Source organism: Eptatretus burgeri, chromosome 8, assembly GCF_056783735.1.
Source record: "Eptatretus burgeri isolate ZD-2024b chromosome 8, Ebu_testis_v1, whole genome shotgun sequence".
NCBI lineage: Eukaryota > Metazoa > Chordata > Myxini > Myxiniformes > Myxinidae > Eptatretus > Eptatretus burgeri.
Genome location: NC_140968.1, coordinates 22358812 through 22502990, shown reverse-complemented (window position 1 = coordinate 22502990; position 144179 = coordinate 22358812). Strand labels below are relative to the sequence as shown.

At 43.6% G+C, this 144179-nt stretch overlaps 1 long non-coding RNA gene across 1 annotated transcript; it reads left to right on the top strand.

Moving 5' to 3' along the window:
• The first annotated feature begins 71401 nt into the window (after positions 1-71401).
• LOC147021292 (uncharacterized) lies at positions 71402-129978 on the top strand. Its single transcript, XR_015060744.1, has 3 exons — positions 71402-71884; positions 105321-105389; positions 126458-129978. It is a non-coding gene; the product is annotated as an uncharacterized LOC147021292 (long non-coding RNA).
• Positions 129979-144179: the final 14201 nt, after the last annotated feature.

The window sequence follows — 144179 nt, the reverse complement described above, 5'->3', positions numbered from 1 at the left end:
CTGGGTCAGATTGCGGGAGAGTGTGTCGGAGTGGTGCTGAGGTGTCGTCCACCAGACGGCGGTCTCCTTGGGTTAACCTGAGGCGGTCCCTTCGGGTGGGTGCCTGGAATGTCCTATCCCTAAGAGAGGATGATCACCTGTCTCTGTTATCATCTGAGCTCAAGCGTTTGGACATCGGGATTGCAGCTCTCTCTGAGGTTCGGAGACCGGATTGCGGCGAGATAATGGTGGGTGGTTACACCTACTATTGGTCTGGTCGCTCTGATGGTTACCATATCCAAGGAGTTGCTGTAGCTGTGTCCAATAAGCTGACCCCAATGATAATTGAGGTAACACCGGTAAACGAGCGTATTATGAGATTAAGGATTCGTCACTCCTTAGGTGTCATTTCCCTGGTCTCTATTTATGCTCCGACTGAGGCGAGTGATCTTACCGTGAAGGACACATTCTACGCCACACTCGAGTCTGTGGTTGATCAGTGCCCCAGACGAGATACACTTCTAGTCTTGGGGGATTTCAATGCATCGACTGGAACTGATAGGGATGGTTATGAGGTGTGTGTTGGTCCCCATGGGTCAGGAACTATGAACCAGAATAGCACTAAGTTCCTTGACTTTGCAAGAAGTCATGGACTTAGGGTGGCTGGTTCATGGTTTCAGGGCCCGCAAGCTCATCGCTGGACTTGGTATTCCAACGCTGGCGGTGTGGCAAAGGAGATTGACCATGTCCTCATTGACGGTCGTTGGAGGATGATCCAGAACTGCAGGGTCTACCAGAGTGCTCAGTTCCTCAATACTGACCACAGGCTTGTTGTAGCAACTCTAAAGCTGCACCTTAAATCCTGGAGAATGGTACCATCCCAGCCTAGGCTGGATGTTGCCAAGCTCAGGGATGAGAGAGTAGCTGAGGAGTTTGCGAACAGGCTGAGTGGACACTTGGGGGTCTGGGTGCTTTGGGGGTCCTGAAGAGTTGTGGAGCACCTTCAAGACCACCGTCCTTGATGTTGCCGGTGGATGCCTTGGAGTTCACCGCAGGGCAAAGAAGAATTTTGTCTCTCAAGGGACACTGGATACCATTGACCAGAGTCGCAGGGCCAGGCTGAATGGCAGAGCTGAGCTGTTCAGGGAGCTGAGGCGTAAAACTGTACGTGCACTGAGGGTGGACAAGGAGGCCTATGTGCGAGGAATCTGTGAGGGGTAGAGCATCACCTGTGGACAGGTGATTCTCGTCCCGCTTACAGGGAATTCGCGCATTACGTTCATCCAAGCCCATCCCTCGGAGCACTGCAGTTCGAGCAGAGAGTGGTAGGCTCTTGACAGAGGAGTCTGAAGTGAAGGCCCGCTGGGCCGGTTACTTTGAGCGGTTGTACCAGGCTGATCCCCAGCTGTCGAGTTGGACGTCAAGGGTGTTACAATCCCTGTTGCTGACCCTCGAATCAACTGTGGTCCACCATCGCTTGTGGAAACACGGGCTGCGGTGAACCAGTTGAAACGGGGCAAAGCTCCAGGGATCTGTGGCATCCATGCCGAACTTCTCAAGGCTGGTGGAAATGCTGCACTCGCGTCGTTGCATGCAGTTTTGTGCTCTGCCTGGAACACAGGCATCATCCCAACTGACTGGAAGAGGGGCCTTGTTGTCCCTCTCTGGAAAGGGAAGGGTGATCGCCAAGACTGCAACAACTACCGAGGGGTGACACTGCTCTCAGTGCCGGGCAAGGTCTTTGCTCGGATAATTCTTGATAGGGTTCGCCACCATCTGCTTGAGCACCAGCGTCCAGAGCAGTCAGGCTTTACACCAAAGAGGTCAACGATTGACCGTATCCTTGCACTTCGTGTCCTCACCGAACGCAGACGAGAGTTTCGGCAGGGGCTGCTTGCAGCCTATGTTGATCTCTGTAAAGCGTTCGATTCAGTGAATCGGGATGTCCTCTGGAGGATTCTTGGTCTTCGTGGGGTGCCACCAAAACTGATCGATCTGATGTCTGAACTCTACTCTGGTACTGAGAGTGCTGTGAAGTGTGGTGGTACCATCTCTGACTTATTTCCAGTTGTTACTGGAGTTCGTCAGGGGTGTGTACTTGCCCCCACACTTTTCAGCACTTGTATGGACTGGATTTTTGGGAGGATGTCGGAGAGATCAAGTTGCGGTGCATCGTTTGGCAATGTCAAGATCTCGGACCTTGATTTTGCAGATGATGCAGTCATCTTTGCGGAGACTTTAGACATCCTCTTGGGGGGCCCTCGAGGTGCTGAATGAGGAGTCGGAGCCGTTGGGATTACGGATTTCTTGGGTCAAAACAAAGATCCAGGCTTTCGGTGACATCTTGGATGCTGCTGTCCTGTCTGTGTCTGTTTGTGGTGAGGATGTTGAGGTCGTGGATAGATTCACTTACCTTGGCAGTGATATTCATGTCTCCGCAGGTTGTGAGCCGGAGGTCAATAGAGGTCTGGGTCGGGCCTGGGGAGTCATGGATTCACTGGATCATGGGGTGTGGCGCTGCCGGTACCTGTGCGGGAGGACGAAAGTCCGAGTCTTCAGGTCCTTGGTACTTCCAGTCTTGCTCTATGGGTGCGAGACTTGGACTTTGACCAAGGATCTGAGACGGAGACTTAATTCCTTTGGTACCAGGTCTCTTCGGAGAATCCTTGGCTATCGCTGGTCGGATTTTGTGTCCAACGAGCGGTTGCTGAGAGAGACTCGGATGAGATTTGTTACCTGCATAGTCCGTGAGCGTCAGCTGCGGCTGTATGGACATGTGGCTCGTTTTCCTGACGCTGATCCTGCTCACCAGATTCTCTCAGCGAGGGAGTCTCATGAGTGGAGGAGGCCAGTGGGCCGACCACGTGCCTCATGGTTGCAGCAGGTTGACCATCATCTCAAGGAGATGGGGATGGGCCTGGCATCTGCCTGGGGGATGGCCAGACGGAGGCCCCTGGAGTACCGGCGGAAAGTGGACGCAGCGACGCGCTGTTCTGGCACATGCTCCCATACCTGACCTGACCTGATAAACATGTCATTCATTTACTTCTACTTTCTTGTACACTGTATTACAAATGGTAAACAAACAATCAACTGACAGAAATCGGGCGCTACTTCTGACTCAGCCTGTGTATGTGTGTATATTATGTATATATATATATATATATATATATATATATATATATATATATATATATATATATATATATATATATATATATATATATATATATATATATATATATATATATATATATATATATATATATATATATATATATATATATACATATATACAGACATACATTTGTGCATTTAATTTGTGTTCCTTGTTGATTTGTTTATTATTTTTCTCTAATATGTGGTTAAGTGCAGTTTCAGTTATGTGAGGTGTCAGAGTGACCGAAAATGTGCCATGGGAACGCATCCTTCCATTTTCACACTTCGACAGGAATATTTTCTCTGCTTTATGTTATGTTGCTGAATGTCGCAATTTATGGGAATGCATCCATGATGTCAAAGGGAAACTTTCTGCAGTGTTTATTAAATTAACAATTATGCAATTCATTTCAGAAAATATCAGACTTTGAAAAAAAAAATCATTTTTGCAATTCAATGCCTTAAAACGTCGATACGTCCATTCTGATGACAAGTCGAGTGCCTACCTTGCAGGAGAAAAATTGTCGACTTTTCACCGAAAAAGAGAGTAAATAATCTTATATTTTTGTAATTGTTCTCTCTCCTTTAATCCTGCATCGACATTGTAAACAGCTGAGTTTACAAAAAGTAAATTTTCAGTGACATTTACAAGGGTTCATTCTCAGCTATAACTCATGATTGAATCACAGCGAGCTGGTCATTTGGACGATCGGAAATGCCGATAGTCATACTGTCCTCACTCTATCAGTTTGGGGCCATGGAAATAAACACCTGTCTTCTACCGTCCTCCTTTCTGATCTCCGCCCCCCTCCCCAGGTATCACCAGGGTGCATGCGGTCCACCACAACTCGCTTCTGTTCAAAGTCTCAAAATGAAGAATCAATGCTCACCTCTACTTTTTTTCCTCCTCTTTTTGCAGCTTGTGTCACGAACTTCTGCATTTTTTTCGATCTCATGATTCACTCCAAGTCTTCAAGACTGCTGTTCTCCACCATCTCAGACCATCCCCCATCCTTTTCCTGTTTGAGTGGGGCAGACATTCACAGGGACATAAATTTGACAAATCGCCACAAGAAGGAAAGGTTAAACACAGAAATATTGGACAAAAACACAAATAACACAGGGACGAAAAGATAATGGAGAGACAAAACGGATATGGTCCGAAAACTTAGCTTTGATAAACTGCAAAGAGGCACTCCATGATCCAAGTGTAACGTACTCAGACCCAGAACCAGAAATTCATGTTTATTTTCTCCAATATTTACTTAGCTGTCCGATTATCAGTTGATGTTCTCTATCACCTTGTACTCCCATGAGGCTCCCTGTTATGGAGAAACTATATAAGAACAGTCGATATTAAAAATAATAACTGCCAAAGGAGGGCTGCTTACCTTCAACATAACATCTGGCGATTTTCTTCAAACCATGGGTGGTTCACAATCTCCTGCAAAACAATGGAAGTGTTGGAATCAAATATAAACAAGATCAGGAAACTCCTCCACTTGTGAGCAATAGCATTTTCATCCACAATAACAGGAGGTCAGCAACCACAGCATGTGTGAACATTTTTGTTCATGGAAATAAAACAGTTGAAAACATAATCAAACCCTCACCTGCATCGTGAGTCGTTTCAGAGGATCCTTCTGAAGCATCCCAGTCAGAAGGGAAACCAATGCCTCACTCGCAAAGGGTGGTGGGCTGTACACTACGTTGAAGTCACTCTTGTCAGGTGACATCTGCAGAGAATCAAAACAAATGCATTTGTGACAGAATCCTCAACCATCTTCACAATTGAACACTTACATTTATATGAATACAAGGGTCCTTGGAAGAGCGCGTACCTCCGCCACACAATGCCTGATCCAGTGGAACATTTCAGGCCCAATTTTTTTTTTGAAATATCATGCTATATATCGTTTTTAACCCCATCTCTCAAAAACGATGAATCGCTTTCAAAATGAAAAAAAATATTCATATCCGGATCCGGAGTAGTATCTTTACCAAAATCGAATCTTCGTCCTTGTCACACACCCAATCTGTCCACCAAGTTTCGTCGGAATCCGTATCTAACTTTTTGAGATGTCATGCAATATATCCGTTTTTGCCCCATCTCTCAATGGTGAAGAATCACTTTTAAATTTCCAGTAGCCATGTCCGGATCTTCACCAAAATCGAATCAATTCGTCCTCGCCACAAACCTAACCTGTCCAACAAATTTAATCCGAATCCTTCCACAAGTTTTTTTAGATAACCTGCAAACAAACAAACAAACAAACAAACAAACAAACAGACAAACAGACAAACGGGTGAAAACATAACATCCTTCCACCTTCGGTGGCGGAGGTCATTAACAAATTCTAAACAAGCACTCACTGATGCAATAACCATGACTTGACTGTAAACAAATAAAATACATGTGAATCATTGAATAAGTTCTGGTGTAAAACACATGATATTAAATCTTCATATGGTGTAAAACATGTCATGATATGAAAGTAAAAATTTCTAAGCTGATAAACAAACGCTCTCAACTCAAAAGCCAAAGTTTGGTTTGAAGCCAAATTTCGAGGCCAGAACAAAGAAAAACGGGAAAGGCCAGAATTCCGAAATAATTTCCCAACATTTTCCAAGAATTCCCAGGAAACGATTTATCAGGAAGAAACACCAGCTTGTGCTGTATTTGTTTGAAAGCTTTTCTCAGCTCAAGCTCGAGAAAAAGAGGCTTACACCATCTCTTATATCATCACATGCAGTGTATCAGCAGTGTCGTATGATTGCTGCTGGTGTGGAATAAGGGTCGAAATCGAAGATCATGAGAATGAAAATATTATCCTGAACTTTGTATTGACTGGAACTTTCAGTGAATTCTGTTTTCATGTCATTCACACAAGGGCCTCGGTTGATGTTCCACAGCATGGTGAAGGGTCGTGGTGGACGCCCACAACTAGTAAAATAGATTGGTAAAAGCTCAAATCTTTAGCAAACAAAATGAAACGTCACCGAAATATTTTCCAAATTTTCAGTGCATTGTGTTGAAACTGAACATAAAAAGAAAAGAAAATCAGCAATAAACATTAATTATAAAGAAGAATACAAGTGAAGGATGAACTAATCATTTGTTTCATTCCACCGTGTGGAAGAAAAGAGATCATGCCTCAAAACAGGAATATCGAGTGGAACGTCCACTCGTCAATGACAGATGTGAACAGCAAAAGCATCGCCATGACCTGTACATCCATCCATGGCATGTGCTGAACAAGCCAACCAACAACATCCCAGCATCAAACCATCAGATATATTTCAACAAAACACCCTTCAACTCAATGCACCCTCAACACAACCATCCCGAACCAAAGCCTCAACACTCCCTTCATTCAACACTCAACACTCCCTTCAGCTTCAGCATCCCCTTCACACCACATTCATGATCATGACACCATTACAAACAATACTCATACTCACTTCAATGATATTACATCCATCAAATTCAAGTCCAACGAACAATGTCGTGTACAGGATACCAAGCGCCCATACATCGGTAGGGGGACCTTCACAGCCATTCTTTGATATTTCTGGCGCCATATAGCCAGGTGTGCCGAAGCGGCCCCGAACCTTTTCACCGTGAATGAAAGATTGAGAAAAGCCAAAGTCGATGACCTTCACAATCCCCTTGCTGTAAAGCACATTTCCAGGCTGGACAACAAACAGAAATCAATATGTTAATAAAACATCCAAGCATTTATGATAAAGATCCAAATTTGTGTGATTTCACAAAAAATTTAAATGTGTGAAAAGAAAGATACAAATTTGAATGTGAAAGGCAGGCAGGAAAAAAAAATTCCACAAAGAGAAAAGTTTTTTAAAATAAATAAATATGAATAAAAGTCCAGCAACAATGTCAGGAGTTTAGGAGTTGATATAATATGGAGGAGGGAATGAACGTAGAGGGTTCTGTGTGGATTGAGACTCAGGATGGAAGAGTAGTTACCCCACGCACACAAAGTGAAAAGCGGGGTTAAGCAATTTCTTCATGTCTGTCTGTCTGTCCGTCCATCTTATCCGTTTATCATCATTAGTTTATGATCGAGGAACAGTTGATGTAAATCAAGTGCTCTATTTTGAACATCAATCGGAACATGAATATGAATACAAGTCAGTCTGCAGTTTTACAGGATTTTGGCTCTCAATTCGTCCCAAGTCACACATGCACAGAGAGGAGTGAGATAATATTTTTACTCTATCTGCCTGCCTGGCAATCAAACAAAATGGAAATCATTCCAAGGAGAAAACTTACTATTTTTAAGGACGTCATTATGGACGCATACAACAGGCACAAAGAAATGAAGTAACATGTTAGATATGGTGATGTAATAGCTCCTGGAGAAAATGGTGGTAAATCCCAAAATTGAAAAAAAAACCGGAGTTGAACACTGTGCATGGTATCGTGTTCCTTGAACTGTCCAGATAAAAATGCATGTCAGGCTCCTGGTGTGATGGAAGAGTAATATAGAAAGGTTTGTTAAGAAATGAGAAAGGCTTGTGATAAGGGAAGAGTACTTATTGTGGATGATATTAATTTGCCAGGGATAGATTGGGTCCAAGAACAGGGAAAGAGAAGAAAGGAGAGGAATTTCTACATCTCGTCCAGGATTGCTTTTTAATCCAGTTTGTCGATAATCCCATTCTTCTGAGTGGAGCGCTGGACCTCTCATTGGGTAATATCCCAGACATGGTGGAGAGGGTTGAGGAAGAAGAGCATTTATGGACAGGTGACCATAACAGGGTGCATGCAAGTATATTCTGTAAGACGAGTTTGAGATTGTAGAACGAGGTTATTTGACGTCAGGAGGCAAATTTTGAGTGCACGAGGAGAGAAGTGCCATAGATTAGGATGAAGTAACATGGCAATCAGTATCAGAGAAACGGGCAGCCTTCAAGGAGAAAATGCACAACAACATCTTCACAATGTCGACGTGAATCTTCTTCTTCTTCCTCTTTCGGCTTGCTCCCGTTAGGGTTCGCCACAGCGGACCAACTGTCTCCATTTTGCTCTATCCTCCACATCTTCCATTGACACTCCAACCACCCGCATGTCCGCCCTCACTGCATCCATGAACCTCTTCTTTGGCCTTCCTCTTCTCCTCCTGCCTGGCGGCTCCATCTTCAACATCCTTCTCCCGATATACTCCGTTTCCCTCCTGTGCACATGTCCAAACCATCGCAATCTCGCCTCTCTCACTTTGTCTCCAAACCGTCCTACCTGCGCTGTCCCTCTAATACACTCATTTCTTATCCTATCCATCCTCGTCACTCCCAACGAGAATCGCAGCATCTTTAACTCTGCCACCTCCAGCTCTGCTTCCTGTCTTTTTGTTAGCGCCACCGCCTCCAAACCATACAACATAGCTGGTCTCACTACCGTCTTGTATACTTTCCCCTTCACTCTTGCAGCTACCCTTCTGTCACAAATCACTCCTGCAACTCTTCTCCACCCACTCCATCCTGCCTGCACTCTCTTTTTCACTTCTCTCCCACACTCTCCGTTACTTTGGACAGTTGATCCCAAGTATTTAAACCAATCCACCTTCCCCACCTCAACTCCTTGCAACCGCACCATACCACCACCCTCCCTCTCATTTACGCACATGTACTCCGTCTTTCTCCTACTGACTAACATTCCCCTTCTCTCCAGTGCGTACCTCCACCTCTCAAGGCTCGATTCAGCCTGCTCCCTACTCTCCCTACAGATCATGATGTCATCCGCGAACATCATGGTCCATGGAGACTCCAGTCTGATCTCGTCCGTCAACCTGTCCATCACCATTGCAAACAGGAAAGGGCTCAGAGTCGATCCTTGGTGCAATCCCACTTTAACCTTAAACCGGTCCGTCATTCCTACCGCACACCTCACCGCTGTCACACTGTCCTCATACATATCCTGCACGATCCTCACATACTTCTCCACCACTCCCGACTTCCTCATACAATGCCACAACTCCTCTCTTGGCACCCTATCATAAGCTTTCTCTAAATCCACAAACACACAATGTAACTCTTTCTGGCCTTCCCTATACTTCTCCATCAACATTCTCAAAGCAAACATCGCATCAGTGGTGCTCTTTCCTGGCATAAACCCATATTGCTGCTCACAGATCGTCACCTCTCCTCTCAACCGAGCTTCCACTACTCTTTCCCACAACTTCATGGTGTGGCTTAACAACTTTATCCCTCTGTAATTTCCACAGCTCTGCACATCACCCTTATTCTTGAAAATCGGAATCAGTACACTTAATCTCCACTCCTCCGGCATCCTCTCACTTTCCAAGACTTTATTAAACAATCTGGTTAACAACCCCACTGCCATCTCTCCTAAGCACTTCCATGCCTCCACTGGTATTCCATCTGGGCCAACCGCCTTTCCACTTTTCATCTTCTTCATGGCAGTCCTCACTTCATCCTTACTGATCCACCCCACTTCCTGATTCACTATCTCCACCTCTTCCAACCTTCTCTCTCTCTCATTTTCTTCATTCATCAGCTAATGTCGACGTCGACGTGAATATAGATATCATCAACATCAACAATGTCGACGTGAATATAGATATCAAAATTAAACACATTCCACCAATGGGTGGTTCTGTTTTTCACAGACTACAACTGAGTTCGAATGGATATTAAATTTTGTTGTCTTCCTTTCGAGTTATGTTGTAGGTTTCATTAATTGTGCAACGAGTGCAAAATGGATTGGTGTGTGTAACAGGGACCACACCCACATCCACCACCACCTTTGTTGATCATTACCAACAATGTGAATTTTGTTATTTTCTGTCACCTCCACTAACCCCCTTCCCTTACCCCCACCCCCCATCCCTTCCTTGCTGTGCTGCATAAAAAATGGTTTTCGTTGCAGTGTCACACAGAAAGCATCACTGACGATGCTGGTGTAGTTGGTTACCTTTATATCCCGATGCACGATGTTCAAACTGTGCAGATATGCAAAAGCAGAAGCCAGCTGGAAGGAGGAGAAAACATATTAAAACATGAAGCAGGTTGTAATTGTTAAGATTTTACTATTTTGAGTTCAATTATATTTGTTCAAGTCATATTTCAAAACACATCACAAACATCAGACTGATGTTAAAAGCTCTTTCAGCTCACCTGCTCCATGATATGCCACGCCTGGCTTTCTTCAAGTTTTCCCCACACAGCAAGTTGGTTATGGAGTGAAGCTGCACACATCAAACAGAAACATACAAGGGCAAGACGATGAGATTTTTCATTTCTCAGAAAACACGACAAGAGGAAAAGTTGTTTTCTTTTGGGAAATTTGGATGTGTTATTGTTAAATAAACACAAAACGATTAGGATAAAATTTGTTTACAAAATCGAAGGTCATGGAAAATCGAAGGTCACGGAAAATCGAAGGTCATGGAAGAACAAGAGGATAGAAAAATTATTGAGGAAAGTTGTCGAGGATGACATGAAATGGTGGTGCACCGCATGCTTGAAGTCTTGGAGGGGAGAATGTGATTGAATCGTTTCTGGAGGGCAGTTGCACAAATGGGAGAAAAGAGGAACAAAAGACTGGAAATGTGTGGAAAGTGTTGACATTGAGTTTGACCAGGAGGGGGCAACTGGAAGAACTTGTCTGCAATGGAGGAACAGGAAATGGTCAGAGGGGTGAGGGGTAAGGGGGAGCTCGACTGAAAAGCAGCCAATATGGAGCGTTAGACATGTTGCTCCACGTGTGAAGAACAACATCCTGTCCTCTGCTTTTTCCTATTCCAGTTCAGTCATTCCCTTGTTGTGTCCAACTCTGGTCCCACTGTGAATACGGTGTTACCCTCACTCTTCCAAGACCCTGTGTTCCTTTGACAGGCCGCATAAATGAAAGGAGTCAAGCCATCTGCCATATGAGAGGAACTGACGATTTGTTTCACCCTCATCACGTGATATGCTGAGCTGTATATTCCACAGAATCCAGATCAGTTTTTTGTGGTGCCATCTCATCACCTACGTGAGAGGTTGCAGAATCAAAAACAGATCTCCTGGATTCTGTGGAATATAAACCTCTCAATACATCTCCATTGAACGATGCAGAAACACCTTCAAGTCGAGGAGTTTAAGGAATTATTTGGAATGATGGAGTCGGCAGCTTCGTTTGGAAAACAGCTTTGACATATGATGCACATCGTGGCTGATGGTGAGGCCGATTCAATCAAGAGACCGAACAAATTCTTGTGTCTGACCATGGAAATAGTTCAGTGGGTTGTTTTTGACAATCCTGCCGGAGTGACAGGGTGAGACTGAGATGTGTCAGAACTGAAAGAGATGTTCCATTTATCAGAGCAACAAGCCTTGACTTAAAAAACATATCTTATTTACTTTCCTATTTGGATCAACATTCATGGTTGAGCTCAATGAAACGTACTGCTTACAAGGGTGTTAGACTGTGAACATGATAACATGAAACTCAGGATGTAAATGCCATCTTTTCTGCTTTTTTTGTTCCTGCAATAAATGTACACGGTCAAGCATGAGTCTGAGACTGAAGATAAAATGTCTCAACAATTCGGACATCATAATTCATGTTTATTAATTACTAAATTATTGAGCTGCTCAAATAAAAGTGGACTTGATGGACAAAAATAGTAGATTTTCAGCAAGATGAGTCAGAAACCTTACCTCCATTCACATACTCCAGAATGAGGAACATTCTGTTAAACGCCGCACTTTCATGGACGTCAATCAACTTCACTGTGGGGAAACAAGAGAGTCGAGCACAAGTTAAGATGATGGAAGAAACTCACCAAGTCAAACACCTTAAAACAACATGAACATGCAAATTTCATGTCACCCTTCAAATGAGAAGTACTCAACAGGTGAGGATCAATATGGTTCGTTACATGGGCAGTGAATGAATGACTCCCAATTAGTATAGAGTAGAATTCGGTTAAAACAAACTGATGAGAATTATTGTGATAAGACGACTGCAGGTCGCTACTCTGACTCATGATTTGATTTCGAGTGAAAGCGACATTTCTATTGAAGAATATGCAATCCAAAAGGGGGCTGACAGGATGGCCTCGAGCCTCAGATGTACGCAGACTCGCCTCAAAGCTGTCTCGCCTGGGTTGGAAACTCGGTCCAGCTTTAAACTGTCATCCTGGTGTTTCCCAGGCACAGTGATTCAATGTGTGTGTGCCATCCCTTGGACGGATGTAAAACTGGAATTCCATCTACCAGAATTAAATGGTGGGCGTTAAAGACCCTACATTTTCCGAGCTATCGCCAGCACCCTGGCCAAATTACAGACCCTGCTCCAACTACTGCTGGGAAGGCAATGGTAAACCAACCAAGTATAACCCTTGCTCAGGAAGGTGCTGAAGCGGAACCAGCATTTTGTGACAAAGGATGAAGAGAAGGATGAAAAAGGGTGTTTTTGCAAACTTGAACTTTGGTTTTGTTTGAGTTTAAGAAAAGTGAAATCGTTGACTGAAAAGTGAGAAATTCATACAACAGAAGCAATTTGTAACCTGTTTCGTTCCAACTGCGATAAATTTGAGTGAAATCTGTACTTACGAATGTTTTTATGATCAAGTGGCTTCATCATCTCAGCTTCTTTCCGGAGCTTCAAAAAAAATTTTAAAAGAGAAAAGAGAAAGTGAAAATTGAACAAATTCATTCAAGAAGATGTACGGAGGTTAACTTACCCCTCATTGCTCTAACCACAAGATTTTAACTCACACAGAGAGCCTCAAGGGCCAATAAGCATTAAATATCCATCACAGATAAAAGATCTACCAGGACAGTTCAGTAGTAAATTAACCCTGTATTGGTTCAGCAGTTAAAACACCATTATTTCCATGTTCACAGAAACTTACTTCTTTGACACCTTTCACATAAATTGCTTCCTTCACAACAACCTGAAAGAGATGACAAGAGTTCACATGAGAAGATCTTGATTACAATGTGGGAAAGCGAGTAAAATATATGATATCGGTGTATTGTGATATTAAATGCTTATATCCATTCATACAGAAGTCGAAAGACGAGCGAAATGACAGAAAGGAACAACTTTACATCGATGGAGGATCAAAAGGAGAATGAGTGAACTCTTAAATGGACACACCACAGGTGAATCTGGTTGAGTGTCAGGAATTGAAAGATGAAGAAAAACCTATAACGGCACTTTTCAACGTCGCCAGATATACTGTACATCATTACATCATGAAACATACAAGGACCAAGTTTGATTTAAATCCCTGAATGCAGATTCAAAATATTAAATAAGTCTTGCTGCCAGACCAAGCATACAATCAGGTTGAACATGAAAACATATATTCCGCATGACAATTTGATCACAATTGTGAAGTTTCACGTCGATTACTGAAGTGTTTCAAGAGAAATATTTTTTTTATAAAGATCTTCGTTCAATCCACGATGGCTGCCAAAACATGTGACCTATTAATTATTCGTGAACAGCCAGGTATCTCCAAGGCTTGGGGTGCAGGTGGGTGAAGTTTCCCCTCGATCTGACAAACTGTTTGGAGGAGATTTTTGAAGGTTTATTCTTCAAAAAAACGAAAGATCGCTGCCAAACCATGTGAGCAATGACATCACACGTGGAGAACCTTTAGTTCCTCATGGATAGGTGATAACACATGTGAAGTTTTTCCTCGATCTGTTCAGCCATTATGGAGAAGAAGATTTTCAGACAGATCGGGTGAAGCGTTTGAGCATGCAATTATGATGTCATAACAACGCCACCGATGACATCATCAAAATATCACATATTTTCCATGTGGAGTACTTGACATGTGCTACATTCCACTTTTTGTCCACGGAGCAGTTTCGGAGAAACAGAGGTCTAAAGTTTTTCCTTTTTAAACAACATGGCTGCCACCACACATGACCTATGACATCATAATTATCATTAAAACATTCCAGATGATTAGTCGCACCTGTTGTGAAAATTTTGTGTCAATCGGATAAAGCGGTTGCAGAGAAAACGAGCAAAGACGGACGGACAACCCAAAAACAATGCCTCCGGCAATTTCGTCAGTGGAGGCACAACAATGACAAGAAGGAGGAAGCTGCTTCAAGGGGTTTTCCCCATTATTTTTACTGAGATTTCTGACAGACAGACATCATGTCACAAATTACATGTTCCATGTCCGTTGTTATCACATCTATGATGTAATCTCCAGGAATGACGTGGGGCGGACAAGTGCAAAGAAAAAAGCATCTTTCATTGAAACAGAAATAAGGAAGACAAATTCAGATGTCAGAGAATCTTCCCATTCCTTTGCTCTCATTCTTCTTCCATGTGTCCCTCTGTCACACCCCTCAAAACTGCTGTCTGTGTTTTCCCCTGTGTTCTGTTTAGATCTCTCATGAGCTGTTCCAGCTCCTAGAAGGTGAAAGGAAGACACAGGAAGTATACCACAATGTTGTACCTCTTCTTCAGAGTTGACGTTCTTTGCCTTGTAGACGATTCCACAACCTCCTTGTCCAATTTTGGAGATAATCTCCCAGTTACCAATCTGAAAACAGGCACAAACACAGCTTGACAACAGTGCTTATGAAATATAAAAGAAATAATGATGCAGTGTTTAAGTTATTATTTCCCATTCACTCAATCATCATCATCATATTCATGTACCACACTCGAGGCAGAGAGTCAGTGGTGCCGAAGCGGTTACGAGGCCACAATGCTGGTCAAGTCACCACTCCGGCTCAGGAAGTCAGGGAAAGAATTTGAAATTTGTTCATGGTGCCGGCGATCGCTCGCCTACTCTTCACGAAGGACACCGTGGGATCATTAACATCCACCGACTCATGCCAGCAGTGGGACGCCCAGTCCAACGTCCATCCGAGGGATGGCACACACATCGATGATTCACCCTCCCTGTCAAACACCAGGATGACAGTTTATAGCTGGCTTGACAGATGGAGATTCAATCCCAGACTACATAGCTCATCGGGGAGATGCATACCTCCAGCATACCTGTTTATCTCAAATCAACTACTCCAATAAATGTCATTGGAACTATAAAGGAGGAAATCATCGAGATCATAAATAAATAATGTAATAACACGATTTACGTAGTCACCTCATTTGTGCCACTATTTAACTTGGGTCACCTCAACTCACACTCATGTTGCTTCAAAAAGCCACACCTTTTATTCTCAAACATTTTCAGAACTTACAAACTGATAAAGATGCCAGAAAACATCACGAAAGTATCAAATCATGAGATCGCAAAATTACCGAAACAAGTACTGGACTGCACTTCAATATAACTGTTGTTTATCAAAAATGGTAAAATCCTCAGTAAAAAGTGAAATATAATACTTGAAGTGACGACGTTCGGAATGCAGCCCTCGCTTATTCCATTAATTCTGATGAGAAAAATTGCCTGGATTTACGTCGTTTCAATAATCGTCACACTTTTCAGGAACACTTCCTCGACGCAAACCGGGTCATTACTGCACAGTATAAAGGTAATCCAATGTCTTGCTTACCACAACAGGCTTGTCCTCCTCATTCGACTCACACTCCTCATGGTCAGCACTCTCATCTTTACTTTGACAGAGAGAAGATCCTGGAAAGAACAGGCGAAATCACCATGAAACAGATATTGTGACACAAAAATATCAAAGGACAGAATACCACCACGATAGGTCGCCTACTCTTCGTGAAGGACAGCATGGGATATTTAACGTCCACTGACTAATGCCTGAAAACAGGACGACCGTTTAATGTCCATCCAAGGGACAGAAGACACATTGATGAAACACAGGGATGAGAGTGTATAGGTGGGTCAGGATTCAAAGTCAGGCCAGACAACTTCGAGGTAAGTGTGTGCACCTCGAGGCCATCATGTCAGTCAGACAAAGCCACTGCGAGCATGAACAATCAAAATGATTCCAGAACAGGCTTGAATAATGAAGAAAGATTAGAAGAAAACAAAAGCTGTTACATTTGAGAAAAGATTAAATATCATGAAAACAAAAGTTTGTCCGGTGGACAGACGTGATCATTGCGCACTCTCTCCCAAGCCTCTTGACCTCAGCTTCACAGTCTGCCTTTGGTACTCACCTTCCTTTGCAACAAGCCAGCTTTTCAATACCTCAATGGGCACTTTCTCCTGCACGTATCCACAGAGCAGACTATGATGACAGTGAAAGTACTCAAACAGCACATGTCTGTGAGAGTCAAGAAACGCTTTCACTTTCGCATCTAAAAGAACAAAAGGGAGAAATTTGGGAACATTAATAAACATTCATATGATAAAAAGGTGAGATATGTATGGGGCAGGACCATGACCCACCAATAATAATAAGAGGGTGCAGGTACACCACTCAACCAATCTGGAATTGATGAGATGCTGGTCTTTTAAATTAAACATTGCCTTCAATTCTGGAAAATGTCTCACACTGTCACTCTGGAATGATCAAGCGAACCCACTTACATCCATTACCATGGTTTGCCATCGGAAAAGGTTCAGTCTCTGGAGCGTCTAACCCTCGCTATCAACCATCACCTTTCCTGGGTCAACCATGTTGCAAAGCTGGCCTCCAAAGCCAATCGCAGACTGGGCATCCTCCATCGATCCAAGTGTTTCCTAGGAAATTCAGACCTACTCAGTTTTCAAGGCCTTTGTCTGTTGCTTAATGGAGATTGCTATTTTTTATTAGCTGGTGCCATGACATCACATGTCTCTCTTTGGTTCTGTGGAATACAAAGCTCAAAATTATTGGTATTTCCTGTGATGAGGCCGAAGCACGGGGTTTGTTGGTTTCACATCGCACGCAGGTCTGTGGTCTGTTTTTTTCGTCTCTTCTACAAAATTGCTCCCTCTGCTCATTCAATCCTTCGACCCTCCCCAGGAACTCCAGGATTCACACGTTTTTCCAGTCTCCTGATTAAACTTCCTAAAATCCAGCTTCATTGCTCACCTCAACTCATTTGTTCCTTGCTTTTCCCATGTATGCAATCACGTTCCGGAGGCAGTTCTTTCCCACTCTTCCCTCCGAGGCTTCAAGCAAGTAGTGCAACATCATCTCATGTCATCCTTCCTCCTGACCATAATCTTTGTTATTCACATTCACCCTTCCTAAGGGCCCTCTCACACCTTGACGTTTTAGCCAGCGTATGGCAAGGTATCAAAATGTCTGTAAAACGCTGGCGTACGCTGAACTATTGATGTTTTTTTTTTCCAGTTTTGGACGTATTCATCACGAGTTGCACGTATGCATAACATATCAGTAACGTACACAGAACGTTTCAATAACATATAGATAACTTATATCAACGAATGCTGAGCGTGTTGTCGGCGTTCACAACCTATGCCCAACGATAGTCTAACTTAAGCATAGCGCGGCAGCGTATCACCGACGATCACGTGGCGTAGGCTATTAATAGGCTGCGGCTCGACGATTCAAATCATAACCGCACTAGACATTGAAGTGTCAAGCCGCTGTCACACCTTGACGTTTTAGCCAGCGTATGCCGAAGTATGAAAAATTTACCGAATACGCTGGCACACGTCAAATACGTTATGGGTAAGTTTTGTATACGTTAATAGCATGCTGAAGCACACTGAAGCACGCTGGCATACGTCGTAGTACACCGAGTACGTCGACAAATTTTCAGCATGTTGAAAATTTTTCGACGTACTTGGCATATGACACACGTTCCGCATATGCTGGCCATAAGTTGTAGGCACGTTAGGTGATTGTTGACACACGTCGACACACGTTACTTGTAAGTTACTCATAAGTCGAAACACGTCGGGCAAATGGATAGCGTCAGTGTTCCAGAGTCCCTGGTATTATTTTTTGGGGGGGGGGGTTTCTTCAGTATGACGGTGATGTTGACACTTCAATTTCTAGTGCGGTTATAATATAATATAATTAATAGGCTGCTGCTCAACGATTTAAATCATAACCACACTAGAAATCGAAGTATCAACATCACCGTCATACCGAAGAAAAAAAAAAAACAGGGAGTCTGGAACACTGATGCTAACCATTACCTCGACGTGTTTCGACTTATGAGTAACTTACAAGTAACGTGTGTCAACGTGTGTCAACAATCGCGTAACGTGCCTACAACTTATGGCCAGTGTTATGCGAACGCGCGAGTCATACGCTGGCATACGTCAAAAAGTTTCAAGCATGGAAAATTTGTCTAACAGCTCGGCGTACTATGAGGTATGCCAGCGTACTACGACGTATGCCAGCGTCCTCTTAACGTATACAAAACTTACCCATACGTATTCGACGTGTGCCAGCGTTTTAGACAAATTTTTCATACGTCGGCATATGCTGGCTAAATCGTCAAGGTGTGACAGGGCCTTAACCCAACCGTATTACTTGGTTCGTTTCAGCATTTCCTCCGCTCCCCTGTCCTTTCCCTCTTCATTCATTCCCTTGAATGATTTGCCCAATTAATGCCCTGTTCAACCACTGTCAGTTAAGCCTTGCACTTCCACGAACCTTGCTTACAAAAAATAATAATAATAATAATAATAATAATAATAATACATGATCTGCATACAATGCTCAATTTTGATTGTTTGAAAATTTGAAAAAAGCACGGTGTTTGTTGCTGTTTGCATCATGCTTCACTTTCTTTTCTTCACAAACGTTGAAGTAATCCCTTTTGCAGGAATCATCTTCATTACAGATTTTTTTCCCCGACAATGTACAGAGGGACTGGCATCTCTCCCTCCCCTTCATCTCTGTGGGATATATTATTTTTGGTGAAGTAGCAATGGCTGTCATTGTCATCTAATTGCAGTTTATGTTTGATAAACAAAACGAAGCACCATGAAACTCGAACTTGTTCTGTAACTTCTCAGAATAATGCCATGCACTAAGTTTCAGTTGAACATGTTAAAGGGTATGGGGGAAAAAAGTCTGAAAAACCAGAGGTGGGATGCACGGACAGACAGTCAGAGAGCAAACGTACAGACCCCTCCGGTGAAACTGGTAGGGGACTAATAAAGAGACAATAACAGGTTTGTGTCAATGGAAAAATAATGACGATGAATATTTGAAACAATGTACAAGTGGGGTATGTTAACTGCCATGGAAAGCAAGGGGAAGCGGCGTATCAGACATTCGCCCTTCTTAAAAAACAAGGACCCACTCCCAAAATAATGCCTCGGCTTATTTCCGGTGGTTGGTTCACATGTTCAAAATCCGAAATGACAAATGACTCGAGGATCTTTAATCAATGACCCAGGCTGGCAAAACGTGCTTGTTATGTGTTCTATCCGTGTGTAGGATATATTTATTGGTTTTGTGTGCTGTGAGTGTTTGTGATGGTGAGATTTGTGGTGTATTATAAGCAGAAGGGGTTATGAAGATCCCTTGACAGATTGTTGCAGAAACAAATTGTCCCACCAACCAAAACCCAAAGAGAAATTGTGTTCAGAAAAGGTTGCTTCACATAATCTGCAGCAACAGCTCAAGATGAAATGATTGGCATTGATTACTGGTGGGGCGTTAAGCACCATGATATCTTTCGAATAACAGAAGGTGGGTTATTGCTGGCACCCGTAACCATTTAAGTTTTTCATTTTCAAAATTTCCACCCAAACATGTAAAATTTCTGCCCAATAACCATCACACCATCACTTTCAGGTTGCTCTACCTACAAGCAAAATACTTCGAACCAAGATAATTTATCTTGTGAAAACATTAATTCTCAAAACTCACCAGTGAGAAACTCTTCCTTGAAAGATTCTTTTGTCCTTTTAGGTTCCATGATCTCTTCCTCAAATGATCCATTGATCACTCGAGGCTCAACATTTTCCTCCTCAAACAATCCTTCTGGTGTTTGAGGCTCAACATTTTCCTCTTCAAAAGCATTGGACATTTGATGGTGAACTTCCCTGCAGAAAAACAGATTTGTTTAAAGCTGTGGCTGAAACAATGTCACAAACAAAACAATATCAAACTAACAATGCATTCGGGTCGGTCAGAATCAGACTGCCTCGACTCTTTATGTGTTTGCTACATTCAGACAGAAAATTACAGAACTTGACTGCTCCCCTACGAAGCATCTTCAAACACAGTTCACAATGAAGCCAATAAACACCACGTGGTGAAGAGGGTGTGACGATCACCAAAAAGTTATTTTTCAAAACCACACTTTTCTATTTCTGCTTGGTGTCCCAAGCTCTCACATGCACCTCGAGGCCACCGAGCCTCGGATTGAAGCCCAGCCCATCTCTAAACTGTCATTCTGGTGATTTACACAAAAAGCAATTCGTCAATGTGTGTCTCCCTTCAGATGGACATGAAACCGGCATCCTATCTGCTGTCCAGGGCCGGATTTAGGCCACGCAGACCGGGCAGTAGCTAAAAAGGCCTCCACAAAACTGTGCCTCATGAACGCACCACCCCACACCCTCAATCTAAATTATGTTCCAACAACTTGCATTTACGATGATTGTGGATATTACTCAAATAAGTTCTGATGCCTTGCATTGTCCCTCTCTTCACGACTCTCACTTCTGTAACCTATATTTCAGTAACCTTTTCTCTATTTTCTTGCAGAAGCGTACAGTATGAGCAGCGGTACAGATTGGCACAAGGCTTCTCTTGTCTTCTGAAACGGCGCTGAAAAATGGAAGATTGCAAAAGAAGCCTGAAAAAGACATTTTCAATGGCTTCGTGGAATTCCGAAACACACACAAGATCAAATTCAAAAATTGCTGTGGCAAGTCAGATGACAATGTTTCAGCTATGAGCAGTTGGTACAAATGGCCTCCAAGCCAAGGTGGCACCAGAGAACAACCTGGTGATATAGATACCCTGTGCAAGGCACTAACTAAACCTGGGTGGAAAGGGAGCTGCTGACTGCTGTCCAGCTGCTGTGGGTTTCTTTGACTTTGAGGAAAAATGAGATTCTTCACTGTATCCGCACGTCGTGATGAAATACCAATGGATTCGCCCAAATAAGCTGACAGTCATGTCTGCGTCGCCAAAAGAGTCACTGCAACGAGCTGTCACCACTAAAAAAAAACTCATGTAGAGCTGTTGCCACTAAAGCACTCATACAGGGCAATCCTCAAATCAGGAACGTGCTGGCCAAAATTGCTAACAACCCGGATGAAATGTCCAACATACGTTGCGAGGCAAGTGGCTAATATGAACGCATGTGTAAGCTGGAAACGTGTTTACATTCAATCTTTTGGAATGAGATTCTAGATAGGATGAATGGTATGAGTCAAAAGTTAAGGGATCCCAAACGAGATCTGAACACTGCAGTGGCAACTGTGTAATCACTGAAAACTTTTGTTTGAGTTAAAATGGGAGTGCTTTAATGAGTATGAACAGCAGCTAGCAGCCAAATCTGGCACAACAGAAGATGTGCAGGCTTGCCAATGTTGACGCAATGTGCGGCTGAATCCAAGAGATGATGGTCTCACGTCAGAATCAGAACTCTCTCCTTCACAGAAGTTTCGTGCTGACAGTTACATACCGGTTATGGATAAAATAATAAATGCATGCTGACTTTGAAAGTTGATGATTGGGGGGGGGGGTGAGGGAAATGCAGTGGATGTGGTGGATCTACACTTTCAGAAGTTTAAACGAACAACTAACTGGGTGAGCGAAAGAAACTCAAGAGTGGATGTGAATGGGAGGATGTCTGCCTGGAAGGATGCAAGTAATGGGGGTACCCTAGGGATCAGTACTGGGACTGTTATCATCCAAGCGATAAAATTGAAATAGAAACGTATACTGTAAATATGCTACGAAAAGAGGGACAAAAAAAAAGTTCTCAAAGAAATTTTGCATGTTGCCAAAGTGGCATATCTGGGGAAGGGGGTTCAGGGTGGTGGGGGAGACCCCAATTCTCTCGATGTAAATGTGCATCGTTTCGCACCACCCGGTGGTATCCGGTGTGACAAATAATGTACTTATAAAATAAAACTAAACAACTTTATAATGTGCAATACGGTGATGTTAAAATCTGAGTGTGAATCATTCAAAATGATTAATTTCATTCATTTTAAGTGCAGATTCAAACCAAGGCTTCAAACACGTGGAAGTGATTTTTATGTATGGAATGTATTCAATGTATGGAACGAGAAAGGTTGGCTGACCAAGGTGATGTGACCTGACTTGATGGACAATGGAAATGGAAGCAGATGGAAAATGACCAGAGATACAATCGGGTTAGCTTCAGTTTCCTAAAAGGAATACCATTTGTATTACTAGTACGTTTCATGTAACATTCTGAAGGATATTTTCTCTTACTTACACGTCATGTTCACCCTCGTCACAAACCTTCCCCTTCTTCTTTCGGCTGCGGCACTTATTCCTTGGTGGAAAAATATGGAAAAGTCAATTTGTTGTACATTTGTTGAAGTAGATATATCCCAAACACGTTTAAACAAAGTGAAGAAGAGGAAAAGATAATTATTTACTTCAGACGTTTCCAAAAGGAAGGATTTTTTGTCATCGTTTGTGGTGATGACTGGTCCACTTGGGGAGACCCGTTCAGAACGACAACTTCCAAACCAGGAGTCTCATTCATCTTTACTTCCCTGAAAAAGATATTCCAATCTTAAATACATTTTCCATGTGATCCCCACTCCCTGGGGCTTGAACTGGGAATAACAATAATAATAATAAGAAATAATTTAATATCACATGTGTCCCCCCCCCCCCCCCAGCCATATTGATTACATATTACATGTGTCCCCCCAATGATGATTGATTGCATATTTCATGTGTCCCCCAATGTTGATTACATATTACATGTGGCCCCCCAATGTTGATTACATATTACATGTGGCCCCCCAATGTTGATTACATATTACATGTGTCCCCCAATGTTGATTACATATTACATGTGTCCCCCCAATGTTGATTACATGTTACATTTGTCCCCCCAATGTTGATTACATATTACATGTATCCCCCCAATGTTGATTACATTCACAAAGATACAATATAAAAAGTTCCCATAATTGCATTTTTTGGCATTTGACCTTTTGACCCCCACCTCAGTGGTCATGTCCAAATATGGAACTGCTCTTGCACTTTCGTACCATGTGATGATCATAACAACCAAGTTTGGTGAATTTCTGCCGAACTGTTTAAGAGGAGATAGTGTGTTGGTCAAACACACGGACGGAGCCAATCACGACATCCCCTCGTTTGTTTTTTCCAAAAGTGTGGGGATAATGAAGTTCATCCTCCACCAGAGACCGACTCTGTAAACAGAATGAACCACTTGCTTAACCCTACTTTGAACTTCACTCGTGGAATAATAAACTGATTAATTTAATTCATGTGGTGTTCATCAAGTACAGACATGATGGGATAAATTGCCCCCTCAAGGTTCCTTGTGTTGGTTGACATTATTGATGGTATTATTCTGATTTAATATTGTACAAAGAAGTTGTTGCCATGCTTTGTTGTGGATGAAATATTTGTGAACGATGAGTAACATTTCGATCCATGTCTGGTTGAAGTGGAACTCCGTGTACAGCTTCCCTTGTCACATCAGCTACCTCCTGACACTTGCCATATGTACTTCTCATCGTTCGACATTCTGAGAACCTTAAACATCCTTTTCTTCTTTGACTACTCGAATAACCTGTACCTCCTTAAAAGGTTGGCCTGTGGGAGTAGTTGTGGTCCAAGTCTTTCACGAACTGGTTGGCCAATCCTTTAGTTGACTGGAAGGAATTTGTAATTTGATCAAGGTCCCGACGATAACTCGCCAACTCTTATCAAGAGACACAATGGGATCTTTCATGTCCACTAACACCCCCAGTGCTGGTACATGGTCCTGTAGCTTCATGTCCTTTGGTGGAACGGTGCACACACCTGTGTCTCGCCCTTCAGGTAAAACACCAGGATGACCATTAATATGTGGATCAGGATTCTAACCCAGGTTAAACAACTCAGTACAAGAACCTCAGAGCAATCCCCCCGCCTTTAAACCGATAACCTCTGATACAGGAAATATTTGAGGAACAAAATGTGATCGAGACACGACAGGGTTATCTTCCATTTCCTTTCACAAGGAATACCGTTTGTATTATTAGTCCGTTTCATGTCACCACATTCCCAATGGATGTTTTCTCTTACTTACACGTCACGTTGAACTTCACCACCACCAGTCCCTCTCTTCCCTCGTCTGCCGCACTTATTCCTTGGTTGAAAAAGATTCAAAAGTCAATTTGTTGTTCATTTGTTGAGGTAAATTACATCCAAGAACAAGTTTAAACAAAGTGAAGAAAAGGAAAAGATAATTATTTACCTCAGACGTTTCCAAAATGGAGGTTTCTTTTTCATCGTTTGTGGTGATTGGTCCACTTGGGGAGACTCGATCACAAGGAAATCTTCCACACCAGGAATCTCATTCATGTTTCGTTCCCTGAAAAAGAATATTCCTCATAAATCAACAACTCACACTTCCTTCAGGAAGGATTCACACCGCTCCACGTTTGTCACTCACGACTCGTTCGACACAAGAATGAAAAACACGAACAGAGAGGAAGAAGAGTAACAGATCTTATTCGGCTCCACTCGACGTGAAGAGATAAAATTACACTCCATGTTGTTTAAACCGAGTGAGGAACCTTCGTTGGGTTTTCTTTCCAAACAGCCGCATCTTGTGAAGATAAAAATAAAATCCACAGAGAAATCTTCAATGGAAACTTGTTATCGGACGAAAACACGTCCAGCACGGCGAGATGTCCCCTTGGAAAACGGGTCGTTCACAGAAACCAATTATCACGTCACTTTTATTGTGACGTACTGCATTGTGACGTCAGCCTCCCTCGTCCTTTAAGAAAAATCAGTTTCAGCGAGATCAGAATCATAAATTTTATTTTTATCATCGTTATTTATTTATCTTATTTTGTCATTAAATCGTCATTTATCGAATGTGGACTGAGGATTTGTTTTTTAACCGTTGTGTTGTTGTTGTTGGTATTCCTCCCCTTCCTCTTCTTTTATTAATTATATTCTTCCTCTTCTTCTTCTGTATGTTGTTGTTGTTGTTGTTTTTTCTGTCTGTAAGAAACCTCAAGAGGAGAACAGGTTCGGTGTTTCAAGGAAGAATTGATTCGATTTTGGTGAAGATCGGAATGTGGATCCGGATATTATTTTATTTATTTAAGTTGTTGTTTTTTAAAGTTGTTTCATATCCAGCTTGTGACTGCTGGTTGCATCATTTTCTGGAAACGCGGCTGTGTTGCTGATGCAGTGCCCCTTGTTACCCGGAAGCTGGTTCTCATTCTGCGGATTTCGGAAGCATGATAGGCTGAGTCAACCCACCTGGTGTTAGTTAACGGCCGCACAGCGACTCAAATTCAGACCCCAAGATATGAAGACAGCCTCCTTAACGGTTAATAAGCGAACACCAAGTTTTAATGATTCTTCACAATTGAGAGATCGATCCAAAAACGATAAATGTAATGATATTTAAATTGTGGACGAGTTATGACAAAACTTGGTGGATGAGTTCAGTTTGTACAGACAGAGATCAAGGTGATTCGATTTTGGTTCCGGTCTGAATCCAGATCCAGCCGATCAGTGGATACAAAGGTTGAACTGTTCAACCTGGCGGGGTTTGTTCTCTCCCGAGGACCGTTCTGGTTCCCAAGTGCGGGACCCTCCAGCCTCCTCGACAACCCAAACTCCTTGGCCAGGTTGAAGTGGCCCGAGATTGCTGCCTCCCGGCACTCAGAGTACTCTTTCTGGGACGCTTGCCAATGTTCAAGTGCCTCGAAGGTTGCGTCACGATTTGGGGCCAAGTTCAGCACCTTGGTAAGTCGGTTGGATTTCATTTTACTCTGCTGTTGGTTGCTCAGCAGGTGAGCAAAGGTGGCTGTTGATGGGTGTAGTCCTCAGAATGAGGAGGGTCATGTGTGAGTCCGCTCCAGCTTTGTACTTGATGTGTGTGTCATACCCCACGAACCGCAGTGGCATCCCTTGCAGTCAGGGTGGGGGAGTGATCAGATTTTCAAGCTGATCATTTCCATTGGCTTGTGATCACTCTCGACAACGAAGGGGTGACCGTACAGGTAAGTGTGGAAGTGTTCGCACCCGAACATGACGGACAGCATCTCACGATCAATGTTGGCATTCCGTTGTTCCATCTCAGAGAGGCTCTTTGACGCAAAGGTGATGGGCTTGTCTTGCATTACTCAAACTCCAACGCCTTTTATGAAGGCATCGACCTGTAGTATTGTGGATTTTTGTGCGTCGAAGTAGGTTTGACAGGTCTCATGGCAGATGGCGTCCTTGACCTTTTGGAAAGCCTGGCTGTGGTTGGGTTGGTTGTCCATTCTCGTTGTTCAGATGTCACCAGTTCATGAAGGGGAGCTGTGAGGTCAGACAGCTTTGGTATAAAGGGGCCCACATACGTGATGATACCAAGTGCCTTGCGAAGCTCACAGAGGTTTTTCGGGTCTGTTAAGCTCTGGATCGCGTCCCTTTTCCCTGGGTCTGGGTGGACACCTTGTTGGCCAAAGATGAGACCAAATCTGTGGCTTTTTGATGCTGCACTTGTCACTGTTGAACTGCAGGCCGGATCTGGCAGCTGTTCTCATGAGGTTGTGAAGGTTTCGGTCATGTTCTTGCCCCGTTTTACAATCGACAGCAACATCATCTGCAATGCTGATGACACCTGGGCATTGCTCGAGAATTTGGTCTATCTTGACCTGCAAGACGTCCTGGGACATCACAAGTCCAAATGGCATTCACTGGAAGCAGTGACCACCAGAAGGCAAGTTGAAGGTCATGAGTAGCTGGGAGGGATGATAAAGCTTGATGAACCAGGATCCAATTTTGGCATCCATCTTGGAGAAAACCATTGAGCCTGCAAACTTATGAGTCAGCTCTTCGAGCGTGGGAATATGGTGGTGGGACGTCTTGGTCGCGTGATTCAAGTCTTTTGGGTCCAAACATAGTCTAAGTTCGCCATTTGTTTTCAACATGCAGATGAGACTGCTGACCCAGTTTGTCGGCTCGTCGACCTTCCATATGTTGCCCTGTCTCAGCATTCTGTCCAGTTCTTATTTTACTTCGTCTATCATCTGGATGGGGCATCGATATGGTGCATGTATTACAGGGGGCAGCCTGGGGTCTACCACGTCATGATACTGGCCTTTAAAATAGCTGATATTATTAAATTGGTCTGGATAAGTGGCCGACAGGTTGTCCAATGTGTTGATTGGCTTGTCAGTTGCACAGTTTTCATTCAGCAAGCAGTGGAGGGTGAGTAGTTGAAGGTCCCTACAGGTGGACAGGCCAAGGATTGTGGGGCCAGTGGCCTTGCCTATTAAAACCTCAGCATCAACCCACTGGGTATTCCATTTCTTGCAGGGGGCCATCAGGGTGTCGAATTTGCAAACTGTTGTAGGCTGTTAATATTGTCTGAGCTTTCTCTTGAACATCGCCAGGTAGCCGCAGCCCAGATGAGTTGATGTTTTGGGGATACATTTGCCTGTATATCCGAGGGGGGCAAGGTATTTCTCTCTACCCCAGTGTTGACCTTGACCCTCAGGGAGTGAATACCGGCTTGGCCAGATTGTGAAATTTCCAAGTTGGTGAAAATCTCTCACTGGGAAATGATGGTCTGGCTGTAGATTTTAATGGTGGTGAAGCTCAACATGTCGCAGTCCTTGTTGAGTTCTTTATCTCTCCCCAGGGAGTGGATGGGCTTTCAGTTGAAGGATTTTGCCCTTTGGTCCCAAGGCAGGTTGTCTGCTGGCCTTTTTTTGCCTCAATCTCGATATTCAAACAGCCTTCCAGTGGTGTTGCTGACCACATGCCTCACATGTCGAGCCCCATGCTCGGCATCAGTACCGGGGTTGGGGTGGATGTTGCCTTCCACAGAAGCGGCACTCTTTTGGGTGGTACCCAATGGTGTGGAAAAAATTGGTTGCCTGTTGGGACTGGGTGAACTTCTGCATGTGAGTGACAGAGGCCTTATTTCCAGGGCTTTGTCCAATGTGAGAGTTTCGTTCTTCACAAGGAGCTCTTTCTGCAGCTCCTGATACTATGTCCCTGCAATAAGCTGTTCTATTATGCACTCATCCGCCTCAAGGGGTCTAGAACTTGCATTTGCTCGCTTGCTGGTGGCATCTGGAGATGAAATTGTCCATTGTTTCATCATCGTCCTGCTTGAATCGATGGAGGCAGAAACGAGTCACACGGTAATTAGCCTGGGGTTTCACTTCAGCTTCAAAGCGCTACCAAATCACCGCTGGCATCAGTGTTCAGCCTTGCGCCATGAGCGTTATCAAGGCCCAATAAACTGAAGCATATCAACCCTTCCTCATCTGATAGTAGGTGAATGTGGTCTATTTTCCACCTGCTACATCCTTCACAGAAAAGTACAGTTGGGTATGCTTCCTGAATTGCTCGAAGGCTTCGCTGAGTTTGGCGCTGGTTTAATCCGTGCATGGTATCATGGGCGTGTCCGCCATTGTGCATTTGGCCAAGAATCCCAAGATGGGGTTCCAATCAGGTTCGTTGGTTCGCCTTTGGCTGCCACCATATCATAAGATGGCTCCACGTCTCATGGTAGGAGATCAACAGCTTTAATGAACAGCATGGGCATGCAACGTCACTCGGCACGGTATCCCGCCGTCGCCCCACACAGATTCACTGCCGTGCTCCGCTTCCGCTTCCACATGCCCCGACCCCTTGCCAGGGGCTGTGGTTTGCAGCTCATATGACAGACACCAGTAGAAAAGCCCATCAAAAATGATGGGTTGGAATCATTTTATTCAAAAATGTTCAACATTGGAAGATATGATGCTTCAATTCGTAACAAGGAAAACCGTTGTTTTAAAACACGACGTGTACAAATGTGATCATATTTTCTTTATCTTCGAGGAGGTTTCATTTCGATGGGACAGCGTCATGAACATGCCAAAGTCTGAAGCTTAGGCCTCACGTCAGGTCTGCTTTTATCTTCTTTATTTATGAGACATCCTACGGACGTAAACGAACACTTGTTTTACTTTGCGTGTGTTGCACATTACGTGCAGTGAATTTAACCTCCCTCCGCCTTGTATTTAGTGTTATCTAAGAAAACACTTCCGTACACCGCCCATGAGGCCCAGTTGAAAGTCACCGTCTACATTTCCCACATATGAGACGTAATTACTCTTTCATGGAAAATGTTTTTCAAGTTTCATTTTTTTGTCCTGAAAGATATGACGTCGTGAACACACAGTCGTGTTAAAAGAATGGCCTTGAAAACCTCACTAAAATCTTCCTCATGCAGGGGGACAGACAATATTACACAACACTTGTTGTGTTTTGCATAGGTATATGAGTAAGCAAGGTATGCATCAATGCAGTCCATAGGATTTCAACCTGGGCTACCAAAAATGATGAGTTATCTGCTTAGATGGAAAAGCCAAACAAGCCAACCTCTTAACATACCTTTAACACTTGGTATTTCATAATGAAAGAATCTAAAGAATAACTCTAGTATTTTAGAAGCATAACTTCCTTGGGATACATCTTCATTGGGGAGTCTTTATCAGTCTGTTTTCCCCTACTCGACTATTAAGATTACACAATGGAGTTAATGTAGGTTGCATGTTGGTAAAGTGTGATAACATTTTTTCTTAAGGCCCGGTCACACCTTGACGTTTTAGCCAACGTATGCCGATTTTTGAATTTTTTTTCTAAAACGCTGGCACACGTTGAATACGTTATGGGTAAGTTTTGATAACATTGAGAGCACGCTGAAAAACACTGTCATACGTCGTTGTACGCTGGCTTTAAACGTTGTACTTTTCGGTTGTCCTCAAATTTTTTCATGCTTGAAATTTCACGACGTATGCCGACGTATGACTCACACGTTCCGCTACGCTGGCCACAAGTTGTATGCACGGTCTGCGATCGTTGACAGACGTCAACACATGCTACTTGTAAGTTAATCATAAGTTGAGACACGCCGAGGTAATGTTTAGCGTACCCGAAACTTATTTCTAACCTATGATTAACGTGTTGTTGGCACGTTACGCGATCGTTGCCACACATCGACAGACGTTACTTTTAAGTTACTCATAGGCTGAAAGACGTCGGTATAATGGATCGTCCTTGCGTCAGCGTCCACGGCCAGGACACTTATTTGCAGCATTCTTCAAACTTTTCTTCGGCATGACGAGGATGTTCACACTTCGATGTCTAGCTTGGCTATGATTCCAATTGTCCATCGGCAGCGTCTATTTAAAATAGTCGAGTTTGAGCGTTTTAACACGTTCAGAAGAAACGCTTCAAATTTCCAAACCCCAGATTCAAAAAACAAAGGCGAGTGACAGCAATTTAAATCGTTCATTGTAAACAATGAAAATGGCTGAGTGGTACCGTTTAAAAGTCGTTGAGTGTAAAAAAAATCCAATTGTTGAGCGCAAGTGTCTACTTTCAATAGTGGAGATGCAGCCATTTAAATCGTTGAGTGGCAGCCTATGAACCTACCCGTGGACACGCGGACGCAAGGAGGATCCATCATAACCCACACCCTCCCCCTCACACTCACCTACTACTGCAAACATGAACAAACTACTACTAATACTAATACTAATACTGATACTGATACTGTTACTGCTGACATGGACATCGACTCAAAAAGGACTCGAAAACATTGTTGGGTTCCCCTTTTATGAGCAGCATTTTTATATACCAATTCCCAAAACCGCTGGGAACACGTCTTTATATGGCAGTTGTAAGCTAGAAACACGTTCATTGATTTTTTTTGTCGACCGGAAGACGTCATTGGAATACGTCTACATACGTCGATGTGTGTTGGGATTACGTAAAGAATTGGTTCAAAGCACGTCAAACACAAGTTAGAAATAAGTTTCGCGTAAAAAAGACATTACCGCGACGTGTTTCGACTTATGAGTAGCTTATAAGTAGCGTTTGTGGACGTGTGTAAAACTTATCCCCATCGCATGCGGAACGTGTGTCATACGCCGAGTACGTCGTAAAATTTTGAACATGTTTAAAATTTCTTGACGTACTCTACTTACTACGACGTATGATAGCGTACTTTAGCGTTCTACTCACGCATACCAAACTTACCCATACCGTATTTGACGTGCCCCAACGTTTTAGACACATTTTTCTTAGGTCGGCATACGCTGGCAAGATCGCCAAGGTGTGACCGCGATGTTGACACTTCCATTTCTACGGCAGTTATGATTCGAATGGTTGTGCGTCAGCCTTTTAATAGGCTACGTCACGACATCGTCGGCGATGCGTGCAACGCGCTATGCCGAAGTTAGACTATCGTTGGGCATCAGTTGTGTAGGCCGACAACAGGTCAGCATTCGTTGGTATAAGTTATCTATAACACAACAAAACGTTCTGTGTCCATTACTAATATGTTATGCATACGACCAACTCGTTATGAATACGTCCGAATCTTAAAAAAAAAAACATCAAAAGTTCAACGTCAGCCAGCGTTTTACATACATTTTAATACGTTGCCATCGCTGGCTAAAACGTCAAGGTGTGACCGGGCCTTTAATCGAAACCTTACATAGAAGGAAGAATATCTTTGTGCTTCAAATACACAAGAGATTTCATCACAAACATCACAGTCGATTGATTGTCAGGTCATGCCAGAACAGATCTGTGACCCGCTATGGGTATCATGTAACACCCATACTCACCTGTTCATGGTGGAGTGTCGGCGACTAAACTGGCTACCCCCAACAGATCACCCTGGTATGGAGGGTGTATGGACATGAACACCCAGCAAGATGAAATACAAAACTTACCAAAGGACGGAGGAGGTCATTGTGAGCCACCATCCATATCTGGTGCCAACTGCATCTGTGGGCATCCTCCTGCAGTCGGTTACGTTCGCTCAGAGGTTGGTGGCAGGATTTGCGCTCCAGCCACCACAAAACACTTCACTCCGCAAAACACACTGCGGTGTGTGTCGGGGTGGTGCTGAGGTGTCATCCACCAGATGGTGGTCTCCTTGGTTTAACCTGAGGCAGTCCCTTCGGGTGGGTGCCTGGAATGTCCTATCCTGAAGAGATGGGGATGGGCCAAGCATCTGCTTTGTTGATGGCCAGACGGAAGCCCCTGGTGTATTGGCAGAAGGTGCACGCAGCAACACGATGTGAAAAACACATGCTCCCATTGTATGTATGTATGTATGTATGTATGTTCATCACTCAAGGAATGAGGCACAGTAGACAAAATCATACAATCATACACATATACAAATAAAATCCACACTACTTCAAATCTTTTTTTTTTAATAGAGAGCAGTAACCATGAAAAAAGAGACACCAGAGGTTAAGAATGTTCTTTACAATCACTAAAGGGCAGAGTGCTGAGGAATTGGAAAGTGTTGTGTTGCTCTTTTTCAAGAAGCAGTTTTGATTCAGGTCCCTTCCCTCGTCGATTTGCAGCAAGCAAAAATTTTTTTTCTCCTTTTTATTGGCTATTTTAGTCTATTTTTGGTATTCCATTGTTAACTAAAAACTATTTTGTCCCCAAAATAGAAAAAAAGATCGGTTTCCTGAACTTATTTTTATTTTTATATATTTTAAAGATTTTGATGGTTGCAGTGTTATTTTTTTTCACCATTGTTTCCTGACTTTTTTTTTCCAAAATTTCGTTGCTGTTTTTTTCAATTTTTTTTCCAAACTTTGTTTTTTACACCAGATTTGCTGCTGTGAGTTGGTTAACCCTCAGGTCTGATTGGCTGCTGTGCATGAGACTCTAAAATAATGCATTGTGATTGGTCATCCAGCACAGCCCACCCCCTCATTTCGCATTTACTATATATGGGTGGGAAATCAAGGAGTTTTTTTTGTTCCTGAGGAAAGTCAACAGACCACGCATTGTTGATTGAAACGTCGAAATAATTTTTTGTTTGATTGCTAAAGGTTGGAGAACCCATTATGAACCTTTCTTTCACCCAACCACAAATCCTGACTCAAGATACACTGATGAGCCAAAACATTATGACCACCTGCCTAATATGCTGTTGGTCCTCCGTGTGTCGCCAAAACAGCGCCGACCCACCGAGGCATTGACTCCACAAGACCCCTGAAGGTGTCCTGTGGTATCTGTCACCAAAACATGAGCAGCACATCCTTTAAGTCCTGTAAGTTGCGAGGTGGGGCTGCCGTGGATTGGACTTGTCGTTCCAGCACATCCCACAGATGCTCAATCGGATTGAGATCTGGAGAATTTGGAGGCCTGGGCAATACTGTGAACACTTCATCATGTTCCACAAACCATTCCTGAACAATGTGTGCAGTGTGGCAGAGTGCATTATCCTGCTGAAAGAGGCCACTGCCATCAGGGAATACCATTGCCATAAAGGGTTGTAACTGGTCTGCAGCGATGTTCAGGTCGGTGACACGTGTCAAATTGACGTCCACATAAATGGCTGGACCCAGGGTTTCCCAGTAGAATATTGCTCAGAGCATCACACTCCCTCCACCGGCTTGTCATCTTCCCACAGTGCATCCTGGTGCCATCACTTCCCAAGGGCCATCTACGTGATCTAAAAGAAAACGCGACTCAATCAGGGGACCTTCTTCCACTGCTCCAAGGTCCAGTTCCAAAGCTCGCGTGCCCATTGTAGGCACTTTCGACGGTGGACAGGAGTCATCATGGGCACTCTGACCGGTCTGCGGCTACGCAGGCCCATACTCAGCAGGGCGCGATGCACTGTGGATTGTGACACATTCCTCCCGTGACTACCAATAAAATTTTCTGTGACTTGTGCCACAGTGGACCTTCTGTCGGTTCGGACCAGAAGGGATAGCCTTCATTGCCCTCGCGCATCGATGAGCCTTGGGTGCCCAACATCCTGTCGCTGGTTTGTGGTTTGTCCCTTCTCGGACCACTGTAGGTAGGTACTCACCACTGCTGATCGGGAGCACCCCACAAGCCTTGCCGTTTCAGAGATGCTCTGACCCATTCGTCCGGCCATAACAATTTGGTCCTTGTTAAAGCCGCTCAGGTCTTTACTCCTGCCCATTTCTCCTACATCCAACACATCAACTTCAAGAACTGACTGTTCACTTGCTGCCTAATATATCCCACCCCTTGACAGGTGCCACTGAAACAAGATAATCAATGTTATTCACTTCACCTGTCAGTGGTCATAATGTTTTGGCTTATCAGTGTATATACACACCCATATACACATCAACAAGACCCGTGTCTAAAAAGTCTAACTGTGACAACGTTTCTTTTGTCCATTCTCTTAATTCACCTTTATTGCATCCCTCACGTAATGTCTTTAATTGCATCTCTGACTTAAAATTTTTTTTTAATCCCTATCTGTTATGTTTGTTCGTGTTCCATCAATCGTCCTTTTTTCCAACTTCAGTGCCAATTCACCCACCTCCTTAAATCTACCTCCTCCTAAACTCCTCACCTGTTATCCCCTCCCATCTTGCCCCTCATCCTACCTCTGCTCTTGGCACCTCTTCATCGTCTTCTGCTTCAGTATCAGCTCCTCCTCTGTTGTCCCAAAGTGTGTGGTGTTCTAACATCTGTGGGTTCCATTCTAACCAAACAAATATCTCACTCTCTCATTGAGTACACTCATCGTCACAAAGATGCTCCTTCCTTCCCCTCTTCCCAACTCCTCAAATCTTGTCCCTCCTGCCCGCTCTCTTTTTCACCACACCTCCACCAAGTCTCATTCTTCCCCTCTTCCCACCTCTCCCATCACCCCCCCGCACCTTGGCCATGCCTGCTCTCATCATTTCCCCTCCCTCTCCAAGCAACCTTCACACTCTTCCCTCTCACCTTTCTCAAAAAGTCCCACCTCACCCTTCTCCCTCAACTCCCCCCCCCTCACCCTTAACTCTCCCCTCTCATCCTTTTCCCTCCAATCTTCCCCTCACTCCCCCTTGCCAAAATTGCCTCCCCCCTCACATCCACTAAAGGTGCCTCCTTACCCCACGCTCTCTTCCACCTCACCACTCCACCTCCTCTAATCTTCAAGTGCCCTCTGCCCCCTCTCTTATTACTCCCCACTGTACCTCAACCCCTCACCACCGAGCCTTTTCTCCTCATTTGGCCCTCTCCCCAAGCTCTTCTGCAATCCCCCACACTCTTTCAATAACTCTTCTCTCCTCCCCCCCTCCTCCGTCATCCTACCCTCCCCCTCCCCTGCACCCAAAACCTCATCCCCTCCCTCTTCCTTAACAGTGTGAATCTCAAACATCCGGGGTCTTCGCTCAAACCTGACAGATCTTTCCATACAGGTTTCCACTGACAAACCAGACATAATCTGCTTAACAGAAACTTTCCTCCTTCAAGACGTCTCTGACTCCCAAGTATCTATACCTGGTTACTCCCTCCACCAGTATGACAGACCTGAGCATCGTCCTGGCGGCAGAGTTGCTTTCTTCATCAAAGACTCTATTCCTCTGCCCTGCCCTCTCTCCCCCACACCCTCAGGAATACCTCTGGCTATAGCATCCCCTCCACTCACACCTCATGTTTATATGTATATCTTTCTGTCTTCTACCGTCTGCTCTCCGGCCTCGCCCCCCCACCCACCCCTGCTCTGTCTGAGATGTATCTCCCCCCCCATATTTCAAGGGGGGGGGGAGAGGCGCTCAATGTCCGCCAACAACCCCCTTCTGGTAAAAGTACCAAAATCAAGAACTACTGCTCACCTTCACGCTTCATTCCTCTTTTTTCCCCACCTTTGGAATAAACACCCACACTCTCTTCAATTCCAACCTTTCCTCCAGGTCTTCAAAACAGCTGTTGACCACCACCTCTTATCTTCCCCCATCCAAAACTATGATCTTTTCTCCCTCCACCAACCCACCTGACCCACCTCCTTCAAATTCCCTTTCCTTCCTGAAAAGTCCCTGTAATGTCCATCTTGTTTACCCTGTGTACCCTGTCCCATCCCTCTCCCTTCTACAAATCTCTTCATGTCTCTGTTCCCCCCTGTCTTTTCCTTCCCTCTCCCACCCTTCTTGTCGCCTGCTACCATTACAGTACGTTCTGTGTGTTAGCTCTCATACGAGCTTCGACAGTGTAAACAAAAAAAATCCATCTGTGCCGTTCCCAAGCGTTCACGCATCAGATGGAGACCGCTGCACGTCGGCTCCATGTTGAATCAGGAGCTGAGATGCACGGTGCAGTCGGAGGACAACTGAAGGCGGTTCCAGCTGAGCAACCTCTCGCGGAGGGTGCCGTCACCCCGGAGTGCATCTGGACATCCGAACTAGAGCTCATTCATACTTGATCCCCCCAAAACTCCACCCCACCCCACCCGGACCTCTTAAGTATCATTGAAGCGAGAGATTGCGAGCTTCTGCTGTGATGACAATTACAAGGAGAGCCTCTGGAGCGAGAGCTGGTCGTGGTTGTTGTGGGATGGAGTAAGCATTGCAAGATTCATGGATGTTTGCTGCCGCAAGGAACGGAACAGAACGCTGAGGAGGCGAACCAAGTGCCAAGCAGTCCCGGCGCAGTTTGGAGCGAAAGACAAAATCAGCAGTTCGTGGTGATAGATCGCTCTGATCCTCACACATTCTTTCTCTCTTTTCCGACTTGTCTACTGTGGATGCACAAGAGTTATGAGCAAGAACAAAGCTTGAATTAGTGCTCTTTTTTGGAAAGATCACTGACTCGATCGCACCGTCTTTCTAGCTCTATGCACTAACACCGCACCGTCTTTCTCACTCGCTCCTGTCCACTGTGCACCCAGACACCCCCTCCCCTTTTTTCTCCATTATCAACACCCTTACATTACCTGTACTTGGACGAGCACGTGCCCGCATGTACATGCCGGATAAGCCAGAGGTCGCCAATGCCTCAGCTTTTCTTACCCCTCTCATTTGTCTACCCTTCCATGGAATGATTCAGATGGTGCCTGTCATGTTAACTTGGGTAAATTTGTATAAGCAAGATAAAATCGGTGTATAGTTCTGCTCTTTTTCTCTTTACTGCATGAATGTTTCATTGTATGTTTGCCACACCACATTAATATTGTATGTCCCTGCTGTATGAATACCGCCCCCCCCCCCCAAATGTATAAACCCCTTGTCTTCGCTGTGCTACATGCTTCTATATAACTATATTTATTATACAGTTAGGGTTAGCTATGCCAGCTTTTCCTCATGCTTATATACAAATAAACCCATGTCAGTTGTTCAGTTCAATCTGCTTGTAGCGTCATTTCCTCCATTGGTCCAGTACAGTCCGTCAGACAGGATGTTTAACCCCATGTCATTTGCTCTTGTTAGCCAGCGTGCACTCACTGTATCGCTCAGCAATAATCCAAGTGTGTACTGAGGGCACAAAACTCAGTTAATCCATTCAGCTCCTCAGGTAAATGCTGTTAGACGGGAACCCGGTTACAGTTGATGAGGTTAATTGGACTTTCGCGGAGGCTGAGCAACCTGCTGGGCCACAGAGTTTTCTGCTAATTAGCTCTTGGTTATTCCTTCCATTCACAGGTGAGAGATATGGGTGGGTTTTCATTTTTTCATATATATATATATATATATATATATATATATATATATATATATATATATATATATATATATATATATATATATATATATTGTTGTGGAGCCGGGTATCGGCTACGGGCGCGACCGCTAGGTGGGGCGGTAGGGTCGACTCCACCGAACACCCGGAATCGAGATCGTACCTTTCAGAAAACTCCGAGGGTACGGGTCCCTTACCGGATCGTGAATCGTCAATAATTCCACCACGTGGTACAGGGTTATTTGCCAATCTTCAAAATACCTAGAGATCCACGCGGCGAGTTACCGAGTATTCACACCCTCGACGGTACTCGAATGAGTCGAGCCGTTAGCGTGCCCGACCCGTGCGCAACCAGAGCGGATGGTTGTCGAAGTCCCGTCGGTCCAATCGTACATTTACAGCGGCAACAGCCTTTATAATTCACCAACACGCGCCATGCTAAGCAAATGGAAGAAACACAGCAACGAACTGATACATTTAACAAATGTATTTATTTATAATGGGGGGGAGCACGCAAGAAGCAGAGTTATCCGACTATGGAGATGCAAGTATGTACAGCAAAGAGCACTTAAACAATTCCTACTTACAGACGGGCCCACAGACAGACAGACAGACAGACAGACACACACACACACACACATACCCAGAAGGACATGGACCTGTCCACCTCATGTGGTTTGGCTGACATGGGCGAACCAGACAAGTGTCGAGATGCGATGATAGAATCCAGAGCTCCCTTCAGCACTCGTCCCGGCAAGCAAAAACTCTCCTCTGTATCCCGAACTGTCGAGAAGGCAGGAGGTTTCTTTGCCACTTCTCCAAGTCTTTGAGTTGAACGTCAAAGCGATGGCCGATAACTCCACACTCATTCAACCTGCCGGTCAATTTGGCCACAACCTTGCCTGCTCGATGGTCATCAACTATCTCAAAAGCTCTCCTGTTCACCGACAGAGAGACGGCACGCAACCGACTTGCAGTTCTTGTGGAGGAAGGATCTCTCGTCGTCCGATCGCGCCGCAACATTATTCACCCTTCTCCAGGGGGGGAGGGGACGCCTCCGCCCTCCCCGCTCTCCCTCACTGGACCGTTTTGGCGTGCAGAATCGCTCGTCGCCCTGTCATTGGCCAGAACGAGCGGCAAGTCCATCGATTGGCCCGGGGCGTGGTGACATCACGCAGATTCCTTTCTCACCGTCGTGGGGTCTGATTGGCTGAACGACGGCCACCTCACTCATAGCACACTGATTGGTCGAGGGCCGCCGCTAGGCTCCTCCTTGAATTCCGTCCACCATGGCATAGGCCAGAGCGAGGTGAAGGTGAGGGTGATGCTGGCGTTGTTGTAGTTGATGTTGGTGGTGTAAAAATAAAAGAAAACCCTGACTATCAAAGTAACTCACAGCACATGTACATTTATTCACCCATTAAACGAGGGATGGGGACCCTAACTAAAAAACACAGACATACCGAAATAACTGAGCTTTTGGACCTGTATGTTAGTGCAGTAAGCTTCCAGATTCGTAACAATATATATATATATATATATATATATATATATATATATATATATATATATATATATATAACACACACACACACACACACACACACACACACACACACACACACACACACACACACACACACACACACACACACACACACACACACACTCGCGGGGGATACTTTTCAGGAAAGCCCCATGAATGTTGAAACTGTGAATATGGGGGCATTGTTTCAATGGGAAATGGGGGGATAGGTTCCAGGGATTTCCAGACTCACGGAAAATCTCACGAAAATGCATGAAAATGCTGTGGAAATTGATGAAAATCCGTGTGTTGGGGTAAAATCTGCAAGTGCCGGGATAAAATCCGCGAGGGTCAGGGTAAAATCCACGAGGGTCAGGGTAAAATCCACGAGGGTCAGGGTAAAATCCACGAGGGTCAGGGTAAAATCCGCAAGTGCCGGGATAAAATCCACGAGGGTCAGGGTAAAATCCACGAGGGTCAGGGTAAAATCCACGAGGGTCAGGGTAAAATCCACGAGGGTCAGGGTAAAATCCACGAGGGTCAGGGTAAAATCCACGAGGGTCAGGGTAAAATCCACGAGTATCGGAGTAAAATACACGAGTATTTTTTCATTGTTACAATGGAGACAAGGGGGATAACGTTATCGGTTCGCAACAATTTCTGGTTCATGAAAAAGGCCACAAATGCCGACACCACCAAAGTCGGGGAATTGGTACAATGGGGACAAGGAGGATAATGTGTACTATTTATCCATTATCGTTATCAGTTCGCGGCGGTTCCTGGTTGAAAGTGGAAAGTTTTTTAAAGTTTAAAATGTTTTCGACTACGAATGCACGATTACAGTTTCATTAAAGGTTTTTACAAAAAAAAAAAAATTGACACCAGGTGCCGTTTCCAATTTATTGAAGAATGCATTTTAAAGTCGCTTAACCATTCTGTACCATACCGCAAAACGAAAAAACATCATGTAGTGTTTCAATTTTTTATCAAACAAACACAGCACATGTAACTTTGCAAAATGATAAAGATGATGATGATGAAGAAGAGGATGAAAAAGAAAATTAAAAGCCATAGAATGGCTCATCTTGAGATGATCCAAATGAAAGTGCCGATGAGTCCAGTACTGTCTGATTAGAATGCACATGGTGAGACGTCCTGCAAAACTATGTTTATCCCGCGAAACTACAATACACATACAAGAAGCAGGTCATGTTCACGGCTCATGGAAGATGCTTTTTGCGTACGTTCAGTATTGTACTGTACATACATCCAGCTGCTTTGTGTATGGCTCATGGAAGATATGTTGTGGAACTGTGTGATGCTCGCGGCTCGTGAAAATGAAATAAAATAAAATAAAATAAATCGCCGTGAAAACCGCGACTATGCGGGGCAACTTCCCACGAATGTCAGAGTATGTCGCAAATGATCAACCGCGAATACGCGGAACCCGCATATGTTAGAACCGCGAATGTCGGGGTCTGGGTGTACTTGTGGGGTGTGCTTACACATTGTGTAAGCCTACAGACCGTGCTTCCCCATTGTATCGGGTCACTCACCTGCATTTGATTTTTCGTTTATTCATTTTCTTCTTTTTTCACTTATTTACATTTCCATTTACTGGTGCTTTCCGATGGTTCTGTGATTTTTTTTCCTGGTGTATTAGCTTCGGTATCCGTCGTCACACAAAGTTACCATTCTTCCCCATTGTCTCGGGTCGCTCACCTGCGTTTTGTATTCTTCATTTATTTATAATTTTCATTTTATAGATGTTGTCCGACGATTCTGTGATTAAAATTTTTTTTTGGTGGTGCAGTGGCTATGATGTCCATCAGCAAGCAAAATTTCAGCTTTCTCCGTCACCCGTGAGGTTGACGTAAGGTACCGATCTTTAATGTCAGTCAGTTAGTCAGTGGTTCGAAAGAGCTTTATATATTAGCTATGCATTTATTGTTGTGGTCTTGCAAATGGACCCCTAAGCATCCAGAAACACAGAGGTTCCCAGTTTGAGTTATATCATTTATTTCGATTCTTATTGCTGGACTTGGTCATTCTTATCGCTCATCGCTGGACTTGGTATTCCAACGCTGGCGGTGTGGCAAAGGAGATTGACCATGTCCTCATTGACGGTCGTTGGAGGATGATCCAGAACTGCAGGGTCTACCGGAGTGCTCAGTTCCTCAATACTGACCACAGGCTTGTTATAGCAACTCTAAAGCTGCACCTTAAATCCTGGAGAATAGTACCATCCCAGCTTAGGCTGGATGTTGCCAAGCTCAGGGATGAGAGAGTAGCTGAGGAGTTTGCGAACAGGCTGAGTGGACACTTGGGGGGTCTGGGTGCTTTGGGGGATCCTGAAGAGTTGTGGAGCACCTTTAAGACCACCGTCCTTGATGTTGCCGGTGGATGTCTTGGAACTCACCGCAGGGCAAAGAAGAATTTTGTCTCTCAAGGGACACTAGATACCATTGACCAGAGTCGCAGGGCCAGGCTGAATGGCAGAGCTGAGCTGTTCAGGGAGCTGAGGCGTAAAACTGTACGCGCACTGAGGGTGGACAAGGAGGCCTATGTGCGAGGAATCTGTGAGGGGGTAGAGCATCACCTGTGGACAGGTGATTCTCGTCCCGCTTACAGGGGAATTCGTGCATTGCGTTCATCCAAGCCCATCCCTCGGAGCACTGCAGTTAGAGCAGAGAGTGGTAGGCTCTTGACAGAGGAGTCTGAATTGAAGGCCCGCTGGGCCGGTTACTTTGAGCGGTTGTACCAGGCTGATCCCCCAGCTGTCGAGTTGGACATCAAGGGTGTTACAATCCCTGTTGCTGACCCTCAAATCAACTGTGGTCCACCTTCGCTTGTGGAAACACGGGCTGCGGTGAACCAGTAGAAACGGGGCAAAGCTCCAGGGATTTGTGGCATCCATGCCGAACTTCTCAAGGCTGGTGGAAATGCTGCACTCGTGTCGTTGCATGCAGTTTTGTGCTCTGTCTGGAACACAGGCATCATCCCAACTGACTGGAAGAGGGGCCTTGTTGTCCCTCTCTGGAAAGGGAAGGGTGATCGCCAAGACTGCAACAACTACCGAGGGGTGACGCTGCTCTCAGTGCCGGGCAAGGTCTTTGCTCGGATAATTCTTGATAGGGTTCGCCACCATCTGCTTGAGCACCAGCGTCCAGAGCAGTCAGGCTTTACACCAAAGAGGTCAACGATTGACCGTATCCTTGCCCTTCGTGTCCTCACCGAACGCAGACGAGAGTTTCGGCAGGGGCTGCTTGCAGCCTATGTTGATCTCTGTAAAGCGTTCGATTCAGTGAATCGGGACGTCCTCTGGAGGATTCTTGGTCTTCGTGGGGTGCCACCAAAACTGATCGATCTGATGTCTGAACTCTACTCTGGTTCTGAGAGTGCTGTGAAGTGTGGTGGTACCACCTCTGACTTATTTCCAGTTGTTACTGGAGTTCGTCAGGGATGTGTACTTGCCCCCACACTTTTCAGCACTTGTATGGACTGGATTTTAGGGAGGATGTCAGAGAGATCAAGTTGCGGTGCATCGTTTGGGAATGTCAAGATCTCGGACCTTGATTTTGCAGACGATGCAGTCATCTTTGCGGAGACTTTAGACATCCTTTTGGGGGCCCTCAAGGTGGTGAATGAAGAGTCGGATCCGCTGGGATTACGGGTTTCTTGGGTCAAAACTAAGATCCAGGCTTTCGGTGACATCTTGGATGCTGCTGTCCTGTCTGTGTCTGTGTGTGGTGAGGATGTTGAGGTCGTGGAGAGATTCACTTACCTTGGCAGTGATATTCATGTCTCTGCTGGCTGCGAGTCAGAGGTCAATAGACGTCTGGGTCGGGCCTGGGGAGTCATGGATTCACTGGATCATGGGGTGTGGCGCTGCCGGTACCTGTGCGGGAGGACGAAAGTCCGAGTCTTCAGGTCCTTGGTACTTCCAGTCTTGCTCTATGGGTGCGAGACTTGGACTCTGACCAAGGATCTGAGACGGAGACTTAATTCCTTTGGTACCAGGTGTCTTCGGAGAATCCTTGGCTATCGCTGGTCGGATTTTGTGTCCAACGAGCGGTTGCTGAGAGAGACTCGGATGAGATTTGTTACCTGCATAGTCCGTGAGCGTCAGTTGCGGCTGTATGGACATGTGGCTCGTTTTCCTGATGCTGATCCTGCTCACCAGATTCTCTCAGCGAGGGAGTCTCATGAGTGGAGGAGGCCAGTGGGCCGACCACGTGCCTCATGGTTGCAGCAGGTTGACCACCATCTCAAGGAGATGGGGATGGGCCTGGCATTTGCCTGGGGGATGGCCAGACGGAGGCCCCTGGAGTACCGACGGAAAGTGGACGCAGCGACGCGCTGTTCTGGCACATGCTCCCATACCTGACCTGACCTGATTCTTAGATTAGATTTTCCTTCCCCATGTTTTTCGGGTTGAGGGACGGATGCATGCGTTGTGTGGGTTTAGCTCAGACTTATCTGCATCTATCTATCTATCCAGTACAATCCACTAATTAACCAATACCTATTCAATAACTATCCACGATCTGTCCAGTAATCATGAAGTATTCGATCCAGTATTCTATACCCTACCGTGCTTCATCTCAACATTTCGTGCTGCCGTTCCAAGTAATGCTTCACTCCTCATAAGAAACTTCCCTCCTTAATTTAAAACCACCTGTTCATCCCTTCGTCTCACCTCCTTCCTCGTTTCATCTCCCACCTTCCCTTGGAGAACTTCACCCATCGTCATCGAGTCATTACGACCTGAATAAATTACCCTGTAAAGTCTGCATGGGTAAACCTTAAAGAAAACAAAATTAATTGAAAAGAAAGGATAGATTATTCTACTTTTCACTGGATAAAACCCTTCATTCCAAAATTACATCACAAAGCTGACACCACAACAGCACAACTATTGATCCTTCTCAAAGGGATATCAGAATCATGTCGTTGGGGGTGGTCCAGTCTGGAGGGCACTCAAACTTTTGACACACCAGGACCAATAAGGACGCACAATGAGCGAGCGGGAATGACTCCAAGCCATGCCCGCAATGGCTCTGATAAAAGGCAGGCGCACCAGTGAAATAGCAGAGCCACCGGGGAGCAGATAGCGAGAGACACTGAAGCAGGACCACCAAGAGATCCGGAGAAGAGCCACTGCACGGAAACAGGGCTTTGCCCGAGTGCGATTCTGGTCGCTTACATGAGACTCTGTCTAAGCGGGAGGTTAATTACCTGCACATGTCTTTGACTGAACGAGGTGTTTATGACTTCCATAAAATACAAATTGCTGACATAACTCTCTGCCTGTAGGAGCCAAATAAACCTGGCATTTCCAACCACTTTTACACACCATTTAGACGTTCCACCGACATCTCTTTTCATCCGTACTTCCATCCCCTTACCCCTCCTTCACATTTGAACCAACACAAGCATGCATTGTCTACATCGAGTAAGAAGGAGTCATACCATCCTACACTCTTTTCTATAGGCTGATGTTCTCGACTATCTTCCCCACTGATTGATGATGTGTCATGTGTTCGGTTTCGTAGACAAGGCTGCTGAAGGGGGCTTCAGAAGTGCGAAGATAATTGCTATTCACATGTATCTTTTAAATGTGTTTTGCTCGATATGATTGTGAATAAAAGTGCTTTGCTTGATTGGATTGTAAAATAAAAGTGCTTGAGTTGATTGTAAATGGATGAATGTGTTACTCCAAACCAATGTGGTGGAAAAATAACTCAATTTCCACAAGTTGGATCAGCATACCAAAGGAGAATCTTTAATTTCGTATATATGGAGGAAGAACATTGAATGATTCACTGAAACATTCGAATGGACTTCATTGAAACATAAGTCCGAAGCAATTCTTCTTATACACAACTTGACATTCCAAAGAATCCACATGATTGAGGTGGGATAAATAGGTGAACTCGTAGTAGTAGTAGTAGTAGTAGTAGTAGTAGTAGTAGTAGTAGTAGTAGTAGTAGTAGTAGTAGTAGTAGTAGTAGTAGTAGTAGTAGTAGTAGTAGTAGTAGTAGTAGTAGTATGGGAGACTTGAACCTTTAGTCATATGTGGGGTATTCAGTCTTGGAAAATCATCCACAAAAGACCAAGGTTAAAATTTTTTTTTTTTAATATACTGTTTAATATATATGTATATATATATATATATATATATATATATATATATATATATATATATATATATATGTATATATATATATATATATATATATATATATATATATATATATATATATATGTAAAAAAAATTCAAAAATGTACTACCCTGATTTAATTATACATTGAAAATTAAAAATATGTTGGCATTCCTTGGATACTTGCATGTCATTCTAAGAACCTTTTGAACACTTCTTTGCAAGTGCTCAGATGGGAAGTGCACTTTGCAAGTGCTCAGATGGGAATGGAAAACAGATTTAATGCATGAGCCTTGTCATGAACGGAAAACAGAATTTTAAACTATCGCTGGTGGTAGAATTGTTCACGTGAAAGAAGTTAAAATTACTGGATCCATCGTGGTGACAGGAGTTCCATAAGGTGAACAGACAATGAATTTATAGAGTACAGATTGATGGTCCCATTCATTTGAGCATGAATAAACACCTCTTCTAAGGAAGGAGCGAGCAGTTTCTTTTCTAATCGTCACTTGCCAGGCACAAATGACAAACTGTAGGTGGGCTTTGTGCATGAACCATTACTAAAGCGTCCCATAAATTTCGCACAGGGTTTGATGAGAAACTCATCAGGTTACCTGACATTTGTGTAAAGGGAAGAAAAAGATAAATTGACTGCAAACCATTGATAAGATTTTCAGGTAGGGAAGATCATCACAAACAAAGAAATCCAGCCATGTTTGCATATGTAATACGTCGATAAACCGACCGAACAACCACCCTCAGAAGTTATTAAAAAAACAGCGTACTTTGGTGTGGAATACAACTTTGATGCAGCTCCAGAACTTCAATTATATTTGCATTTACCTCCATATGGCTTAAAATTCAGGTAGTCACATCTCATTAGCTGATGTCTTGTCAGCTGTTTCATTTGGGCTCTCTCAAGGATTATAATATCAGTAAGGCGAAGGAAAAGAACTTATTAGTTTCTCATCTGGGCTTTTCAAAAAAAAAAGGAGGGCACATTACGATTTGATATTTTCCAGATTTTTGATTTATTTTCCAAGATGACCCACCACATGGCAAAGTCTACTAGACCAAAGACAAGCATTACCACCAACACACATCCCATATAGCATAAAAAATAGAAACACCAGCCCTGAAGTTCACCAAAATCAGGAGCAACAGTCACTCAAACCCCCTGTAGACCTCCTTAGACCCTGAAGTTTTTAATGCCGTGAACCAACTTTGCTACATCAAGGGTGATGAAGGTTGTGATCAAGTTTCATTGAAATCCTGTATGTAGTTCAGAGAGGAGTACAAATACCTATTTTTGGGGGGGGGGGTTCAACCTTTGTGAAAGCCCCCCCCCATAGACCCCTTGATGAGTGCAGATTTTGATGTGATCGATAAACTTTGGTGCATTATGGGTGATGAAGGTTGTGGTCAGGTTTCATCAAAATCGTGTGTGTAGTTTTGGAGAGGAGAGCAAATGGTTGTGGAGGGGTGTCAAAAAACCCCCTGTAGACTCCCTTAATGAGCGCAGATTTTGATGTGGTAAAGAAACCTTCATTAGGCATCAGATATGAAGCCCATGGCCAAGCTTCATCAACATCGTGTGTTTGGTTCAAGTGATAATGACTGAAGTGTTTCTGGACTGACTGACTCACTCACTTCACCTACAGACACTGATCGATTACATAAGCTCAAATGACGAAAGTCCAGGTGAGCTAAAATGACGTTGGGCATACACCCGGTACATCAACATCTACTGCAGCAGTGGCACTGTCTGCTGTACTGTGTGTTTGGATGTACTGAACGGGTATAATATACTGAACATGTGGACTTGCACTCCTGAACTGAGCAGTCTGGTAGTTATCGTCGATGTGAAATCCCTGGTCGAACTCCCCATTTGTAAAAAAACAAAAAAGATCCCCCAGAGTCTGGCTTCTGTCGAACACTGTACGAGCGTACTATGGCCTCAAAAACTTTCTGCCAGCCTTCCGGATGCATACGCAAATGAAGACCATTTTAAGACATACTGTTGTGGAAATAGGTCCTTAGTGGGTTATTAAATATAGGATTAGCCCAGATCCCCCTTTAAAATGCATGTTTAGCCAGGTTATTTGGTAATCGGACGTTACATGTGTGTCGGGAGGTGTAGGAGGCTGTCCAGTATTCATACAGTGGTGGTGCACCGAGAGGAGTCTACTTTTTTCCTTCCCCCCTTCTAACAAGCCTCCACCCAGCACCCTCACAGTCAGTCAGCAAGACGTGCCAGCAACCCATTGGCGGAGAGCTGCTGCGGGCTCGAACGATGGACCAATCACGTGTCCCCGGAGGCGGTCCGTGAGGCCAGCCCCGAAAGGCAAGGAAGGAACTGCTTTGTGAGTATGCGATCTGCGTTATGAGGAGTGGCTTGGCTGGCTGTTCCTCTTCAGCCATGGATCCAGCCTGCAGGTGATCCACAGGTTCATCCTGAGTCCAGCCACGGGGCCTCTGACTGTCCTTACTCCCTGCACAGCTCGACCACGTCTTTTCATCCCATCGACCCACCTGTGGAGCCCAACACCCAGATTTGGCCTGGTCTGGTGTACAGCCCAGGCCTGGATTCGCATACTGGACCTTGTGAGAAACCAGCTGGAACACACCGGATCTTTAGCTCTTGTGCTGTCGACCTTACAGGGGCTGGACGCGCTGAGGCTGGTGCGTAAGCGGTGCCGACAAAAGGACGTCGTCGTTGCCATCTTACCATGCGACATGTGCGAGCAGTGCCGATAGGAGTATGAGCGCCATCTTGCCACGCTGCATGCTTGAGCTGGGTGCTCGAATCTGACAACATCGGCTTGTCATCAGCCGCATTCGTGCCTCACACACTTTTCCTCTCGCCCATGAGGCACCACCAAGTACCCCGTGTCTTGTATGCATGTTGTTCAGGCTGAAGGCTTATTTTGCTAGGGCTCCCTGTGAAACCCGTATCCGTAGCTCCCTAGGTAAGAGCGGGTTATAGATTAATTATAACGTTCGTGAATGCTTTGTTTGTGCCGTGTTCCCCGATGTTCCCCCAATAAATCTGGCTGATTCATACAAAAGTTGCCGCCTTGAATTTATTCGTGCCGCGCTGAGGAACAATCGCTCGATTTGTATTTAAAACCAAACTGGCTACGGACTGTGGCAGACTTCGCTCGGTCTCTGACAAATCCAGTCTGTAGCCGGGGTGTATATCACCAACTGGCAAGGCACAGGGGTACTTTGGTATCGTGATCTTAGGCGCGTGATCCGAGACCTCTGCCGAACTAGCCGGCGTTATAACCCCTGAGACAGCGCCGCCGGAATCGTCAACAATACGTCCACTGTACTTCATCAGTAGCTCAATTAAAGCTACTGAGAAAGTTCGTTCTTGAGATCGATAATGCACATGCAATTGCTAGAGCGAGCTAAGTTAACTGTACATGTTAGGTGCATACATACATATACATGTCTTGAAAACCACATTCAGTGAGCACGTGGTGCGGCGCGAGCAAGCGTACTTACAGACGAGATCGATTTTATTTGCATGAGCGCTAGGGCTGCAGGGACTGAAAAATAATTATTGGTGTGGGTTCCAGACTCCAGCGATTAAAAAAAAATAAAATTAAATAACAATTACTAAATTTAATAAGCAGAGGAAAAAACAACCCACCAACATATGGCCTCCAAAAAGGAAGCGGGAAGGGACGCAAAACGAATAATTTATTTTATTTTGCAGAATGGGAAAATATTCCAGAGTTGTTACATATATATATATATATATATATATATATATATATATATATATATATATATATATATATATATATATATATATATATATATATATATATATATATATATATATATATATATATATATATATATATATATATATATATATATATATATATATATATATATATATATATATATATATATATATATACCTGGTGTTGGCGCAGTGGTTAGGGCAGCGGCTTGGGATCCAAAAGGTCCTGAGTTCAAGCCCCGTTGGGCCACTGAATTAATACACCAGGGGGTTGACTCAGCCTGTCATCCTTCCGAGGTCGGCGAAATGAGTACCAGTATACTGGGCCGGTGTATACCCCAGTTAAAATAGGTGTATCATATCCCTGTGTCGTAAGAGGCGACAAGGGTTGCGTCAGTAAGGGCATCCGGCGTAAAACATGTGCCAAATCACTATGCGGATCATACGGATGATCCGCTGTGGCGACCCCGAACGGGAGCAGCCGAAAGAAGAAGAAGATATATATATATATATATATATATATATATATATATATATATATATATATATATATATATATATATATATAAAATATACACTGCATTAAACTGCTTATATATATATATATATATATATATATATATATATATATATATATATATAATATATACATACATACATACATGAACATAACCATTGCAAAAGCTATTGGAGAGAAGTGATGTGATTGGAGGAAGAGAAAGTAACATAAATAACTTCCTCCTTTCTCTTCTCCAGGCAACGGTTACCCACAGCAGCCGTTGTTATGGTGATGGTTTATTGCAATTTGGGTGTCCCAACCTGGGACCAAGGAAAGGTGTTTTGTTGTATTATTTCATCGCTCATCAATCATCTTCATTCAGCCCTGCCAATCAAATATAATTGCCAAAGTCTTGATTAATATTTCCCCAGCTGCCAATTTAGCCAATGGACACCTGATGCCTCACTCAACATGTCCTGGCAAAGTACATCGGTAATGTCCTTGTACTCAACGCAAACACATAATTGCCTACATGTGATCGAAAACGCTCATCATCCTCAACTTCCATTGTTTATTGTATTGGAAAAACCATTACAAGATGTGTTCGACCGAAATGAAATTTCCTGAGAAAATGTAATTTATTTCCAGGTTTCCTGAACAGTGAACTCCTTTTTTGAGGTCCAGTCTGAAGCCAGAACATTTCCAAACATTTGTTCGCTGTCAGAGTGGAGGTTTGAGATGAGCCAAACTTTCATCACAGAGTGGAGATAAACCATCCTGTTGAATTAGTTGTGAAATCAAAGATTCGCAAGTATATCTGTTGGTCTTGCCTGTGTTTCTGTTTGTCACTGGCAAAATACTTTTTCCAATTATGTTGGTCTGTAGTGTCTGTCTGTGTGTTTATCACATGATTTTTATCCACAGTTTTCAAGCAATCGTTTTTTTTTTGTTTTTGTTTTTTTTGTGTGTGTTCAATGCTCTTATAACCATGGGGAAGTTAAAAGCGTGCTCTTAACTTATACAAAACTTACCCATAACGTATTCGATGTGAGCCAGCTTGGTTCGGCAAATTTTTCATACGTCGGCATACGCTGGCTAAAACGTCAAGGTGTGACAGCGGCTTCACACTTCGATGTTGAGTGCGGTTATGATTTGAATCGTCGAGCCGCAGCCTATGAATAGCCTACGCCACGTGATCGTCGGCGATACGCTGCCGCGTGCTATGCATAAGTTAAACTATCGTTGGGCATAGGTTGTGAACGCCGACAACACGCTCAGCATTCGTTGGTATAAGTTTTCTATATGTGATTGAAACGTTCTGTGTACGTTACTAATACGTTATGCATACGTCCAACTCGTTATGAATACGTCCAAAATTGGGGAAAAACATCAAAAGTTCAGTGTACGCCAGCGTTTTGAATACATTTTGATACCTTGCCATACGCTGGCTAAAACGTCAAGGTGTGACAGGGCCTTTAGATGGCAAAATAAGAAAAAGAGGCTTGTCTCGGCCATGAAGCACCGCCAGTAGACTACTGAAAAGTGAAAGAAGTAAAGGTCTTATGGACCGATTAAGAAAAATTTGAAATCTTTGGTTCATCACGCAGGGTTTTTGTATGCTTTCGAGTCGGCGAAAGGTTGGTTCCAAAGTGTGTGATACCAACTGTTAAATATGGAGGAAGAAGTGTGATGATCCAGAGTCGGCGACTAGCACAGAGTGACTGGCACCCTGAACCAAAAGGGCTACCACAGCATTTTGCAGCACCATGCTGGAAAAACTGGAAAAATTGGGGTGTTCTAAAACTCCTGACCGGTAGAGTACATATATATTTTTTCAAGCAAAGACAACATTTTTGGTCAGGATCTGGGTCGAGACACTAAAATTGTTGAAATGATTCTTCCTCATTGAAAGATTGGGCTAAAAATGATATTGCATGATATTTCAAAAAGTTGTGGACAGATGCGGACAAAACTTAGTGAACAGATAGGGTGTTTGACAATGATGAATCAATTCGATTTTGATGAATATCCAAATTCGGAGCCAGATAAGAGAGATTTTAAATTCACCATTGAGAGATGGGGCCAAAACGATATTGTATATTTGAAAAAGTTGTGGACGAGTTAAGACTAAACAAGTTATGACAAAACAATGTGGATGAGTTGGTTAGGTGATAAGAACAAGCCGATTCAATTTTGGTTCAGGAACGGTTTCACATCCGGCTATCAGTGGGATAGTGGGGCCTATCACAAAACATTTGCAGTTCAGCCGAACGGAGGTATGCGATTCACTCTACCGAGTGCCATTCCAGTTACCTCCGCCACTGAAGGTGAAGGAGGCTATGTTTTCACCCCTCTCTGTCTGTTTGTTCCTTGCAAAATCAAAGATTTTTCAAGTATATTGGTTAGTCGAATTTGTTCTTCTGTCTGTCTGTTTGTTTGTTTGTCACCTACAGGTCACAATTTTCAACCGATCTTCACGAAACTTCACCACGTGGTGGAGTTTGTCATAAGGAGGAAGCCTATTGTTTTTGAGGTCAAAAGGTCAAAATGTCAACATAGGCCAAAGCTCAACAACTTAGGTGAGATTTCTAAAATCCTCAGTTTTCATTCGATAGACTTGAAATTTGAAGAGGATTTATATTTCAGATCACTGAATTCAACCAGCGAATTACTTTGGAGGTAAACATTGGCCAAAAGGTCAACAGAGGCTGAATTCCTAAAATTGTCAATTTTCATCCAATTCACTTGAAATTTGAAGAGGAGTTGCGTATTTGGCCATTGAATTCAACCACCAATTATTTTTAAGGTCAAATTTGTTTGATGGGTTTCACATGACATCTTTCTTGTTTATTTGTTCATTCTTCAAATCTAAATTTTCACCAATAGAGGTTTATTCTGTGATACTGGCAGCAAGTTCATAAAGCATTGGCATCCTGAGTGTGTCTGCGCCCCAGGGCAAAGCACGATTTTGCCAACCTCCCCCCAACCTCACCCCCCCCCCCACTCCCTCAGTGATTAAATAAAGGAAGTGATACTATTGGAAACAAAAAGATAGGAAAGTGGTATATCATGAAAAAAGAAATTCTAAAAAGTTTTGACAACGCAGTTTTCTCACCTGTGGGATATTGTTGTGGGCCAGGGTTTGGTGGTGATCAACGACCACTAGGTGGAGCAGTGGAGTCGTCTCCCACTGAACACCTGGAATTTAGGTCGTAGCCCTTGGATAACTCCAAAGGTCATGGGTCCCTTAGCAGACCGTGGTCGCCAATATTTCGACGGCGTGGGGTAGGGTTAATTACCAAATTTCAATATACCTAAATACCCACGTCGTCCAACTACCGGGGAAACCACACCCTCGGCCGACTTTGTCCGAATCGAGTCGCTATCACCAACTCGAATCCGGCGTAACCGAGCGGAAGTTACCAAAGCGGCGCCGGACCAAATGAACAATTCACAGCACGAATGGCCTTGCTAATTCTCAAACCCGCACCATGCTAGGCCAATGAAGGAAAGCACAAAAAAACAAGCTGGTACATTTAACGGGTTTGTTTTACAAAGAATAATCGGGGAGGGGAGACACAGAGCAGAGTTATCACGAATAAAAGGCAGGCAATGTACAATAAGCAAGGAAAAAGCACTTACACAATTATACTTACAGGACGGCGATACACACACACACACACACACACACACACACACACACACACACACACACACACACACACACACACACACACACACACACACACACACACACACACACACACACATGAAATGGACCTCGTGGGTCTATTTTCGGTAGAGCCGGGTACCTCCCCGCCTCATGCGGTTTCACCGACTCGAACCCAGGACCCGAAGTCCACGGCCCAGGAACGGGACCAAGCCACACTCGCCACCAAGACCGCAGTCACCACGATCCTGCAGAACGCACCCTTCTCTGCCCAACACTGGGCCAGACAACCACTCTACTCTTTCTGAGGTGGGAGGGGTCTCTTCTCCTCCCACTCACCTCCTGATTGGACGAGGGGTTGTTGGATGACTTGTGGTCACCTCCCGATTGGCTGGGGCATGCGTGTTATGCTCGCCCTTCGCTCATTGGCTGGAGGAAATGGTCCATGCCCTTCCTTGGGATGGAGCCTCGTTCTGAGGCGTTGGAGGCTCCACCCACGCCTTCAGCCAAAAACACGTGGGCAATGGCGACCGGTCGAGTGCGGGACCGTGGCGTTGTTGTAGTGGATGTAGTAGTAGTTGTTGTTGTTGTTGATGAGGAAAAACCTAGCTAAAAAAAAAACTCGTAGTGCACACATGTAATTCCCATTAGACAAAGGGGGGATTCTAACTATAAACACATACTTATTAAAATAACTAAGCTTATGGACTCTGGCTGGCTGTGTGCACAAGGTTTCCAAATATGTAACAATATTGCACGTGATTTTGTCCTCGCAAATAGAAGGGTGATCAGGATACGCAATAACAAAGAAAACATCATGACTGCATGGTACGTGCTCGGACTGAGGAACCTTCCACTGCGGTGCAAATTAAAAGACCACGAAGCTCTGTAATGGGGGAAAATCATGATAGCGAACGCAGTGAGCTTCATACGCAATGTGTGCACATGAGAGAATAGGAAACAACAACAACAACAACACAATACCCTGGCAATTTGGAATCCGTGTCGTCGGCTATGACCCTTGTGCTTCCAGTTTTTGTCATGGGGAATGATGCGTCCCGGGAGATAAAGGCATCGTCAGAGACATGAAAGACCCAAATAATATCAGACATGGTGTATATTTCCTCCACTGATTTTAATAAAGACATCTCCCGCATCATCAAAAAATAATTTTTCATCGTGATTTACATTATTTGATCGCTGATCCCGAATCCAGGCCGAAGTAACCGGAAATTGCAGCATCATCTGCTATGCAACTGACTGACCTCAGATCTGTCAAAATCATCAGCTGTGCGGCACTTACATGTACCACGGTATAGTTGGCAAATATACAGTTGTGAACAAGTTGTATGCACAAATGTCTGAAAAATCATCGCAAAAAGACTGTTTAATTTGATATATTTACATTTTGATCGTCTAATAACTGTTTTGCGTGTATAAAACAGATAAAACATATCTCGGTCTCACTTGAAATATTGTTTCACCATTATAAGGCCGATCCGCTATCGGTGATAAAAAAAAAATGTACACCTGAAACCAAATATTCTCTTGTGTTAAAAACAACAGTACACTGATTTTAAATCAGTATTTCCACTTCAAATTTTTTTTTATCGCCAGTCGCTGTCGGATTTCACTGAAATAATTTTCAGGCAATTTGATCATTCAAGGGGTATAACTCTAGTCTGTAGTTTGATGATACATAAATGAAGGATAACCTCCCCTCTATCATATTTTTTCTGAAGAGATATATAAAATTAGGTAGACTTAAAACTGCTAGAGTATTTACTCTCTAGTTTTGTTGTTAATTGTTTAGTCATAAAGGTGTGATTGGGTATACTATAGATCAAATTAATTATTTGTGCATTTCTATAACCGTGATAACACTACTGCATACAAGTCTGACTTATAATTAGCACAGTACCGTACTGATCCAAAGTACAAAAAATCGAATCTGATCAACATTCATGATAATTACCATTCAGAATATACATAGAGCAGGCTGTTATATATATAGTGATACCAGTCAGTCAATATAATCATTTTTTATTTGAAATATCTATATACACGTACTTGGCTGTACCCACAGCTATAGAGTCTATACAATATGGATCATAGTTATGCCAAGAGAATTTGTGTAGAAAACAAAACTCCAGATCAAACTTACGCCCAAAAAGTTAGAAAACCTGATGCAAGCTATTTACAAGTTCCATCTCTCATGTACTCAATAAACTCAGACCATCAGTTTTCACTACCGGTACATCAAATTCCTACATCATATTCCAGGACACCCGTTTCATCAGATCCAGTGAACTTAAATGGTCAAAAGGACACCATAATTATTCAGGGAAAATCTTTTGATGCATTTGATGTACCTGGGGATGGAAATCGCTTCTTTCACTGCATAAGCTTAGCCCTCCATGGGAACATTTTCAAGGCCACGTTTTATAGAAAACTAATTTGTAAAACAATCTTTGACAACTGGGATGATTGGAAAGACTACGCCTTATTATGTCATGACTTGGAATCTTCAAGTTCAAGTGCTTACTTCGAAAACATGGTTACTGGGAATGGGTGGGCAACAGCTTGCAAAGTCCAGGCAGCATCTTTCCTTCTGGAATGCAGCATTGTAACGTGGTTGAGGGGTGGTAGATTCAATAAAGTTTTTAGATCATATGAAATATGTTACAATAAAGACGAATGTATTGTGGAAGATGCTACCTCAGATACCATCACTCTATTGATAGTTAACAACCATTTCAAACTTCTTAGGGAAATAATCAAGGAAGACAATGGGTGAGTAACAGATTCAAGGACAATACATGTCAAACAAAAGCGAATGAATGCCACAGATTCAAGGGCAATACATGTAAAACAAAGGTGAAAGAATGCTACAGAAGTTACTGCTGCAAAAAATAAGAAAAAACAGAAATCACAACATCATCATCATGTAACAACATCCAACAGCACATCCAAAGCATCATGTGCACAAAATCATGCAGATAAGCCCAGTGGTCTTCCAATATCTTCAAATACTAGTGACTGTGAAATAGCAGATCACAATGTGAAAGAAATGTTCAAGGACTCTGCTGAAGAAATTAACAGGCCAACAGAGACTGTCCCATGTATACCAACTGAAGAGTCAGACTTGTACCACAGTTGTAGAACACTAGGTATTGAATATGAGGTTCCTAAACCAAATGAAAACAAAAAAGAACAAAATCTTTGGATTTTACGACTTCGAAGAAAAATAGAGAGAAAAAAACACTCTCTTGAACCGGAAATTGATACAAGAACACTGCCTCCTCCTCATCCATTAAACGCAAACCAAAATCTAAACCGAGCAATGGATACAATAAGGGCTTTCGAATTAGAGCAAGTGTCATATTCATTCTCATCTTGTGAAATTTGTCATGAATGCAGACTGAAAATGAAAATGTCACCAAAAGTAAAAAATGTGTGTGCAAGATGCTCTAATGATAAAGAACCAGTCAAAATGTTCTCTGTAGAAAACAGGATGGACCCAGGAAATGTCCCACAGGAGCTGCAGCATTTGACCCTTGTTGAACAGCAACTCATTTCCAGAATTTCACCAACTATAAATGTACACATGTTGAAACATGGTGGAATTGCTGCAAATGGTCACTGTGTGGCATTTCCTCAAGCCATCAATGAACCTGCCCAAATATTTCTAAAGCTCCATGAAGAGATTAAAATCATTCGAGTTCGTAAACAGGGTAAAGATGACACAAGTAAAGAATTCAGAGTCCGGTGATATGTCCGGAATTCAGAGTCAGTACTTTGACCTCCGTACTCAGGCATATTTCAGACAAGTCATGGAACCAGTTTTTGTGTCGATACATTTTGGTATAGGCAGGAATTTACAAAGTCTAGGGGTATGATACATTGGCATGGCTTGTGTTGGCGATCTCATAGGGAACCACATAATCTACTGTACGAGGTTGTTCAGAAGGATCTCTCGGATGGTGAGTGTGCTGAAGAGTTATCCAGGTGGGCAAAGGCTGTATTTGGATTAACAGCATGTCACCCAGCTGGGACTGATGAGAATGGTCATCCCAGAAAAGATCTCTGGACACCACCTGAAGGATTCGCACCAGCACCACCCGAGGAGAAAAATCCATTAGTCAAGTTGCTAATGGATGTTTCCGAGTCTCAAGAATCTCTTCTGGAAGATCATATCCTTTTGGCAAATCGAATCAACTTGCACCGTTGTTCCGCCTACTGCTCAAAAACCCCAAAACCATCACTCTCTCGAGTCCAAAAGGGAAACAGAGCATGTAGAATGGGATTTGGTACATTAAATACTCCTGGTAGAGAGCTGCGGGAAAAACCAGCTCTTGTTAAGGATTTGAATGGCTCAAATCGTTTATAAATGGAGCGAGACCATCCAATGTTAGTACAACATTCACAATATCACACACAGGGCTAGAGAGCAAATGGAGACATATCAATTATTGTCTCCAAAAGCAATCCAGGGAATGTATCTGTCAATGAGATTATTGCCACTGAAAAGTATGTCTGTGGATATGCTTGCAAGGGGAACGAACCTACTGGGGCAACTGTTGACCTTTTCAATGACATGGTCCATTGTGCAGAGGAATCCACTGGTGCTACAGCAAATTAACTCTGTACCAAATTACTAATGGGTACTGCAAAGCGTGATGTTTCAGCCATTGAAGCGTCCTTTGAACTGGCGTCTTTGCCACCACACCGAAGTAGCCACCAATTTCAAATGGTGAGTATGTCTGGTTCAAGAGTTTTGGAACGTTAAGGTTCAACTGTCACCAAGAACACCCCTCTTGATAAATATTTAAGTCGTCCCGAGGAAGAAGTTACTTCATGGTACAATTTCATTTGTAAACTGGGAAAGGTGCCAGTAATTTCAAGTCAGATCCGTGCTACTTGGCCTTTGGATGAAGAATATTGCCGAACGATGCTCCTTCTTCACTGGCCAAACTGGCGGTCATTGAATGAGATTGGTGTACCAGAAGAAACATGGTGCAGGAAAATGGAACATTTTCTCCAATCCAATGACTGTCCAAGTTTCTCAAAGCTGATATTGAGAGGGTAGAAGGCATGCAGAAGACTGTGCCTATTCTGACCAAGAAGATATCCCTTCAGAGAATGACTGCTCTGATATGGAGCAGCCTGAATGGATGGACCTTGTTCAGCCACATGTAACATTTGAGGACAGTGTTTCTGATTTTGTATATGATGATGGAGGAGTCGATTATGACTGGGATGCTGCTAGTCAGTTGTATCCTATGGATGAAGCCGCAAAATGGTTAGAGGCATTAACTGCAGAACATCGGGAAAACCAAGATGCTGAAAGTCTGCAGTTACCAGACGTCAACTTGACATTGCTGAACAAGGATCAGCATTTCGCCTTTAATCTGGTGATGAAAACTATGCTTGATTATAAAGATAATCCTGAGCACTGCAAACTCTTGTGTCTCATTGTAGGTGACACGGCAGGTTCCGTGTGGAAGTAAGTCATGCTTGATCAAAAGCTTGGTGAAAGCCATTCGTATTTTGTTCAACAAGAACAAAGCTGTTCAAGTTCTCTGTTCCACTGGTAATAGTGCCAATATTATTTCAGGCGTAACATTACACAGCTTCCTCAAGGTACCTAAAGGGGCAAAAACAGTGAAGGAAATGTCTGTTCCGGACGGATTACTCGGAGAAGCACTTCAAAGGAACTGTGAGGGTGTCATTGCTTTGTTAGTAGACGAGCGATCACTTGTCGGCTGCAATACACTCGGATGGATGGAGTTTAACATCAGATCTTCTTCTTCTTCTTTCGGCTGCTCCCGTTAGGGGTCGCCACAGCGGATCATCCGTATGATCCGCATAGTGATTTGGCACATGTTTTACGCCGGATGCCCTTCCTGACGCAACCCTGGTCGCCTCTTACGACACAGGGATATGGTACACCTATTTTAACCGGGGTATACACTGGCCCAGTACACTGGTACTCATTTCGCCGACCTCGGAAGGATGACAGGCTGAGTTAACCCCCTGGTGTATTAATTCAGTGGCCCAACGGGGCTTGAACTCAGGACCTTTTGGATCCCAAGCCGCTACCCTAACCACTGCGCCAACACCAGGCTTCGGAGTTTAACAGCAGATGTGGAACTATGGGGAGGTATTTCACTTGTTTTTTCTTGGTGATGATGTTCAGCTCCCTCCAGTGTGTGACTCTCCTGTCTACAACTGTAAAAGCAAGATTCCCGCTGCCTTACATGGATCCCTTGTCTGGAAAGCTTTTGAGCATGCAGTTATCTTGAAATCCATAATCCGTCAGGGAAATGATGAGAAACAGTTCAAGGAAACTTTACTGTCATTATAGCCACATCGCTATATTGTAATAAGTCCAGGCAACAAGGCTTTCAAATCTCACAATCCTGGAGCCTTGTTTGTCACACTCTCCAGGGCAAAATCTGCTGGAGTGAATGGATCAGATCCAGATTTTGCTTGGCATCCTAATGTTTTGGTAAATGAAGATCGATTGTGTCATGTTGTTCGAATTCCTACAAGAACAGCAAGAACAACAGGGAATCAGAAGGATTGCAGGCATTGCAAGAGAAACGAGAACTGTTTTTCGTGACCTTGACTGTGATGATTGCTTTCACAATTACCTTCAAGTTTTAGACGAGCATGATGATACTTCTGGTGAATATGAGGAGTGATTTGTGAAGCAGCTCACCACCAATCACAGTGGACACAATATTTGTGGATCATGATATTCACGAAGCTTTGTTATGAAACGTTTGTCAAATATGGTAGCTCATATCTGAGGCATGTGACATGACTGTCGCTGGCCTTCCTCCATGATTTGCTATATAGACATCTGCTTTCCTTTACCTATCATCATGGTTTGGCTGTATAGAGTTACTCTATGCCCATCCAGATGTGATGATTTGCTGGTATCTCGCATGTACATAGTGATGTTCAGACACCAGTGTTTAGAGTGGTATATATGTGAAAGCTTACAAATTCCCAAGATGGATTGTGACATTTTTCTGTTCCCCAGCTGCACATGCAGTATGTTTGAGACTGTTTGTATCATATATTGACAATGTGGATAATTCTACACGCATACATGTATGCGAGTTCATTGGTGCTGGATAGCCAAATTGTCCATGCAAGCCTACTTAACAATACTACAAATCAAGGTGTGTGATGTGATTGTCGCTAACCTTGCTGCTAACACTGATCAGATATTATGCATGTTCAGAGGATATCTGGGTGACCGAGTTTGATATTGTTAGTCTTCAGCAGTATGATAACTTAACATACTGCAAATCAAGGTGTGTGATATGTTCGTCGCAAAACATTGCCAATGCAGATATTTTTCAAACTGTGTTACATGTAAAATGTACACCAGTGCCTGTGTGTGATATTGTGAACCTTCCCAGTCCATCATGTTCTGTGAGCATCTTGGTCACATCATAAACCTGTTTGATAGTAGTGGAGAACCCCTTCAGGTGTATGCCTGATGCCTAGTTGTTGCTTGATACATGTACAAGCTGAGAGCAGGTGGGTGATTTGTCCATCGCTAACCTCGCTAATATCAGTATTTCGTACTACAGTTTAATAAGTACAATTCATATACCGGTGTATGGGTGTGATATTGTGTACTTAATGCAGAGGACTTCATTGGTGTACTGTACTATTGCTATATAGCTGATACTGCATTAACCCGTTTCACCTGTGACGTCTGAAATTAATTGATAAAGTGTGTGGTGCCAATTGCTAGCAATGCCTGCCAATTTATCTGCCAATATTACGATACCATATTGTGCATCAAATGGAGTTTTATATATCCTAACCGATACATTGAATGCAAATTGATATATGGTGTGTAACAGGATAGTTGCTAACCTATTCAATTCACATTTTATACCAACATTTATATGGTAACACTATACATCCTGGGTTATCATAAGAGCTGTAATACAACTATTCATGCAACATGGGTGAAACGTATGATTGTCACCCTAGCTTTGCTGATTCATTAATATATTTCATATATACTGAGGTATTTAGTGAATTATGATCATATTGTGAACAATGCTGCTAACACAGGTTTCATGAAATGCATTACAGTCATAAAATAATAATAATAAAAGTAAAGGTGAAACTGAATACAATCTCACAAAACCAAACTATGCCGTTTGGTTCCCAAACCCACAATACACACAAAATATGTAGTGTGTGACATGACGGTCGCTAACCATGTATCAAACAACTAAATATAGATCCTGGTTTAAATTCTACAAATGCATACAAATTATTGAATATTGTGTCAATAACTCTACATTTCTTTGTATTTGCAGTCGAATTACCTTCTGGGACATAAATTCATCGGATCAAATTTCTATGAATCATGGTAGAACAGAGCCATGTAGTACCGAGATGCAACATTTCTTGACAAGTTTAACACCAACTTAGAGTGGATATCATATACATTATCTGCAGCATGCAGTCATTCCTGTCAAACCTTTAGTTCAAAAAGAGCGGTGACCCACCTGGATGGAATGATTGAAAATTTTGGATTTGAACAAAGCATCTGATCAACCCATGATGTACATGTACATTGTGCATCAACTACAGGAAACAATATTGGTTCAACCGGTTTACCTGCATGAAACTTGATGTATAACCAGGGCCTGTAACCTGAGGATTGAATGACTGATGTGTAATATTTCACCTGATTTGAACTAACAATTTATTCAAACGCTCTGTTCGAAACATTATGGTCTAGATGCACTGAGCGTAAGATAGATCAATATACAAAAATGCATCTAATAGATTTATGTATACAGTAATCCAAACTTTGGATGGACACTCAACTGTGGTCTAACTCCACTAAACCTACATATAACATGGACTAGAGGACAGATGTAATCATGGTAATACAATCTACCTTATCACCCGACCATGTATGATGAACTACAGGATACATCACTAGTACAGCTATACAGAACCCAATTAATGTGGACTCAGGAGGCTAAATATATATGTAATACATGATCTACTTGATCATCCAACCATTGATCGTGAACTATTGGATACATCCCTGGTTTAATCTACCGGATCTGCTGACAATGTATCCTGAACTGCAGGATACATCAGTGGTCCAACATGGATTGAACGACAGACATATAAATATAATACAATCAACTTGATCACCTGACCATATATCAGTGTGACCTACTGAATATATAACTGGTCTGACTCCACCGGACCGAACATCGACTGTAGTCACTGTATGATAGATATGTAATACATTAACTTCACCCGACTGTATCCCCAACCACAGGATACATCACTGGTCTAGCTAAACGAAACCTAACATGGAGTGGAAGATAGATTTAGATTTAATACCATTTGAAATATAATCAATTGTTCCAATATATAAACCCGAATGAGAGGATAACACATTTGTTTATCACCATATAACAGGGCCATATGATAACATGTATAGCCTCAGTTTCAAACTGATATGGAATAGGTAAAGTCAGAAGCGAATGTAAAGGGGCTGTCACACCTTGACGTTTTAGCCAGCGTATGCCGACGTATGAAAAATTTGGCGAATACGCTGGCACACGTCGAATACGTTATGGGTAAGTTTTGTATACGTTAAAAGCAAGCTGAAGCACGCTGGCATATGTCGTAGTATGCCGAGCTCGTTGACAAATTTTGTGCATGCTCAAAATTTTCCTACATATGCCAGCGTATGACTCACACGTTCCGCATACGCTGGCCATAAGTTGTAGGCACGTTATGCGATCGTTGACACACGTTACTTGTAAGTTACTCATAGGTCGAAATATGTGGAGGTAATGTCTCGCGTACCGGAAACTTGTTTCTAATCTATGAGTAACGTGCTTTGAACCTATGTGTAACGTATCTCCAACGCATATTGACGTATGTAGACGTATTTGACGTCTTCCGGACGACCACAGAACTTACTGAACGTGTTTCTAACTTACAGCTACCGTATAATGGTGTATTGGCAGCGTTTAAGGCCCGGTCACACCTTGACGTTTTAGCCAAAGTATGCCGATTTTTGATTTTTTTTTCTAAAACGCTGGCACACGTTGAATACGTTATGGGTAAGTTTTGATAACATTGAGAGCACGCTGAAAAACACTGCCATACATCATTGTACGCTGGCTTTAAACGTTGTACTTCTTGGTTGTCCTCAAATTTTTTCATGCTTGAAATTTCATGAAGTATGCCGGCGTATGACTCACACGTTCCGCTACGCTGGCCACAAGTTGTATGCACGGTCTGCGATCGTTGACAGACGTCAACACATGCTACTTGTAAGTTAATCATAAGTTGAGACATGCCGAGGTAATGTTTAGCATACCCGAAACTTATTTCTAACCTATGATTAACGTGTTGTTGGCACGTTACGCGATCGTTGCCACACGTCGACAGACGTTACTTTTAAGTTGCTCATAGGCTGAAAGACGTCGGTATAATGGATCGTCCTTGCGTCAGCGTCCACGGCCAGGACACTTATTTGCAGCATTCTTCAAACTTTTCTTCGGCATGACGAGGATGTTCACACTTCGATGTCTAGCTTGGCTATGATTCCAATTGTCCATCGGCAGCGTCTATTTAGAATAGTCGAGTTTGAGCGTTTTAACACGTTCAGAAGAAACGCTTCAAATTTTAAAACCCCAGCGTTAAAAAACAAAGGCGAGTGACAGCAATTTAAATCGTTCATTGTAAACAATGAAAATAGCTGAGTGGTACCGTTTAAAAGTCGTTGAGTGTAAAAAAAATCCAATTGTTGAGCGCAAGCGTCTACTTTCAATAGTGGAGATGCAGCCATTTAAATCGTTGAGTGGCAGCCGATGAATAGCAAACCCCACGTCACCGGCAAAGATAAACTGCCGCACGATATGGATAAGTTAGGCTATCGTTGGGCATAGTTTGTGAACGCCGGCTTCACGATAACTATTCATTGGTATATCGTATCTATAAGTAATCAAAGCGCTCTATGCACATTATTAGTTCATTGTGCATTTGTCCAACCCGTTATGAATAGACCTAAATCGTAAAAACAAGCTATAGCTCATTGTTGAAAAAGCCCCATAAAAAATTAGCCACGAAGAACTTCGAACAATGGTGAAAAGATGTCTCCGACCCGTGGACACACGGACGCAAGGATGATCCATCATAACCCACACCCTCCCCCTCACACTCACCTACTACTGCCAACATGAACAAACTACGACTAATACTAATACTAATACTAATACTAATACTAATACTGAAACTAATACTGATACTGATACTGATACTGATAGTGATACTGATACTGATACTGTTACTGCTGACATGGACATCGACTCAAAAAGGACTCGAAAACACTGTTGGGTTCCCCTTTTATGAGCAGCATTTTTATATACCAATTCCCAAAACCGCTGGGAACACGTCTTTATATGGCAGTTGTAAGCTAGAAACACGTTCATTTATTTTTTTTTGTCGACCGGAAGACGTCATTGGAATACGTCTACATACGTCGATGTGTGTTGGGACTACGTAAAGAATTGGTTCAAAGCACGTCAAACATAAGTTAGAAATAAGTATCGCGTAAAAAAGACATTACCGCGACGTGTTTCGACTTATGAGTAGCTTATAAGTAGCTTTTGTGGACGTGTGTGAGCGTCCACATATCGTGTGTAAAACTTATCCCCATCGCATGCGGAACGTGTCTAATACGGCGAGTACGTCGTAAAATTTTGAACATGTTTAAAATTTCTTGACGTACTCTACTTACTACGATGTATGATAGCGTACTTTAGCGTTGTACTCACGTATACCAAACTTACTCATACCGTATTTGACGTGCCCCAACGTTTTAGACACATTTTTCTTAGGTCGGCATACGCTGGCAAGATCGCCAAGGTGTGACTGCGATGTTGTCACTTCCATTTCTACGGCAGTTATGATTCGAATCGTTGTGCGTCAGCCTTTTAATAGGCTACGTCACGACATCGTCGGCGATGCGTGCAATGCGCTATGCCTAAGTTAGACTATCGTTGGGCATCGGTTGGTAGGCTGACAACAGGTTCAGCATTCGTTGGTATAAGTTATCTATAACACAACGAAACGTTCTGTGTCCGTTACCAATGCGTTATACATAAGACCAAGTCGCTATGAATACGTCCGAATCTTAAAAAAAAAAACATCAAAAGTTCAACCTAAGCCAGCGTTTTACATACATTTTAATACGTTGCCATCGCTGGCTAAAACGTCAAGGTGTGACCGGGCCTTTAGGAGAATTGTTATATAAAAATGGGGTTCACAGGAGGAACCCGTCAGTGTTCCAGACTCCATGGTTATTTTTTTTTTCTTCGGCATAACGGTGATGTTGACACTTCGATTTCTAGTGCGGGTATGATTTGCATCGTCGAGCGGCAGCCTTTTAATAGGCTACGCCATGTGATCGTCGGCGATACTTTTCCGCGTGCTATGCATAAGTTAGACTATCGTTGGGCATAAGTTGTGAACGCCGACAACACGCAAAGCATTTGTTGGTATAAGTTATCTATAAGTTATCCAACGTTCTGTGTACGTTACTAATACGTTATGCATACGTCCAACTCGTTAATATACGCCCAAAACTGAAAAAAAAACATCAATAGTTCAGCGTACGCCAGCGTTTTAGATCAATTTTGATACATTGCCATACGCTGGCTAAATCGTCAAGGTGTGACAGGGGCTTAAGAAGAATTCTACGTTCGCTTCGAGGCTTTGCCTATTCCATATCATATTATCTGTGGGAAAATCAATCCCGATTGACGAACAACTTTTCAGGACACACATGGTGTTCGTAAAGGCCTGGTCACACCTTGACGTTTTAGCCAACGTATGCCGATTTTTGAATTTTTTTTCTAAAACGCTGGCACACATTGAATACGTTATGGGTAAGTTTTGATAACATTGAGACCACGCTGAAAAACACTGCCATACGTCGTTGTACGTTGGCTTTAAACGTTGTACTTTTTGGTTGTCCTCAAATTTTTTCATGCTTGAAATTTCACGACGTATGCCGGCGTATGACTCACACGTTCCGCTATGCTGGCCACAAGTTGTATGCACGGTCTGCGATCATTGACAGACGTCAACACATGCTACTTGTAAGTTAATCATAAGTTGAGACACGCCGAGGTAATGTTTAGCGTACCCGAAACTTATTTCTAACCTATGATTAACGTGTTGTTGGCACGTTACGCGATCGTTGCCACACTTCGACAGACGTTACTTTTAAGTTACTCATAGGCTGAAAGACGTCGGTATAATGGATCGTCCTTGCGTCAGCGTCCACGGCCACGGCCAGGACACTTATTTGCAGCATTCTTCAAACTTTTCTTCGGCATGACGAGGATGTTCACACTTCGATGTCTAGCTTGGCTATGATTCCAATTGTCCATCGGCAGCGTCTATTTAAAATAGTCGAGTTTGAGCGTTTTAACACGTTCAGAAGAAACGCTTCAAATTTCCAAACCCCAGCGTCAAAAAACAAAGGCGAGTGACAGCAATTTAAATCGTTCATTGTAAACAATGAAAATAGCTGAATGGTACCGTTTAAAAGTCGTTTAGTGTAAAAAAAAAAATCCAATTGTTGAGCGCAAGCGTCTACTTTCAATATTGGAGATGCAGCGATTTAAATCGTTGAGTGGCAGCCTATGAATGGAAAACCCTACGTCACCGGCAAAGATAAACTGCCGCACGATATGGATAAGTTAGGCTATCGTTGGGCATAGTTTGTGAACGCCGGCTTCACGATAATTATTCGTTGGTATATCGTATCTATAAGTAATCAAAGCGCTCTATGCACATTAGTTCATTGTGCATTTGTCCAACCCGTTATGAATCGACCTAAATCGTAAAAACAAGCTATAGCTCATTGTTGAAAAAGCCCCATAAAAAATTAGCTGCGAAGAACTTCGAACAATGGTGAAAAGATGTCTCCGACCCGTGGACACGCAGACGCAAGGATGATCCATCATAACCCACACCCTCCCCCTCACACTCACCAACTACTGCCAACATGAACAAACTACTACTAATACTAATACTGATACTGATACTGATACTGTTACTGCTGACATGGACATCGACTCAAAAAGGACTCGAAAACACTGTTGGGTTCCCCTTTTATGAGCAGCATTTTTATATACTGTAGTGTCGTGATAGAGATGCTTAGCAGGCAGACACGAGCGGGGGAACAGTCGAGCCGGGCTGTGTTGCACAAGCGCGAGCGCGGGCGTACTTTGCCCGCAGCTCTCCTTTATTACGTACTCAGTACACTCACAAGCCGGGCAACTACGGCATCACTACGACGCCTCAGGCGGCGCGCACTCCTTATATTCCTGGCAGACACGATGCTCACGACGACCACTCCCCCCATCATCATGCCCCGCCCCGCAGGCCCGCAGGCTATACCACACTCCTCCCTCCTAAAACTATGATTATTAAATGATCACCATCATAATAAACATAAACAGCACGAAGTACTACGGTATAACAGTAGACAAGGTACAAAAAAGAAAACAGCGAAGTATAAAAGCACATCACATCATATAACGTGTGGAAGCGAGCTAGTGGAGCTGCAACGGCCAGGTTCCGAAGACTGAGGTGCACACAGCACCTACCAAACTCTGACCGCGTCACCGATATGAAGCAGCAAGGCGAGAAGCACAGCAGCACTACACAGCGGAAACGCCCCCAGGCGGCTCATGCTTACATGGCCTTCGGCGAGGCCGCGGTGACCTCCCGAGCAAAACTCCCCCGGCACCATCAAACGCCTCCGGCCCTCAAGGCGGCACATCTCCCCCAGGCAGACCTGAAGCAGATAAATATTCCGAGGCCAGAAGCCCACTGTCTGGAAGCCGTGGCGCCAGCGCCAGACTCGATTGACCTTGGATGGGGGCGCTGAACAGCGCCGCTGGCTGGATGCAACCAATGCTCCACAACAACCCACGCACCACAATCAGTTGAGATGCCAACGCCCGTCTAAACGGCCCTGAGCGAACACAGAGAGCTGCGCCCCCGGTGCCAGGCACGTCTGACCTTGCCGCAACCAGAGGTGGGGGTAACGCTGACCAGCGCACCAGTCCTGGCTCCGAGTGGGCCTCCGAGACCCACACGGCAGTTAGATGGTAGCAACTCCATTCAAACCACACTTCAACCATAGGCTCGTCATAAATCAATAGGAATAACATTGGAACCATTGCAAACTCATTTTCCCGTACAGCGCGTTCTTTCGGCAAAATCCCTGCACATGACAAAGCAACTACCCGCGGCCCGGGGCAATGGAAGGCCAACCAAACCTTTTTATTCGCCACCACCGCTCCCAAAGCCACCACATCACATTGACCATACTGCAAAACCCATCGATTGATCTCCGCCAAACCCACTCTCACACAGGAACTGTTGGCATTTATTTCAACAACGTTAAACCGCATCACTCGAACAATGAAAAACAAATATGCAATGAACAGCAACCCATAACCCACATCACGAGTCCGTCTCTTGGTTGTCGACTCGATGTTGCGACTCGCGACTTCCTTTAACGCCACGGGCTCACCGCAACCCGTTGAAGCTGCCCGAACAACACAGGCGCACCCCGCACCATGAACGCAGCCGACGCGCGAGAGCTCATCGCGAGAGCTGGCACGGCTCCCGCTGCTTCCGCACCGCACACCACCGTTGCAGGCAGCAACGAACCGCCGCTCCCGTTGCATCAATGCGGCTCCCGCCGCCAGAACCTCGCCCTCGGGTCTCGACGAAAGCATCGAAGAGAGCACCGGCACACCTGGAAGTACGAACTGGAGATCCAGCCCGAGGTGCGCCAGCCAGTCCCGACCCAAAAGGGCGGGCCCCTCCCCTCGCACCATGAACCTCGGAAGCGCAACCCGCTGGTCCCACTGGGCAATCACGACGTGCGCCCCGCCAACCGCCGGCAGCGCTTCACCAGCATACGTGTGCGATGCGAGGGCAGCACGAGTGGACTCAACTCGACACCCGATCAGTGCCCCGATCACTTCGACATTCACTGGCATCGGTCCTGTCACCGTAGGACCAACTGAAACCAGGCTCAACATGGGCAGCATCAGTGCCCCGGTCACCTCAACCTCCCCTGCCACTGATCTTGTCACCTCCGGATCAATTGGAGGCAGGTCTAACACCAGCAACATCTCCCGTTCCGGGTCGCTGGAATCTCCGTGCCCAGGCTGCAAAACTCGACCCGGGGCGTTACCGTGCACGCCATGCACCGAACACCATTCCGGCAGTAGGTCTTGACCCGGGACAGAAGGACCGCTTCGCACACCGCCATCTATGACTGTAACGATGGGCGATGACTCTCGGCACACACACCGTAGATGTCCTCGAGTGCTCAGACCGCCGTCCGAGTGATTGCATTGCAACGCTCACCCACGACCCGCGCCGCAGACTGTGCGCGCGGCCGTGCGCGCCTGGCACATCGCACTGACCTCCGGACCATCTGCTGCGCACCGACCATCGAGACCCCGGACATTCTTCAGAGCTTGCGCGACGTCCAACGCCGCGTTCGAGCCGAACCGCGTGTCCTCGTTCTTTAGCCGTGGCTTTGCAGAAATCATTCCCCCGATTTGTCGTGCCTCAATAAAACGAACACTGAGCGCGGCCGTTGCCCACTCTACGTGGCCGAAGTCGACTCCGACGAAGGCGGGCACGCGTCCGTGCGCCATGCCCCGACTCCCTGTCATGCCTGAGCTGGACCGCGCTGGTGAGCCTCCTGGCTCCGGAGCCTGTGCGCGAGCGAACCTGCGAGATGCTCTTCGCGATGCGTACTCCTCCGGAACCTCGAACCGCGCAAGATGCGCCGAGTTACTCGCTGCCACTCCGAACCCAGCCACCACCCTGCACACGCCGATCCGAAGATCCTCGTCAGCCAACTGTAGTGTCGTGATAGAGATGCTTAGCAGGCAGACACGAGCGGGGGAACAGTCGAGCCGGGCTGTGTTGCACAAGCGCGAGCGCGGGCGTACTTTGCCCGCAGCTCTCCTTTATTACGTACTCAGTACACTCACAAGCCGGGCGACTACGGCATCACTACGACGCTTCAGGCGGCGCGCACTCGTTATATTCCTGGCAGACACGATGCTCACGACGACCACTCCCCCCATCATCATGCCCCGCCCCGCAGGCCCGCAGGCTATACCACATATACCAATTCCCAAAACCGCTGGGAACACGTCTTTATATGGCAGTTGTAAGTTAGAAACACGTTCATTTATTTTTTTTGTCGACCGGAAGACGTCATTGGAATACGTCTACATACATCGATGTGTGTTGGGACTACGTAAAGAATTGGTTCAAAGCACGTCAAACATAAGTTAGAAATAAGTTTCGCGTAAAAAAGACATTACCGCGACGTGTTTCGACTTATGAGTAGCTTATAAGTAGCTTTTGTGGACGTGTGTGAGCGTCCACATATCGTGTGTAAAACTTATCCCCATCGCATGCGGAACGTGTGTCATACGCCGAGTACGTCCAAAAATTTTGAACATGTTTAAAATTTCTTGACGTACTCTACTTACTACGACGTATGATATCGTACTTTAGCGTTCTACTCACGTATACCAAACTTACTCATACCGTATTTGACGTGCCCCAACGTTTTAGACACATTTTTCTTAGGTCGGCATACGCTGGCAAGATCGCCACGGTGTGACTGCGATGTTGACACTTCCATTTCTACGACAGTTATGATTCGAATCGTTGTGCGTCAGCCTTTTAATAGGCTACGTCACGACATCGTCGGCGATGCGTGCAACGCGCTATGCCTAAGTTAGACTATCGTTGGGCATCGGTTGTGTAGGCCGACAACAGGTTCAGCATTCGTTGGTATAAGTTATCTATAACACAACGAAATGTTCTGTGTCCGTTACCAATGCGTTATACATAAGACCAAGTCGCTATGAATACGTCCGAATCTTTAAAAAAAAACATCAAAAGTTCAACGTATGCCAGCGTTTTACATACATTTTAATACGTTGCCATCGCTGGCTAAAACGTCAAGGTGTGACCGGGCCTTAAATCGAGAGATTAAGGATACAAATCCAGCATTGAGCTCCGTATCATTGAGAGCAAATAGGAAAAGAAATGCTCGAAATCACATTAATTCCTTGTATTGCTGAAGTAGCCATTAACCATTCAGGTTCACTCGGCAACTCCTCTTCTTCACAACACGACGCTCACCAAACTGTTTCTCACACACGATCTTCCTCTTTCCTCTCTGCACTTCCTTCGCTCTCTCAAGCCGATCTCGTCATGATGTCAGATAACCACGTGATGTGCCGTCGAAGCATATCTGTGCGTGAGAAACGGTGACTCGAGAAGGTTGGTGATCACGTGGTTCGTTTTCCGTGTGGAGCACTCACTGATCTCCATGCCAACTGGATAGGGTGCCGAACGTTAACTGGTCGGGCGGTCATGACTCCTGCTGCCATATTCCTTCTCCCTCAGCACAGAAAATCCTGTTTGCGTCGACACAAATAGTACTTGCTTCAAGGTGCGTGTTGTTTCTTTCACATTTCTTTATAATTTTATTTATTTATTATTATTACGTTTTTTTTCTTCACAATTCTCATTATCTATCTATAAGTCCAGCAGTGTGTGTGTGTGTGTGTGTGTGTGTGTGTGTGTGTGTGTGTGTGTGTGTGTGTGTGTGTGTGTGTGTCTGTGTGTCCGTGACCGCTGTTTCTCGCCAACCACTGGTCCGATCAAATTGAAACTTGCCAGGTATATTGCTGGGGACCTGAGGATGTGCCTTTTGAAGGTTTGATATTAATCGGACAAGTGCTTCCAAAATTATGGCCATTTATTTACCAACCAATGACAGGACACGTCACTGCGGCCATTTATTTACCAACCAATGACAGGACACGTTGCTGCCGCCATTTATTTACCAACCAATGACAGGACACGTTGCTGCGAATGCGTGGCGATGGGGGAAGAGAACCTCAGCCGCGTTCGCCATTACGGGGTTTTTCCTCTTCTCTTTGTGTTTTTCCTTGTGAAAAGGCAAAATACGTTGGTGCTAATTGAATAATTGGCCATTAAAACTGATAATTTATCAAAACGTTGGCAGATCCAGCAGCCTCCGCATTCTTGCCCTGGACGAGGAAACAAAGAAGAAGCGCCGTTTCCTCAGCAATGTTGTTTATGAAGAGGTGCTATCGAGATAACGGTGTGTACATGGAGACAATTTTTATTATTATTTATTTATTGAAGAAAAAGACAATTTTATTATTATTTATTTATTGAAGAAAAATTGTTCCGAAAATAATCTATCAAAAAAAGTGCACAACTTGTTTTTGTTTCCAATTGTCAAAACTGTGTGGCCTTTGGAAGTGTTAAGGAATTCAGCTCTACTCAACAAGCGTGCCAACGAAATACATCTCAATTTGGTGGTATGCTTTGCAAACTTTTTTTTTTTAATTATTTTCAAACTAAAACAATTCGAACATGGAATACCTAATGACACTGTACTTTCAGGTCTCCTACAAATCCTACCCTGTCGCCTCACCATGACATAGGAGTGGCAATGGTCAATGGCAGCGAATGTCATGGCTAGCAAAGACAGGGAGGTAAACTTGATTTTAATTTGGATTTTAATTAACTCTGTGTGTGTGTAAGTATCACAGCAGTTGTTACTTCAATGGCGGCGATAATTCGTGGAATGATGTGAGCATTTCGTACGGGCACGCACTACTTCTGGATAGTGATGACTTACTGTATTCTAATAATTTCTCGATTTCTTATTCGCATTTATAGATAAACACAATGCCCCAATCCAGTCGTCGTTTACGAGAGTGAAGGAACGGCCTGTGTGGTTGTTTAAAAGTTTTTTTTTTTTGCACGTACGGGCATGCCAGAGCGAAGGAACGGCCTGTGTGGTTGTTTCTGGCACGCGGTTTGAAAGTTTTTTTTGTATGTACGGCCACGCACGTACGGGCACGCACGTACAGCCACGCACGTACGGTCACGCACGTACGGCCACGCACGTACGGGCACGCGAGAGCGAAGGAATGGCCTGTGTGTTTGTTTCTGGCAAGCGGTTTTAAAGTATATATATATGTATTTTTTTTTTTTTGCATGTACGGCCACGCACGTACGGCCACGCACGTACGGGCACGTGAGAGCGAAGGAACGGCCTGAGTGGTTGTTTCTGGCACGCGGTTTGAAAGCTTTTTTTTTTTTTTGGTTTGCACGTACGGCCACGCACCTACGGGCATGCACGAGTTCACTCTAATTCTTGCTTTTTTCTTCTTTTTCATCTCTTTTACTCTTCATTCCTCTCTTTCATCATCTCTCCTAGGAGGAGTGAATTCTTACAGAAATGTTTCTGTCAGTCTCACTTGGCTGCGCCCGGGTGGATTTGAGGGTAGTGAAGTAGCGGCTGAAACCCGAATCCCATCCAGGTTCCTCCTCATGACACCATCTTTGCTCTTTACTTCTTCGGGTTCCTTCTTGGTCTTCCGATTCATCACAGTATTTTTGAAACATTGTGATATTATTTATGAAATGCCATCGTGTGCTGCTTACGGTTGTAAAAACCACAATGGTCGTGATCAAAGGAGAAGAAGAATCACATTTCATCAGTAAGTGGCATTCACCTCAGTTATTGAGGGGGAAGCTCATTAACTTGAGTGTGAGGACACTTTCCCATTCATTCATTTTGGGAGAACAAAGATGGCGGACAAATGGCTTCAAAGATGGCGGACAAATGGCTTCAAAGATGAGCTTCCGCCTCCTATCCAGTTGGCATCGAGATCGGTGGTAGTGTTGTGGGCCGGGATTCGGCGGCGATAAATGACCACAGGGGGAGCAGTAGGGTCGTCTCCACCGAACACCCCGGAATTTGGTCATGACTCTCGGATAAGTCCGAAAGGTCACGGGTCCCTTAGCGGATCGTGATCGCCAATATTTTGACGGCGAGGGGTAGGGTTAATTGCCTAACTTCAATATACCTAAGTATCCACGTCGTTAAATTACCGGGGAAGTCACACCCTCGACGGACTCTGTCAAACCGGGTCACTCTAGCGACCTCGGTCCGGTGTAACCGAGCGGAATTACCAGAGTCCGTCGTTACAAATGACGGCACACGGCCTCCCTAATTCTCAATACGCACCATGCTGGGTCAATGGTAGAAACGACAGGCAACGAACTGGAACATTTAACAGATATTTCTTTACAATAGGGAGGGAGACACAGAGCAGAGTTATCCGAATAAAAGCAATGTACAATGAAAAGAAAACACTTAAACAATTTTACCTACAGACTGGCACCACACACACACACACACACACACACACACACACACACACACACACACACACACACACACACACACACACACACACACACACACACTGGACCCTGTGGATCTTTATTCAGCCCTCAGCCCAGAGGGAAGGTGAGCTGGGGGAACAGAGCCTGGCCGGGTACCTTCCCGCCTCGTGCGGTCACACCGAACTCCAACCACCACGGTGGGACTCAAACCCACGTCCCGAAATCCGCGGACCCACGGCCCTGGCTGCTTGGCCACCACCACCACCACCACGAGGAACTACCATGAAGGACTGCAGACCACGACCGAGACCAAGCCACCACAACAGACCAAGAGTAATAGGCCACGATCACTGCAGTACTCTGGTCCTGACAACCACTCTACTCTTTCTCTTCTCCGGCCACTCGCCTCCTGATTGGACGAGGGGAACCCCCTCCTTTCCTGGGCGGAGTCGGAGCTCTGAGGTGACGAGCCTCCTGATTGGTCGGGGCGTCTCGAGGTGTGTGTCGGGACATCTCGGAGGCTCGCCTCCCGTAGAGGCTCCGTAGTAGTTCCCGGCACTCTGGCCTCCCATTGTCCGGAGCCCCTCGGCTCTGCTCTCCGTTCGCCCATTGGCTGGAGGAAACGCTCCATGCCCTTCCTCTACTCGGAGCGGAGCCTCGATCTTATGCGATGGAGGCTCCACCGACGCCTTCAGCCAAAAACACGTGGGCAATGGAGTCGGCGGTTTGAAGAAGTGAAGGGGATTTGTTGTAAAAATACTAACTATAAAGGAACTTCGCAGCACACACATGTAATTCCCGTTAGACATAGGGGATGGGGCCCTAACTATAAACATATACTTATCGAAATAACTGAGCTACGGGGACTGCTGACTGTCTGTGTGCGAAAGGCTTCCAGATTCGTAACAGGATCACCGGTACCTCGCTTGTCGATCATATTTTATTCTCATAAATCGAACACTTAAAAACGGATTTCTCGAGGCATGATATTTCTGCTGGTAAACCAATATTTAATCTCACGCATAACACAAGCATCTTAATGATCCATACTTTTTATGAGAATAGCTAAATTATGGGTCAACTTGTTAAACTGGTTTTGAATTTGGTGACCAGTCCCTACCCCTGCCCCTCTGCACCCCTCTTAAAATGCGACTGTCACAAAGCCTTTGTTTAGGTCAGCTCTGCGAACATCAATCAAGCATCTCTTTAGTATAGTGGTGTACCATAATGGTATATTATAATTTGTTCTGATATTTATACCCCAGATATCATATTGTAGTCTACTTTTCATCGGTGCCAACTTGTTAGTACTTTTACTTGTTCAACCAATAGCAGTAGTGTAGGCATGGTTTTTATCCGTTTTTGAAACAATCAATTCTGCCCAACACTACTACTGGGCTCCAGTACCTCCCCTTCAAGGGACGAGGTGAGAGGACAGCTTTAACTTGAGTGTGATGGCACTTTCTTACCTGGTAGTTCACGATTTCCACCTTCGTGGAAATGACTCACCGATTTGAGTGTTACTGGAGTTAAACTAAAGTTCACTGGAGTTAAACCGCATCGCAGCCCTATCTTCAGTGACGTGTTTCCTCTCTTGACTTGCAGAGTTTCGTACCACATGTCTGTTTGTGACCCTTTCCTCCAGCAGCGCTTTGCTCTCTGCACCACACAGAGTTTGGTACTGGGTGACTTGTTCACGGCCTTATCTTCAGTGGGTCTTTGCTCCTTTCAACTGCAGGATTAGTTTCATCAAACCCTCTTTAGTGAGCAGCATATTCTCATGTGTGCTGGTCATGGACACCAGTCACCAAGTGGATCATATTATTTCATGGACACAATGCTGAATTGGCCCACTGGTGATACGCCATTTCTCGCTTCTTTTTGAACTTGTGACAGGATTCACCCATACTCAAGCTTACCAGCTTATGGGACACCACTCAGACTGGGCAGTCATCATTCTTTAGTGGTGAGTAGAAGTCGACAACTTGATTTTCTATATCTTTGGGCTGGCAGGATGGCCGAGACTAGAAGTACGCACACGTGCCTCTCAGCTGTCTCGGCTGGGTATGAATCTCTGTCCAGCTACAAACGATCAACCCGGTGTTTCACAGGCAGGGTGATTCATCAGCATGTCTGCCTTCTCTCGGATGGCCGTTAAACTGGCCTTCCTTCTGCCGGCATTAGTTGGTGGATGTTAAAAGATCCCAGTGTCCTTGGCGAAGAGTACTCGAGTTATCGCTGGCATCCTGAACAAATTAGAAATTCCTGCCCTGACTTCCTCAGTCGGAATAGCGACCCCACCATAATTGTAGCTTCGTACAGTACCTGCTTTCAGCAGCACCGATGCTTGCATTAGGTATGGTACATGATGATGATTATGATTTAATCTTTTTAATAATCATTTTTTCTTGCCTGGGATATTTATGTTTATGGTGATTAAAAATTCCCACTTGTTTCCTGGGCAAGATATTTTAATTATTGTTGAGCCTCGAGCATTAACTTTTTGGTGGGAGGTTGCCCTGCAGGGCAATCATTTCAAAATTTTGGTTGGCCGAATTAATTTTTTTCCACTCGTTTTCTGAACAAGTTTCACTGCAACAAATGGATAATTATACAAGCCAATAGCTGTAAAATGAGAGGGAGAGCAGTGCTCGTAGAAGCAGATGACTTGACAATCCCCTTCAGCGTCCTGTCTATGAGCAGGAAGACTCTCCTCTCGATGTGCTGCTTCAACACCTCGTCTTTTGTCAGGTGCAAACCCGAATTGAGACGCTTTTTATTGACTCATCGTTGCTTTGGATGTTGAAAATGATCAATCGAGATGAAATGGAATTTTGCATGGCACATGTTCAATCTCATTAATTAATCACCCCTCCTCATTACATCGCATGCTCCTGAAAACGTACTTGCATGAGCAAACTCGAACAGCACTCGGAAGAGCGCATATCTCCATCAAGCTGACCATTTTACGTTTTGTATTACAATGATGGGCCGGATCCCAATCCGGACCTTCACCAAAATAAAATCGGTTTGTTCTTGTCACCTACCCAACTCATCCACCAAGTTTCGTCCGAATCTGTCCACAACGTTTTGAAATGTCATGATGTACTGTTGCTGTTCTAGGGACCGGCCCCGGAGGCAATTGCACACAACATACAGGTGGGTCCCTCAGTTTAGTTATTTCCATGGTATAAGTTCAGAGTAGTCCCTTCCCTTTGTATATTGGGTAGACTGTGATTGAATGCATTGGAAAAGGATAAGAAAGGTTTTTTTTCCCCCCTTTTCTCCCCATTTCTTAGGGGTAATTGTAAATCCTCCACGAGCTTCGTGGCATGTGCTGTGCAACACAGGTGCTGGCTAATTTGCATATCGTGCTAAAAGCTCGTTTGAATTGTCCGCTAAGACCAAACTGCCTCCTTACTTAACTTTCCCTTAATCTTCCTTCAGACGACACAATTACACAACACTTATAATTTATTAGTACACATTTTTAATCACTTGGTTTTTATTTCACACGTTCATTTGCATTGCATTAAGGCATTATACATGTTCCGTTGCTCCATGACCTGAGAACACCACAACCCAATAATCGTGACTTCATCCCAACCACCCAGCTTACCTGCATTCCTCCCCCATCTCAACTCAGTAGAACGCGAGGAAGTGATGAAGATGGGCATGGGGAAACGATGGAACATCTTGTGTTGATAGAAAGAAGAAAAATATCTCGAGCAAAGAGTCGCAGGTCTCCTATAGGGGCAACCCTATGTCTTTGCAGCCACTCCAAGCAGCAGGAAAGTGCGCTGTAAAAAAATATTCAATGCACCTTCTCAAGTGAGGAAAAACACTACATTTCAAAGAGACATGATTATGCTCCAAACAAAGAAGCTGTAAAGGTGCTCACTGTCTCTCCATCAGACACCACTCCAGAGAATATAACTACAAACAGAAACCTGTAGTGTTGAGGAGAACGAGATAATCCTCCAAGGCAAAACATGTTGCCTACATGTTGCATAGGGAAGGAAAGGTTCAGGGACCAGCTGAAAAAAAAAATAAAATTGGCCACTAGATAAATTTGAGGAGGTTTTTTTCAACAATTAAAATATATGGAGTTCAGTTCAAAATACGAGGGGGAGTCAATAAGAGACAGACATAGAAAGAAAGAAAAAGGAAGGAAGGAAGGAAGGAAACACTGAAACCATCAAGTAAGTGGGCTGGATTAGGAATGGTCAATCGGGATAATAATGATCATAGGTCAGGATGTGGGATTAAATTATGTGGTGGTGCACTGCCTGCTTGAATCTCTGGAGGGAAGAGTGAGAAAGAATGACCTCTGGAAAGTGGTTCCATAGATGGGAGAAGTGAGAAACAAAGCATTTGAGGTGTGCAGTTAGCCTCGATTTTGGAAGTTTAATCAGGAGGGTGTTATGGGAAGAGCAGGTGCATACTGGAGTTTCTAGGGAGGGTCAGAAGACTGAGAAAGTAGATGGAGCAATCGTGGAGAAGAGGTAGATACCACAATTAGAGAGACCACTGACCTGCCTACAATGTGAAAGCAACAGACATTGTGTCTCAGCTTCATCAGATAATGTTGAGATCTTTAGATTCCACAGAATCCAGGAGAGACATATGATGTTGGGTGGGCCACCATCCCAAAGAGGAGAGCAGTACTCCATTGAGCTATGGACAAAGGTCTTGTAGACTGTGAGTAACTGATTTCCAAATAAAAAAACTTGGATCCACAGATGATGCCCAGTCTTCAGCTGTCTTTGTTGGTGAACTTTTCTACGTCGTTGGCCAAGGAGAAGTCGTGGCTAATGATGTGGCCAAGAGATTCAATAGGCTAAACCTCTTCCAGTGTTTGGCCATGAAGATTGAAAAGTGATCCTCCTGCAACCCAAGTTACACATCTTAAAAAAAAACGTCCTTCATACTTTCCTGCATCATGGTGTGCTCAATTACTCATGCATCAACAAACATAAAGAAAAATTGCTTGGCAAAAATTGTCTAAGCTATTTGCAATTACCTCATGACCATGACATGATCATGGAAGTCACTCAAAGTCTGGCTGTCATAGGTCTTCCCTGAGATGTGTATGATGGTGGTTAGGCAACTGTCTGTGATAAATTGTATGTCTTTATCATTCTCGTTGCTGAAAAGCTATGACAAGTGAGTGATATAGAGAAGATCACCACTTACGAGGAAATATAACCCGTCACTTAAAAAAAAAGAAGGTAAAACTGTAGATGGCAAGATAGCTCAGCTCAACAGTAATGTGCTTGTCTATTAGGATTCTTCAGTGGGCTTGATTTCTTGAAATAAGTTGATCCAACTGCAGCTACCATCTTATGCATTACGAGGAGGAATATCCTTCCGGTAGAGACATGTATTATGCTGGTTGTTGGAGTTGCAGTGGTGACCTCAATTCTATGCCATCTTTTAGAGGAGTATGCCATTGAGCGATACTCTGACCAAAATATACCCCTGTGCAAGTAAAGTGGTCAGTCATATACTTAACCCTGTTTCGTTTGCATATAAGGTTAAATACCTCACCTAATTAGGACCCTTCCTCATCCTCATCCTTAATTGGCTTGGCAGCTTTATTAGGCTCCTGCTTTTGTCTCCAATAGTAAGTTTTATCCGATTAGTGTCAAGAAAAACACGGCTTGTAAATTAATTAAAAGCTTTTTAAAAACAAGTTTGAGACTCATGGGAGAATTGATGATGGAGGAGAGAGGATAACAGACAAGAGGTGAACAAATATGGGTTGAACAGCATGATGGAGATAATATTGACCAAATTACTTATTTGGGAAGGGAGGGAGGATGAATGTGACCCAGGGGATTTGGGGGAGGGGAGAGGGGTGGCTGGGGATCAAACACATCATTGGAGGGATTTGGGGTTCACATTAAATGGTAAGAGATTGGAACCTTAAAGGATTACAGATGAGAACATGATTGGAGGAAAGAACTTCATAAACATTTTATTCTGGTGAGAGAACGATCGATGGGTTTCTTTTTCTGTTCAACAATTCGTACAAGCTGGTAGTTGTAGAAAAACACACAACTTGTCACGTGACTGAATATGCAATTCCACATCCTCAAGAAATTATTATTACACTGAATGCTTAATGGAATGTCTTTCTTTTTGTACAGTGAATTGGAATGCAATTTGTGATTTAGCCGAAATAAATCTCTCACATGAAATTTGCATCATCTGGAAAATGTTTTTATAGGCTTGCTAATGCATCATGGGGTTTGACCAGTTGGACTGGGTTTGGACAAATTATTTTAAAGTCCAACTTACACCTTAATAGGAAACCATGACACCGTGGTCTCAAGGTAATGGTGGAGAGGGAAAATTTTAATTGCAAAAAGAGCTGACACAAATCGCTGGACTGAATCGCCGGATCATGACTCTGATCTTAACTGCCAGATGTTGTCACTTGTCATGTAAACTGTGTTGAAAGTGGTAGAGCTTCACAATCTTCTTGGGGTTGGTTTCATGTCATGGTCTCAGTACCTTTCTCATGATGCAGATCTCAGGTTTGAATTGACAGTCTTAAGATTTTTTTTTTTAAATCATGAACTATCAATTTTTATGTTTTTGGGTTGTCCATCTGGTTGTCCGTGCGTGCCTCCGTCTGTGAGCAAGTTTTGTGACCGCGGTAACTTGTGAATGACTGACGGGAGTTTTAACACACTTCGTACAAAGGTGTATTATGATTCATTGTTGAACTGAGTCGATTTTGGGTTCAAAGGGTCAAAAGTCATGTGACCTTTAGCTGAAAGTTGCAGATTTTAGTTACCGCAATAACTTGTGAACCGTTGAAGGGATTTTGATAAAACTTGGCATAACTATGGACTGTAATACAAAGATGAATTGATTCAATTATAGTTTGAACAGGTCAAAGGTCATGTGCTCTTTGAAAATCATTTTGTAGACCACAACTCTTGCTTGTTTGAAGTATCTGATGTTTCTCTTCCACTGATTCTCTCTCTCTCTCTCTCTCTCTCTCTCTCTCTCTCTCTCTCTCTCTCTCTCTCTCTCTCTCTCTCTCTCTCTCTCTCTCTCTCTCTCTCTCTCTCTCTCTCTCTCTCTCTCTCTCTCTCTCTCTCTCTCTCTCTCTCTCTTTCTCTCTCTCTCTCTTCTCTCTCTTTCTCTTTCTCTTTCTCTTTCTCTCTCTCTCTCTCTCTCTCTCTCTCTCTCTCTCTCTCTCTCTCTCTCTCTCTCTCTCTCTCTCTCTCTTTCTCTTTCTCTTTCTCTTTCTCTTTCTCTTTCTCTTTCTCTTTCTCTTTCTCTTTCTCTTTCTCTTTCTCTTTCTCTTTCTCTTTCTCTTTCTCTTTCTCTTTCTCTTTCTCTTTCTCTTTCTCTTTCTCTTTCTCTTTCTCTTTCTCTTTCTCTTTCTCTTTCTCTTTCTCTTTCTCTTTCTCTTTCTCTTTCTCTTTCTCTTTCTCTTTCTCTTTCTCTTTCTCTTTCTCTTTCTCTTTCTCTTTCTCTTTCTCTTTCTCTTTCTCTTTCTCTTTCTCTTTCTCTTTCTCTTTCTCTTTCTCTTTCTCTTTCTCTTTCTCTCTCTCCAAACGTAACAGGTTGAGGCATTTCCATTGACGCATTCACATCAAATTATACTTTCTAGTTTTTTTTTGTTGTTCTCCATTTCTTGTTACCTCCACCACCGAAGGTGGACTGAGGTTATGTTTTCACCACTGTCTATCTGTCTGTTTAGTTTGTCTGTCTGTCTATGAGCAGGATATCTCACAATGTTATGGAATACATTCGGACAAAATTTAGTGGACAGTTTGGGTGTGTGATAACGATGAATTGATTAGATTTTGGTGAAGATCCTGATCTGGATGCGATGATTTTTCATCATTGAGAGATCGGGCTAAAACTATATTTCACACGATATCTCAAAATGTTATGGATGAATTCAGACGAAACTTGGTGGACGAGTTTGGTAGGTGACAAGAACAAGCTGATTAGAATTTGGTTCAGGTCCAGATGCAGATCTGGCCTATCAATGGGCTACAACACATAATCTGTTTAGCCTTGTGGAGGTATGTCCTCTACTGAGTGGTGTTCTTGTATTCTTTATGTTATAGAAAAGTATCTGGAAAACTATCATGTTAGATTTGCTGAAATACTTTCCAACCTTGTTTGACTTGAAGCCTGAGTAGCATTTTCATTGTTCTGACTTGCAAAATGAATGTTTTGTATCCATCTTTGTTTCTCACCAACAGTTTAGTGGATGAAATAACCTGTGAAAAAATTGTTACGTTATCAGTTCTCCAATCATATTACATGATTAGAAAAGCCAGCCTTAAAGCAATGAAAAATTGCTTCAGAACTCATTCAGAGCACGTTTCAACACCGTGCTAGTCACCGAAGGCTGAACACAAGATGAAAGTAGACAATCTCTCTGGTGGCTGCTGCCAGAAACATGGATGTTTTTTTCTGAATTTCTAACATATCAATTTTTGCCAGTGACGTCAGACATTGAACCCACCTTGATCCAAATGGCAGCTTACATAGAGAAACAGTGTATTTCGAGCTCAGATTCTGATACTGATTCCACCGTCATTAGCAAGTCTGAAGGTTCGCAGAATGTTGAAACTGATGAGTGGGATTTTGAAGAAACTATTAGAGACAAAATTAGTAATGGAAATGCTTCTGGGGGAATTATGGAGCCGTATCACTTCAAAGCTTGTGTTAGCGATTCAGACGATGATGGCGACGATGGAGGTGTCAGTGAAGATGAAAACGCCGGTCACATGTTCACTACAGATTGGTAGGTTTTATTTTCCTATTCAATTGATAGTTTATTGATAGTTTATAATTGATAGTCCTATTCAATTGTATTCATTGATAAATCAGTTATATTCTGATTTATTATATTTTTGTATTCTTTGATATTACTCCCGCAGAAACACGGCACGGAATGACACGACTTGCCACGGACACGCCCAGGCATGGCACGGCATGACATGGCACAGCACAGTCACCGCACAGGCACTTTCGGACACCATGGACAAAATAGGCGACAAATGCTTTGTCCCACAGTCGCAGGCTGACCAGATGTCTTGTATGTTACGGGATCATCCTGTTTCATACTTTTCCGGTATACCATTTGTGATGTATGTGTGATTGTTGATGGGGGATCGTTAGGGTAATGGTGGAGGGGGAGGGAGGACCATGAAAGTTTTTATCATCCTTGGTCAAATCCTCTCGAAGGAGTAGATGATGATGCATACATACTTTCTCTCCACTATAAATAGATGGTGGTTCATTAGTTTTGTAGAAATTTATGTTGATAATAGATATTTATTTTCAGGTGCTCTTGTGGTAACTGCCTGGCAATGGCACCAGGTGTTTGATTTACAGCTCAAATCGTCCGTGTGCATATGCTGGTAGCTAGGTAGAGATGGTGTTACAGTTTCGATCAACGGCTGTTTCTTCCGCTTAATTGTGGGAGTGGCATCCTCTCTCAATCATGGCTGATAACCACAAGCTCTTGCCATCTCTGTTGTTTCATAACGGTGCTCTGTAACATGTTCCAAACATAAAAGTGAACATTTTCGAGGCCCGATCTACACTTGGGTATTTCTGACGAACCTCGTCCAATTTCTGGCAAACAGGGTGTTTCGGCTTTTGGTGTAGCATGAAACCATCTTGGTTTGTATTACTATACGAGGAATTACAACCCGTTGCTTCACTGGCAGGTCACTAAAGTAGGAGGGGTGAGAGAGAGATAGAGATAGAGAAGGTGTAGGGTGAGAGGGGGAAGGGGAGGCAGAGAGGATGAAGAAGGGGGAGTCATGGGTGAGGTTGTGGAGAGCGATACCTCACCAAACATTGCTATTCAATACAGGAGGAAGGGGTGCTTGAGACACACACACACACACACACACACACACACACACACACACACACACACACACACACACACACACACACACACACACACACGCAAAAACAGCGAGAGAGCGGAAGAGGTGTGGGAGGAGAGTGCTGCATTTTATGAGGAGCGGGGGAGCGAGGAGGGGACAGAGAGAAAAGGGTGGGGGAGAGGAGGAAAAATATAAATAAGAAAGGTGAGGGGTTGAGATCGGGTTAGGAAAGAGAATGATATATGACGCTTAATGACCAAACACGAAAAAAAATAAAAAAAACCTCAGAACACCTGTACACACAACGACACAACAGAGTTTGCAAAGTAATCTGCTGGCACATCTGCAAAAACTTTGATTTTCCAATTCCAGAAAATTTGTGGGAAAATGAACCAAAATCAATCACTGAAAACATTGAAGTACCACTCACGTATGACCTTGTGATCCTATCAGGCGTGAACATCGAAAACAAATCATTGTGACCAGATATCATACTTAGGTGCAAAAAAAAAGGAAGGCATTGCTATTTGAGGTGTTAATATAATACCGGTGATTTTGGACTCACGATGCAGAAATCAAGAAAATGACCAAATACCAAGACCTCATGTAAGAAGTGAAAAGATCCTGGAAGTTTAAGAATGCCAAAGTTGTACCAGTGATGACGAAGAACCTCACGGAGATATTAAAAACCATCCCTGGGAATATCACTACAAACAAACTACAGTTGGAAGCCATCCTGGGCTCAGTAACGATCCTGAAGAGATTCCTCGGCACAAAACTTTGAAAAAAGAAAACTTCACAGCTTGGTTCGTGAATCGTGACCCCTTACCGAAATGAAGGTGGATACTTTGAGCATGTCCTTGGGGGACTCCATTCCAAATTCTAAAAAACACACACACACACACACACACACACACACACACACACACACACACACACACACACACACACACACACACACACACACACACACACACACACACACACACACACACACACACACACACACACACACACACACACAGTCTTTTATTAGTATAGATAAGCAGCAAGGACGCAAAATCGAAATCGGCATATTTGTGGAAAATCGAAAATTATTTGTCGTTTGAGTGAAATTGTGCCGCGATGTCATCATCCGGAGACGGTACAAATCCGGCGGTCGACTCTCGGGTGTGACATCACGGCTAAGTGTGAAGAAGAATAAGAAGATTTTGACTTTTAATCACAAAAATACCTCCTTCATAAATCAGAAAAAGACACATCTATATGTCGGGTATCAATGGATATATTGTTGCGGTGTCGGCCGCGAGCACGACCACTAGATGGAGCCGCAATTCGGCTCGACCGATCGCCCGGAATTCAGATCGTACTTCTCCGGAAAACTCCGGAGAATACGTGTCCTTTGTTTTGGACAGTGAAGCGTCAATATTTCCACCACGTGGTACAGGGTTATTTGTCAAATCTCAAAATACCTAGAGACCACGTGGCGATCTACCGAGTCTTCACACCCTCGACGGCACCCATACGGAACGAGCGCCTTAGCGAGCTCGTCCCGTGTGCGACCTGAGCGGTTTTATCTCCGAGTTCCGTCGGTCCGATTATCCCGTTACAACGGCCACGGTAGTGGCCTGCTAATTCCCCAGCACGCGACATGCTCAGTCAATGCAAGAATGGACACGAACGAGCTGAAAACATTTAACAAGTGGGGGTTTATTTATACAATAGGTGGGGAATGAGGGAAGCATGTCAGGCAGAGCTAAACCGAATAACAGAAATGAAAATACAAATATTTATAGCAAAAGCACTTAACAGTTTTACTCCTTAAAGATGGGGCCCACAGGACACACACATGCACACACAAAGAATCGGACCCCATTGGTCTTCAATTGGACCTCCAGCCTGGAGGACAGTCGGGCTGAAGATCAGGGTAGCTGGCTACCTGGCCGCGAGCGTGCGGCTGGGTGTCCACTCCTTCCCGGAGCTCCGGTCACCGAAGGACGGGCCAGTGCAGCCGAACCCAGCTGAGGTGAGACGAGGTGATCGCCAAGCTAGCGATCATACGGAGGAGGAGTCAGAGGAGGAGGACGAGGACCAAGGCTGACGAGGACGAGGACCAGGGCTGACGAGGACGAGGACCAGGACTGATGACGACGAGGACTGAGGCGAAATCTCTTCTCTAAAAATCTTCTCCGAAAATCTCTCCTCCTTTCTCAGACCAGCCGTCTACGCTCTTATTTCCTCGCCCCCCCGGCGTGGGGGGGGGGGTCTCCGCCCTCCCCGCTGCACACCAATTGGTCGAGGGCCACCGCGCGGCTCCTCCCCGAACTCTGCCTGCTTCCAAAGGACCGCCCCTCCAACAGGAAGTTGAGCAACATGGTTCTGCGTGAGCTCCACCCACCAAACAGCCAGAGGAAGTGCACTCTGCGTGGCCTCCGCCCACGCACGCGCACGCGCTGACACGCTCGTGAGCGATAGCGTCGGTGGCAAGAAGCGAGATGAAGATGAAGTTTTCCTAAAATAAATCACAGTGCATTTACATTGATTTACCCATTAGACAAGGGAAGGGAAGCTATCTATAAAACACATACTTACCGATAAAACTGAGCTATAGGAACCTGAATGTTGTGTGCGATAGCTTTCTAAATCCACAACAATATTAGTGTCGAGGTGGTCTGAGCATTTGGATAAGATGACTGGCATCAAGTTCTTAGCTGATGAATCAGGGATGGCTTGTCTTATGCAATATTTAAAAACTCTACTTGACAACCATTCCCAAATCTCTGGTCAAAGTGCATGTATGAGAAAACGGCTGAGCTAGACTCATCCATGAAGAGTGGCTAAAGGAGATAGGACTTTATATCATTCCAAAGGAGGTGATTACTCAGGAAAATGATCGAAATGTTTTAGATAATGAAGGGTAAAGACAAAATAAGTGCAGAAGAGTGATTGGATCATCAGAATAGACAGTGATAGGAGATAACTTGAGAGTAAAGAAGAGGAGATTAAGGATGGTAGTAAGGCAGGGGTCTTTCACTGAGAGTAGTTAATGCATGGAATCGACTCCCGAGAAAGGTAGTCACAGCAGAAACAGTAGATAGGTTTAAATTGGAATCGGGTATGTACCGAGAAGCATTGGGAATAGAAGGGTACAGGGATACTGGCAGGACTTGTAGGTCCAGTGGCCTGCAAAAGTATTCACCCCCCCCTCCAAAGCTTTCACATTTTGATGCCACCTGAGCTGAATTCATGACGCTTTAAAATCAAAATAACACGTATAGAGTCTTCACAAACTACTCTAAAGTGATAAATCTAAAAAAGTGCAGGTAAAATTTGAATAAGTTCGATTAACAGAAAAAAAATCAGATGGTTCTCAGTTACATAAGTATTCAATCGCTTTGCCTAATTAGCTCTAAATTACTTCAGGAGTGAATTATTTCTTTGAAAGGTTATAAAATAAGTGTAGTAGATAGTAGAAAAATCGTGCAAATTATGATACAAGCATCAAATTTGGCATTTCTGTTCTGCAGGGCTTTCTGATCAAATCTGCCCGATTGGCCATTTGAAAATCCAAATTTTTCAAAATTTGAAACAAAGAAAATACTTCAAAAAAATTTGAAGTCTCAGCTGGCTGAAATTCTTGAAGCGCAAGTGAACATCCCAGACAGAGAACCAAGGGGAGATGCAGTCATCATTGATGTCTCAGCACTTATCAATGCCCTACCTCCACTCACTTCAATGATATTTGATGACTATGCTAAAGAAGACATCATCCCAAAGGTGGAATCCTATGGTGCCAGGTACGAGAGGGTGGACGTAGTATTTGATGTGTACAAGAAGTCAAGTCTGAAGTCCGAGGCAAGGTCGAAAAGGGGGCAAGGAATCAGAAGAAGAGTGACAGGAACCAGTAAGACCCCAAGTAACTGGAGAAGCTTTCTTCGAGATGACAGCAACAAGACTGAGCTATTTCACTTCCTTGCAGAAAAGATGTGTGAAGCACAGACGACAAGCACAGTCATTGTCACAAAAGGAGAAGATCCCATGAGCAACACAAGGAAGTCACTGGATGTTGTGTCTCCATGTTGTCATGAAGAAGCTGACACTCGAATATTTGTACACGTCAGGGATGCAACGACGGATGGTAGCAAGTACATTATCATTAAGGCTAATGACACGGACGTACTCGTCATAGCAATATCTGTACTGCCATCCTTACAGGAACTAGGTCTTGAGTACATGTGAATTGCCTTTGGCCAAGGAGCCAAGGCGCGATGGATTCCAGTCCATGAGGTAGTTTCTGCAATAGGGCCTGAGAAAGCTGGAGGGATCCCATACTTCCATGCGTTCACTGGATGTGTCGTCGTGTTTGCCTTCCACGATAAAGGGAAGAAAACTGCATGGCAAACTTGGAACGTCTTTGATGATGTTTCTGAAACATTCACCAATCTCAGCCAGCATTCAACATTGATTCGTGATCTTGACTTTTTTGAAGTTTTTTTTTATTTTTTATTTTAAAAATTTGGATTTTCAAATGGCCAATCAGGCAGATTTGATTAGAATCCCCTGGAGAACAAATGTGCCAAATTTGATGCTTGTACCATCATTTGCATGATTCCTCTCAAAAATTGCTGTTATCTGCCCCACTATAATAGGTTTCACCTGTTTGTTATCAGTGGTTTAACTTCACAATTAAGTTACCCATTTATCTAAGGAATTTTGGTGCCACTCACTTTGTCAACCAACAAGGTAAACATGAAGACCAAGGAGCTTTCTAAAGAAGTCAGACATAAAGTGGTGGAGAAGCACTGCTCATGAGAGGGTTATAATAATATTTCAGTCACTCAGTATCCCTTTGAGTACGGTGAAATCTATTATTAAGAAGTGGAAGATGTACCATACCATCCAAACTCGACCCAGATCAGGTCGTCCATCCAGACTCAGGAGCCGATCAAGCAGGAAATTGGTTTGGGATGTCACTGTAAATGCAACAATGACTTTAATAGATCTGCCAGGCTCTATGTCCAAAGTGGGGGTCAGTGTTCATCAATCAACAATATCCCATTCCCTTCACAAAGCTGGCCTCTATGGACAGGTGGCAAGAAAGAAGCTATTACTGAAAAAGATATCTCAAAGCTCGTATGGAGTTTGTGAAAAAGCATCTAACTTATACTACAAGCACATGGCGAAAGGTTTTGTGGTCAGACGAGACAAAAATTAAACTTTTTGGTCTAAATTCAAAGCGTGACGTCTGGCACAAGCCTCACACTGCACATCACCCCGTCAACACCATCCCGACTGTCAAGCAAGGTAGTGGCAGCATCATGTTATGGGGCTGCTTTTCATCAGCAGGGACTGGCAAGCTTGTCAGGATAGAATGGACGATGCAAAGTACAGGAGAATCCTTGATGAAAACCTGCTTGAGTCCACCATGAATCTGAAACTGGGTCGGAGATTCACATTTCAGCAGGACAATGGTCTGAAGCACAAAGCTAAAGCCACACGGGAGTGGCTGAATACGAAGAAAATAAATGTTGTTGAATGGCCCAGTCAAAGTCCTCACTTGAACCTAACTGAACATTTATGGCGAGACTTGAAGATTACATTCCATCGACGATCCCTATCAAACTTGCCAGAACTCGAGCAATTTTCACATGAAGAATAAGCAAAGATTTCATCATTTCACAGTGCAAAGCTGGTAGAAACCTCCCCCAAAAAGACTCATAGCAGTCATTGCTGAAAAGGTGCTTCCACTAAGTACGCAGCAACGTGCTGCTGGTGGACGCAGCGACGCGCTGCTACGGCGCATGCTCCCATACCTGACCTGACCTGATCAAGTACTGACCGAAAGTGCTGAATACCTTTGCAACCAGTTTATTTTGATTTGTACATGTTTTTGCAGGTATTCCTGACATGTAACCTTCTTCAACTAAAACAGTGTTCAGATTGATCTCTTCAGTTCTGAACAAAAAATGTTCATTTGGAAAAATTGTTTCCACATAATTAATAATTTATCTGAATGTGGCATTATTGGTGGAGGGTGAATACTTTTGAAGATCATTGTAGCTTGGGTATGGATGGGTGATTGTGTACATCTGTGCTAAGTATTATGTCTGGAGAGGGTCTCCTTAAGGGATAGTGTGTGGTTGGTGTTATATATTCATCACCCGAAAACCGCACTCACCGACTTCTCCCACCAAATTTTTTTAAAATATTTTTTAACACCCTGGTGATGTCCTTGAGCTTTCCACACTATTCTTTCTCATTGCACACCTCTTCCCCATCCCCCCCCAATGAAATTAAGTCACTTGCTTGACGGATTTATTAGTCCCCTAACGGTTTCACCAGAGGGGACTATAGGTTTTCTGTTCGTCTGTTCGTTCCACCTGTGGTTTTTCGTCATCTCTTCGAGCATGACCTAATAATATGGGTGTCGATGTCCTTCGATCCGTCCGTCCGTCCGTTCACAATGAAGTTGAAGCGGGAGATCTGGTCATTAGTGATCCTGATAGAGGTCGATGAGATGTACACGATGGTATGACTTTCAAGGTCACTGAAGGTCAAGGTCACGAGGCCTTTGAAGTTGCGAAAATGACGATTTTCAAATTCTATCTCCTCCTACATTTCTCAAGAAATCTTGAATTTGATTGTGGCATATGAATCTATGGGACAATATCTAAATTTTGTCGGGCCGGATTTTCGATATTAGCTTTCGTTTTCGTGTCACGTGACTTCAAATTTGGCAAAAAAAATGCGAAAATGACGATTTTCAAAATCTATCTCCTACATTTCACAAGCAATCTTGAATTTTATTGTGGCATATGAATCTATGGGACAATATCTAAATTTGGTCAGGCCGAATTTTCGAATTTCGCTTTCGTTTTCGTGCCACGTGACTTCAAAGTTTGCAAAAACTGCCCTACCTTCAGGAGGCTATATATTCTCTACTGGGCATGGTAAAAGTTAGTGAATGGTGTCATTGCATAGCAGCTGACCTTGTATATGTATACATTTTCCGCCAAAAGTGCAAAAGTTTCAAAACCCGAAATGTAAACATTGGCATTTATTTTCAAAATATAATTTCGTGCGCGCGCGCGCCAAAATGCTGTCATCTTTAACCAAACTGCACAGTTCGAGCTGCGCAGTGGAGCTGCGCAGTAGAACTGCACAGTAGTCTTCGGTCATAACTGAACATTGAGAACTTGTGGTATTATTTCTCGCAGAGATGACCGTCACTCCCGCACGGGGGGTAATTTTTCTGACTTTTTTTATCCTATACCCTTTAACATATTCAACAGAATCTTGGTAAATAGCATTATTATAAGTTAAAGAAATTCGAGTTTCAGGGCATTTCATCAATTTTTCAGAGTTATGCCCTTTTTGGACAAGAAAACATCACATCAGTAGGGGACATGTGTTGCAAAGCAATTCTCGCCCTTGTTTTATCAGGTGTTGGTGTTGCGGAGGCATGATAATAATAATAACTCGCATAACCCACGCTCTGCGCGACATGTTGGGGTGGGTATGTTTGAGAATGGAACCGATGCAGAGTATCAGTAGTAATTTTACTTTAATGCAGTAAGTGGAATACGATTTCACTGTTTCAGAACCATTTTATCTTCTTTTTTTTGTACCATGCACCTCATATGGTCTTTGAGATAATGTAAGCCGAATATCACGTTACTCGAGCGCAGAACAAAGTCGAAGATAGCGCGACACGAAACCACAAACTCGGAAATAATATATAAGATAATTGTATTTATTTTGCTCTTTTAGTCGATGGATACAAAGCGCTCGATGATGGGCTTAATGACCTCGTCCTCAGTCAAATTTCCTTGTTATTCTTTGTTAAAGTATGTACATAAAAGAACAGCAATCCAAAACGAGCTCAATAAAGTTTGGAGGGTGAATAATAGACATAACTTGCCAGCAAGTGTCATTTCTGCCTGCAATATTCAGTCTCTCCATCATCGTTTCATTTTCCAAGAGATATACACACTCTCACAAGCCATGAAGGATTTCAGGAGTGTCCTTGATTTTGGAGATTAGTGCTTTGCTGTTATAAAGTGCAGGTCCAAAGTGAATGTTCAGCAAACTGGTATTGCACTACAAGGGTTTTGTCTTTTCGGTCCATCATCTCATCATCTCATCAGCCATATCATCTCCTTTTTCAAATGTGCATAAAGATAATAACAGATAGAGGTTGAGCAACAGGTATATGGCAGCCACAGCAAGTGAAATCAGATTTAAAGTGGGCGTGATGTGGCTATTTCGTGGCCAGAAGCAGATGGAGCCGCATGGTGGTATTCGATACATTGCTCTTTATATTTTAGGAAGCAACCTAAACTTTCCGCAGTCTAGCTGTGAAATATGCTGCTTTTTAGTGGTGACATTATACAATGACAACACATCCCAAATTGGGGTCTTCGAGTCTTTTTTTTTATAATTTCATATATATATATATATATATATATATATATATATATATATATATTATAGGGCGCTTTTAGCTACTATGGTAAAAATTCAAATTTGCAATAGAAGTTTGCAGAACCTTCCAAATGGTGAGGTTTCATGAAAAACTAAAATCTTCCAAGTTTTATTAAGATTAAATAATATTTAGGACTTGCGCAGGCACTTGACATCCTTCTCCATTAGTGCAACATGGCTAAATTAAAATGAAAATCTCTTTTGATGAAAACAATTAAAAAAAATTATCCTGAAAAGTAAATAATATGCCTTTATAAAATCAAAGTTTCCTTTGAGGCCTTTGGGTATTTCCGTCGGTCATCCTCCATCACTTGAACAAGGTACTGCACTTGAGCCTCATCTCTTGTTCGACCAGCTTTCGTGAAATCTTGGATGAGGGCGACGCCTCTTTTGGCCGTATCATTCACGACGTTCAAAGAGTCAACCCTCTGCTTTGCTTTGACGTAGGATTCAAAGCTCTTCCAGTTTGATGGATCCTTTTCCTCGAGAAAGTCTTCTGGCAGCTCGAGGAGCGTAAAGAGATTTTTAGTTTGGGAGGAGCAGATGTCAGACAGCTTCTTTCCCTCTGGATTGGGAAGCCAGACTCATCGAGATGGATCCTCTGAACCCTCCACGTCCTTCATGTTTATTACCATGGCGATCTTTTCTGACGAATCTAAGTTGTCATCAAAGAGTGCAAGGCCGACGTTAACTTCGCTCAGGTACCACAGATGGCGGCTCATTGTTTTGTATGCAGCATGATTCAAGGAATGGAGGGCTTGAAGGAGCTGGAGGTCATTCTTTGGCGCGGAAGCAGCATTTCAAGCGTCGAACCAGGCCCTGATATAGTGCTTAGCAACAAAAAGACAGACCTGCTTGATCCCGCTAAACAGGCGTTCTGTGCGACATGTACTGCGGGATGATAACGCGTGTTTAGTGAGAAAATCCGAGAACTGCCCTTGAAACATCCAGATCTTGAAGCAGTAAATTGCACGAGCCATCCAACGCGCTCGGTGAACGGCGCCAGGTGCCCTGAATGTTGGAACCTGATGTCCAGAAGGTACGCCTCCAAGGAAAATGATCGTCAGTTGGAGAAGTTATTTGTGGTCGTCTCGGGGATGCTTCTGCTTCAGAAGCTCTTGGGCATGCTGAATGACAGAATTGGCCCATGGATGGATATCGGTGGCTGTGCTTGCATCATCAGCAGCAGTCAAGTACTGCGTGAAATTAAAATGGAGCCAGCAGTCCCGGAAGGTTTGGAATAAGGTGATGTCTGGCCCTCGGGATGCTTCATCGACCGAAGAAGAGTAAATTGCTTCCAAAACAAGTTCTAAGACATGGTGCCGACACGCAAAATAAAGAAGTTGATGATCAAGGATGTTTTCAATACGAACACAGACCCCACCCCAGATTCCAGTATTAACAGCTGTCGTGTCAAAACACATCCCTTTGACAAGTCCAATCAGGTTCCACTCCTTAACTGTTGAAAAGATGACCGCGGCTGTTTCTTCCGCCTTGGAGTCTTTCAGCATCGGAATTGCCAGGATTTTTGACACACCATTCCCAGTGACTAGAATTGGCAGCCTGTCAACTTTGTCTCTTCCAGTTAGGTCTGGCATCAGCTTGGAATCCCAGTGGACTACCAGGGGTGTGTCAACCTTAAAGCTCTGCTTTATCTCTTCAGCGCGTTGCTTCCGGTGCTTAACACGAGCGGCACGAATGGCACTTGGACTGAGAGAAAGTTTATTGATGTCTTGTCCCAATTGCTTGGCAAATGGAATTAGAACCCGACTTGCAGAACGATCGCTAAGGAGAGTTCTATCCAGGGCCTCAGTTACTTCAGATGTTAATCCAGTTGTCTCACGTTTTCTCTTCGGAGGCTGGGAATCACAGGTGGTTGGATGGATGGAAGAAGATGGTTGTCGACTTGGACTAGATTCAGTAGAGCTGGAGGAGGAGGAAGACTGGAGGTTGGCTGTTTCAGAGGTTGCAGCCATCTCCAAAAGCGCCTTCTGTTTCCTCTTTTTCTCTTCATCCTTACGTTTCATAATTTTCTCTGAAGTCCTGGAAGTCTTGTAGTCCAGACTCCCGATCTTTCCTGGACGCCCCTTTTCACGCTGAGAAGCAAGAAACTCCTTGTCCTCATCGATTTTTATAAGATTCATAGCATCAGCGTGAGCTATGTCAAACAGCTCATCCAGGTCGGCCTTGAAATTGCCTTGTTTCTCTATGTTGGTAGCAGTCTTCCGATTGATGCTTTTCTTTAAACCCTGCCACGTTGTGTGTAATTTTCTCACATGGACTACCACATCAGGAAGGTGCTTAGTAGGAATCCCCTCTGTGGACCAGATGTTCATTAGCTCTAGTGATGTTTGATTCACACTTGCAGTTAGGGTCTCATTCATTTCCACATGAAGGAACATCAAAAAGCGGAGAAATTCGGCCTTAGAAGGAAGCTTCTGGCCAGGAAGTGTTGGATTAGGGGATCCAATCAGCCAAATGGCCTTTTTCGATCTAGTTCTGGAGGCCATTACCCCCAAAATATGCAGAAATTTCTGGTCTGAAAAAAAGATAAAAACATCATGGTAAAGTGGGAAATGTTACAGAGTGGTAAGTACACATTGAAAAGTAACAAGTTTTTGCCAAGCTTGCGCGTTAATTCATGCACGCATGAAGAAAGGCTCTGCTCACTGCTGTGCAATTGCGCAACTTTCAACAAGAAAACTTTCCGTTTCCGAAATTTGGACTGAGTTGGGACTTCATTATTTTTAGATTTAGCAATTTATGAGCTGATTTTCATTTCTTCACATCAATATTTAATATCATTTTTATGCATTCAATTATACGAATATATTAATTTAACCCTCAAAACAGTAAATTCAGATGATATCAAAATAAACTTTTAATTGATCTGCGAAAAGAGGAAAAAAATCATTTTTGGCAGTTTTTGATGCCCTTTGTGCAACTTTGCATCGCTTGTGCAAGTTCAAGAACATGACTCAAGAAAAAAATATTTTAACACAATGATTTCTAGTAGGAACCTCACTGAATGGCGGGTTCTGCGCATTAAAAAAAAACTTTCATTTTTTAGAAGCACCCTAAATATATATATATATATATATATATATATATATATATATATATATATATATATATATATATATATATATATATATATATAGCACATGGCTGTGGCATTGTGTAGTTGTTGAGAGTGCAGCTGTGCCACTGATGCAGTGCCTCCCTGTGGTTTCATGCAGCAATTTGTAATTTGTTCAGAGTGTCGGTAATAGTTCACCTACTCTTTTTGATGGACACCGTGGGATCTTTAACGTCTAGAAACTAATGCTGTAAGACGAGAACACCCAGTTTAAGGATCAGAGGGGTGGTGCACATATTGATGCATCGACCTGACTGCGAAACACCAAGACGATCATTTATAGCTGGGTAGGGAGTACAGGCAAGACAACTCCAAAGCGAATCATACCTCGATGCTATCCTGCAAGCCCAGGTCTTCAAGTGAATAGAAACAAACCTGACTTCATTTACACCTGTATAAGTTGATACTAGAAAATATTTGACTAACAAACAACCTTCGAGGCATGTTCTGTGATCGAGACATGAGATGAAAAATAACATCACGGCCTGGAATCCTTGAGTGGCGTTGTGTGACAATGCGGCAAAAAAATTGTTCTTAATTTTTGAGCAGTTGTGGCTGCCGCATAACACCCCTTCTCGATGTCTACTGACAAATTGTTTGTTGTTTTGAATCCCAGTGGAATTTAGATTTTGGGACTGCACGTGTGTCACCTGTTTTGTGTGTTCTTTGCTTTGGGCTGAACAATCCGATCCGATGTACTGTACCATACTCTGTGTTTCAGAGCGTTGATTTTGCCAAAGCAATATCGAAGCCTACAGTCATGCTAGGCAGTGTGCCATCTCTCTACGAGCAGTAGTAAGTGCAGGAATTTGGAATATGTTTGGAATATGCCGGTGGTGGATCACCTATTCACGAAGGACAGTGTGGGATCTTTTACGTCCACCAACGAATGTCGGCGGACGAGACGCCCATTTTAACGTCCATCCGAGGGGCATTGATGAATGACCTTGCCAGTGAAGCACAGGGATGACAGTTTATAACTGTGACGGGATTGAACCCCAGACTAGACAGCTTAGACGTGAGTACGCGTACCTTCAAGCCAATTGAATGCTCACCTTCCAATTCAAAAGTCAGGTCAATACCAAGACCATTCACCTCTGTTAGGTGCGGCCATGCTGGGAATACTTTGTTGACTGAATTTTTTTTATGTTATCACAAACAAATACAGTGATTAGCTGATGAATCGTTTTCATGTGATTCAATGTTCGTCCACACTCCATGAAAATGTCTGTTCCATTTCAGATATACATCAATTTCGAGTGATGAATTATGGGCAAAGTTTCAAAGTGAATTTTCACATTAAATGTTTCTAAAAATAAAATGAAGATATGCTTGTTTCAAAAATACTTCATCTCTATCTTGTTGGAATGAAACTGAAGGATAATTACATTCAGCCGACAACATAACAAGGTGTTCATCTATGAATGAAATATTCTCCAACAAAACAATCAGCCCTTCATTTTCTGCTGCATTCTAATACCAACATATTCATGTAATTGCATATCAGCAGAAATATATCGAGACATATTAATGCCAACCTTTTAAAGAAGGTTGGAATTAATTTATGTCTTCCCTCTAAGAAGCCATTACACATGACCCCCCATCCTGCAGGTAATGAACTCACCTTGGGGCACAACGATATCCTGACTAATTTTGCAACCTGGATGCTCAGCAAACCTCTACATTATCTTGTGCTGAAGGATTGTTTATCTAACCTATTTGATGCCATGAATAAGGACTGGGAGATTAGCTCTGAGGTTGTGTGCTCACCTTTGTGCTCTCGAGTCTGGGTTTAGACTGGGTCCCACTTATGAAGGAAGCCTTTGCCGGTGGATGTTTCCTTTTATTTTGCAAGAACTCGCCACTGGAGACATTCCAAGTTCCTGTCCTAACCTAAAGCGTTCTGTGACGGAGTGGCAACCTGTCTGGGGTTGCTTCCTTGCAGGAAACATTCGCATCTTGTCACTTATCATAAGTGTCCCGATGTTCTATGAAACGTATAAGGAGGAGTATTTCTACCAAGGAGTGCTCATTACGCTCCACCAATCGCTGATGTATGTATTGACGGATGTGGGTGCGAAGGAGGATGTGGTACACCTCTCGTGCAGGTCAGTGCAAACACATAAAGTAGAATCAGTTATGTCTTAGTATTCTGTTTAGCAATTAAATTGGATTGTTTATATGGGATAGGCATGTGTTGCGTGTGTGAGTTAGAGTAAGGTTCTGTTCCTTTCCACACTCTCTATCTTTTCTATCCTCTACATCTCACACCACAAGTCCTCTCAATTATTTCGTATTTCATCATCCTTCCACATCAATTACATGCCTTCTGATCCAGCTTGAGAGGAAAGTGACCATAACGAGGCAACGAGCGCGAGTCTCTCAAGGAGGTGATGGCGGGTTAATAACTTTCTCGAAACCCCTCGAAGCTTCCTCCCCCTTGCCCCTCCCAGCTGTGATGCCGATGCTGTGCTGCTGGGACAATCAGATGCATCCAGCATGAGGAATGGACTCAGCACCCACCAGGGCAAGGGGGAGGGGGGGGATGAAATATAAGGAGGACGTGCAAGCCATTCCCTCTCTCTGTCCACAAGTCTGTCTGCCAGCCCTGCCAGCAAGTGAGCCTGCCATTCAAAGTCTGAGCTCTGTCGCTTTTGATATTCCCCCCTTTCACCTGAATCCGTTCAAACGGGACAGAGTTTCGCATTTTCGCTCGTTTCAACCCTCCCTTTACTTTTGCTCTTTTACACAATTCTTACACAATTCTTACACATCCTACACATGTTACACATCTCCACATCTCCAGATATTTGCTTTTTATTACACGGACCACAATGATTCTTTTTCTCCTTCATTTCTCTCTCTCTCTCTCTCTCTCACTCTCTCACTCTCTCACTCTCTCACTCTCTCACTCTCTCACTCTCTCACTCTCTCACTCTCTCACTCTCTCACTCTCTCACTCTCTCACTCTCTCACTCTCTCACTCTCTCACTCTCTCACTCTCCATTCTCTCCACGGCTTATATCACAGAACAATAATGTGCAATATTTACAGACATCTATGCGGACCCCACGCACCATTTTCAGCACCAAGGCCAGGGCCAACCCCCCTCTGAAAACGCAGTCAGCCCTTTCATCGATAGAACGAGTATTCCTGAAGCCACGCAGGTCATGGCGTGGAGCGAACAGGACCCCTGCACTTTCCCCAAACAACCAGGATGGGGGGGGGGGGGTAAGAAATAGTGAGAATGTTGAACCCAAACCACCGAGCAGTGAGCCAGTTGCTTCAACCAAGGTCACTGAAGGTGCATTAGGCACGACAAAGTCCCCATTCGTTCTCTTATCACACTCAACCTTCTCAACCCCTCCCCCCAATATATCTGTTTTTCTTTGGGTGTCTGGATTCATGTATTGTATAAGTGTCAAGTCATTGTTCTAAGTTGCCCGGGCAGAATGTTTGCATCGCGGTAAGCTATTTGCAAAATAGAAATCATTGATGACAGGTTTCATGTGCTCGTTAGTGTGTTGACTGTTGAGTGCATCACGTTGCAATATTAATCGTTCATAATGAGATAAAGAGTAAGGAACAATGCCCTCCATGGAATGGTAAATGTGATATAATGCCTGCTGCAGTAACAAGTCAGGTGTCATTGTAAGGTGGTGGGTGGAAGGGAGTTCGGATGGGAGGGATGCTTTTTGTTTTTTAACAATCAATTTGCTCTCCCCATCTTATTTGAAAATGAAGAAAAGCAAATGAAGGACAAATATCCATTTTGATTATTGTTACGTTTCACGTCATTTTATAAATTCAACGATTGTCTCTCTTTGTGAAAAATAATAAATGGATGCATCAACATGACTGCCTCGCATGTGACGACCTGATGCCAAACACAATATATTACTGTTGTGGTTCTCATGGAAGGGTGATGTTCAGGAAATAATTGCCAAAAGATAAAGCGTTTTTTTTTTATGGGCACGTCGTAACATTTACTCGACACAGGTGTGATGGGTTTGGGCGTCCATCATTGCCTTCACAGCATCATTTCCCTACCCGAATGCGATTCTGGACATCCATAGAGAACGATCATTTGATGAAGGTACAGCTTTGTACTCGATATAAACTGCTTTCCAACAAAGCATAAATGCTGTTTGCGCCGTCTCACGGCAAGCATGTGCTCTTCAATGACAGGTGACTATATGGCTCGAGTTGTTGCTTGAAGAACGTAGAGAAACGGTGTATTTTCCACCATTTACCTGGAGCACGAGAGATGCAATTCGAGTGGGATAACTTTGGGAGCATCTCAATTTGAACACCACCGAATGCAGTGATTCTTCAATCTTTCGATTTTTCTCTTTCCGGAAGGGCTCATTCTGGGGCAATTGACTTTACACTGTCTGGGAAGTGGTGCGTTCTGGCATCATCATGCTATATGTCCTGTTTACTGCCCTGGTCTCTTTGTATCCACAGCTTTTGTTATCGTCGTATTGTACAATTTATGAGATACTTTGGTTGCTTATCTTGTGGGAGGGAATGGGCGAGTACAAGTAGTTCAGGCTAAGATAACTTGGGCTTTATTGGAAAGCAAGTTATTCCACTATTGCTCTGGGCATTGTTGGAGGAAGGCTAGCGGGCGATTGGGGGGGGGAGGGGGGAGGAGTGGGAGTGAATTGTACAAATAATATTAGTTTTTATTTCTTAGTCAAAGCAGCAAAATTTGCGAGGCAATGGTAACCGCAGTGTCACACAGGTGAAATCTGGCCTTGAAGGTCCAGCAGTAGTCAAAATGGGTCGTTTGCCAGTTTAGCACCCTTGCCCAACCGTTGACATCTTCCTTGTTACAGGAGTTATTGCAAAACATTTTTTTGTCTCGAGAGAAACATGTTTTGGTGGTTAAGGGGTATTTAAAGGTCATCGTCGTTTGATTGCAGCACTTTGCTGTGGGTTAGCATCAATTTTCTTGGAGCAGCATAGTACTGCAGCTAATGCAGTGCCCCTTCTAGATTATAGCAGGATTTTGTAATTTGTTCAGCGTGCCGGCGACAGCTCGCTTACTCTTCATGAAGGACATTGTAGGATCTTTAACATCCACCATATAATGCTGGAAAACAGGACGCCCATTTAACGTCCATCGATAGAAGGCACACACATGGTTGCCTCTCCCTGAATGCGAGAAACACTAGGATGACAGTTTATAGCTGATTCAGGATTCAAACCCAGGATAGACAACTCAGAGGTGATTGTGCCGACTTCTAGGCCGTCTGACCAGCCCAGTTTGATGAGTGTGTGTACAGTAAACGCATATGTATATAGTCGCAAATAGAACTTGTCGCTTTGCTGATGGGGACAATAAAGGGAGGGGGGGTAGAAAGAGGGAGGGGGAGAGAGGAAGCAGGTGTATGGTGAGAGGGGGATGGGAGGCAGAGAAGATGAAGAAGTGGGAGCTAGGAAGGGGGAGGTGAGGGTGAGAAAGGGGAGGTGGGGAGAGAGAAACTTCACCAAACCTTGCTATTCACTGTGGGAGGGAGGGGTGTGAGGAGACAGACAGACAGACAGGCAAAGACAGCGAGAGAGCAACAGAGGTGAGGGAGGAGAGTGTTGCATTTTAATAGTAGGGGGGGGGAGGTGAGGAGAGGACAGAGTGAGAGAGAGAAGTTTGAGGGGAGGAGGAAAAATAAAAAAAAGACAGGTGAGGGGTGGAGGTGGGGTTAGCAAAGAGAATGATATGTGACGCATAATGATGAAACACGAAAAAAAACAACAAAAAAAAACTGTCAGAACAGCTGAACACACAACGACAGAACAGAGTTTGTAAAGTAATCCACTGGCACATCTGCAAAAACTTTGATATTCCAGTTCCAAAATTTGTGGGAAAATGAACCAAAAGCAATCACTGAAAACATTGAAGTACTGCTCACGTAAGACTGAATGATCCCATCGGGTGTGAACATGGAAAACAAAGCATTGCAGCCAGATATCATACTTAGGTACAAAAAAAAAAGAGAAGAAGGCATTGCTAATTGAGATGTTAATATCGGTGATTTTGGACTAATGATGCAGAAATCAAGAAAATGACCAAATATGAAGACCTCAAGCATGAAGTGAAAAGATTTTGGAAACTCAAGAATACCAAAGATGTACCAGTGATGACAAAGAACCTCACAGAGATATTAAAAACCATCCCTTGGAATATTACTACAAACGAACTACAGTTGGAAGCTGCCCTGGGCTCAGTAGCGATCGTGAAGAGAGCCCTCGGCACAAAACTTTGAAAACAGAAAACTTCACAGCTTGGTCCGTGAATCGTGGCCCCTCATTCAAATGAAGGTGGATACTTTGAGCTTGCCCTGAGAGGACTCCATTCCACATCCTGAAACCCACATATATAGATACCAATTAACGACACTCACACACACACACACACACACACACACACACACACACACACACACACACACACACACACACACACACACACACACACACACACACACACACACACACACACACACACACACACACACACACACACACACACACACACACACACACACACACACGTCAAGTTCCATTGTGGTAATATAGTTGATATGCATACAAACGTACAAATGGACACACGCATAAAATACATAAAAAAGACACACACAAAGATTTACCTTTAAACAGAGTTTTTTGAAAGAGGAATTCAAGTAGGAAATTAGCAAAATTCAATTGAAAAATATATCAATGCACAGAAAACAAAATCTATGCTCTGTGCTTTCACAGCCAGATCATAGGAAACACCTGGTTTGATGGACCTTATTGTTTTTAGCTCGCCTGTTCGAAGAACAGAGAGCTATAGCAATACCCCCGGCATGAGCGTCAGCATCAGCGTGAGCGTGAAAATGTTAAAGTTTTTGGGGCAAGTTATTTAGAAGGTTGCCATTCATTTAATATGTGTACTAGAATGCTGATATTTGGCATGGAGGTTCCTTTGGGGTATATTATTGATGTAGTGAAGTTGAAATTAAAAAAAATTTCAATTAAAAAAAAAAATTTTGACCTGTTTTGAACTTAACTTTTTTGTAGCACATCAACGTTAAAGTTTTTTCCATTGTAATGTTTTTATCTACCACACTATTTTTTACTGCTTACAATATACAAATACATATATTGCTTTAAAATTATTTGGATCAGACTTCACTGCAATGCTTTATAAAAAATATTATGAGACTAGTCTTTTAAAAACGATAAATGTATAAACAGGCGAGCATTGGGTGGCTTTGACACCAACACTGGTTTTTTCATTTATTTATATTTTCAGTTATTCACTCTTTGCAATGGTTCTGTGATTGTTTCTGGTGTATTGACTTCAATGTCCATAGGCATGCAAAATGACCGTGCTTCTCCATTGTCTCGGGTCGCTTACCTGCATTTCTTTTTTTTCATTTCAAGCCCGAAATCCAGATATTTATTGATATTCATTTATTTATATTTTCATTTACGGACGTTTTCCAATGGTTTTGTGATTCTTCCCGGTGTATCGGCTTTGATATCCATCGATACATGAAATTTCAGCTTTCTACGTCACCGAGAAGTTACCGAACTTTAATATTAGTCAGTCAGTCAGTGGTTCGAATGAGCTTTTTATATCTATACGTGTGTGTGTGTGTGTGTGTGTGTGTGTGTGTGTGTGTGTGTGTGTGTGTGTGTGTGTGTGTGTGTGTGTGTGTGTGTCTCTCCATAATTCCAAAACCATGGAACCGAGCAGCCTGAAGCTTTTCATGCATAATAAGGAATCTCCGAGGAAGTGCGCATGAGTGAAAAGTGGGTGTTTGGGTTAATTAAAACACCCCTTTTTGAAGATAATTAATGGCCTTATTTAATTATATACTTTGTCAGACGCATCCACAGCCACTGCTCTCTATGAGGTCTTAAGACGTATCCTGGGTTACCTCGCTGGGGTCTGAAGCCAACATGTTTTCTGGCCTGCTCAACCATGCCATGACTTGGAATAGGCTGCATTGATTTCTTCATGATAACGTGTTTTTTTTTTTTTTTCACTTTCCTCATTCCTATTATCCAATCCCTGTTCATCATACCTACGAATCGCTGGATAAACTTGCAAACCTATAAACGCCCAGAGACGCCAGCGTTAGTGGTTTTATTTCATTTCCGCACATGCCATAACCCCAAGAAGCTCTTAAACCAAGCCGAATTACAAAATTTCAGCTCCAGAATTGAACTTCGCAGCAGCTCCGACGCAAAAACAAAGTGTTTATTTGTCCAATTCGGACTTTGCTTTGGTGCTTCTGGGTGCATGGGTTTATTGACGGCAATTGGTAATTGCTTGCCAAGCCAGGCATTCCGTTTGAGTGCTTCCTCGAGTGTTAAAGCCACTTTCCGAGCCCTTTACAGTTGATAGCAGTACAGTTCATGTCCTGATCAGGATATAGTCGGCAGTTGCTATACATTAAGGTAGAGGTACGTATACAACACACACGGATGTGGTACATATGGGTAGATTTGGATCTGTAGGGACTCTCCTGTAGATTGGTAGATTACATTGCAGTTGATAATTGCAGTTGACAATCACACGAACTCCAATCTGCTGATTCCCAAAAATTTGCCAATATCGGCCAAGCACTAATGTGTGTGTGTGTGTGTGTGTGTGTGTATGTGTTTTGTTCATAAAGAATAACATTTTATCTGCGAACTCCCCTCCCCCTACCCCCCCTCTCTCTATCTCTCTATCTCTGTCTCTCTTTGTGGTGATTACGTCCAGATGGTGTTTATCTATGGACGTGTTGGGATGGTGCTTATGTCCGGACATTGTTTGTTTATCTCTGGGCGTTGTTGATCTCCAGACAGTGTTTGTCTCTGGACATGTCTCAGCCGTGTCTACTTGTCTCCAGACGTGTCGTGGGTAATGTTTATATCCGGATGGGAGTTTGTCTCCGGACATGTCTAGGCGGTGTTTGTCTCTGGGCGGTATTTATATTATGACCTGAAGAAAATGGATTTGATACATTATTTTGTTTCCATCTTCACTGTTATTCCATGCAGTATCATATGCCACCCTGATGAGGGCAAACAGCCCGAAATCCAGATAGGCGGTTCCGTTTTATGTTTAATTGATGTTGACCATTTAATCTTTGTCTCTTTGACAGAGTCGCCATGCCGAAGCCTCTGGGTTGGAGGTGACGCTTTGGTGTAGGACTATGTCCAATGGAGATTAGGTGAGTGCTCGTCACACTCCACAAGTTTCGATATATACAATATATATATATATATATATATATATATATATATGTATATATATATATATATATATATATATATGTATATATATATATATATATATATATATATATATATATATATATATATATATATATATCTTCTTCTTCTTTCGGCTGCTCCCGTTAGGGGTCGCCACAGCGGATCATCTGTATGATCCGCATAGTGATTTGGCACATGTTTTACGCCGGATGCCCTTCCTGACGCAACCCTGGTCGCCTCTTACAACACAGGGATATGGTACACCTATCTTAACTGGGGTATACACCGGCCCAGTACACTGGTACTCATTTCGCCGACCTCAGAAGGATTACAGGCTGAGTCAACCCCATGGTGTATTAATTCAGTGGCCCATTGGGGCTTGAACTCAGGACCTTTTGGATCCCAAGCCGCTGCCCTAACCACTGCGCCAACACCAGGCTCATATATATATATATATATATATATATATATATATATATATATATATATATATATATATATATATATCTATCTATATATGTATATATATATATATATGTATATATGTATATATGTATATAATATATATATATATATATATATATATATATATATATATATATATATATATATATATATATATATATACACACAGTGGTGCCCCCAGAATCCGTATTTAATTCGTTCCAGGAGGCTGTTCGGATTCGAAAACTATTTTCCCAACTGGAACGGGCACTCATAGAGCGCATACCTTCGCCGTCACTACTTTTTTTGTTCTTGGTATGAGTGTGGGGAACTGGTTTCATATGAATGGTCTTATGACACAAACCACATATCTATAATGTCATGACCCCTCTTACTTTCGGGGGCTACGGACTAAACAACAATCAACTCGCGTCGTTTTGGCAAGTCTTCACTCGCAAGCTTGGTGAATACAACGTTTCAACAAGAGAAGGTAATCTCGTTTGATGCTGGTTTCATGCAAATCGAATAAGAATTGACTGAGTTATGCCGAAAACCGCATATTTTTCAAGGGCGTGACCCCCCCCCCCCGACATTTTACCCCAACCGGTGACATGTGTTATGACGTCATTGTGTCACAAGATTGGGCATTAAATTCTGAACATTTTGGTGCTGGGTTCATGTAAAGCGGACGAGAATTGACCGCGTTATGACAAAAACCGCATATTTTTCAAGGTCGTGACCCCCCTGACCTTTGACCCCGAACCAGTAACAAGAGTATGGGCGTCATTGTGTCATATTGCATATCACAAGATGAGGCGTTGAATTCTGAACATTTTGGCATTAGTTGCATGCAAATTGAATAAAAACTGACCGTGTTATCGTAAAAAGACGATTTTGACCTTTTCGTGACCTTGACCTTGACCTTTGACCCGAACGATCCCAAAATCTAATCGAATGCTTCCTGGCTAATAACCAATCATCCCACCAAATTTCATGCAATTCGGTTTAATACTTTTTGAGTTATACGAATCACAAGATTACAAATAAATAAATAAATAAATAAATACACGCCGACCAAAACATAACCTTTCGCAGAATGCGAAGGTAATAAGAAATAATGGAAAGTGAATTAATCCGTTCATGGACCCCAAGAAAACTCACTTTCAAGACACTTTCAACTGAAATTACCCATGTTTAAGGTAAAATAAGATGAGTAAATGACCTTCGGTGGCGGTGTATTGCATGTAAACTGGTACAATCACCACATCTAAAGGTCCACACAGGCTCATGCTCCGGCCTGGGTTCCGATCGCTCACGCACTCTGCGAGAGCGCTGCCCGCAGGGCAGCTCATCAAACATGATGCCCCCAGAACCACAATCACTTTCATCAAACGCATCGGGCTGAGGTAATCATGGATATTCCAAATTACAACCGGTTTTTCTGTGAAATTAAATCCTTGCCCGACAGTCTGTCACACCACGTGATCGGATTGCTTTTTTGTTATTAATTAAAACACAAGATGAGTAAAAAAAAAAAAACAGCACAAATCAAGGTGAAAACACGAGGTAAAGTAGCGATCGACACACAAGAAATGCTTTCACGAGGACTTCCACCGACGAACTGAATGAACAAATCGCGAAGATGCGGGTCGAGCAGGTGGGGGAGACGCACGTGAACAAACATAAACGCCATGTTGTGTTCGGTTTTTGAAAATGTGTTCGGTTTTTAAGGCAAAATTTTCTCGAAAATATTGTTCGGATTCCAATTTGTTCAAACAATGGGGCGTTCGGATTCTGGGGGCACCACGGTGTATGTATGTATATATATATATATATATATATATATATATATATATATATATATATATATATATATATATATATATATATATATATATATATATATATATATATATATATATATATATATACCTGGTGTTGGCACAGTGGTTAGGGCAGCGGCTTGGGATCCAAAAGGTCCTGAGTTCAAGCCCCGTTGGGCCACTGAATTAATACACCAGGGGGTTGACTCAGCCTGCCATAATTCCGAGGTCGGCGAAATGAGTACCAGTGTACTGGGCCTATGTATACCCCGGTTAAAATAGGTGTACCATATCCCTGTGTCGTTAGAGGCGACCAGGGTTGCGTCAGGAAGGGCATCCGGCATAAAACCTGTGCCAAATCACGATGCGGATCACACGGATGATCCGCTGTGGCGACCCCTAACGGGAGCAGCCGAAAGAAGAAGATATATATATATATATATATATATATATATATATATATATATATATATATATATATATATATATATATATATATATATATATATATATATATATTTGAGACGGGTCATGTCATTATGCCCCACATTTCCTGTCAGATGGGGCACACTTCACCACCTTCTCCACTGTCGAACATATGTTAAGGTTTTTGTACGAAAGGAGATATCTTGAATGCTTTGACGGCTGCAAGCAGGTGCGTGTTGTAACCCCTGCCCTCCCCCGAACCACCCACGCCCCCACCCTTCTGAAATTTCAATCCTGGATCTGGAAGTGATATAAATAACTAAACCCTTTTAAACAATGTATTTTTTGGTGATTATATAATATTACAAGGACCAAAACCTGTTGGTGATGTGAGGTTGGAGGTGGTAGTCAGTGATAGACTGTCTTGTAAAATAAGGATCTTTCCTTGTTTTATTTTTCCTGAAACAGAAGAAAATGAAAATCACAGTAGTGACCCTTGCAATGCAGTATCACGAGGCCCCCAATGGCAGGTGACTCTGCCATTGGATAGGGCGATCTCATTAAGCCAAGGCAGTATTCGCTGATAAGCAATTTGTGGTTTTGCCCTGATGCCTTGCTGCGCTGACAACATTTACGGGCACCATTTCAACGCTGCCATCCAGAGGTTAATTTGGACTGCTGTCTCTCTCTCTCGTGCGCGGCAGAGCTCCTCTTAATGACTTTTCTTTTTCTGGTCTGTGGCAGTGCCAAGCACAGCCAGGCACTGAGCCCTGCTTGGGAGAACAGAGAATTTGGCAGTATGCTGCAGTAAAGCAAGAAAGCCTGGCACCACCTCAAACAACAACATTTTGATTACATTTCATTCTGTACTGAAGGGTTGCACTTCACTAGACTCAGTGAATGGTCAAAGTGTCTGCCTTGAGTCCTGGATGTTGGTGGTTCCAAACCTCACCCCAACCGAGTTATATTGAAGATTTTAAAAATGGCATGGGCTGCTTACTTGTTTGGCACATTATTTGAAACTGGAAGGCCACTCAGTCGAGTGCATACCTCCACCAGGATGATTCGTTTACGTTTTGTATCCCACTGATATGCCGGATCTGAATCCAGACCTGAACCAAAATCGAATTGATTGTTCTTGTCAACTACCCAACTCATTCTCCAAATTTTGTCATCCTTTGACAACGTTTTGAGATATCATGCTATATATCGTTTTTGGCTCTATCTCTCAATGGTGAAGAATCGCTTGTAAAATTCTCGGATCTCAATCTGGATATACACCAAAATCTAATCAGTTCGTCCTTGTCACACACCCAAAATGTCCACAGAATCCATCCACAACTTTTTGAAATATGCTGCACACAAACAAAGAAATAAGAAAGATGTCATGCGTTGCACAATACTTGCAAAATCCATAAAACGTATTTGACCTTACAAATAATTGGTGGTTGAATTCAATGACCAACTAAGCATATTCTCCTCAAATTTTAAGTCAATCGAATGAAAATTGACAATTTTATAAATCTGGCCTATGTTGACTTTTTGGCCTGTGTTGATCTTTTGGGCTACATTGACCTCAAAAATACTTCTTCATTGAATTCAGTGACCTGATGTACAAATCCTCTTTAAATTTCAAGTCAATGGGATGAAAATTGAGGATTTTAGAAATTCCATCCATCCATCCATTGTGACCATACTCTGTGCAGAGCGTTGGTGCTGCCTAAGCAGTTTCCTTGGCTATTGGGCACAATCCTGGACAGGTCACCACTTTGACACAGGATACTGGCATGCTGGCACTCATTTTGCCAACCTCAGGAGGATGACAGGCAGAGTCAACCTCACCTGCTATTAATTCAACAACCGAGTGGGATTTGAACTCAGGATCCTAGGATCCCAAGCCCATCCATCCATCCATGGGGACCATACTCTGTGCAGATCATTGGTGCTGCATAAGCAGACTCCTTGGTTATTGGACACAATCCTGGATGGGTCGCCAGCCCGACACAGTATAACAGCCCGACACAGTATACCAGCATGCTGGCACTCATTTTGCCGACCTCGGAAGGATGACAGGCAGAGTTCACCCGACCCGGCATTAATTGAACAGCCAAGTGGGGTTTGAAATCAGAATCATAGGATCCCAAATCCATCACCCTAACCATTAAGCCAACATCTATCCATCCATCCATTGGGACCATACTCAATGCAGAGCGTTGGTGCTGCCTAAGCAGACTCCTTGGCTATTGGACACAATCCAGGACGGGTCGCCACTCCGACACAGGATACCAGCATGCTGGCACTCATTTTGCCGACTTCGGAAGGATTACAGGCAGAGTCAACCCCATCTGGTATTAGTTCAACAGCTGAGTGGGGTTTGAACTCAGGATCATAGGATCCTAAGCCCACCACCCTAAACATTAAGCCAACACCAGGCATATTTTAGAAATTGCACCCAAGTTTTTGACCTTTGGTCGATGTTGACCTTTTGCCTCACTCTATGTTGACCTCAAAAAAATTTGCTGGTTGAATGTGGTGACCTGATATACAAATCCTGTTCAAAGTTCAAGTTCATCGTATGAAAATTGAGGATTATAGAAATCTGACAGTTGACCTTTGGCCTATGTTGACGTTTTGACCTCAAAAATAAAAGGCTTCTTGCTTGTGATGAACTCTACCAGGCGGTGAAGTTTCGTGAAGATCTACCTGTAGGCGATTGACATGCAAACAAACAAACAGACAGAATAATGCACAAGACCAACCAATATACTTGAAAAATCTTCGATTTTCGCAAGTAACAAACAGCCAAACAGACGGGGATGAAAACATAACCTCCATCCATCGCAGATGGGGGAGGTAAAGATTAGAGCATGGGCAAACAACCACATATTAGCAAAACACTGTGCAGGCTTGCTTGGCCGAATGAGCTCCTCCTGTGTTGAAGTTCCTTGTAGAAAAATCAGATTATTATTATAACATTGAATTCGAATTTTTACCTTGATCTACAATTATTATTATTTGAAAATATGACAAAAATAATGTCCACTTCTATGCATTGCTACAGGTCATTTTAAACATTTTTTTTTAACGGTAGGATTGCTTAATTAGGAATCATTAACCTCATAAAATGCATGTTTTCTTTGGTTTCAGATACTTCCCTTTGATAAGGTTATTAGTCCCCTAATGGCTTCACCGGAGGAGACGATAGATTTGCTGCACCTATGGGTTTTCAAACTTTTTTTTCAATACCCTTTAACATATTCAACTGAAACTTGTTCCGTGGCTTTATTGTGATAAGTTACATTACTAGTTCGAGTTTCAGGGAGTTTCGTCAATTTTTCACAGAGCTATGCCCTTTTTTGACTTAGAAAATATCACATCGGCAGGGGATGACGGTTTATATCTGGGTTGGGATTGGAACCCATTGCAATGCAATTCTCGCTCTTGTTATTATATTTGGGATTGTTTTATATTTTAACCAATATATTATTTTCTATATCTCAGCAAACTCTAAATTAGAAATGAGGGAAATGAAAGTGAAAAAGGTAGCATGTATATGGCCATTACTGAAATTTAAAACACCATGACCGAGGAACCATCCAAAATCGATTGTTCCGTGGCTCGGCTTCTCTCTCTCCTCAGCCTCCATCTCTCTCTGTTCCTCATTTATGCGTTTGGGGCCATTTATTGCACATTGAGTGTGCAATTGAGATGGTGAGGTATTAAATTGAGGAAAATAAGGTAAAATGGAGGAAAGGTGAGAGTGCGACAAGGGAGAAAAGAAATAATATTATCTATTTCAAAACCTGATGTTCAATTACTTTGTTCCTCAAGTTAACTTCCATTAAATAAATCGTCCATTCATGTTTTAAAATTTTTTTTTGTAATGCCTCCTTGGGCTGCTAGGATGGCATTGGAGGTACGCGCACGCGTCTCTAAGCTGTCTAGCCTGGGTTCGAATCCCGACCAAGCTAGAAACTGCCATCACAGTGCTTCACAGGCAGGGTAGCCTGGTGTTGACTTAACGGTTAAGGTGGCTGGCTTAAGATCTTAGGGTGTTGAGTTTGAGCTCCTGTCGGCTGTTGAATTAACACCAGGTGGGGTTTACTCAGACTGTCATCCCTCCGAGGTCAGTGAAATGAGTACCAGTGTATTGGTAATGCAGGGCATGACATCAGAGGCACAGCCACGGCCCCAGAAAATGTTGCAACCAGGAGCCACAGACTGCACATGATAGCTAGTTAACAAGCAGGGTGATTCATCAATGTGTGTGCTGTCCCTCAGATGGACGTTAAACGGAAAACCTATCTGCTAGCAATAGTTAGTCCGCGATAAAGGGGAACCAAATGCAAGAATTTTTTTCCTGAAAACCATTAAGTATCATTAATCATCATCACACCATTTTAAAGCCTTTATCCCTGAGCAGGGGTCAGCTTTTTGTGGGCTCCAATCATGGTACCCTTTCTTGCGGCAATGTTTTTACGGCCGGATGCCCTTCCTGACACCAACCCTGAAGTCGCCTTCAACCCTGCAGGGATAATTACCAGTGTACTGGTGCTCATTTCGCCGACCTTCGAAGGAATGACAGGCTGAGTCAACCCCCCTGATGCTAACTCAGCAGCCAGCGGGGCTCGAACTCAGGACCCCAAGGCTCCCAAGCCACCGCCTTAACCACTGAGCCACACCAGGCTCACATTAAGTATCATTAATCATGGTCTACTAATTTGAAGGGAAAAAAAATTGAATTTTTTTTTGCCCATTACAAAGTGTCGAACAAAGCCCTAGACCTAGAGTGTTGATTTTCTATTTTGTCAGTGACGTCACACTATGAACTCTCCTTGAACCGAATGGCAGCTTAACATTGAGAAACAGTGCATTTCGAGCTCAGATTCCGATACTGATTCCACCGCCATTAGTAACTCTGAAGATTCTTAGTACAGTATGTTGAAACTGATCAGTTGGATTTTGAAGAAACGATGAGACAAAAATTAGTGATGGAAACCCTTTCAGGGCAATTGTGGAACCGTATCGTTTAAAGCCTTGTGTGGGCAACTCAGAGAAAGAAGGCCGAAGTGTTAGCGAGGATGAAAACGCTAGTCACATGGTCATTTTAGCTCGGTGGGGTTTGATTTTCTGTTCAATTATCGGTTTACAAGGGAGGGATTTTGTATTAATTGATAAATTGGTTTATATATCACTGGAGCAGTAATACCCCTTATCGGCTGACAGCTTGGGCACCGCCAAACACATTCGAACATCGCGGAGAAAATGGGCAACGAATGCTTTGTCCCAGCATTATAGGCTGACCAGGTGTCTTGTATGTTTTGGGATCGTCACAACATTTCATACTTTCTCTGGACGCCATTTGTGGCTGTGCCGTGTTCCACCGTCATGTCCGTGAGGTGCCATTGTCCTTCCCTAGTAGATGGGGATTGTGGAGTCAGGGGGGGGGGGATCCTCCTGAAAGAGTAGCTGATGATATAAACATACTTTCCATTATATATAGATAGTGGTTCATTTGACTTGCAGAAATGTGTTGATAATAGATAATTATTTTCAGGTGCTCTTTTGGTAACTGTCGGGCAATATCAACAGGTGTTTGATTCATCGCTCAAATCACCCATGTGCATATGCCAGTAGCTCGGTAGGGATAGTGTTACAGTTTCAAGCAACGTGTGTTTCTTCCACTTAATTGTGGGGGTGGCATATATTCTCCGTCATTCGTGGCAGATAACCATAATGTCTAGCCATCTCTGTTGTTTCATAACAGTGCTCTGTAACATGTTCCCAGCACAAAAGCAAACATTTTGTAGGCCTAATCCGCCTTCGGGTATTTCGGACAGACCTCGTCCAATTTCTGGAAAACTGAGGGAGGGTCTTTCGGCCATTGGTGTAGCATGAAACCATCTTGGTTTGTATTGCTACACAAGCACCAAGAACGCATTGACTCTACATACTTGTGGAAAATCGAAAATTATATGTATTCGCTGTTTGAGTTGAATCATATCGCTATATAACTGGACACAGTACAGATCAGGTGGTCTTCTTCCGTGTGTGACGCCATGGATAATCGGAAGAAGAAGAAGATTTAGACTTCTAATCGCAAATTTCCTTATTTTATGATTATGATTTATAACCCTAACCCTAACCCAGGCTGTTAGGGTTAGGGTTCGGGTTAGCGTCGAGGTGGTCTGAGCGTTTGGGTTCCCCTTTAAAGATCCCACGGTGTCTTTCGTGAAGAGTAAGCAAGCTATCGCCTGCATCAGGAACGATTTCCAAATTAATGCCCTGACATCCTGAGTCAGAGTGGTGATCCGACCAGGATTGTAGCCTAACTGCTTTGGCAGCACCAATGCTCTGTGTAGGTTATGGTACATTATAATGGTGATGATGATGGTGGATGCCTCCTTGGGAGGCCATTGACTGTTGGTCTCCATTATGCCTGCTTTCCATTTGGCCTGGCATGTCTCTTTACAATTTGAAATTATATTTTTAATGCCCATCACGTGTTAGTAAGTGATTATGTGATATATCTTATTATCTTGTACCCAGCAATCGTGTGTGTGTGTGTGTGTGTGTGTGTGTGTGTGTGTGTGTGTGTGTGTGTGTGTGTGTGTGTGTGTGTGTGTGTGTGTGTGTGTGTACGTGTGCTACATGTGTCTGTCCACGCCATCACTTATTGTTTTTACCATTTGAGCTTTTGTTATCAAATTTTCAACAAGCTTTTTATTTTAAGAATATGGAGAAGACTAATTAATAATAGGGTCAAAATGTCAAAGGTTAAAGTTACAATAAGTACAACTAGGCCTCATTAACCCCTCCACCACATCAGCACGAGACGGTCCGCTTTTATAATCGCTTCCGTCTTTATTTATTTACCACTAGCAGAGCCTACCCGTCACTTCGCTGACGGACTAATTGGTCATCGTATTTGCCAAAAATTTGGGGTGAGAAAAAGGAAAGGAAGACAAATTTATCCTTCCATAGAGTGCTTTAACCCCTCACCCACACCCACCTCCCCATCCCTGTCCCCTATCCTCACAGTCTACTCCTCCCCTCTTTGCCCCCCAGTTCATCCCGGTGTGTGTGTGTGTGTGTGTGTGTGTGTGTGTGTGTGTGTGTGTGTGTGTGTGTGTGTGTGTGTGTGTGTGTGTGTGTGTGTGTGTGTGTGAGATAGAGATATATAGATAGGGGGAGAGAGACACACACAGAGACAGAAACAAAAAGTTCCAAGTGGTCTCAAGCTTTAAATGGTCAAGGATCTAATCTGACGGATGTAAGGTGTCTGAATGGTGTTGAGGTCTGAGGGGTCTCAAGGAACTTGAGTGGTGTGAATGTCTAAAGGTTCTTGGGGTCAAAAGGGTATAAAAGGTCTTGAGAGTGAAGGGATCTAAAAGTGTTAAAAGGGTGATAAAGGTAAAAGGGGCCTTAAAGGGTCTAATGGGTTTTTTGGGTCCTCGGGATCTTTTGGGTCCTCAGGGTCTTTTGGGTCTTTGGGGTCCTTGGGATCTTTTGCGTCCTTTGCGTATTTTGAGTCCTCAGGGTCTTTTAAACCCTCAGGGTATTCTGGGTCATTGAGGTCGTTTGGGGCCTTAAGGGTATTTGGGGGGGGGGCAGTCATAAAGGGTATTCAACAGTCATAGGGGGTCTTAGCAGTCCATCGGGTCGAAAAGTACATTCCAATCGTACATAATTAACAGATGAAAGTGTGTGAAGTCACGATGCAAATGACGTTCAAACAAGATGTAATTAATAGACATGTAGTCACGGACTGACCGTGTTTTTCGTTTTTACATCTGTATTTATTTGTAATTGCACGCGAAGAGAAACGTGAGTAACGCTGTAGCCAAAGGAAATTTGGAAATTGTAATATCCTCTGCTACCACCACCAGGTGGCGCTACACGGTACACATTTACGTAAAGAATTCCAAATTGATGCCCTGACTTCCTGAGTCGAAGTAGTGACCCGACCAGGATTGTAGCCAAGTAAATGCTTCGACAGCACCAACACTCTGCATATGGCATGCCGCATCAGGATGATGATGATGATGATAATGATGATGATGATGATGATGTTTTTAGAGCCCTTCTGTGTGAGATTTATTTTCCTGCTGAGACAATTCTGAAGAAGTCCATAACATTATGATATGATGAAGAGACAGAGTTGAAAGTGTAAATGTATTTGAGACGATGTAAGTCAATGTGGGTTTGAATGAGGAAGGACGGAAGAACATTTTTAATAGGAATTGTGGTTAAATATTTGTGTGGCACAGGGTTCAGGAAGGTTCAGCGACAGCACCTGTGAGTGCAGGATGGTTTGAGAAATAATTTAAAAGTCGAATTATTCTCCAGTCTTCCCAATTTTAAAAGCCTCCCAAAGTGGTTATCATTCATCAGTGGACCATGTCATGTAAAACTTTTCCTCAAACTTATACTGCTCCTCCTCAGCTGCTCTATACTCTTCTGACCATGTGTTGGTAAAAGTAGGCATCTCTTTGGCAGTTATTAGAGAACCACCAACACGCAGACTCGTAAGGCAATTTGCTAAAGCTGATTGGTCTATCTCCAGTCAAGACTGGTCCATCATCACATCAGTTCGTAACGTTGACTGCTCTTGGAATTTCTTCTACAATTGACTAATTTACCTTCTTCACAAGTTCATTCCATTGCGCATTCAATTTTTCCTGTCCATCATCTCGACCCTGGCACACTGATGTGGGTGATGAGTGAAGCTATCCCAAGAAATCAACTTGCATTCTCTTGCTGGAAGGTAACCCCCTGATGAATCCCTTTCATTATACCTAGACAAGATAAGCCACTGCAAATTGCTTGCAGCATGTCGCTCAATGCTGGCAGGATGCACGCTCTCACATTGTCGCTCCACAAGGATGTCTTCTCTGGACAGCCTCTGGAAGAGGTGCTGTCATTAGAACTCTTTGGGTTCAATATCAGCCATAATCTCTTGTGGGAGGATAACATCTCTGAACTGGGAAGGCAATTTGGCTAACCACCCAGCATAACTCTTGCCAAGAAACTGCTTCGGCAGCACCGACGCTCTGTAACAAAGTATCGTACATCAGAATCGGAAGAAGAACATCTCTTAAATTGGCATCAAAGGCTATATATTCACCATCTGGGTATTCTTCAAAGAGCAAAGGTATGTTCCTGTGTCATTGCTATTATTGTATTGTTCCAATTATGGTTAATCCCCCTTTCCTCCTTGTGTCTGTCTATCTCATCTCCCTCACTCCTTCGACACCCCTCTCCCTTCCTCACACATACACACACCCTTTTGGCTGTAAACCTGAAGCTTTTTGTCATTTCCCTCCTCCATGAGTCTACCCTCGGCCCTTGTATTAAAAGGTGTTATCCTGCTGCGAGCGGATTTTACAAGGTGCAAAGGGAAGGTTTAAGCCAGTGTTAAAAAAGAAAAGTGCAATCATAACAGGTAAGAAGCAATGATGTTAAAATGCCAGATAGCTTACCTCACTTCACTTTGTTTGTCGCACAAATGTCAGAGATCTCCCCAAAAAAGTTTCAGATTTTTTTTCAGCAAATCAAATGTGTCGGCAGTTGCATATTACAACCTGTTGCCACCACCACCGACGTAACATACAGTATATGGAATTATCTTCCATCAATCATTTCTAGAAGGCAAATGCATCGTTTAATGCATCAAACATAAAATCTGTCTCAATGGTATAAATCAGTTTCATCGTATTCATAATTCAAGCCAAGACAGATATGCTTCTTTCATGTTAGTAACAACTATTTCAGAGATCTTTTATTCCAGGGCAAGCAAGATTAAGCTACCAGGAGAGGCACTAGGAGACAGGACTATACATTAGAAAGGTGGTGATGTGTGGATGGGTGATTTAGGGCCAAGGGTATGGGGATATTGGCAGGACTTGTGGGTAGCTTGTGTGTGGATGGGTAATGGTTTCTGGGGTTGGTGCTGTGACGGCATGATGGGCCAAATGGCCTCCTCCTACACCCAAGTTCCTTGTGTGTACAGTATTTGTGTGTAACTAGCGAATTAATCAGAGGAGAAATATTTTCAAGTGTCTGTCTATATTCAACTTGTAAGTATGTCGCCTAACGTAAAAGTGCAAGAATGTAATCAGGGAGATTATTCCGTCTTTTTTCTCGCATAAGCAACACTTCTGCTCGCGTCACTCCTGAAGTCATGGCAATGCCACTGATGAGACACCACAGATTATGGTAGGAATTTATATAACTTGATGAGAGTATCTGCATACAATGACCCACTCCTTTCAATAGATACCACAAGATCTTTGAAATCCAGAAGTGAATTCAAGAAGATAAGACTGGCAGATTCACTTCTCTGATGGAAGGACAGGAACCTCATTGATGCAACACCTTGCCTGCCAAAGATCAGGATAACAGTTTAGAATTGTGTTGGGAATTGGACACGGACTGTACATACAACTAAGAGGAAAATATACTACTTCTGAGCTATCCCATATGGGCAAATATTTGATGAAAACATTGAAGTGGTTGTGAAGGAGCTGTGGAGAAAATTTCAATCAATATTGTAGAAAATAAGTACAAAAATATTTTATTGGGTAACTTGTTATTTTTGGCAACAGCCTGTGCAAAAGTCTTAGGCCACCTTGAAAATAAATATTTTTTGTTGTCACATTCGCATATTTATGCCTAGTGTTGGCTTAATGGTTAGGGTTGCGGGCTTTGGATCCTAGGGTCCTGAGTTCAAATCCCTCTCAGCTGTTGAATTAATACCAGGTGGGGTTAACTCGGCCTGTCATCCTTCCGAGGTCAGCAAAATGAGTGCCAATACCAGCTTGCTGGTATACTGTGTCGGAGTGGTGACCCATCCAGGATTGTGCCCAATAGCCAAGGAAACTGCTTAGGTCGCCCCAATGTTCTGCACAGAATATGGTCCCAATGGATGGATGGATGGATTAGCATATTTTGATAAATAAAAGGTGTTATTACCTTTGCCACCGAAGGTAGACGGAGGTTATGCTTTCACCCCTGTTTGTTTGGCTGTGAGCAGGATATCTCAAAAAGTTATCGATGGATTCAGATGAAACTTAGTGGACAGGTTGGGTGTGTGACAAGAACAAGCTGATTAGATTTTTGGGAAGATCTGGATCTGAATACGATAATTTTTTTAAGCGATTCCTCGCAATTGAGTGACAAGGCCAAAAACGATATATAGACTAAGTTGCAAGGAGTGGCAGATATTTCAAAATGAGCGACATATCTCAAAATGTTGAGGATGGATTTGAACAAAACTTGGTGGATGAGTTGGTTAGGTGAGAATAACAGGCTCATTAGAGCTTGGTTCAGGTCCGAATGCATATCCAGCCTATCATTGGGCAACAAAACGTAAACTTACTAGCAGAGGTATGCTCTCTACTGAGTGCCATTCTGGTAATGAACATGTTTTATGAAAGAAACAAAAATGAATTTTATTTTATATACCGGGGATGGTAAGTCTGAGGCAGAGGTGTGGAGGAGTATTCAGGTGGGTGCAAATGTGTGCAGGAGGATCGAGGGATTAAAGGCAGACAGAAAGAGGTCAAGGAAATTGAAAGGGAAGGTTATGATATTGTTACGAATCTGGAAGCTTACTGCACTCAACATTCAGGTCCCTATAGAACAGTTATATCGGTAAGTACATGTTTCTAGTGAGGGTCCCATCCCTAGTCTAATGGGAATTAAATGTTCGTGCGCTGCAGAGTTATTTTTATAGTTCGGATTTTTACATCCTCAACGACAACAATGCCATCTTCACTTTCACACGACAACACTCTGCTCGTGGCATTCTTCGCACGCTCGCCAGCAAGCACGCGCGTGGGCAGAGTCTAGTATAGGCATGGCGTCCCTCTTTAGCCAATCGGCAAGGAGTGGGCGTCTCACCCGCCCCATTTCCGACCCAACACGATCGCCATTACGCACGTGGCAGAAGGCGAGGAGGTGGGCGGAGCCACAAACTCCTCCACTCGGGACTCCGCCCAGAAGGGTGGGAGTTGCCCCGCCTACTGTGGGCCTGTCCAATGGAGGACGGCCAGGGAATCGCGCGATGGGTCCGACCAATGAGGAGGCGAGTGGCCAGGAGAAGAAGCCCCTCCCTCCTGAGGAGAAGGGGTGGTTGTCTGGACCAGCGAGTGGAGAGACGGTGTGTTCGTGGCAGGAGCGCTGGCCAGTTCGAGAGATCGTGGCGTTTTGCCAAGCAGCGAGGATCGTGTGTGAGACATTCCTGGTGGGAGAGGACATTCTCAGTCCAGGCATTTTCCAACCTGGCATCCAAAGCCAGTGAGTGGTTGTCGACGAGGGCCCTGCAGACGGTCGTGGTCGTGGACTTCGGGTCGTGGGTTCGAGTCCCACCGTGGTGATTTGAGTTGGTGTGACCGCACGAGGCGGGGCAGGTACCCCTGGCCGGCTCTACTGACTGAAGACCCATCGGGTCCATTTTCTTTTTGGGTGTGCGTGTCTGTGTGCAGGCCTGTCTTGTCTAAGTAGGATTGTTAAGTGCTTTTGCTTGTACATTGACTGCATTTCTTATAGTCTGATAACTCTGCTCATCTGTGTTCCCTTCCCCCCTATTATAAATAAATCCCCTGTTAAATGTTTGAGCTCGTTTCTGTGTTTTCTTTATTGGTTTAGCACAGTGTGTTTTGGGAAATTTGGAAGCTGCAAATTGTGTGTGCATTTGGACTGACGGACCTCGGTAACCATCCGCTCAGGTTACGCATGGTTCGAGCACGCTAACGGCTCGTTCCGCGCGAGCTCCGCCGAGGGTGAATTTCCCCAGTAGTTTGGACGACGTGGGTATTTAGGTATATTGAAATTGGCAATTGACCCTATCCCACGCGGTCGACCTATTGGCGATCTTCGGTCCAATAAGGGACCCTTCGGCTCCGGAGTTATCCGGGATGACGACCTATAAATTCCGGGTGTTTGGTGGAGCCGACTCTATTGATCCATCTAGCGGTCATGCTCGCCACTGAAACTCGGCCTCACAACAATATCATGTGTAATGCCGGCCGACCTTTACGGTCTGGTAATGGTGGCACAGACAGAGAGACCACAGAGGCTGCAGGTTTGCGAGACCAACTGGGTCAGGAGGATTGTGGGAGTGAAGAGGTTGGATGGAAGGAGGATGGATGAACTGAGGGAGGAGATTGGTGTGCAGATGAGCTTGATGGGGAGATTGGGGACGTGCTGGCTGAGATAAGCTGGACCACCTGTGCGGATAGAGGAAAGAGAATGATGGCAAAGAGAGTGGATAAGTTGAGGGAGCAAGGTAGGAGGAAAAGAGGTGGACTATGGTGGAGATGGGAGGATTGTGTGAGGAGGGATATCAGTAAGGTTGGGGTAGTTGGAGAGTGGAGAGAGTTGGCTGAGGACAGAGGGAGATGAAGGAGTATCGTGGTCAAGGAATGGCAGAAGCATGGTGCCATTGGACCTTGCCTCTTACAACGGGAAGAGGAGGAAGTGAATAAGACTATCAATACATGAAATTGACTACCTCTTTCATGCAAAACAGCAGGTATGCATTTTGGAATGCTTTGCTGCAATTTCTTGAGAAATTGCATTGGGAAGGTGTTCCATGCATTCTGCAATGTTTCCCATAATTCGTCTTGTAGTTTTGGTTCTTTTTTATTTTCTTCCTGTGCAAATAATCCCAGACAGCTTAATGGATGTTAAGGTTAGGACTTTGAGGGGGCCACTCTTTCCCACTGATTAGCACCCCAACTCTCATGTTTGTCAGTTAAAAGCTAGATGTTGTGGTATTTGTTCATAAGCATTAGTAAATGCCTATACATGAACGAGTAAAATTGATGGTTACATGTTGTAAGTTTGCTGTAGTACACATCGATAAATTATCAATAAACTAATTGATGTAATGAGCTAATTTTGACTGTGGATAGCAGGATTGTATTGTAAACTGCCTGGTGAGATTTGTGAAGATGCTGGAATGTTCTCAGACGAAACTTGCAGGACGGATAAGAATCGCAGTGACTGTAGGGCACGGGATTGTTCTCAGTTCCTATGGAGGGGGGTGTAGGAAGATGGGTGACGTGACGAGATGTGTGTATCCATCGATGTGTATCCATCGCCCCCGTACTGGATTTAACTCTGATGAGTGAACGAGGTGTTCATGTCCAGAGCGGTTATTAACGTGTGGAACTGATTATGATCAGGTTGATGAAAACTCATTAAGATTGTGTATCGGGAAATAATTCCTTTGAGCTCTTCAATCATCCTGGATGGGCCAGCATATGAGAGAGAACACCGCAACAACAGCCCTGGTGGACGAGGTGAACACATGTGAGTTGAGCTGGCAGAACAGGGACACTGGGCGGAAACATTTCAATGTGGGAATCAGAGTTGGATATTGTATGTAATGGTGAACTTCCTCATTTGACTTTGTTTCTGTTTATTTGAAATACAAGTTTCAAAAATGTTATGCCGTTTACGTGGTCACTGAAACTTCACTTGGAAGTCACAGACCCCAACTGACAGAGATCCAAATGATTGGTGGCCGACCGGTACGATCGTTCATTCTCTTAAAACTCAAACCTTGGATTGCAATCATTAGAGAAGTTCGTTCAGCAACACAAACAACATACGTACACCAAAGGGAACGAAACTCCGAGGTGCGTATACCACTGACAATGTTTTTGGGCATATTTCAGTCTCGTGACAGTGCTACCTTTTATGCAGAAAGGGCTTTATGACAGCAACTCACCCAGGGAGACCACTTTTGATAAATGACATTCTGTCAGTAGATAAGTCACTGGAAGCTGTGATGTCTGTGCCATTTCTTGTGGAAGTTCAGCTCCTTTTTTGTTTTCCGTTTCTTAAGGAACATATGTTTAAGCATTGCTCTGTTTTACTGCTTTAAGATTAATCTGCTTTGCTGAGCTTCCTTGGTCTTCTAATCCATCTTTTCTATCTTTAACTTCTCCAGTTTCCATTATATGTATTGTTGCTAAAATGGCACATCTGTAAATACCTGTTTTGCAGGATATTTCTCCATAGGAATTGCCTTCTTGGTGCAAAACTATTATTTTGAGTGTCGTCAAGTTCGATTATAATGGTGTGGGTTTATATTACCTGCAAGAGAGAAATTTCTCTTTGAAATTGGTGAAATGTGGTGGCCTAAGACCTTTGCGCAGTACCTTTATGTATGTACGTTTGCGTGTGTGTGTGTGTGTGTGTGTGTGTGTTTGTGTGTGTGTGTGTGCTGAAGCATGGATGGGGAATGTTACAGTTTGTGTGTGTGTGCTTGTACGTACGTGTGTACGTACGTGTGTATTGAAGCATGGATGGGAAATGTTACAGTATACATTGATGAGCCAAAACATTATGACCACTGACAGGTGAAGTGAATAACATTGATTATCTTGTTACAATGGCACCTGTCAAGGGGTGGGATGTATTAGGCAGCAAGTGAACAGTCACTTCTTGAAGTTGATGTGTTGGATGCAGGAGAAATGGGCAGGAGTAAAGACCTGAGCGACTTTGACAAGGGCCAAATTGTTATAGCCAGATGACTGGGTCAGAGCATCTCTGAAACGGCAAGGCTTGTGGGGTGCACTTGGTCAGCAGTGATGAGTACCTAACGACAGTGGTCCGAGGAGGGACAAACCACAAACCGGCGACAGGGTGTTGGGCACCCAAGGCTCATCGATGCTCGATGGCAACGAAGGCTATCCCTTCTGGTCCGAACCGACAGAAGGTCCACTGTGGCACATCACAGAAAATATTAATGGTGGTCACAGCAGGAATGTGTCACAATTCACAGTGCATTGCACCCAATTGCATATGGGGTTGCGTAGTCGTAGACCAGTCAGAGTGCCCATGATTACTCCTCTCCACCGTCGAAAGCACCGACAATGGGCACGCGAGCGTTGGAACTGGACCTTGGAGCAATGGAAGAAGGTCGCCTGGTCCGATGAGTCCCGTTTTCTTTTAGTTCACGTGGATGGCCATGTACGTGTGTGCCGTTTACCTGGGGAAGTGATGGCACCAGGATGCACTGTGGGAAGATGACAAGCCGGTGGAGGGAGTGTGATGTTCTGGGCAATGTTCTGCTGGGAAACCCTGGGTCCGGTCATTCATGTGAATGTCAATTTGATACGTGTCACCTACCTAAACATCGTTGCAGACCAGGTACACCCCTTTATGGCAATGGTATTCCCTGATGGCAGTGGCCTCTTTCAGCAGGATAATGCACCCTGCCACACTGCACACATTGTTCGGGAATGGTTTGAGGAACATGATGAAGTGTTCACGGTGTTGCCCTGGCCTCCAAGTTCTCCAGATCCCAATCCGATTGAGCATCTGTGGGATGTGCTGGACCGACAAGTCCGATCCATGGTGGCTCCACCTCGCAACTTACAGGACTTGAAGGATCTGCTGCTAACGTTTTGGTGCCAGATACCACAGGACACCTTCAGGGGTCTTGTAGAGTCCATGCCTCGGCGGGTGGGTGATATTTTGGCGGCACACAGAGGACCAACAGCATATTAGGCAGGTGGTCATAATGTTTGGCACATCAGTGTGGAAATGTTGCAGGTATGTACTGTATGTATGTATGTATTGTTACGGGTTCGGCGGGGATCGTGAAGGGAGTTCTTGGACCCACTTCCCGGCCAATAACGCTGAATCCCACGAGCTGCAGATAACTCCGTGGAATGACAAGTTGCTAAGCAACCACAGACACAGTCTGAGATGCTTAATTTAGGTATGGTCCACCATTCAATTCCCGCTTCACCTTCCCTGAAAATTAACCACCCCAGATAAGGACTGTGTTTACCAACACTCCACTGCTGTCAATCACAACGGCTGGGTGACACCGTAAGTGGAACGTTGGCTCATGTCTAACCATAACGAAACGGCGTGGTGGAAATTCCTGTCACTCTTGCACACTGTGATCGAACCAATGGAAAGAGATGGCCAGGAAGTTTGGAAAGCCGTTTATAAAGATTAGCAAAGGCACTTATTTACAAGGAAAACAGTGACACAGAAGAAAACTCTTACCCCTAACCCTAAGCCCACTTCGTCAGTCATCTTATCACAATTTCCACCACACAGGCACCTCTGTCATTTTGGGGGAAACAAAATAAGAAAGAGTGAAAGATTGAGAGAGATTAGGTCGAGGTGTAGGGTCGGCCTCCCGCTCACTCGGCGCAAGCCTGCAGGCTCACATTGGTGCCAACGTAAGAATGAGGTGCTCAGTGAAGGGAGAGGTGCAGGTGAATGTCTGTTGTGCTTCAGAGGAAAGCGTGAAGTCATAACCTAGCCCGAGAAAGAGTGAAGGCTCATCCTTGAATACTCTTCTGCATTCAAAGTGAATGAATTAGAAGAAGGGAAATCCGGAGATAGAAAGTGTAAATCACTGTGTTTGGCCGACACATCCAGAAAAACTCTTCTGCTTGATCCACGTGTCAGCTCTCCGATGCACCGCATTACCAGTCTGTTCGTCCTCGCAGGTTCAGCCTTAGCTCTTTGATTCCTCAGATGTGCAAATTCTCAGCACTTTGATTATTTATTTGGCTTTATAAGGTCCTTGGGAGGGGTATGGTTTTGGGACCAAGCAGCGTCGAGCGCAGCTTGAGCTTCGTGGGTGCTGCTTCCTTACTGATCCATTCTTGATTTTTTGCAATGCCCATTGGCCAAGCCCAGCTCCTGCAGTGGCGTCGATAACCAACGCGAGGCAGCAGTTGTCGACTTTGTCGCTGGAGGCCTGTCCATTTGCCGGTGCGCTATCATATTCTTGATTTTATTCGATTTGCAGTCGTGGCACCGCGACCTTATGATGTTCTTTGTGGATTTGATTTGTAATGTGGTTTGTAATGTTGATTTTGCATTGTTGGTTGTCATGTTGAATGTGATGTCGGGTGTAGTGTTGAGTATTGCAAAGCGTGCATTGGGGTGTTGCAGAGGTGTATGTGTGTGCGTGTATGTGTATATGTATATATATATATATATATATATATATATATATATATATATATATATATATATATATATGTGTGTACGTATGCATGTATGTTTGTGCGTATATGTATATATTGGATTTAGGTGGGGAAGAATCACAAAGGGGTTCAAATCTTCGACACGAACACAACATATTTCACTTTCCACTGATACGAGGGGAAACGTAATTTAGATAAAAGTACTACAGATATAACTACATTAGAGATCCCTTATGTGTTGACATGTGTCACCCCATGATCTCTGAAAACCGCAACAGTATGTATATACATGTGTACTGAGGCATTGATGGAAAATGTCACAGTATGTATGTTTGTATGTATGTATGTGTATTCCAGGGATGTGATGGATGGACATCACTCTTACCATGATGGCTTGCCGTGACGGCGGGGAAGTTTGAAGGCAATGCAATCTCTTCACCGTCAGTCTCCTCTATGCTGCAAAGGTTCGGAGACGTGACTGCAAAATCCCGAAGGCCTGTGACACAAGAACTTTCAGAAGTGCTGACTGTTGGTCAGATCAATACATGCCTTGCAACAAGCTGAGGGTATCACTTCCCCTGGGTCACTTCCTCAAAGACTGCTTCCAGGGCAAATGCCTAGATTCTAAATCAATAAGTTAAACAGGTAAATTGAAGCACCTACAAATCATATAATATCTGGAATGAAAAGTGACTAAACTTTTCGAGGCTGATAATGTCACAGATGCTCAGGGTGAATTCTGTAATGTTTACTGTATATGAATGTACCTTAAGAATGTGGCCTTTGCTGCCATCAAGGTCCTCAGCTTAAAAAAAAATTTTGGCATCAAGGACTGGTTTAACTCAACTGACAAAATAATCAAAGGAATACTCATAAGACATGAACTATAAGGAAGACCACGATAATCCCAGAATTCATTAGCAGTACAAGTAACTCAAGTGGAAGATCAGAAGCTGCCTTGAAAGATGAAGAATAACTGGTGGGATGAAATGAAATGGCAAAGGAACTCTGACTTGGCTTCGGGTAATGATCACAGAAAGGCTTTGGCAAAATCCTGTGATGGCTTGGCCTCAGTGCTAGCTCTGAGAGAGGCCTTCAAGCAACACATGCAAAATATGCTATTGTGATTAAGAAGGAACAGATCTTGTGGTTCTGGTATTTGTCTTTCAAATATTTCATATACAGTCGACATGTTGAAAATTGCCTTCTCATCAATATTTCTTATGCTGTGAAAGGGAAGACGATTTCTTCAAGAGCTCTGCTCCTAATCCACTCTCAACCACAATCTTCACCGATTATGTTGGGTCACTCATCATCGTCATGCATGTAGTCAAGTATCTCTCACTCTCATTTTCAGGTGAGTATGTTTTTGTGCATGCATTTCTCACTCTCATTTTCCTTTGTTCTCCACTTGTCTTTCCTGCATGCGATGTGCTTTGAAGGGATCTTGTAAATCAGCTTGGTAGAGGTAATTGTGAGGAGGACTTGCCAGCAATTAATGCCAACGAGTACCAGCCAGATGGGAGTTTGTTTATAGCTGAAGTAGCTATTGTAATGACCAGAGGTAATTAACACTGATTCACAGCTTGTGTTTTCTTATTTAATTCTGCAATAGTGAAAGGGAAAGTATTTTGATTCTGCTCTAAGAGAAAGTCAGACAAATACAAGGACGGCAGAGACTGGTGTCAGTCTAATACGGGATATATTTTAGTGCAGGAACAATTTGATATTCAACAAGTGTGAACATGCAAACTGTCAGCATTTCACTTGTAAAAAGGAAAGATGCCACGTTGGCAAAAGCAAACAGTGGAATGAATACTTTAAGAGTGTTTTGACAGTTGAGGATTAGAAATATTGGTTTTTTACCCTGAGAGGAAACTGGTGAGGAGAGATGTAGGATTATAGGAATACAGATACTGTACCGAAATGTTCAAGAAGACATGACACAAAGATTAGAAGATTTATTCTTTAAAAAAAATTTTAAGCATAAAAAGCAAAGGGGGATGGAATTGGTGCAGATTATTTTTGAAGGCAAAATATTGGAGAAGAAAGAGGAAATAATCGGGGAATTATTTTTTTTGTAATCGCAAAGAAGGAAGTTAAAATAGAATGTCAGTGGAAACAAAACAAAAAATGCAATCCGTTCAATATGTCTGAGTATCATAAAACTTTATTAATATTGAGGCACAGTTTAATTTGTTTTATTTCACATAGAAATCTCAACCCATGGAGGAGCTAAATGTCAAAGATAAGTAGAAAAGGTAGGGGTCGGTGTGGTGGACAGTATGAGATGAGTTTTGCCAACACTCTTGAAAGACTCTTGCCAACACTCAGATGAGCATGAGACAATAGACACAGGAAGTGGGTTCCATGTACAAACTACACGACTGGTCAAAAGTTTTAGAACACCCCCATTTTTAAGTTCTTACTGAAATTTAAGTAGTTCAAGTCCAGTGAATAACCTGAAATGGTATAAAGCCAAGCGGTAAACTGCCAGAAGTTAAAAAAAAAGTTTAGGTGACGAAAAACTGAAAAATAATGCAAATTTCAGAGTTGTTAAAAAAGGCCCTTTTCAGGGAATAAGTAATGGGTTAGCAATTGCAGCTGTTCTGCAGCAATGGAAGTATATTGAGCCTTGAAAGTTGATGCAAAGAATTCCTGCAGGTGTCCCAACTTTTGTTGATTAGTTACAATCCCTCTGTCTGTATAAAAGCAGTGTTGGAACAGACTGTGTTGCTATACCATCTGAAGCATTATTTGGACAATATTGCACTGCAGGAAGTAGTATATTGCTATCATAATGGCGAGAAAAAGACAATTAACAAAGGAAGACAGACAGACCATTATAACCCTTAGAAGTGTAGGTCTTTCCTTTGGAGAAATTGCAAAGTAAGCCAAGGCGTCAGTGAGTACAGTTTCCTCCACCATCAAAAGGCACTTGGAAACTGGAGGAAACTCTGACAGGAAGAGGTCTGGCAGACCCAAAGCCAAAACACAATCAGAAGGCAAGTTCCTGAGAGTCAACAGTTTGCGTGATAGGAGGCTCACAGGATAGCAGCTTTAAGCACAGCTTAACACTGGTCGAAGTAAGGAAGTCTCAGTTTCAATTGTGAAGAGAAGACTTCGAGCTGCAGGTTTGACAGGTCAAGTGGCAGTAAGAAAACCATTGCTAAGATGGCAAAATAAGAAAAAGAGGCTTGCCTGGGCCATGAAGCACCGCCAGTGGACTCCTGAAAACTGGAAGAAGGTAGAAGAAGAAGGAAAAGAATCAAAATTTGAAATCTTCGGTTGATCTTGCAGGGTTTTTGTACACCGTTGAGTAGGCGAAAGGATGGTTCCTCAGTGTGTGACACCAACTGTCAAACATGGAGGAGGAAGCGTGATGATCTGGGGCTCTTTTACTGGATCAAGAACCAGCGACTTGCACAGAGTGACTGGCACCCTGAACCAAAAGGGCTACCACAGCATTTTGCAGCGCCATGCAATACCCTCTGGTCTACCCCTAGTTGGTAAGGGGTTCATCCTACAGCAAGATAACGACCCAAAACATACCTCCAGGCTGTCAAAACTACCTTAGAAGAAAAGAACAAGACGGTAGGCTTCAAATCATGGAATGGCCAGCACAGTCTCCAGACTTAAACCCCATCGACCTGATTGGGGATAAACTTGAAAAAAGGGTGAAAGCAAAGCAACCTACAAGTGCAACACATTTGTGGGAACTTCTGCAACAGTGTTGGGAAGAACTTTCCGAACAATATTTGATTTCCATTGTGGAAAGAATGCCACGAGTATGTTCAGCTGTTACAGTTGCAAAAGGTGGCTACTTTGATGAGTCAAAAATTCAGATTAAATTTTGTTCAACAAAACGATTCCATGATTTCTGTTTTATCTGCAATTGTTTATTTGTTCTATACTCTAATTTTAGAGTACATTGAAACATTAAACTGCTTAAATTTCAGTAAAAACTGGAAAAATGGGGGTGTTCTTAAACTTTTGACCGGTAGTGTATATCGGCACTCGGTAGAGTGCATAACTCTGCCAGGCTGAACAGTTAACGTTTTATATCCCACTGATAGGCCGGATCAGCATCCGGACCTGAACCCAAATCAAATCAGCTTCTTGTTGTTCCCTACCCAACTCGTCCACCAAGTTTTGTCATAACTCGTCCATAACTTTTTGAAATATTGTGCTACATATCATTTTTGGCCCAATTACTCAATGGTGAAGAATCACTTAAAAAAAAATTAGAAAACTTTTGTATTCGGATTCGGATCATCACCAAAAACGAATCAATTCGCCTTTGTCATACACCCAATTTGTCCAACAAGTTTGGTCTGAATTCCTCTTTAACTTTTATAGATATTGTGCTCACAGGTAGACAGATATGGGTGAAAACGTAACCTCTGTCCACCTTCAATGGAGCAAGTTAACTAGAACGAGTGATCAGGGATTGCACTCTCATCGGGACATGTTTTGTGTGCTGGTGTGTTGACGACGTAGGTTTATGTTCATTCAGAGAACAAACAAAAAGCCTGGTGTTGGCTTAGTGGTTAGAGTGGTGGCTTGGGATCCTAGGGTCCTGAGTTCAAGCCCCGTTGGCCGCTGAATTTAAATACACCAGGAGGTTGACTCATCCTGTCATCCTTCCGAGGTCAGCAAAATGAACACCAGTGTACTGGTAAGGGGAACACTGCATCAGCAGCATAGCCGTGTCCCAACCAATGATGCAAGAGAGACAGAGAGAGAGAGAGACAGAGAGACAGAGAGACAGAGAGACAGAGAGAGAGAGAGAGAGAGAGAAAGAGAGAGAGAGACAGAGACAGACACAGACACAGAGACAGAGACAGAGACAGAGACAGAGACAGAGAGAGAAAGAGACAGAGAGAGAGAGAGCCAGAGAGAGAGAGAGAGAGAGGCAGAGCCAGAGACAGAGCCAGAGACAGAGACAGAGACAGAGACAGAGACAGACTTTGACTTTTATGTCCTTTTATTACAAAAAAAGTATAAAAGGTAAAAATTCAATACAACAAAGCAAAGGATTATATACAAGAGTGGAAAAAAGAAGAGAAGAAACCAATTCAATTTTCAAGTAATCGATAAAGCATTGATAACAATTTATACACAAGGAACACCCCCAAAAAATACATTAGAGAGAGGAGAAGATGATAAGAAGAGAGAAAGCAACACAGGCTCCACACGTACCGCCAGAGACTGAGCAACAGCCCCTTGCGTTTGCACGTGCGTGCCAAGCGAGACAGAGACAGAGACAGAGACAGAGACAGAGACAGAGACAGAGACAGAGACAGAGACAGAGAGACAGAGACAGACTTTGACTTTTATTACAAAAAAAGTATAAAAGGTAAAAATTCAATACAACAAAGCAAAGGATTATATACAAGAGTGGAAAAAAGAAGAGAAGAAACCAATTCAATTTTCAAGTAATCGATAAAGCATTGATAACAATTTATACACAAGGAACACCCCCAAAAAATACATTAGAGAGAGGAGAAGATGATAAGAAGAGAGAAAGCAACACAGGCTCCACACGTACCGCCAGAGACTGAGCAACAGCCCCTTGCGTTTGCACGTGCGTGCCAAGCGAGACAGAGACAGAGACAGAGACAGAGACAGAGACAGAGACAGAGACAGAGACAGAGACAGAGACAGAGACAGAGACAGAGACAGAGACAGAGACAGAGACAGAGACAGAGCCAGAGACAGAGAGAGAGAGAGAGAGAGAGAGAGAGAGAGAGAGAGAGAGAGAGAGAGAGAGAGAGAGAGAGAGAGAGAGAGAGAGAGAGACAGACACTTTTGGCCTCTTGATTGTTTGGGATCATGATGTAACAAGAGAAGTTATACCAGTACAAGCAAATGCCTGAGCATTGCCCAACAAAGAAACAAGGTAAATTAAAACTTCAATGTAAGTACACCATCAACAAGTTCACATAAGGATGTGTTCACACACCACTGTTGTGAAAACAGTGTACAATCACTGGAATTAATTTCAAGGTGCACTCGTGCTGTGACCAAGGTTTTAAAGAGATAAACAACATCGGAAACAGAATCACAAACATCTTGAAGTTTGCGTTTCCTTGACATGTATATAGCAAGCTTCACTTCAGAGGACAAATAATTTGCTAACAGGCACTCATATTTACGCTGGTGGAAGATGCTAAAACCGTAAACAAAACCACAACAAGTAAAAGTTAGGCCGAGTCCCCGGATAGCACGTGATAAGACTGTAAAAAGGGGTGCCAACCTTGAGCAATCAATAAAAATGTGAAAAATAGTTTCTGTGGCACCGCAGAAGGGACACAATTCTGTGTTATCGGGACATATACGATGAGATAAAACATTGGATGGTAAAATGTAATGTGCCAGTCGCCACTGCAAATCTCCGGAGCGCTTGGCAGTGGGTGCCTTGTACATAACATGCCAGTTGATCGAAGTAGAATGAGTGGTCTGAAGCATTCTCCCCCAATGTGCTTGTGGTTCCGCAGGTCTATCGGGAACAAGGGTTTTAACACACAAAGCGTAAACAGAAGATTTTTCCATCAATTTAAAGGAGGTGAAACCTTGAAAATGAAGCAAAAGCTCTGGAAATGGATGTAGGGATAAAGAAAGGTTAGCTTCTACCTGTGGAATCCAATTCAGATTAGTTTGCTTGAAAAAGCGCAGAATCACAGAAAAGATTCTCCCAATAATTCGAATGGACCTCACTCCAGTGGCCACAGCGACGTCAGCAGTTGGCTTCCACTTATAAGGAGAAGGAGTTCTGAGATCTTTTACCTTCGTACATCCAGCATCAATAAACTTCTGCACAAGAATATAATTGCTGCAGACCCCTTCAAAAATGGGGTTTAAAAAGATGGGCTCATTTAAAAACATTTCCAGGGAGTAGTCATTGTTATTTCGGCGAACAGTGACTGCCTGCCATGCCTTCAGCATGCTTCTATAAAACAGGGGGACTGATGCTATATCAACTTTCTTGGTGTCAATAAGGAACAGTTGCTGATCGTAGCCGAGTTTCCCCGCCTGCCGAAGCAGGCAGTGAGCCAAGGCCTTCCACGAGACGTCCGTGTACAGCAGTCTGCGAAGCGAAAGGAGGCGAAAAGCCATCACCTTGCTGGTAATAGCAATCAGCCCCTGTCCTCCTTCAGCAACAGGCAAGTTTAACACACCAGGTTGGAGCCAATGCTTTCCTCCCCAAAAGAAGTCAATAAGAATTGATTGTAATTTTTTAAGAAACAAATCTGGGGCCTGCAGTGCTATAAAAACGTGCCAAAGCATTGATGCTGCAAGGTTGTTTATAATGAGGGTTTGGCCCCGATAGGAGAGTTGACAAAGTAAGCCCTTCCACTTTGGTAAACGTCTCTCAGTTTTAATTATTAGAGATTCCCAGTTTTTTAAAATGAAGTTCTCAGTTCCAAGAAAGACGCCTAGGTAAAGAATTCCATCCCTTTCCCATTTAAGTTTCTCGGGAAGAGTCGGAGGAATGGCGCCATTTTGTGGACCAAGATGGAGAGCTCTGCTTTTTCCCCAGTTCACTTTTGTGGAACTTGCCAAACCAAATTCATGAATGCAACGGACCAAGGCTGAGACGTCCTCATTCGAGCGAACGATTGCACAAAGATCATCTGCATAAGCAATCACTTTAAACGGGTTCGCCATTGGTTGAGGAAGGAAACCGAGAAGACGTGCACGCAACCGAACGAGCAAAGGCTCGATCGCAAGAGAGTACAGGAGGCCAGAAAGAGGGCACCCTTGACGAATGCCTCTATTAACCGGGAAAGGGGGACATAAAATGTTGTTAACCTTTAAGAGACTAAAAGTGTTGTTATACAGTAACTGCACATGAGAGATAAAATTTTCCCCAAAACCAAACCCCCGTAAAACAGAGAAAAGATAAAAATGATCAATGGTATCAAAGGCCTTTTCTTGATCTAAGAACACCAACCCGACATTCCTTTGCTCAAGAGAACAGATGTCAATTATATCACGCACAATAAAGATACTGTCATGAATTGTCCTCTTCGGGACACAGTAAGACTGATCTGGGTGTACGATCTCCTCGATTATGGCTTTAAGGCGGTTGGCAAGGGCCTTGGAAAATATTTTGTAGTCTGCACAGAGTAATGAGATGGGACGCCAGTTGTGTGGTTGCTGAAGGTCTCCTTTTTGGGGATAAGGGCGAGGACAGCCCTCCGGCAGCTTAATGGCAGTGAGCCTGATCGTCGACCGTCGATTATAACCTCAAGTAGTTCTGGTCCGAGGAGGTCCCAAAAGGTTTTATAAAATTCCGCAGGAATTCCATCCAGGCCGGAGGCCTTACCCGAGGGTAGAGTTTGAAGAGCAGCTTGGAGTTCCTCCAAAGTTACTTCCTTGTCCATTTGTAGAACTGCAGATTTTGACAAGGTCGGTAAGGAAGAAGTCAGCACTGTTACCATTTTGTTGTCGATTTTCAGAGCACGATAAAGTTCAGTAAAGTAGTGTCTGAGTGAGGCTCTGACATCTTTTTGATTGTGTGTTATCCTTCCTTCCTTTGTCCTTACTGAAGTTATCTGCTGACTTCTCTTTGTTTGATCTTCCAGTCCAAAAAAGAACTTAGAGGAGGTGTCCAGGTAGCACAAATTCTCCAGTCGGAGACGAATCAGCGCTCCTCTGGCTTGCTTTGCACAAAGTCCAGCAAGAAGAGCTTTTTTCTTCGCCAGCAAGAGGTTGGTTCTTTCATGATTTGAGGCCAAGAGGTTGGTCTGCAAATATAATATTTCTTTGGCAAGCAAGGATTGAAGGGCAGAGTCATATTTGGTGTGGTAGGCTCCATATTGTTGGCAAAAGGATCTTATTTGCACTTTGACGTTGTCCCACCATTTTCCAAGGCAGGGGAAGGAAGTTTTACGTTGGAGCAAGGCTCTCCAGAACACACCAAAGGCATCGACAAACAGTTGGTCATCCAAGAGGCTTGCGTTGAAGGTCCAGTAGGCAGCACCACGATTCCGAACTGGTTGGTGAATCCGAAGTGCGACCATGTGATGGTCTGAGAAGCCGCTCGGAATAATGTCCATATTGCTCACAACATTTAAAAAGGTACTGTTGATGTAGAAACGGTCCAATCTTGCAAGTGATACGTGGCCTTTTGAACACCGACTCCACGTGTATTGGCGGAGAGAAAGATTGCGGATTCTCCACACATCAACCAGGGAAAACTTGGACAAGGCTCTCAACAAAGGCGCTGCGCTTGCTGGGTGCGGCTCCTCTCCATTACGATCAATGGTGGGGTCCATCGTGCAGTTAAAATCTCCACCCAAGCAGACAAGGCCATCAAAATCAATGTGTACAAGAGACGTTTCTAAGTGTGTGTAAAAGGTGAGTCTCTCCGTGCTATCGCTAGGTGCGTAGACATTCAGTACGGTGTGTTTAAAGCCATTGAGTGTGAAGGTGAGTGAAATCAAATACCCTTTGATAATCTCATTAAAAACAACACTGGGACTGCAAAAGGAAGGTTGTAAATAAACAGCCACCCCAGCCCTTGGGTGTTCCAGACTACTAAAAAACCATTTTCCCCTCATTGTCCTTTGCCATTCACTTGCACAAGAGGAGCTGCATCTTGTTTCTTGCAAAAGCAAAACATCAATGTGATTTGTCTCAACAAACTGTTTAAGTTCTGCTTTACAGATGGAGGAGCGTCCCCCATTAATATTTAAACTCGCTATAGAGAAGGCCATAGGCTAACATAGAGTTAGGGTGTGTCAAAAACTTAGTCTCTCTGTGTCTGCAGCTCATTCTTTGCTTTGAGGATGCATTTCCGGAGTCGATACACTTGTGATTCCGTCACACCAAGCTGTCCGGCTTTGAGAAGCAAAAGCTTCGCAGAGATTATAAAGCCGGATAAGTCAGGGAAAAAGTTTTTAATTTTAACATGTTTCTTGCGAAAGGTGTCATGAAGAAACTTTATGATATCGGCAGGTGGAACACTGGTAACACTCTCCGAATCTTGGGAAACTGGATCATTCCATGCTTCAGCACTGCCACAAGAAGCAAGTGATGAGTCCCCGTCCGAATCATAATCCGAGTACTGATTGGTGTCCATTACATTATCGTTATGCTCCAAAGATGGAGCTGATGGTTTAATAAGGGAAGCCTCACATTCTGCTTCCAAAGGGGGAGAAGGAGTCGGAGGAGTCGGGGAAGGAAGAGTGGAGGGAGGAGGAGTGGGGGGAGGTGGAGTGGGGGGAGGTGGAGTAGGGGGAGGTGGAATAGGGGAGGTGGAGTGGGGGAGGTGGAATAGGGGGAGGTGGAGGGGTGGGAAGAGGAAGAAGATTAGAAGTGGGAGGGGGAGGAGGAGGAGGAGTGGGAGGGTGAAGAAAACGGGGAGGAGGAAGAATACTAATGGAAGGAATGTTATATTCCGCTTGAGATGAACCTGGTGTTTCACTAGTTGAAGCTTTACACCCTGATTCAACCAGGTTTGGAGTAATTGGTGACTTAGAAACGGTACACATTTCACTGTTGGTCTTTTCAGAGAGGGGGGTTACAGTGGATTCGGTGTTAATATCCCAGGTGCCTGTGACTATGGGAGTGGTCACGTGTGCTCCCTGCTGTACAAAACCAATCTCCTCCTCATGTTCACTAACCCCACCGACAAAAAAGTCATCATCCTCTGGAGCAATTACATCAAATGGATTTTTCGTTTTAAAAAGAGCATCTATTGTTGCTTCCAAACACGAGTCATTATTCTCGGCAGCCGGCGCCATCTTTTTTGCACAGCTCGCCGTCACATCTTGACTATTGTTATCATTTAAATGCTTCAATTTATGTTTCCTTTTTGAAGGAACAACGGTGAAGCTTTCGTCATCTGTCAGGGGGGGATTTACCTCCACTCTCGACGGCCCAGGCAGATTGTTCGAGTTTGAAGCGTCACCAACGTTCCCAACTCTAGATATACCACTATTCGTCTCAATGGGTTCGACCACACTAGATATTCCACTTAATATATTCTTGGGGCAATCACTTTTTAAATGTCCCGATTCACCACAGATAAAACAAGTTGTGGTCTCCGTTGCGATATAAATCTGGTAATTGCGGTTTTTATTTTTTAAAGTCATAACTGCATTGAGCGATTGAGCGTTGTTTTTTAGAATGATATAGCAATGACGTCGGAACGACATGATGTGGCGAACCGAAGCGTCAGAGCGGAGACGAAGTGGAATCATGGAGATTCGTGACACAACTGTGCCAAAAACGCTTAATGCAGCAACAATCTCCTCACTCGAGAAGAAGGGCGGGATGTTGGACAGTGTTAATTTTACCGCCATCGTATCGAGATAACTAACGTTAACGAAGACGTCTGGTAGTACGGATAGACCGGTTTCGACCGCCTGAGCCACGTGTCGCTCCTCCGACAAGAAAACCATGACACGTTGGCTCATTTTCGAAGCGGCGAGAACATTCTCGATTCCTACGAGCTCTCCCAGAGCCATCACCACGTTCTCAACACTAACTCCATCAGGTGGAGTAATTGTCACTCCATTTTTCCGAGTGAGTGACTCGTACACACTATTGTGCAAACGTCCGTTTGCCATAGCTTAAAGCAAAAGAAGAGAAGTTTAAGTTTAACAAAGGAAAACCGTCACAAGCAACCAGCAAGTGGGGTCAAATGAAGTATAAGGGAAAGGAAGAGTATAAGGAAGAAGCTAAACCACCGATAAACGGCAGGCCTATGAAAACAAGGCAGATGAAAAAGTAGGCCCAGAAACCCGAAGGTTTCAAGGAAAACCCACAAAGCACCTACCGTGCGCGCTCTCCGTCTCTCTCTCGTCTCAGCAGGAAGGGAAACAGGGAAAAAACTCCACAAACACGTACGGGGACACAGAGGGAAACGAAATAGGGACAGGAACAACACTAACACAGCACAGTACTCACAGCTGCACACACAGAGCCGCCATGATGCCACACCCATGCACGACTCACCAACGACCAGCAGGGGGCGCGAGAGAGAGAGAGAGAGAGAGAGAGAGAGAGAGAGAGAGAGAAAGAGAGAGAGAGAGAGAGAAAGAGAGAGAGAAAGAGAGAGAGAAAGAGAGAGAGAGAGAGAGAGAGAGAGAGGAAGAAGAAGAAGAAGAAGAAGAAGAAGAGGAGAAGAGAAGAGGAGAGGAGAGGAGAGGAGAAGAGAGGAGAGGAGAGAAAGAGAAACCCACTTTTTCGGTTTTATTGCATAGATTCACGGTCCAATTATATGTATTTTATAGATGTACATACATATGTGTTTTATAGATGCACCGATTTTACTGACGTAGACTTATTTATATAGTACTACTTTATAGATGCACACCTTATTAATCCATGTACTTTGTCGATGTACATACATTCTTAATAGTACCTGCTTTATATACAGACACGTTATAATAGTATGGACTTTATAGACATACTCACATTTTAATTGAATTATTTTAGAGGTATTTGGTTGATAAAGAGATAACGTGCAATACTGGCTACCACCAGGTAGCATTTGTGGCTTATGGAGCACATTATGAGCGGACAGATAGACAAACAAATTGATCCAAATGCAATAGCCTCTCCTCTGGTGAGAGTAATGAATAGAAGGATGAAGGAATACATATGAGCGTTTAGATTAGAATTGGGGAGAGTAACCATGTGTGGCATTCTGGAAGAATTTTTGTGTCTTGGGTGGACTGTGGGATGACAGAGGGATGAAAGGTTTCCAGGAGATGAGTTAGGCCAGAAGTTTGTGATATAAAAAGGAGTGGACCAATATGCCTGCAGTAGTTGAGAAACAAACCTTAAGACTCAGCCTCCCGCCGAGAGATGCCAATGACAGTGAGAGCCTTGGACTCGATTACTTTCATCAACGCAAGATGGAAAGTAGCTGCACTGGCCCAGAGTGGGGACCACTACTCCAGCATACTTTGGATGAAAGTGTTATACAATGATCTCTGAGCAGCTCAGAATGGACCTGAAGAAAGGTGGTCTGTTGAAGAAAGGTTGTGACATTGTCAGCTTATGAGCTCGAGATATTGCATCTCTTCCACGGGTTGTCCAAAGAAGTAAACTGGGATTTTGAAACCCAATTCTTGCAGAAAGGCAGAGTAAGAGAATGGGATTTTCCTGCGTTGAAAAACATGCTCCAGTTACCTGACCAATGATATTTTCTCAATATCGGCAAAGAAGGATGCTGCAGCAGCCTGCCTCTCAGAAGTGTGGTCTACTGTTCTGCAATGGATTAAGTGATCAACAAAAACCGTAGTTCCTCTTCACTCATGTGTGCTCCTTAGATCTATTTTTGTTTTTTTTTTATCTTTCAGTTATAATATAACTTGTAAATTATAATGTTATCATTTATAAACTTAATTTCGTGCACTTACATTTTGAAATCACAGTACAGGATATCAATTTATCAGAATTATCACAGAACAATCTTACCTACACCAGCTGAGACAACCTTCCACCAAAAGCCTCTGTTGTGCTCGTACACTTTTGAGCTTTCTGAGCATCTTTGAAGTATGCATTTAGTGGTTTTTTTGTTTGTGTTTTTACCGTGCATGAGTACCTGAGTACCAGTGATGTGAACTCCTGGATATAACCAAACAATATGGTTGGTCTTAAAACGCTGCCTTGCATGACACCATCCTCAAGAGGGAAATCCCAAGACTGAAAGCCATCAAGAGCAATCCAATTTTTCTGCTCGCAGAGAAGATTCCAACAATTCAAGGAGGGACCCCTGAAAGTGTGATAGTAAGTGCATTAGAAAACAGCCTGGAAAGAAAAGCCTGGCTGACAGACAATATTGAAAGCTCAAGAGGTTTCCATGGAGATGGCCTTAATGCCTCCTTTGATCTTCTCCACTTGGTAACTTCCCCAACAAACTGATCTCCAGTTATCTTGAGAATAGGGCTACTCTCATGCAATTTCTAGCTGACTTCATCAATAGCACCAAACATGCACTCACAATCTTTGAACAGTTTGGGTTTCCCTCCGATAACCTATTTTTTTTCACTTCGGATATCCGATATCCGTTTTTTGTGCTGTGATGATTCCAACTTGTGCAAGTTCTTCACTGAGTGTGCCTTTCCACCTCCATTGTGACAGATACATTTCACTTTCACTCCAGGTACACTGGTACACTTTCCAGGTCCAGATACATTTCACCCCAGGTACACTGGAGGAATGCCCTTAACACCGACAGACAGATGGCTTTTAACCTTCTGAGAAAAAAATATCAAAGAAAGGATCCTGTTCAGAGGAACTTCAATTTATTGCAGAAGGATCCTGAAACCTCCTCAATTTCCCCATAACCTCCTCTCAGCTCCTTCAAGTGAGACATGAACGTGATATATTCCCTGGTTCAAGGACCAATACCCTATGATTTCCCACCAAGGACAATTAAGTCTCCACGGAGTCACTGTAACACTGCTCTTTCATCAGGACAACTAAATCACTCTCAGGAACCAATCATGGACCACTTCCACTGCACCTCTCCTTATGTTATCTATGAAATCAATCCTGGTGTTGGCTTAACGGTTAAGGTGGCTGGCTTAAGATCTTAGGGTCTTGAGTTCAAGCCCCTGTCTTTCTGTTGAATTAACACCACATGGGCTGACTCAGCCTGTCATCCTTCTGAGGTCAGTAAAATGAGTTCCAGCTTTCTGGTAACGGGACATTGCATCAGCGACACAGCTGCGCTTCCAGAAAATAATGCAGCCAAGCAGCCACAGGCTGCATACGAATAGACAAATCTAGGGAATTGAGTGCAATCTTTGCAAAAAGATATACTTCAGTGTGATTGGACAAAGATTTGGCAATTGCTTCTGCCATATGGCAGTCTCTGGTATAATTCTTTATTTCAGCACCATGGACAGCGGCAGGCACAAAGATCTACAAGATCGGCACGTTGGCTCCTCACAGGATCAACGAGCGCTTTTCATAAATTTGACCTCTCGTCATCATTTTGATCTTTCAACTTTTCAATTCTTTTCCTCTATTTTCCCCCTTTTACTTGACTTTATGCCTTTTATCTATCTTACCTCTCCTCTTTCTTCTCTTTTCTCCCTCCTTCACATTTCCTCTGCACTCTTCTGCTGTCATTTTCCTCTTTTCTCTCTTCTCCCCATTTTCTTTTTTCTCTCTTCTCCCTTTTCTCTTTCCTTTTTATTATTTATTAATTTCTTATTTTCTTATTTTGTTTTACTATCACTTTTATTCGTATCACTTTTTAAAGTTGCATTAGTTTATTTGTCTAATCTCCTTTCCCTTTTTGTTTGTTTCACCATTATTTTCTTCTTGTACCAGTCCCTTTGGCTTTTAGGGTGCCAATATTTTTGCAAGTTCTTCACTGAGTGACCAACTGTATCTGCAGATGTCCTGCAGTTGGGTTACGTTTTTTTTAAGGAGGTTGGTGGCAGGATTTACACTTCGGCCACCGTAAAATCCTTCACTCTGCAAAATACAAGAAAACTGGAAAGAAAATTGAAAACACTCTGTGGGAGTACCTCCTGTGCAGCTGCCCTCAGCAGGGGATTGGGGCAAAGCCTTCGGGATTCCCACTCTGATGATAGGAGGAAAACCACATGGTAACCTTTCCAGGTCAGATTGTGGTAGTGTGTGGTGCTGAGGTGTCATCCACCAGATGGTGGTCTCCTTGGGTTAACCTGTGGCAGTCCCTTCAGATGGGTGCTTGGAATGTCCTATCGTGAAGAGAGGATGATCACCTGTCTGTTATCATCTGAGCTCAAGTGTTTGAACATCGGTGTTGCAGAGCACTCTCTGAGGTTGGAGATAGGTTAGTGGTGAGAGCATGGCAGGTGGTTACACTATTGGTCTTGTCACTTTGATGGTTACCATGCCCAAGGAGTTGCTGTAGCTGTGTCCAATAAGCTGATTCCAATGGTAATTGAGGTCACACCGGTAAACAACCGTATTATGACACTAAGGATTCGTCACTCCTTGGGTGTCGTTTCTCTAGTCTCTGTATATGCTCTGACTGAAGCGAGTGAACTCACCGTGAAGGACGCATTCCATACCACGCTCGAGTCTGTGGTTGACCAGTGCCACAGGCAAAATACTCTTCTAGTCTTGGAGGATTTCAACGCATTGACTGGAACTGATTGGGATGGTTATGAGACATGTGTTGGTCCCCATTGGTCTGGAACTGTGAAGCAGAATAGCACAAAGTTCCTTGACTTTGCAAGAAGTCATGGATTGAGGGTGGCTGGTTCATGGATACAGTGCCCACAGGCTCATCACTGGACTTGGTATTCCAACGCTCGTGTAGTGGCAAACAAGATTGACCATGTGCTCAGTGATGATCGCTGGAGGATGATCCAGAACTAAACGGTCTACCGGAGTGCTCAGTTCCTCAATACCATCAACAGGCTTGTGGTAGCAACTCTGAAGTTGCAGCTTAAATCCAGGAGAATGGGACTATCCCAGCCTAGGCTGGATGTTGGCAAGCTCAAGGATGAAATGGTAGTTGAGGAGTTTGCGAACAGAGAGATTGGGGATTTGGGGGGGTCTGAGTGCTTTGGGGAATCCTGAAGAGTTGTGGAGTGCCTTCAAGAACACCATCCTTGATGTTGCCGGTGGATGTCTTGGAACTCACTACAGGGCGAAGAAGAATTTTGTCTCTCAAGGGACACTGGATACCATTGATGAGAGTAGCAGGGCCAGGCTTAATGGCAGAGTTGAGCTGTTCAGGGAGTTGAGGCATAAAACTGCACGTGCGCTGAGGGTGGGCAAGGAGGCCAATGTGAGAGGAATCTGTGAGGGGGTAGAACATCACCTCTGGTCAAGTGATTCTCATCCTGCTTACAGGGGAATTTGCACATTGTGTTCCTCCAAGCCCGTCCCTCGGTGTAATGCAGTTAGAGCAGAGGCTCTTGACAGAAGATTCTGAAGTGAATGCTCGCTGGGCCGGTTACTTTGAGCGGCTGTACCAGGCTGATTCACCAACTGTTGAGTTTGATGTCAGGGGTGTAACTATTACGATTGTGACCCTCCAATCAACTGTGATCTACCTTTGTTTGTGGAAACAAGTTGTGTACCGGTTGAAATGGAGTAAAGCTCCTGGGATCTCTGGTATCCATGCTAAACTTCTCAAGGCTGGTGGAAATGAAGTACTCATGTCATTGCATGCAGTTCTGTGCTCTGCCTGGAACACAGGCATCATCCCAACTGATTGGAAGAGGGGCCTTGTTGTCCCTCTCTGGAAAAGGAAGGATGATCACCAGGACAGCAACAACTACCGAGGGGTGACGCTGCTCTCAGTGCCGGGCAAGGTCTTTGTTCAGATAATTCTTGATCGGGCTCGCCACCATCTGCTTGAGCACCAGCACCCAGAGCAGTCAGGCTTTACGCCAAATAAGTCAAGGATTGACCGTATCCTTGTGCTTCGGGTCCTCATCGAATGCAGATGAGAGTTTTGGCAGGGGCTACTTGCAGCCTATGTTGATCTCTGCAAAGCGTTCGATTCAGTGAATCGGGATGCCATCTGGAGGATTCTTTGTCTTCGTGGGGTGCCATCAAAACTGATCAATCTGATGTCTTAACGCACTCTGGCACTGAGGGTGCTGTGAGATGTGGTGATACCATGTTTTACTTATTTGCAGTTGTTACTGGAGTTCAACAGTGGTGTGTACTGGCTCCCACACTTTTCAGCGCTTGTACGGACTGCATTCTGGGGAGGATGTTGGAGAGATCAAGTTGCGGTGCATCGTTTAGGAATGTCAAGATCTCTGACCTTGATTTTGCAGATGATGCAGTCATCTTTGCGGAGACTTTAGATATCCTTTTGGGGGCCCTCGAGGTGATGACTGAGGAATCTGAGCCGCTGGGATTATGAGTTTTCTGGGTCAAAACTAAGATCCAGGCTTTCATTGACATCTTGGATGCTGCTATGCAGTCTGTTCCTGTTTATGGTGAGGATGTTGAGGTCATGAAGAGATTCACTTACCTTGGCAGTGATATTCCTTTCTGCTGGCTGTGAGCCAGAGGTGAATGGACATCTGGGTCAGGCCTGGGGAGTCATGGATTCACTGGATCATGGGATGTGGCACTGTCGGTACAT